The sequence below is a fragment of the Pteronotus mesoamericanus genome, unplaced genomic scaffold (assembly GCF_021234165.1).
Source record: "Pteronotus mesoamericanus isolate MK-2021 breed Mesoamerican mustached bat unplaced genomic scaffold, CSHL_Meso_final contig_169, whole genome shotgun sequence".
NCBI lineage: Eukaryota > Metazoa > Chordata > Mammalia > Chiroptera > Mormoopidae > Pteronotus > Pteronotus mesoamericanus.
In genome coordinates this window covers 16,824,937-16,969,115 of record NW_026555068.1, presented here as the reverse complement: position 1 = coordinate 16,969,115, position 144,179 = coordinate 16,824,937, and the positions used below count along the sequence as shown (strand labels likewise).

General features: G+C 36.6%; 1 protein-coding gene and 1 pseudogene across 1 annotated transcript; one reads left to right on the top strand and one right to left on the bottom strand.

The window, feature by feature from the left end:
• Positions 1-47,512: 47,512 nt before the first annotated feature.
• MSR1 (macrophage scavenger receptor 1) lies at positions 47,513-111,527 on the top strand. The gene is made up of 10 exons (XM_054566101.1): positions 47,513-47,640; positions 56,060-56,166; positions 58,006-58,119; positions 63,917-64,326; positions 68,952-69,138; positions 76,401-76,481; positions 81,933-82,022; positions 84,167-84,220; positions 102,001-102,189; positions 111,391-111,527. Exons 2-10 carry the CDS (start codon positions 56,064-56,066, stop codon positions 111,522-111,524), a joined length of 1,362 nt encoding a protein of 453 aa, XP_054422076.1. The 5' UTR covers positions 47,513-47,640; positions 56,060-56,063; the 3' UTR covers positions 111,525-111,527.
• An 11,629-nt stretch (positions 111,528-123,156) lies between these two features.
• On the bottom strand, positions 123,157-123,275 carry LOC129064918 (uncharacterized; annotated as a pseudogene).
• Positions 123,276-144,179: the final 20,904 nt, after the last annotated feature.

Below are 144,179 nucleotides of genomic sequence, written 5' to 3'. Positions count from 1 at the left end.
GGAAGATCAGGCTATTTCTTTGATTCATCAAAAGAATTTTCTCTCAGGTTAATATCATTTGAAAAACTTGCATAGCACATTATTTACAATAACAGATTTAAAGAGTATGGAAGAAAAGGGGCCACATTCTAAACCTGACACGGGCCCTGTGCTGTGGCCTTTCACACTCAGGTCCTAAAGTAACCACACAGGAGGGTCTGAAATGAAAACGTTCTAACTAAAAGCAGGTCAGGACAGGTAGTTATCCGAGACTGGTATTTTTCCCTAACAAAGGCCAACCCTTACCTTACCTGAATCTGTTATCTTTTTGCATCTAAGATAACAAACCTTTGGAATGCTCAATTTTCTTTTTCAGGACCCATCAAAGCACAGGCACGGCACCGGTGGAGACCACAAATCTCCTCATTGCTATTGTTACCATGTTAATTGTTGACTCTTAACTATAGCCTCTACCCACCTGTGTAAAAGTATTTATCATTTCACTTTTTATCCAATCCCAGGGGTTCGCCCACCTTTGCTCTCTCCCGCCTCCCTTGTTTATCACGAACAGATTTCTCTGTAACCACCTTACACCTCCTCTTTTGATTGTAATGTATAAAATAAGGTACAAGCCTGCCATTCCCCAGAGCATTTTCTCAGGTCCTTGAGGTTTTGCTTCCTGGCAATTGTCATTAGCTTGGTTCAAAGAAACTCATAAAAATTCTTCCAGGTTTGGACGTTTCTTATGTGTACAAAAAAAAAAAAATGATGAAACAAATAGGTTTTTTTCATAGACTTAAGAATTTATATATTTCCTCCTAAACAATGGTAGTTCATAAAATAAGTTACGGGACAGTCTATTTACTCTATAAATTTTGAGGCAATGTCAGTGGCAATTATTTTCTGAACATTATCTTTTAATACACTATTTAATCAAATCAATCAAATAGTTAAAACTAACAGAAAGAGTACATATTTCTCCACTAATAATTTTTCTTTTAGTTTTTTATTTTTTCTTACCCCCTATGTAAGTACTTTTGTTTTCCTTAGTACATTTTTAATATTATAATACTGCTATGTTAATGGATTGATTTTCATTTCTGACTTTTTAATCTTTGTGCTCTTCCTCCTTCCACCAAAATAAGCCTTTAAATTGAAACATTTTGATGATGAATAATATTCTTGTCTTTGAGTACCAAAATAGGTTCTTGAAATTCAAAGCAGAGGAAATAATCTTGAAATTACAAGAATTTCACTTTCAAGAGTACTACATTAAATCACAAAAGCCTAGGCCAAAGAGGAACCACGGGATAACACATGTGTCATAATCAATAGGTTGACAAGAGGGTATAAATATGGAAGGGACAGCAGTAATTAAATCCTAACCCCCAATAGGTGTATATTTACTTGAAAAGTGCCCCACACCTAATAATAGGATAAAAAAAGATCTTCGAAAACTATGAAAAGTAGAGAACAGAGACAATGTATTGGGTGTCTTTTCTTCTGGGTGAATTTAAAATGAAACCAATCTTACTTTATTTAGAAAAGCCATTTTCATGTGTTCACTATGAGACTATTAAATGGTTGTATTTACATGCCATACAATTGAAATGTGTTGAAACCCAATTTGAAAAATGATAGTTTTGGTTAAATCGATGAAAGCAATCATTCTATGTAAATAGACTCTCTTTCCATTACTTGTCAAAAGCACAAATGCTTGATTTTAATTTTAAAAAAAATCACTCATAACTATTTGAAAATGTTTTACCTATAAATTATTTAGGCATATTATAAATCAGAATTGGGAAAACTGAGCATATGAAATTGTGCAAAAAATTTTCAATGATTTCTGCTTTGTGATTTTCTAGAAGCTAGAGGTTTTCTATGAAATTAGGACCCTGAACATAAGCAATTACATATCCCTTCAGATTTCTTACTTTCTCTCTAACAGTTGTGAAGAGGGGCAACCGACTATTAACCAGATATGTAAATTATTTCACAGGATAAGATCTCTAGTCCTCATGAACTATTTGTGAAGAGTTCTCAATGTTATAAAATTATAAACACCCTTCACTGTTAACATTAAATTTAATCCAGTGCTATTCTCATTTTACTTTAAACCGTTATGCTGGAAAACACATTTAATTCTGCCAATAGTTTTCCAAGCATTTAAAAATAATCAGACTTATAAGTATAAAGTGTACTTAGGATGTTCTGATCTGTACTGTCAGAAATAGTGCATGAAAATGAAGTGTGAGGATTCATTTTTATATTATATAAGATTTCATAATTTAATTTACTATAGATAGGTTAGCATCTATCTTAAAGAAAAGATATGAAATATTAGAAAGTTGCAAAAATTGCTTTTGCTAAGTGATAAGTATATCCTTAGAAAATTAGGCCCAACTTGCTTCAAAATGTTTTCCAAATTAGTAATTGAGCTTGCTTTTTCAAGCATGTAATTGTCACTTCATAAACTCTGCACCAGTGCATGCATGATGCTCTGGCCTTCTGAAAGAGTTAAAACAGCTTCCAAAACTGGCTAATTGATGCCCAAGTTATAGCTTATGCCATGGGAAAAATCCGGATCATGATGTGCGCTAGCGACTAAGTTGTATGTTGCCAGAGCTCATCATGGGTCATTAAGTTCCCTCTTTCCCCAGCCTGGCTATATTGAAAGAAAACTAGGAGGAAAACTATTAATAAATGAAAAATTGCTTGTCTTAGTAAATGAGTAAAAATATTTATTAACCCATTTCCATTTCCACTGTAATAAAATCAAATTTTGTCATTCTTACATTTTACTGATCTTTGTAATAGAAATATATATGAGTATCTATTTTGTTCAGAACTTCTATAATGCCTGATGCAATAGTGAAAACAGGGTGTGAAAAATTTTCATTGCTGGTTTCACATTTCTTTGTAAAGGAACACCACAGTAAATTGTAGCTAAAGTTGTATTTCCAAAGATACTGTTGTCAACTGCCATTATATGTTGATGATAGTAATTAAATTGGTGGGAGAAACATTCTGCCAAATATTGCCTTAACTCAAAAGATTTAAGTTAAATTCTAACCTATTTTAAATGTATAGTAATTCGCTTATGCTATATAATAGAACATAATATTCAGAGGCAAACGAAGCCTTTACCCCTTGAATCAGCTTACTGCTTGCAACTAATTAAGAGAATTCAATTTCAAAATATATTTCATGTGAGGCTTTCTCAGAAGATGGCAAAAGGTATTAGAGAGCAACATTTCTAATTTCCCATGAAAGTATTATGGAATGACTAGAAACCAAGAGCTAAAATTATGCATAATTTTATAAAAGACCATGAAATATAATGAAACAATTATAAATACATTAAATGTTCTATGCAGCACTTGGAGCAACATTGTGTTTTATTCTAGGCCAAATAAATAAATAAATAAATAAATGAATAAATAAATTTCCATTTACTGACTAGTGCTCCAGACAAGCATGTATGGATTTTGATGCCAGAGAGATTTTGATCACATCCAGGCTTCAGAATGGGACAGCTACCTGACATCGAATGAATTAACTGCCTTCTCTGAGCACTGTACTTCATCGTTACAGTAGGAACATGCTATCTCCCTCCTATCTTCCTGGTAGGAAAGAGCTGGGCTTCCCAGTGTGCCGTGCCTAATACAGTAATTGGACCCAATAATATCAAGTCATAAAGTGCATCAATGTTCCTTTTTTTTTTGCCTCATAGACCAATGTGAGTTTTTTTTGTTATTTAAGGAATTGCAACTCTTGTTAGGAACAAAAGCTGGAAAGCAAACCAAGATAGATGGAAAATGTTAACAATAGTAAATGAATACTGATAAGGTAAGTAAATACCTAGCATGTGGACATAGACAAGATTCAGGACAGATATTATATATAAGAAATAATTTAGTAGCTAATAAGATATGATAAAGATAAAATAAATACAATATAAATGAGAGCAAACAAAACTTTTCCTTCCAGATAAAAAAGGGATAAAAAGACTAAGTCACAAGTATGCCGCCTCTGAATCTCTAAATTAACCACCTCTTGGTAACAAAGAGTATTTATTGTTCCTTCTGACCACACTTGTGCTCTGTCCAAAAAGCGCACATGGAATTCCCACCTGTTAGCAAATCTAGCTGCAATCAAGTAGAACTGGCCCTATAACTCTGGCTAAGGGCAGGCATGTTTCATTTCCCATGAAAGTATTATAGAATGACTAGAAACCAAGAGCTAAAATTATGCATAATTTTATAAAAGACCATGAAATATAATGAAACAATTATAAATACAGGCCCAGAGGCATGTTCCTGCGGTCGGGCCCTCTTATGTGCTTCCCGCAGAACACGTCTGTCAGTAGTCACGGCAGAGAAATGCCAGATCAGACTATGGCCCTCCTTCTGCTCCACGCCACAGGTCAAGCCTGTGCTAGGGAAATGGTTGGAGCTCTAAATATGATAGGAGATTTCTAAAAGTGGAGGTGAGAAATTTAAAATGATGGAATAATTATAGTTTTGAAACTATATGCTGCTAAGAGACCCAAGTACCCAGCAGTGAAGGGAGTATCAACATTGCACATTTGAGAGTAGCAACTGATAACTAATGGAACCTTTTCTTCTCTATATGTAAGGGGTTGAGGATACCGTAATTATTAGGTACATGGGTAATAAAACCATGATTAACCAAAGAACTAACAATAACTGCAAATGTTCTTAGAAGTTTGTGAATTAAATCTCTGAGATTTGTCCATGTGCTTGCTTATATGTGGGTCATTCTTTTTTGTTGTGATATAGTGTTCCATAGTTCTATCACAATTTATTCCCTTGACTCGCCAAGGCTAATGCAGAGTGGGTGGCGTCCAGTCTAGGGACTGTTTTGAATGGTGCTGTTCTGAACACTTGGGGGCACCTCTCTTGGTTTACGTATCCATCCATTGCTGCTGGATGTAACCCAAGAAATAAACTTACCGGCCAAACATCATACACTTGTTCACTTTTAACAGGAAAATATTAAACTGTTTTCCAACAGTTTAATGTTGTACCAAGGGAAACCTTCCCTCTAACAGTACAAAAAATTGTATTGTTTCACATCCCTTCGAACATTCATATTGATGTATCATTCAGAAAAGTTGAATAAAGCAGAGAAATTCTTAGAAAAAAGTTCTTCATACTGACAAAAAACAAAATTGAGTAAGTGAATAATCGCATAGCTATTAAAGAATGAATCTGAGCTTAAAGTCTTTCCATGTACATATAAAACACTTCAGTTCTAGGTAGTTCACTTGTGAATTCTAGCTCACATTAAGAGATATGTAACTCCATATAAACTCTTTCAGAGAAGAGGAAGTAGCAATTATTCCGCAACTCATGTATGAGACAAGCAGAATTTTGTACTAAAATTGACAAAGCTACCACAAGCGAATTGGAAGCTGATCTTACCCATGAATGTGGATGCAAAATTCCTATGCAAAGTATTGGCTAATTGAATCCAACACTTTATTAAAAATGGTAACATCCCAAGACCAACTATGGTTTATCCCAAGATTATAAGGTTGGATTAATATTTGAAAAATCAATCAATATAATTCACCATATTAAAAGTGAAGGAGAAAATTCATATGGTCATTCTGAAATGCAGGAGAAGCATTTGATAAAATTTAACATCTGCTCATAATGATGATTTTAATACCTCTTAGCAAAAGAGAAATAAAAATGGGACACCATTAACATAGTAAATAGTATGAACAAAAAAATCTTCAACAAATACCACATTTCGTGGTGAAATACTGAAAGCTCACCACTGAGTCTGTGAACAAAACAATAACACATGCTCTTACAGCTTCTATTCTTTATTGTATCAGAAATCTTAAGAAATTCCTGAAGATTGTATTGTATTCAGAAATGCAGTGAAGCAAGAAAAAAAATTTAATATAAAGATAGGAAAGGAAGAAATAAAACTGTCATTACTGCCTATTATATCATTGTGTTATGTAGAAACCTGAATATTCATTAGGCTTGATTCTCTTATTTTTATCATTATAAAGCTTTGAACTATTACTATTCAGCACTATTACCCACCAATACACATGGTGAATCATACCTAACTATTGCAGCTAAGAATCCTATGCCCAGAGGGATAAGCAATACTCATTTATTTTATTTAAATACTTATTTATCTTATTCCTGCTTTGGAATGCAAGATATTTTGAAATCTTACTGACAGCAAATGGTTTCATTTAATCTCTAAAACATTTGTACAAATACATTATTAGTGATGAATTTTTAAGGGAAGATACAATTAGACACAGAGCATTGACATAATTTGCAATATTTAGGCTGACAATTTTATTTGTTTAACAATATGAAGCCATTTCACTAATTCATAATGAAAAATGCAATTGTCACAGAGATTAAAACAATTGAGTCAGCATGATCAGCACATTTGATCTGTACCAGTAGGTTATATAACTTCCTTGATGAGCACAGATGTAGAACAAAACAAGTTAGATGGATCAAGTGATGAATGATACCTAAGATAATCAAATCCTCTGTTTAACAATGGGAATGATATTTCCAACAGAATAGGATAAATTTCTGACAGGACAGGAAGTGGATTATATACTCTATTCATTGCTACACTAGAGACAGTCTTGTGGTTGGGACCATAAATGCCCAGACTCTTACTGCTAATATTTCTTCTCACATAGGAAAGGCTTAGGTATTCTCAGTGTTTGTCTTTGGTGCTCATATAAGTATACTCCTGAAGACTGAAATATAGTATTTATTTTTTATTCTGAATTGTTTAACCAACCATAACTATTGCTCCTTAATGTCAGAATTTGAAGTAAAATGACTTAGCATTTTAAATTGTAGGCCACACATTCTCACTAAAGTAACACAGATTTATCTGCATTTGTACTTTTGTTGTCATTGTTGAGACTTACCAGTCATGATCTTTTTAAATGCAACAGGACAGGTCAGCCTAGGAGCAGCTGTAACCTAAATCCAGATGGTCCATTAGAGACCGAAAGGGCCTGAGTAAAACTGGATGTGTCATTAGTCTTGGGGACAAAAGTCATTATGGTACTTAGAACATGATGCCACAAGCACACATGAGTTGATGACCAATCCATCAGAGGTGGTCATCACTAGTGAAATCTCTTAAAATGATTCCGTTTGAAACCCTCATTTTCATTTTTGACAAGAATGCCAGAAGTGTGCCTGCTGGTCAAGGGTGCAGGCTACCAAGCCCGAGGGAAAGTGTGAGGGAGCAGGTTCACAATGAAGAGCAGGTACCCTAACAGGAAGTAGAGCACCGCCAGGGGCTCTGCAGGAAGGTGTCTGTGGCAGGCAGGAAGTCCAGGGCAAGACACGTTTTAGTTGATGGCAAGAAGAAAATGAGTAAATTCCATGGGATGCCCAGTTTGCAGAATCAGACCGAAATCCCCACATAAATGGTAGAAATTTTCAGACTAAAACAGGAAGATCTTTGAACATCTCTGTTATCAAAGCTGACTTGAAATGGAATTGGAACCCTGCAAGGTGACTGCACCCTGGAACCCTTACTTAAGTTTAAAGGTAACCTTGGCAGGACTTCGTTTGCATGTTTGGGATTAGACTAGATATGTTTTTAAGAAGGCTTTGTAGAAAATTAGTGGCATTTCTGTAGCATAAATGTAAAAAATCATTTCTGTGACAAAGTACAAATATCAGCCAGGGCCTCTTGAACCTCGTAAGCAAGTGTGAATTAATTCAAACCAAATATCATGCGGAGAGAATACAAATCTAAGATACATGATCAAACAAAACAAAATAGTAACTGAACAAAACGTCTGAAAAACATTTACCTCATCTCACTATAAACTCTTCTGAAAATATTAAAATATTGAGAAATTAATTCCACAATATATTTAAAAACGTGTTCTAAATGAAGACAACAGTAGAATATTAAAAATTTGTAGGAGAAAGCAAAATGTAGTATTAAATAAACAAGTTTCTAAGACAGTTGGCCTTTAGGTGGCTGGTATATTTTAAACAGAAGTACTCACCTTGTGCTATTTAGTCTCTTCATCGAGTGTGTGGAATACTTGCCCAGTAACTCAATACCTCTTTGAGTAAGTTTTGTGAGTTTTCTCATTTTTTTCTAGAACATTTCTTGCAATGTTATCAATTTTTAAGAACAATGTTTTACTGTCATTGCTATTGTGAATGGAATCATTTGCTTCAACATTTCTAACTTACCACTATGGAAAATATATTTGGCTTTAGCATAGAGAAATTAAGAGAACAATAGTGCAGGGTTATTCTTTATAGAAATGGGTATATTTCTCACCCCCCAGTTCTACCTGAGAAGAATTAAATCCTAGAGAGTTTTTTGCCCATAGTTACATATAGGTCACTGCCCACTCTTAGTAGATCATAAACATTTACTCCAATATATTTTGTTTAATAATTTTTTAAATAATCACTGATAATCAAGAAAATCTTAAGGTACTTATTTTTAGTTTTGTTAGTCTGAGGCCTTTTATAAAATGTGAAGACTTACTACTACATCAAGTTTAGGAAAAGAGAGATGTGTGACCAGAGGGTAGAGAACCAAAAAGCCAGAAAAGGCAACAAATTTGTTTGGCTTGCTGGGACGCCATCGCTTCTCCACACAACCGATGGGCTGCCAGCAAGTGTCATAGTGAAACATGCCCCTGCCTCCCAGGACCTTAAACTGCAGACATCTTTTTCATCTGGCTTTCCACGAAACTTCCAACAGACTCTCACAAGACAAATTGTTCGCGCTTTTGTGTTTCCGTTTTAGTGTTAATGTGATTGGTACCCTCACAGAGAAAAAGACCTTTTATATAACATAAAGCACTTTTTTGTTATTTATTTGTTTTGAAGGCAATTCATCCTAAATTGAATATATAGAGCCTCAAGTTCAATTGACAATATAATTTTACCCAATTGCCAATTAATCAGGAGTTAAAAGCACTTGGTGAGAGAATTGGCCAAGCCCTCTAGTCAGAGAAAAGAGGGGACTTACTCTATCATATAAATGAATACATTTCCCACTGAAGGAAAAAAAAGTCAGAAAATGAATAGGCATCATTGCCATATTACCCAGATCATTTAATTTTGTTTTCTTCTCTCTTATACAATTTGTCACAAAACAAGTAGATGACATTGGATGAATGTGCAGCCTGCTGGTAACTTAACTCTCAGCATGATTTCGGGATTCTTCTATAGCAGGGTGTATCTTTTCCTTTGATGCCTCAAATGTTCAAGCAGATTCTATCACCTCTCTTGAGTCATAGTCATTTGCATTTTAGTCTTCTCTCCTTACAAGGGTTTAGCAGGGAAATTATTTCAAAGTTCAAGGAGAAACAGTCTCTGTCAGGATGTAATTTTGTATTTGCATAGAAATGAGTTGATTTTTAACACTTGTTTACAAGTACAACAAAAACTTTGGGTATATTGAGATGTTACGTTGTACTATGGGATGAATGTTGCCACGATCTTATTATAATTCCAAATATAAGTCACATATGCCTTAAACAGCAAGTATATTGTCTACCATTAAACTCTGTCCTCATGTAAGCGAGAAGAGTATATATCTTTCCAGTGTCATTAAAGCTGTAGTGATTTCATTTGTCTCTTGGGTACTTGAAGAATATTTTTTAATTTAAGAATTTTTTTTTGGAAAAAGTCCAAAGCAATGGGGTAAAGGTAGAAGGATTGATACCTCTTTATCATTGTCCTTTATTAATAGGTAGCATACTACAGATAACACTGCTATCAGTATGTGTAGGTCTGGTTAAAAAGGCCAGTGAAGGATGACCTGCAGTTGTTTTCAGTTGCATACAAATGAATGCTAATTTTGTTCAGTTATCAAACAAGTACTTACAGTCTCCTTTTTATTTCTCTTCCTCTCCAAGATTTACCCATCATGAGCTGCCAAGTCCTATGACAGTTATGTGCTTTTCTGTCTGCTACTATTCTGCCCCAGCTTCCTTGCATCCATTAACGTGGCTTCTTATGAAAGCTGACACTGTACCTTGCCTTATAGCCTTCAGGGGCTACTCCTGCCCGCCCCGTCTAAAGTAATTTCATTTTACCTGCAGTATAGCAGCTGTTTGCGTATCCTTTTGTCATCCATCCTCCACACATTAGCCCAGTTCTCTATTTCAAAGAAATAAAAACTGACTTTACTGCTAATAGAAAGGCTGTATTCCAGGAATACATTTGTAAGGAATCTACTGAAACTCAAAAGTCATTAGAACTTTGCTTAGAACTTACAAAGGACTTCTATGTCATCCTAATTTTTGCCATCATCATCAACAGCAACAACATCATACACATAACAGAGTAGTTACTTTTGGTTTTGGCAGATGCCAAACTAAGACACTGAGGGCTTTACTAGAATCATCTCGTGCAATTTTCTCTTTCCTTAAAAAAAAAAAGGTGAGAGAGGAATGATGAAAAAAACTCATGATTAGAGCACATAAGTATCTTCCCAGGAGTCATAAAAATTGGTAAGCATGTGGTATCAACCTCTGTGCAGGGCACTAAGTCATTTAGTAACTTTTGAGTGACTGAAAATACAAATTATTAATGGAAGCAAATGTTTCATTTTTCTGTACCTAAGTTTTCTTTTCTTTAAAATGCATGTAACGGTAATATTTTCTTCCTAGATTTGTTTAAGATTCAAATGAGTTAATATATTTAATATGCTTATAATATTTCTGGCATATGGAATAAGTGTTAGCTCATTTAGTGGTCTGGCATTTTATAATGATGTAGTTATCTTTCAGATATCTAAAGGAGAACATAAATTGTCGTCATTTCCTCTAAGTAATATATTTTAAGTTTTATTAATTACTTTTCATCTGTATATTTATTCAGTAGAATTTTGGAGTGCTATGATGAATTAAAGTTTAAGTACAGGTTTTTCTTAAGAATGTATTAGCTTTCTGCATATCTTTATGGTCAGACTTATTTTTACTGTCACTTGCTCAACTGCAGCTATAGAGTGATATATAATCTTCCTAATGCCTCTTTAAATAAATGTTACACTGATCACATCAGCAACAATTATCATCTTTAGAAGAAGTTAAAGGATTGTTGAAGACATGTGTGATCATCAAAGTCATCAGCAGGCTTTAAATCAAATTACTAAACATCTAAAGCATCGTTGTTTTGACAAAGCACATGGATAAAACATTCTAAGCTTACATTATTCTGATTTATTTTGTTGGAAGCAAAGAATGCACCAGATGTGAATGAATTTGAATGGAGGGTAGCTTTTCAATATATCAGAGTATAATGGAGCTTCCAAGTTTGTCTACAAATCCCAGCTCTGCTGACAGTATCAAATATTTTGGTAATTCATAGTGAATTGAATGTGGATAGTTATGTGGGAGCAAAGGGTACAACCACAAAGAGAAAGTATAAAACATAGAGAACATTTTTAATGAGTAAAGATAAATGCTTTCTTGTGGCCAAAAAAATCAGTCCAACAATCTTACTGTAATATATACCTTTTATTATGATAAAAATGAAATGCTAGATATTAATTTCTACAGAATCATCTCTATTAAGATTAATATGAAAATATTACTTCAAACACTCACAGTAATCTTCCTTGCTAGCATCATTTATTTTTTGAACTATCTAATAATCTTCATACTTTGGATAAATAATTATTTAAGATAACAAGAATACTGCCATACTTAGATTGATAAATAATTTTTTAAATTTTCTTTTTTTCATGCCTTTGATCCGATAGACTTATGTTTCAGATTTTGAAATAAAATTAGTTCAAACAATACAGTTAAGAGTAATCTCAGTGGTTTGGGAAAACTCTCAACCATTTTCTTTTCAATGTTGTTTCTTTCTTTTGAAACTCTAATAAGGTGGATATTAGACATTTTATTCTCATTATCTATTGATAATTTTCACTGCCTTTCCAATCCATCCCTATACTGAATTCTTTTTAATATCTGCAGATGAATCTTTCTGTTCAACAATTCTATGTTCTACTGTGTATTATCTTCTGTTTAACCCATCCGTTGAGGCTATATTTTTAATTTCAAAAATTACAATTTTTTATTTCTCGAATTTTTATTTGATTCTTTTCATACATGCCACCTCACATCTCTTTAATCGTTTTCTATTTATCTGTTTTGTATTCTCTGATACATTCACCCTCAAAATTCCTCTGTGGACCTAATTAGTTGTTTAATGTTTGTGCTGATGCTCGCTTTTGTTGATTTCTCCCTGCATTCTTGGTGATACTTATGAATTCTTATTTACTTGTTCTCAGTCTATGTGAGTAAGGAGTATAGTAGCTATATCAGAAATACCCTCTTCCAGAGAAATTTTATGTCCAACTTTTGCTAGAAGTTGGGCACTTCAAGTCAGAGTATTTAAAGGAGGATAATGGTAACACCTTATCCTTCTTCAAGTGCTTTTGTATAACGCGAGCTTTTAGAGTGAGTTCCCACTTCTGGCTACTGCGCAAGGCTCAGTGTGTGGTTGGAGCATTGTCAGTAATCTTCGTCATCAGGCAATCTTATTTCTCTGACTTCTTGGTTGCTGACCACTACCAATCCAACTTGGGTACATAGTGTGTTTCCTATTTTATTTATCTTCAGAGGAGGTCTTTGGAGATTTTGCTTACCAATTCTGGTCTCCATTTGTTAGCAAAATCCTTCAATAATAACACACTCATTGGACTTAGATCTCTAAGTCCCCTGGGAACCACTGGACACTGTACTTTCAATGAATGACTACACTGAAAAGGCAGGGCCAATTTCTTCATGCCTTTTCTGTCCTGGTTCTCTCTTTCTCTTTGCCACATCCACCCGTGTTTCCTTGTAGTTGAGATCATGTAAGTCATGACAACAGAGCGTGGATTATTAGAGTTTGGCACTATTTCACTGGGAATTAAGTTTCCAAAAGGGCTGTGGTATAAGCTAGATGTGCTGACATTGGCATAATATCACAGTATCACCTGATAGTTCACACAAAGTACATTACCTTCCCAAGAAAGTGCAGGCTATCTGTTTTCTGAGTGGACAATAACTTTTGTTTGGATTAATTGCTCTGCTCCAAACCAGGATAGAAGGAACAACATAGTAAGGCAAGGATGAAGGGATGTCTCTAGATTTCTCATGTGCCTATTTTGGAAAATCGAAGTTAAATTTAGTAAGAATGTCATATTTACTTTATGTTCAAATACACACACACACACAGATTTTATGTTTTCTATTTTTATATTTATTTGTGACCCTTGGCAGAAAAAACCCCCACAACTATTAAAATGAAAAAGCAGCCTCACTGACAATTACCTAAGAGAAAAAGCAATTATTTATAATCCTCTGTAGAGATTTCCAGAATCCTCCTTCCTCTTTTTAATGTTTCAAAGTTCCAAAGACATTAGTTTTGCAACATGTATCACATCTTGGTAAAATAAATAGATATATGTCATATTTCTCTGAGGAATGATAATAAATGGGACATTAGTTAAATCTTATCTAAGGATAAAATAAATAATTAAATACCTCTCAGAATATGAAGGAAATAAAAAAATATGCATTTTTGTAGCAATTCATAACATAGTGTTGAATTAATGAAAAGTAGAGAATCAGCTTTGAATAAACATGTGTTCTTTTAAAACAACATCTATGATACAGAAAGAATGTATCCTTTCCTGTCTCAGATGGTTTCCCAGTATTTAAATGGTACAGACAGTTTAAAGAGAACCGGGCATAGGATACAGGTTAATTTTTTCCTTGGAAAATGTGGAATCTCCCACCAAGTTGACATTTCTTCCGATCGCTTGTATGTTACAGAATAGCGGCGACTGCCACAGGGAGACAGAAACAAGTATGGTGCTGTGAAAACCAGGAAGCCAGAGTGCACTTTACTCTTTCATCCCTGAGGAGTGCATTGCCTGCCCATGTAAGTGCATGTTTTATCACATGGATGGAACTTAGTGCTATCAAAATAGATGATAAACCACATGCATAGGGGAAGTTGATACTGAGAGAGTAGATAAAGGATGAACTGGCAAAAGAGGTGGGTGAAATTGTGGCAAAATTGTTGATGAAACCATGGAGAATATGGGGTCACAGAAGTCAACAGAAGAGTTAGAAGTGGTAAACTGTGTGATGTATTCTAAAATTACAAATGCAATCATGACTGGAATGTTTGAGTAGAGGGGTGCTGCATGTGGACCATGTGGATATTAGGAGGCATTTAAGTGAATGTTGGGGGTGAATATGAGACAGCAGTTAGCTGCAGAGCGAAATGAAGGTAGCAAGTAGAAAACACGCCTGTGTCTTCAACTCTTCCAAGGGATTTGAACCTCAGTTGAAGCAGAAAAATAGGAGCACGACAACAAAAAATACAGTTAAGAAGAGCTTTTCCTTTCATCAGTTAACAAATATTAATGAAGCATCTTTTATATTTCAGTCTGCCTTCCAGGTAATGGGAATGTAAGACTGAGAAAGTCTGCCTTCTTATAGAGCTTATATTCAGGTGGCAGGAGACAGAAAATAAACTAGATAATTTAGTAAAATATGTAATGTGTTACCCAGTGATAAGGATTAATAAGAAAAATGAAGCAGAGAGGCAGAGAAGGGTAACATGAAATGACAGCTGAGATGGAGAAATGTCTCACTGAGAATGTGGCTTTGGAGCAAAGTCCTAGGGAAAACAAGGGAGCTACCTGTGGATATGGGAGAAGAGCACACCAGTCAGAAGAAAATTCAAGTACAAAGTCTCTAGAGAGGGAGTGTGTCTGATGTGCTCCACCAACAGGAAGGAGGCTGAAGGGAGGAGAAAAGGGAAGACTAGATGGATAATAAGACACAGACCACGCACATTCTAGTGTTCTAGTGAGTCACCGGGCAGTATTTGTCTTTAACTCCAAAACAGGAAGACGCTGGAGGAGTAACATACCAAGCCTTACATTTTAATGGGTCACCGTGGTGTTTTGAATAGTCTCCAGAGGCAAGGGCAGAAGTGGGAAGATCAGTCGGGAGCCTGTTTCAGTAACCAAGGAGAAAACATGGAGCTCAGGTCCGAGCAGTGCCTGCTGGGTTCGTAGGAAAGGATAGAATTCTGTATTTATTTTTAAGGTAGAGCTTACAGGATCTACTGATGAAATAGAGGAGGCTTTTGATGGGAGGGCGGGGAGGAGTCAAAGTAGACAAAAGGTTTTTAGCATCAGAAATGGAAAGAATTGAGTGACCATTAAGTAAGATGTGAGTGGTTGAGAGAGGAGCGTTCTGGAAATGAATAGGGTATATCAGGAGATCAGACTTTGTTAAATTGAAGATGCTCCTTAGACACCCACAAGACAAGCATTAGACTATTATTGGATAGATGGGCCTGGAGTTCAGGGGAGACATATTAGCCGGAGATATAAATGGAGGCTTTATCAGGTTCTGTGTGATACCTGAAGCCATGAGATTGGATGAGGTCACCTGTAGAGCAAAAGAAATAAAAAAGAAAGAAGGCCAGTGACTGAGACCACCGGGGTTACACTGAGTTGAGAGGTTAACACATAGGAAGCAAGTAGCAAAGGGGTCTGACTAGGAATATCCAAAAAGGCAGGAGAAAATCTAGGGGATACAATATCCTGTGTAGGATGTATGTCAAAAGGGGCAAAGAGATCAATTATGTCAAATGCTGTGTTAAATGTGGCAGATACAGCAAAGTGGCTTCAGTGACTTGGATGTCACTGTGCCATTTAGGAGGAGTAGTGACTGTGGGAATATAAATTAAAATCTTACAGCATTTTAAATAAAAAAGAGGAGACCTCTTCTCACTTGGTTGTTCAAGATTCCTCACATTTGAGGGGGGACTCCCCCCATAGGGGGTGGACCTGGATGAAGAAAAGGAGCCGATCAAGCAAAGATGGGCAAGGACAACAACTCAGACAGCAGGGATATAAAGAGATGTGGCCAGAATGAGCTCAACCAATTCAAAGAATGGTAAAAAGCTGTAAGGCCAGAGCAGTCTTGGTGGCAACAGTTAAGGTAAGGGAGGCACAGACAGAATGGATTGTGTTGGTTTTATAGACTGGGTGAAAAATTAGGAATAGGTCCTAATGGAAGAGAGAGGCATTGAAGAACGTTAAAGAGGGAAATGGCATGTGCAGACGGGACTCTAAAGGCACTAAAGAGGAAAGAGTACTACAGTCACATTTTAGAGGAAAAAGTATCAGTGTCGACGAATCCTGGTTTGTTAGGGATCATCCTGGTCTTATCCATGTGTTGTTCCAGAAAAAATATTAATATTTCCCATGTTGGATAATAAATTTTCTGGCCTTTTATCAGTTTCCAGGTTGGCAAGACTTCTAAAATATTTATTAAAACATTGCAATACAATGTATTTTCATTTCATTGTGTTTTGCAGAAGATAGAATAATTTTGATGAGGAGAATGCAGGCATCACCCCACCCGGATGTGGGGCGCCACTTTGTGCTGGACCCCCTCTCTGCCACTCCAGTACTAGGGTTTTATGAATTATATGGTTTCATATTAGGTTGAGACTTACGAGACAGTTCTAAACCTGCTCCAAGAAATTATTCAAACGGATTATAAATCATCTTTTTATTACCCTCACAGTTGCTGCTGAATTGTTTGGATAGGAAAGAGATATCAGACTCTTTTATTAGCTCAGAAAAAAAGTGGAAAAGCAATAAAATGCCCAGAAAAGTACCACACAGGACAATAAAGTTGTGATAAAATTGACTAGAAATTTGTTATTCATATTTGCTGTTTGACAGCCAGTGTTCAGAAACAGACGAGGGGGGCCTATTTTATAGACAATAACTTACTCAAGACCGCTGGGTTGTAAAAGCTAAAGCACCGAAGTACTGAGTATTCTGCTTTTCTGCTCCCGCTCTTTCCCACCTTCTTTCACTACTGTGTCGCTAGGGCGTAACTATTTAAAAGGGAATCTTTGAAGAAAAAGCAAATAAAGCATTTAGCATCTAGCTGCCACCAGAGCAATGAAAGACAACAAAACACTAAGCATTAAAACCCAGAGTTTTGAAAAATCTCAGAAATCCCATCCCACTGAAATTTTCTAGGAACCATGCCACCTACTTGCTCTTGGCAATTTTAGATATTTTGCTATGAAAATATCTACAGCAGTTAGACTAACAGAAATTTTCTTCTGCATTTTTAATAGTTTATTTGTACTGTCGTAAAGAGTATCTAAAACGCAAATCACTGATGTAGGGACTAAGACAGTTATGTGGAAATATATTGTGGACATACCTGTCAACAAAAGGGGAAACGTAAACATTGCACTCAGCCCATTCAGCCTACAAATACCCCTTGGCTTTTACCTGGAAATCGCTGTTCTAGTCCCTCTTGGGACTGTCAGCGTCACCGCTTTTCTCCTGGGATCGCACCTTTTCAGGGCTCTCTCACCTAAGGTCTGTGACGGCTTAACCATGAGGAAATGACTGACTGTAAATGACTATTTTAGGAGAAGTCACCTGAAGTGGGAATTATCTTCTGAAACATTTTTTCCAATCAGGCTGTTGCTATCATTTAAAAAAAAAAATCAATACTATCCAGTTTCTGTGAGGCAGAACCTTGTAATATTCAATACATCGTGTATCACAAAAATATTATTGCACAGAATCATCATCTGTCTTCCACCACGATCTCCACAGTCAACTCTGAATTCAGCCACTTACACTTGGTGTACATGACGCTTGGGCTCAGACCCCATTAAATGCCCCCTATCTTTGACACCTTCTCAATCTGGGAACCCCAGAGAAAATGGAACCCCTTCCCCTTCCATATTCCATCGCACCCAAACTCAGGGAAGTGGCACAGTCTGCCTGGAGCGCCACGTCTGGGTGGGTGGCTCCAGCCTGGTGAGGATATTCATCCTCGGACCCCGCCTGTGGAGTACATACAGTTCCTGACATCTCACAGTTCCAGCCGTCCAGAGCCCCCGGGACAAGGGGCGCTCAGGTCACTAAGCAGAGCTATGTGGAGGAGGAGCCGGCTCACCACCAGCTGTGACGGGCGCAGCGCCCTGTGCCGCCTCCAAGGTTAGGTTCTCCTCTATCCTATTTCGTTGCGCTTCTCTTTCTGCTCACCTCCGTGGGCTCATTTAATGTTTGTGAGCGCAAATAGGCCCTCTTATTTATGTCCTACATATTTAGAGTTCTAAATTACCTCCAATGTCCAGCCTACATTTCAACTCAGGGCCCTGCACTCAGTTCAGCCAGTGTCACCCCCGTCACCCCCAGACTAAAGCTCAAGGAGCTGAGGTGCACCCTTCCTGGCCTCCCTGCAGCCCTGCCTCCCGTGAGCCCGGGCTAGCCCGTCACCTGCTGGGGCAGGGCTGGCCGGGAATGGGCCGGCCCGGGGCCAGGTCTGCCTGAACCAGGATGGTGGGCCGGAGGATGATGGGTATTTTCCCCTCCCTAAAATTTCCCTTTTTGAACAAGTTCTCCAGGTGATGCTAAATGCCTCCACTTGGGCAGAGAGGAGGGAGGAACATGATAATTTGTGGGACTGATCTGGTTTGCTTAGATATTGCTTTGGGTGATTGTGGGTGTCCATCTCTAAAAAGAATAGTCTCTTTCTGAGCCAAGCTTGACGCACACCCAGATATTGTATACCCTCGTTTTCCTGCACTCAGTGCTCCATCCTCTTGCAGGGGGTGGGGGTACACTTGTGCCCACTGCGTTTGCTCCTGGTGCAATAGGTCGCTGAACCCTCACGTAGCTTTCTCACAAGACCAAATCAAGCGGAGAGAATGTCCTGGTGTCCATGTAAGAGACGCGGCCCTCTTCGGCGGGACGCGCAGGGCGGGTGCGTTCGCGAGCTGCCTGATAGGGGCACTGCTCCCAGCGAGGCAGGGGTCACGGGGACGGGGCTTGATTCATCTTTTACAGACCCTGGAAAAATGAGGGGCTGAATGATTGTTTGTTAAGTGAATTTTAATGAGGTAAAGTATGTTTTCTATTTTAATCATCATTAACGGAGAAGCTACATTATCCTCGGGGACACATACATACCAGATGTATAATTTCAGCGAAGTGTAATAGTCAATTAAAAATTTACATGCTGCTACTGCTGATTCATACGACTTGTAAATTAATGGTGTATTTGGGTCATCTTCTTCCTCTTTTTTTTCTGTTTCTTTTCTTTTGTGTATTTGATCAATGTAAGTGAGGTTGTGCAAATCAGTTTCACATCTCTGGAAATGGTCATTACTCATGCAACCTACAGAGATATTCGAGACCATATATTATAAAGGTACATATATCTTTAAAAGCTGTTCACTTTGAAACACGATTTCAAAGACTGCTCTTACCTGTCCTTGGTAACCTAGGAATTTACTCATTTCTTCATTTAACAAATACTGAGCACCTATTACATGCTAGATAGACACGGAGAGTATGGCAGCGAATAAGGCAATTTTCTAATGATTTCTATCATTACATCTTTCCTCCTTACAGTCCATTCTTTCAGAGCAGCCAAGATGAGATTTTAAAATCATAAATCAGGGCCCCGACCTGTGCAGCTCAATGGGGTGGTCATTGTCTTGCAAACTGAAAGGTCGCTGGTCCAATCCCTGTTCAGGGCACATGTCTGGGTTGTGGGTTGGGTCCTGCGCGGGGCACGTGCAGGAAACAACCGGTCGATGTTTCTCTCTCCCTCTCTTTTTCCCCTCCCTCACCATCTCTCTAAAAGAAATAAATCTTAAAAAACAAAAACATGTATCAGGAAACACCGTTCCTGGATTTAAGCCTCCAATGGTTTTCTGTGGCGCTAATCCAGGCTCTTGGCCAACATTGTCTAGGCCCTGCCTGATCTCTTTCAGTCTCTGCTACATGGGTTGCCATTTTGTCACCGTTCCCCAGGCACCGCTGTGGTCTCCCACCCCTTTAATACACCACGCCTGTTCCGACCTCAGGACCTCTGCGTGTGAGGTGTCCTGGCCTGAGGGCTCTTCTCCCAGACTGGCCCAGAACCCCAGGTCTCAGCCATAAAGCCTCCTCTTCAGGGACCTAAGGCATGATCCACCTTTTAGAAGTTGCTCTCCACCGACACCGGAGCACCCTCATACCCTCAGTAACATGTCTTATGTTCTGCATAGCATTTATACATACCTGATAGTGTACTACTTATTTACAATAGTTTTACATAAATTCATTGTGATTTCTTCTATACCTACCTTGTTTCAAATTCCAGACAAAAGAATCTGTGGAATGGAATCTGCCGTTGCACTTGCTTAATCAATAAGTGTGGAGTTGAAGTCTTCACAATGAGACAAGGTTAAGGATGCCTTTTACAAATATATGCTATGATGGTGCGTCCACAATTTCTGGTAATGACATTTTATATAGGTAAACGATTTCAGCTCTGCTTTTCTCATGTCACTTACTCTGAATATGGGAATCTGTTTTTTTTTTAATTTCCTTGTAGTTCTTTTTGTTTTGCTGTCTTCGTCTTCAGGTGTTAAGTGCTTTTTTAGATATCACTTGTGGTTGTGTGTATGTATATATAAATAATCATAAATATTTAAAAAAATAGGCTACAACCCAGTATATACTTGAAATATCATTACCTAACTTTCAAAATGCAAAACAGCCTTCCGAAGATCTCGGTATACATTTACTGTTATCTGTGATGGTTTATTAAAGAGATATATCCTGTGGGAAAGCAGCTGAAATACTCAAAGGCACATGATGTGCTAAGATTATAAAATGAAAATATTTTACTGGTTTCCTCAGGAGAATGTTACATTTTGAATTTAGTCGCCCTTGGTTATGTGTTTCTTTTTCTTTCTCTTTGTAATCTTTACCTTATGGAATGCTGTGGGTGTTTTTCTTCTCAAAATGCTTTGCTTACTTATGTATTTATAAGAAATTAGTTATGGATGACCCCTATCTTTCTGTCTAATCATGTTTCCCAATTTCTTTTTGAATATTGACCTCACATTTTAAAGAAAGACCCAAAAAGTAAAGTGATATGTTTCAAAAATATTAAAATATTTGGTTGCTTCATTTTGAAAAGTGTTTACATCTGTCTGAAAACTGGTGCAAAGTTCTTTAATAAAAACAATGCATCACCTTCAGGGAAATGTGAAACCTTCAGGGAAAGGTTTATATGGGTCTTGTAGTTCGCCAGCCATGCGGTGGCAACGGACCACGAACTGGTTGGCTTAAACAGTAGAATTTACTGACTCGAGGGCTAGAGGTTAGAAGTTTGCAATCGAGGAATCCACAGGGCTCATTCCTTCTGAGGGCTGCAAGGGAAGATTTGTTTCAGATCCCTGGCTTGTGGGTGCCTGCCTTCTCCTTGTGCCTTGTCACGTTGTCTTTCTAGTTCTATCTCCAAATTTCCCGTTTTAGTATAATCACCAGTCATATTTGACCAGAGCCCACCCCAATGGCCTCGTTTTAACTTGATTACCTCTGTAAACATCCTACCTCTAATTTAGTTCACATACTGCGTTACTGGGAATTAAAAGTTAATCATGTGAATTGCGGGGGCGGGGGGGGGGTACACGATTCAACCGATAACTTCAGCTTTTTACAAAGTTTTAATTTTAACATCAGCTGGCTTTTCTTAAATTAGTAATACGATTATGCTATTTTATATAAATTTCACATTAAGTTATATTTCATTTCCTCAATATAGAAATAGAAACAAATTCCTGCTGGCACAGTGACTTCTCAGTGGTTCCATATGGAAAGAACCTTTGTTGAAATAAAATTGTAATGTGAACAGTTTAGCCAATGAGCAGTTACGCTTCCACTGCTCACGTTATTTCACTCCATTGCCCTCTGTCTGGTCTTGTGGTTATCCTGCCTGTTTTAATATAATGTCTTCCTTATTTACATGAGTTATGAAGATTCATTTGCTAACTAAAATTTGTAAAAATTCTCTTATCAGGGAGATAGTAGATGCATGAAGATTTGGTATCAGATTCCATTACCATCAATTTACAGGGTTTTGTTTTTGAATCACAAATTGGAAATGATGGCAGAGAAGGCAGCTTCAGATCTGGCAGCTGGGGTTCAGCTAATGTCCCCTCACATCGCCTGCAGATTCTCACTCGTTCACGGAAAGACCTAAAGCAAACAGTTTAATTTAATATTCGAGTTTTTATTATTTTTATATATTATTATATTTTATATAAAAAATTATTTCTTCTGGGAGTTTTATTTTCTTTAAACATTTTACAATCAATTTATAGTTTAAGGATATTATTTTGGTCTTTTTTTCTGTCCCTTGAAGAATTTTCCCTGCTTTTTTTCCTTAATTTATGTTTTACGTTTTAATATTTTTAATCAAGGTGACATATTTTATTTCCAAATGTAAAGGGTAATATTAATGATGGACGTTCATGCCACAAATAAAAGAAGACAGTTAAAATCAATCTAAATCTACCACCCAGAGGCAAATACTGTTAACATTTAGATGGACATAATTTTAGATATTATCTACTTATCTATCTACCCTCTCTCTCTCTAGCTATATAGCTACAAAATCATAATGGCTAATAATACACTTTTATAACTAGGCTTTTTTCCCTAACAATATGCCATAAAAAGGTCACATGTCAATAAATGTACATATACATACAAACATAAAGATACATATATAAATACATGTAGATATGCATTTTTATTTTAATAATTGCCAAATACATATATACACACATACTTATGGATAACTTATGAAATATAAAATAAATATGTAATAATGTGTCTAATGACTACAGCTTAAATAATTATAATAATTTACTGCACCCCGTTTAATAACATTATTATTTATAAGTGCCCAAACTTGGATGGAATCAAGAACAATACTTTCTGCCTCTCTTTCTATGCAGGAGATGAAATAGTCCTATAAATCTGTACTTAATCCAGACTAACCAGACTCATATTGCTGCCAACTCTGTGGATCAGCATTTGACAAAACTTGATGGCCTTCCCTAGAGGCTCTGGGCTGTTGAATGTCCTAAAACAGAGTCAGGAGGCTTTGGTGAAAACATAAATAATAAAGAATTATTCATGGGATTATGGATCAAAAATCAGAAACACAACTAAGCAATACCCAGAGTGTTCCAAAGAAGAAAGAAGAGCTAAGAGTTCTCATAGTGAAACATTCGGTCTTGAGAAGGGCCAGACCTGCATTCTCAGCCTCTGGGTTGGTCCATGATGGTCCTCTGGGTGACCCCATAGGCTAACTAATAGATGTCAGGGGATCTGGATCAGTAAACATTCGCTCCTTAGCCCTTCGTGGGGTAATCAGAGGGTTATCTGGAGGTGTGATATACATCCAGGCATTAACACAGGATGGGAAATTTTAAAGGTTTAAGTTAAAACAGGCCAGTTAAAACAAGAATACGATAATTTTCTCATTCCTCAGACTACTTGAGTTTAGTAAATTAGCAGCTTGATTCTAGTGACTCCACTTTATTTCCTCACTCTACTCCTCAGGGTAAAAATTAATGACTAGGGGGAAATGACTGCACTTGGAAAGTAAACCAGTAAATGATCATTCAAAAAGAAAATATATACATTAACTTGGTGTCTGGTGAGAGGCCGAGAAACAGATTATCCCTGAGCTATACTTGCTGATGCCCACTGGGAGGGAGCCGACTGCTTACAAAACCACCTGATTTGTTTGGGCTACGGATCCAGTATGGGCTCCAGATGATTTAAGAGTCATTCGACCTGCAGTCATCTATCTTTAAGTGCCAGTAACACTTAACAACACCTTGTGAGAGAACACTTGAAATAATTCAAATGTTGTTTCATCTGCCCAAGGTCAATGGCCTGAGGTTATGGCAGCAAAAGGACAAGGAATAATTTTATGAGAAACTTACCATCCTGGAACCTATAAGAATTCATAATTGGACAAATGTAATTTGCATAGGTGCTCTCTAACTGCCAAGGTCCAGTTATTATATATTCATATTCAATAGTGCAGTTAGTTGGAATTGGAAATCTATCAAACTTGGCTAGGACTTTACCAGCAAAGAAAAATAGGCATTACTTAAAATAAAGCTCATTTGGAACCCATATTAGCAACTTTATAGCAAGCAAAAAGATATATGGTTATGCCCGTAGAGGGGTTTGGAATTCAAAATTAGCTGAAATTTCACTTTTTGATTTATATCCTAATCCATGACACTTCTCATATGGACAAAGCCTGCTTTTGTTGGAAAGGCTGATAAAGTGATATTATGTTTAAAACTAATTTTCTAATAATATTATTCTAAATCATAATGCAACTGCTTTTTACCATAATACTGGTATAGTTGGTACAATTAAATTGGATTGGTAATACTGATGTCAGTGAACAGATGTAATGGGAAATTGAATTAAAACCTCACAAAATGTTCTTCTGTTGCAAGCTAGTTCAGGAGAGGAGCAACTAGGCTTAGTGAATACTTAATTATTACCTATTTAACCTATGGATACCATTGACAAAATACAAATTTTGATGGTGAAAGGAGGTAAAAAAAAGTTGTCAAATTTTGCAAGGTTATATACCAGTTTGTGTTGGAATATTGGAAATGTTTCCTTGAAGCAATACTACACTTCATTAAATAACACAAATAATTAATATTTTGCTTGTTCTTTGCCTTTTCTATTTTAGAAAAGGTGAAAAACATACAGAAAATATGCTAATGAAGAGTTAATAATTTTAAAAGTTAAAAGTTGAAATGATCAGAAGTGAGGAATGGATAAGTTGTCCCACAGCTGTATTGGGGCAGCTACCATGCTAATTTTGGAGACACCTATGATCCTGGTCAAGGTTAGGATGAGATGCTCTAACTAGTGATTGATGATGTCCTATTTAAACTTCAAAACTATCCTTGAGACACCAGAGACCAGCCTTTTTGCATTATTTTAGGTTCTATGAAATGATGAGTTACACCTGGTTTTATCAGTTTTATAGCCTGGCTTGGCCGTGTGACTGGGGGCATAAAAGATCCCACTGGGAATTTTTTTGTCTAGGCTCTCCTGAAGCTAAGATTCCTAAGACGTGTCTTGGAGTTTCATAATCTGACCATGAATTGCATCCTGTGTGCTCCAGACAGGGCCACACTGGAGAATCTCTCACATACCAATGCTGCCTTCACTCTTTTTCTCCTCCTTCACCTACCTGTTGCCTTTGTTCAAAGCCTTCCATGACTCAGTTCACACTGAGAAGTCTGTGAGTCCTTTTCAATTATCCCATCGTGTGTAATCAACACATTTTAGCACATTTGTCTGTACAAAATATGCTTTTGTACTATATACAATTACATCTATTAACATCTTATGGTTTCTGATTTTGTTAATATTAGTAATAGGCTCATATTTATTGAATGATTATTATGTGTCAGACCCTGTTCTATAACAGATACTTTAAAAGATATTAATTAAGTTGACCTTCAAAACATTGCATGAAGGTAAAACTATGTTTTATTCCCAATTTTATCAAGAGGAAACTGAAGTGCTACAGGCCTGGAAAATTAATTTTCTCAGGTCACTCTTATTAGTTACGATATGAACCAATGCAGTTGGGCCCAAAAATCTATGTACTTCCTGTCCATTTTTGTTGCCTAATATGCTATTCTACTACCAGAATTGGAAAGTTTTTCTCAACGTAAAATTATAAAAAATATTTGTGTATCCATTTTCTCCTGTCTTCCTTGTTTCTTCCATACTAAGTTATTTGCAATTTCTCAAACATTTTATAGTTTCTATCACTATCATATTTTGATTTCATCTTTCCATCCACACAGGAAACCTTTTTCTAGCCCACAATCTTTCACTTAGTCTGCTTGCTAATTAGGACTCTCCTCTTCCCATAGAGTGTGAGCTCAGTGTCCCTGTTACATCTCCCAGTGACAGACTGTGCACTCTGATGCTTTAGAATGCTTAGTGGTAGTTTTTCATTTTCTACTTTTTTCTTAATGGGGATATATTTTTCTAATGTGCATTTTAACCTCAAAATGTAAGCTCCGGAGATCCTGATTATGCCTTACTTTTTACATCTGTGGGGTCAGTTTCTGAGACATAGTAGTTTAATAAATATGTCAAGGTTTATATTTTTGTGAAAACAGTTCTGTCCTTTTGACTGCCATAGTTTTGCTGTTTACCTTTATTATTTGGTCACTTACTTTCCCTGATTTACACTCAATCAAATAATAGCACTGGCTTACATCTGTTTCTCTTTATGAAGGTACCAACCACTGAACCATCAACAATCACTTTCATTTTTGTTGAAACAAATATTGTATGCAATAATATATAAAAATAATTTTACTAAAAGATTAAGCAAAAAATAGCACATAAAATGGTATTTAGTATGTGTTAAAATTATAATTTTTTAAGAGAAAAAAACAGATTCCACAAGTCCTTTTATGGAGGGAATGCTAAGCTTCCTTCTCTGTTCTGAACTCTCAGATGCATGTCTTTTAGCTCATTCCAAGAACATACACTTTGAATTTTCTAAAGAATATTGTCAATAACCTCTTCTTCAAGAAAGGCAAAATGAGAACCTTAGTGAACATAATTAGTGCCATTTAATTCATTACTTGATTTAGAATGCTAGGTCTTAAATTAATAAGTTGGAGATAACTTTGGAACTACCCTATTCCCTGCTCCCAGTCCATATCTCTCAGTAAGGAGAATCATTTGCCAAAATGTAGGGAGATTTAGACCATGAGTATCATAGCCTGTTAGATATGGCTGTTGTTGCCCAGCAGAAAATGTCATTGAGTGAGGTAAGAAAGATTATGATTCTACTTTACTTATCCAAGTGTTCCAGAGTGACAAATCCATTGATTGGGTAGCCCAGACTTCCTTACAATCACCTCGATCTTTTGTTTGATTTTATTTGTCTATTTCATAGGCTGGCATGTATCACAACATGAACTCCCAAGTACTGGTAGAAACCTGGGCTTTCCCATCAGGACACTGAGGCCAAAGTTCTCAGTCAGAGTTCATAAGATAACCAATTAAGTTTTTAATTATCCTTGAACAGTAGCCTTTATTTCAAGCACTGCCATATCTTCTATAGAATTCAGTGAAACTTATTTTTCCATTTCTTCTTCACTCATATAATCTAAAATATTCCCTCATTCTTGATTTAATGTTAGGTAGAGTATAGCATTAAATGGAAAATATGGCATCATTTAATGTGAGAAATAGATCAATTTACTTTGATCTCCTCATTTATTCTTATCATAAACTATATTTTCTTAAAACTAAAAATATGGATAAATACTCAATTGATGAAATAATAGGAAGTAAAATTACACTGCAAATTTGCATTTTAATAAAGTATGAAGGAGCAAATCCAGATTCTTCTATTTCTTTGGATCAGTTCGTTTTTCCAAATCAGTTCTCTCAATCACCAATTGCGTTTTTTTATGATAATGGAAAGGGAACATATAAATATATAATCCCATAAAAGATTGTCATTTTCTGTGAACATGAAATAAAATTGCATTATGATTCACCATTATTTGCTTTTTTATACTGAGACTGTCATACTAATGGTTTTCACACAGAATCAATCAAATAGTTAATAGGCATTCTAGCCCAGAAACTATGTGAATATGTACTTTGATCTAAATAACAGGTTTTTATGAAAGTTTCAAAAGGCCTTTCTATATTTTTCTTTATATAAACTTTCACAAAAGTGTTAAAAGCAGACACAAGAAATAGAAAGGCACCGCCCATCAAAAGTTGGAGGTAGGATTGTGCAATTCCAGCTAAGGAAATGTTCAAGAAAGAATTATTAGTGGGTCAAGGATGTGACATTAAAGAGCAGGCCTTAACTGTATTTGAATACAGAGTAAAGAACAAGCGGCATTAAGAGCTTCCTACCCTCCCCACCAACTCAATACACTGCGGTCTCTGCTGACCTGACAGGTTCCACAACAGGCATTTTGGGTTACACCACCCATGCTTCTCCCTGTACTTCATCCAGACACTGAGTGGAGGCAATCAAGGGGCTCATCTTGTGGTTCCCCTCTCTCAGGACTCGGTGTCTTGTGCTAGCTTGTGTCTAAAGTCTGAAATTGTTTTCACGTATTTTATCTAGTTTTGTAATTATTCTGGGCAGGAGAAGAAATCTAGTCCCTGTGTTCCTATTACTCTATCATGAGTAGAAGTAGTTCTTTTTATCAATATTTTTTTTCATCTCAGAAAAAGAATAAACAAGAGAAAATTAAAATTTTCTTTAACATTTTATATTCATATTGAAACTAGCAGCTTCGTGTGGTCCTTGTGTCACATACCGTACTGGGAGTTATCCTGAGATAAAAGCCCAAGTTTCTTAATGAAGAGGGTTGGTTGTTGCATCATTTTCTTTTCAGAGTGTTGAAATTAACATAATACTTCTAATTAAACATTTATCAAGTTTCTGTTATCTAATTTTAATTACAATGAACGGCCAAGTGTTCTAAAAAAATTCACCAGGACAAACCTGATATTGAAAGTAATTAAGAACAAGATAATGATAAGAAAATTCTTGAGTTGTCATGTCTAAGTATGAATTGCTCATCAGCTAAATTATGAAGCAAAAACCTCAACAACATAATCAATATGAGAAGTTTAAAAAAATAAATTATTCAGTATGTTGAAATACAAAATTTCATTCATTATTGTGAAAAATAAATCACATTGTAAAAGGATTTTATGAGATATTAGCTAATAATACAGTGGAAAAAACTCATGATTTTTTTCATGACAATTGAAAAGATTGTCATTTTCTGTGAACATGATATAAAGTTGCATTTAGAAAAAATATATAGAAATCTAGTTGCAGGAGGAACTAGATTTCTTCTCCTGCCCAAAATAATTATAAAACTAGATAAAATACATTAAAAATATATACTTAAGGAATATGACAAAAACACCAATAAAAAAGAATAAAATCCTAGAAGCAAACCCATACCTAGCAGGTCATTTGATTTATGGCCGAGGTTACATTACAATGCTGTCGGAAAAGAAGGGTCTTTTTAATAAGCTGTACTACATTAATTAAATAGTAGAAAATGTTTAAAATCTTCAGAAAAATAAAAGGAAAAATAATATCCATAAAAATAAATAAGAAAATATTATCCCCAAAAGGTCCATATCTATTTGTTTACTTATTTATTCCATACTTATGTAAGAATTTAAATACATATGAAAAAATAAAGCATTAAAACTATATGAAAGATGGACTTAGAAGTGTCACTATTTGCAGAAACAGAACAGCAGAATTTGAAGGGCTAGGTTAGAGATTTTCAGGAAGAACAATGTGAGTTTTGTAAGACCATACCAAATAATAAGTCTTTGAAAAAAATCACACACAGATACATTTCATATTACTACAAAACATGAAGAAAAAAGAGAGAATGGTAAAAAAGCTATCAAGGTAAAAAAACAAAAAAGATTGTGTATTAGTCATCTTGTATCTTGGGCTCCTCTAATAGCAAAATACTGGGAGACTTAAACAACACTTACTGCTCACAATTCTGGAGACGGGAAGTCTGAGATCAAGGTGTCACATGGTGGGCTCTTGGTGAGGGCCCACTTTCCGCTTTGCAGATGGCTGCCTTCTGAGTGTATCCTCACATGACCTAGAAAGAGCTCTGGGGTTTCTTCTTGAAGGCCGCTAATCCTATTGTGGTGTTAGGCCAGACTCTTCCTTCCTACCACTTTGAAACTCCCGGGTTCGGGGTAACAGGAGGAACCGTGTACATTCTTCTAACTGCATTTTTGAATACTATTTCAGTTTTTAAATCCAGCAATGAAATAAAATTAATTTTATATAGTTGATGTGTGTAAACCTTCGGAGTATACTTTAAATATTTATATGACAAGGGAATTAATTTTATAAAAGAGTAGGCACATATGTAAGAAATCTTCAGAAGAAAGGAGACCCCTGGAAAAACATTAATACTTGAGCAAAAATCAGAGCTTAACAATCCTATGATATTAAAGCAAGCTAGGGGCAAAGCAATCTCAGAAACTAGGGAATTAAAATCTGACTTTTGTCTTTTAATCTGTGTGTACACAGCTGTTAAATGTTGAGCAAATGCTATAGTGGTACAGTGGGAAACTGTCAATATTGATATTGCTTATAGATAAAGGGAACTCACAACGTAAAAACAGACTAAGCAAACCAACTACACTATGTTAAAGAATTCTAATTAAGTCATTTTTGAGAACTATACCATGTGACTATCTCTCTTCGCCATGCTTTTAATTGTATCAATAAATTTGTATCATTTTAATTTAACTGTAAATTGTTTGATTTAGAAAAAGATGTGTTTATCTTTTAGGTTCTTGATCATGTTATTTCAGATCACAACTTATAAAATGATACCAACTTGTTCGCAGTTTAATCAAGCAGAGCAGTGGGTTTAACTAGAGTTTTCTTTCTGTCATCCTGTCTAATATTATAGAAGGAAATGGTCTACAAATATTTTTCTTCATGTAAATGTTCATTTTTATGTCTTAATTGCTATAATATTTTCACAATATGTACAGACTGTCAGATGAGTCAAACAGCATTTTATTCTCTTATAAAAACTTCAAATATATGCAGTTCTCACTTAAAAAGGTATTGTGAGACCATGCGAACAACTGTGCCAGTGAAAAGTACAATAAGCAAATTTAGGCAAAGAGAAAAATTACAATAGCTTCATAATTAACTTGTCAAAACAGTGTGAAAACTTTTTTCCTATAAGTTATAAATATATAGAAGCATGAAAAAGAGTAAAATATTTCTTTACTATACTGTAATCTAAAACATTAGAAACATTGAGATTTAAATGTTTTACTTCTTTGTCCAATGTATTATCAGGGGCAGTTTGAATGGTGCCTGCCTTCTAATTGCAGAGCACCATACAGAAGAAGCATCTTTATTTTGTCTTGGTAATTTTTCGTAGACTTTACTACGGTTGAATCAGCTTTTAAGAATTTATCCTTTCACTTTCAAGTCTTGCACTGTCTCTTAGAGTTCTTTTAATGTGAAATTTTTGCCAGTACCCATCCCTTTAAAACATCTTAATTTTTTTTTTTGCCACAACCACTCTCTAATTTTATTAGTAAGTTTGCCTTCACTATGTTCCTCTGGCCGCATATCTAGAATCTCTTGAGAGGTGGTCGTTTTGACATCCCCACAGCCAGCTATTTCTCCTGTATCTCCCTTTCTATCTGATTTGAAGTTCACTTCTAGCATCAACCCTTTTTTTTTCCTTCTTTCACTTTCATCTTTTAAAATGCACAAAGGTCATGTACAAAGATAGATAACACTTGGAAACATAAAATGAGTCCCAATACATTTGAAAACATTGAAACCATAAAGGTATGTCCTCTGAGAACAATAAAATTAAATTAAAAACCAAAACAGAATAGCACTAAAATTCCCAAATTTTTGGAAATTCAACAGCATATTTTTGCACAACCCATGAATCAAAGAGAATAACAACTAAAAATTAGAAAATATTTGGAACTCGATAAAATGAAACACAAATATCAAAAATTTGTAGAATGCATCTAAACCATCTTTAGAGATACATTTGTAGCATTAAACATTATGTTAGAAAAGAAGGCCAAACTTTGCCTTAAAAGTAAGTTAAAATAATAAACCAAGACTATGAATTAACAAAGTTGAAAAACAACAGAAGAAATTAATCAAACCAAAAGTTCATTCTTTGAGAAATTAATAAAAGGTATGAGTCTCTCCAGACTGATTCTTTAAAAAAAATGGGTGAAGAGGGTCAAAGGTACAAACTTCAAATTATAAAATATTCCAATAAATAAGCCATAGGAATATAATGTGCAGAATAATGACTATAGTTAGTATTATTGTATTGCATACTTGAAAGTAACTAAGAGAGTAAATCTTAAAAGTTCTCATCACAAAAAAACTTGTAAGTATGTGTGGGGATGAATGTTAACTAAATTTACTATGGTGATCATTTGCAATATATACAAATATTAAAAAATTATGTTGTACACTTGAAGCTAATATAATGCTATATGTCATGTATACATCAATTTTAAAAAGTCACTGGATACCTCAGAAAAATACAATGTGGGCCAGAAGTAGGCTTACAGTTGTTCATCTGGAAAATAATACAATAATTAATAAGTAATAATGGAAGAATAAACTGTATTTCACATACTTATAACTTTAAACCTATTTTGCCCCTTCCTATACTTAAGCCCAGTACCTTCATCAGTCTTTCTTTAAAAAAGTGAAGAGGAAATGTAAATTAGAAATATCTAGCATAATAGAGAGCATAGAACTTGAGATCATAAAGACCTTAATAATAAGTGGGAAGTATTATGAATATCTCTATGACAATATGTTTGAAAACTTAGAAAAATGAGTAAATATTATAAAAGCCACAAACTAACAAGGTTCACACTGGGAAAAAACATAGATAACCTGAAAAGCCCTATAACTCTTAAAGATGTTTAAGTGATAGTTCAATGCAGTCCCACAAAAAAAAAACCATTTATAAGTCTATACTATTGAAATCTACGAAACATTTTAGGAAGAAATATACCAATACTACTCAAACTGCCAGAAAGTACAAAAGGAGAACACCATCTTGTTCTATGAAGTCAACATTACTCTGATATCAGAATCAGAAAACCCTACTACCAAAAAAAAACTACAGACTAATCTTCATAAACCTAGCCAAAAAAATCCTCAACAAAAAATTAGCAAATTGAATTTAGATGTATTACAAAGTAGGATATACATTAGAACCTGCTGGAGTTTTTTTTAGGAATACAAGTTTGGTTTTTTAAATTTCAAATATTAAACAAGATAATTTGCAATAATAACAGACTAAAAATAAAAAAAAAATGTTCATTTCAATAAATACAGAGAGAGCTTTGATAATAAAACCCAAAACCCATTTATGCTACAAATTTTCAACAAAATTAAGATAGATAGAAAAGAATTACCTTAAGTTAATAAAGGGCAATTACAAACGAACAAATCTATGGCTAGAGACATACCTGTTGGTGAAAAACTAAATCCCTTAACCTTGATTTTGGTAGCAATGCCAGGTTGTCTGACCTCACCACTGCTATTCACTATCATACTAGAGGTTGTATCTAATAAAATATGTCAATAAAGAAATTATATACACACACACACACGCACATATATCACAATTATCTGTAGAAAATTCTTAAGAAAAATACTTATGCAAAAACTACTAGAACTGTTAATGAAAGCAAGACTATAACATACAAGCTCAACATGCAAAAATCAATTGTATTTGTGTACATTAGCAATGAATAATCTGGGGGAAAATAAAAGTTAAAAATACTATTTATAATGTGTCAATAATACAAAATACCAAGAGAAGAATTAAACAGAGGTTGTACAAAACCGGTACTGAAAACTATAGAACATTGCTGAGAGAAATTTCAAAAGACCTAAATAATTTGTGATGCATGCCATGCTCATGGATCAGAGACTTGATGTTATGATATTATTTCCTCAATAGATCTATAGATTCAACAAAATCTAAATTAAAATTCCAGTGATCATCTTATAAAATTGGCAAGCTAAAATATACATAAAAAAGAAAGGTTCTTAAATATATAAAATAATTTTGAAAACAAAGAACGAATTTTGGAGAAAAAAATGACTGTTATGATAAGATAAAGAAAATAGCTATCTTAGTCTGCCTGGGCTTCCATAAGAAAATACTGTAGACTGGGTGGCATAAATAACAGATAGTTATTCCTCACAGGTCTGTAGGCTAAAAGTATGAGACCAGGGTGCCAGCGTGGTCAGGGTATGGTGAAGGCTTCCTTTCCGGCTTGCAGACAGCCTCCTTCTTCCTACATCCTCATGTGGCTGATAGAGAACAAGTAAGCTTGCTGGTGTCTCTTCTTATAAGAACACTAAGCCCATAATGAGAGCCGACTTAGAATCTCATTTAAATCTAATAATCTCCCAAAGTCCCCATCTTGACCTAACACTGCAAGTTAGGGCTTCAACATAGCAATTTGGAGGAGATGCAACTTGGTTCATAACAACAGGCTAATGGTAATCCTCCTCATAAATGTGTATATTTTTAGAAACATGACTTATTAACAAAAGTGAATGATTCAACTTATATCAATGTGTTAAGCAATGCTTTCATAACATAGAAAAAGTATGTTTCACATTATAATTTTAAGCGCAATTTGCTCATATGTTCATTATTTGTTTATTTATTTCTCTATCTAAACATGCATCAAAATCACTAAGAGACGCTATGGTATTGTTCTTAAGAACCCGGTCTCTGGAGCTGAGCACCTCAGGCCTGAATCCCAGATCTGACACTTAACAGCTGAATGACCTTGGACAAGTTTTATCAACCTCTCTCTGGCTTACTCCACTAATTTATAAAGTGAAAGTAATAGTAGCATCATTCTCAGAATTATAATGAGTATTCAATCAGTTTATATAGAGTGTCAGATGTATATTATATACTCAAATGTGTACATTGGCATTATTAAAGTTATGAGCATACATAATATGCCAGGAACACTGTGTGGCTGGACATGGACTTGAACTACACCAATTTCCCCTGATGGTGTTATAATGCTAGCTAGACTCTATATGCAAAGCAATCATGATACTATACATCACAAGAATCTTCCCACTCTATAAAATTTAAGTTATTAATTTAAATTGTTGAATTATCAAGAATAAAAAAGTCTGTCAGCAAAGAAATAAACAAGAGAATAGAAAATATTAACAGCCCATCTAGCCTACACGAAAACAAATTCCACAATTGCGTTTACTGGGTAAAATAGCTTGCCAATATGAAAAAATCAGCTAATAAAAATAAAAGAATATTGCTAATCAGATAATATTTCCTAAGAGATTGCTCTTTTAGGAAAACATTGTAATATGAATGGAGAAGATTGAATGTTGGTTTCACACTTCTAAATTTTAACATTTCTATGTATTTGCTGTCAACAATACATTTATAGAGGGCTAGTAGATGCCAAGCACTGTTAAATGTATTTTACAAAGATGAATTTATTCAATTCTAATCATTTCTTTTCTAAATGCTCATTCTGTTGATAAAAAGCTGAGATAAAATAATTTGCCTGATGTCACAGTAAATTCCAGAGGCAGGCTGCAACCTCAACAGCATGGCTGGGCATCGTGCTTCGTATTCCAGGTTATTCAAATAAGAATCTTGTGTATAACAATGAGTACATTATCATAAGAAAGTAAAAATTTTTGGTTCCTGAGAAAATGCTGAGAAATCTATAATGTGTCCCTTGAATAAATAGCACTATGTTTCTTTTCTGAATAGGTTTTTACTAGCTAGTTCATAGTCTATCATTACAGGTCTCACCTTACTTGCTTTCTCCTATGTTGTATGAATATAGCAAGTGATTTGGATGCAAGGAGTTTGTTTTGAAATGTACACATAATAACATCAGTAACCAATTTTCTAACAATTCCTTAATCTGACTTAGCTAGTAAGTATTTTAAAATGTAGAAAATTAAGTGTTTTGGGTATTGGTTTTGGAAACAGGCTAGAATATTCGATATGCTGGTGTCTACTGCAGTAAAACAAAATAAATTGAACAAATAAACACACAGAATCTCTTCCATGTGAGGTAGAAACAGCAGGGGAAGGCTGTGTTCCCTTTGCCGCATTGAGTCTCTGTAAATTTGTTTTAAGCATTATGACAGATGGGGAAAAACTCATTTCAATTTCAAAGACTTTTTGCCAGCAAAGGAATCTTTAAGATAATTTTTACTCGTATTTAAATAATAGAAGGCTTAAGATTAAGCAGTTGTCATTTATATTATAAAGAAAAATGCAACCTTGAGTGCTTAACGTAAATTCCATTTCTTCATTTTTCTGAATCATCCTCTTCTTTGAACTATTATTCAAAAGATGGTGTCGCTTTTTGTCCTTTGTGGGATATCCTTCACATTGGCTATGGATGAAAAGTTGCCATTTCCTTTCATCCTTATTTTCATATTCACGGTTCTCCTTAGTTGATTACATTTTGGATGATACCCTTGTCCTGCAGGGAGCTGCAGGATTCTATCAGATCTGATCAGTCATCCGAGCCTAATTAATGAACTTTTAACTATTCTTTTTATTGTAGATTTGGTAAATTAAGGTGGTTACCTCTAAGTCATTCGGGATTAATATGGAACATTACTAATAGTCATAAAGCATATCTCATGTCCTTATTACGTATCTCATAAACAAGGTAGAATGTGACCAATTTTCATGTAAGAATCCATTTATTCATACTGCCCTTGATTCCATATAGATAGCATGCCATTTACAAAGTTACCAGTGGAATAGGATAAACTATTAAATTTTGAACTCGTAACAACTGAATTGGAAAATTAAAAAAAAAAGTCCCACACAATAGTGATTAGCCAGAGAAGAGTATTCAGTATCCTTGAGACCATCTGATTTCTCTACATCAGCTTTTTGTTGGTTAAGTCAAGTATTATCACCATTATAACAGTAAGAACTCTGGCAAATGTAAGCAGCAAGGAGATTTACTGAAAGACACTCTGATCTCTCCTAGAATCAGTAGGAAGGCTGAAAACCCAGATTAAGAAGAGGACAAGAAGTTAAAAAAGGCTAAGTACATAGACCCAAAGCCTCTTTTATTTAAGGATGATGCTCACAGCATCACCAAAACAGGATTCTTGATAATAAATCTTTCTCTGGACTCCATTTCCTACTGTTGCTATAGACCATTTCTTTTCTATCCCAACATCTTTGCCTTATTTTCTCAAGACTCAAACCCCAAGCAGGCTCAAGTCACTGGCATGGCTTAATTCATAGTCTGAGCTCCCATTACAAAGGGCCTGGAAGACAGAGATGCTGGAGCTTAGTGCCTCATGGCCCCTACCTCCCCAAAACACAGGGAAATTAGCAGGAACAGAAAGGGTCTCCTATGCTGTTAGTCAAAAGACAATGGCTTACTTCAGTCATCGTTGTCAAATTCACAGGTAATACTATGTGGCAAAGAATGATCAGTGAACAAACAAGTTGGTTCTAATTTAAACACGACATTTACCAACCTCATGATTCTGGCTAAAAAGTTAATTCTCTGAGCCTTTTTTTTCCTCAGAAGGAGGGTATATGTTGAGTCAAGTGTAACCGGTGTATCACCAGATGATCGGCCGAGGCGCATAAAGAAGATTACAGTGGTTGCCTCTGCTGTTGACAGATTGAACACTCATCTGCAACAATATCCAGGCCATTCTTATAGAAATGACGGGTCATTTTCCTCTCTATTGCATGATCACTTTGTACACGCGGTAGCTGGTGGGAGAGGCTGACTGGCTTTTTCCAGCGAATGAACATGGGCCAAGACATTCCATAAGCACCCAAAATGGCACAAGTTCTGAGCCTCTCACTCACAAGGCGCAGGTATACCAAATACACCTGGGTCTATTGCCTCAGGACCCTCGGGAGATGGTGTCGAGGGGGGCTTATGATGTAGTTCTTGTTATCCCCTAAATTGTGCTCCCCTGGAATCATGATCAAACCCTAAGCTTTAGTACCTGAGAATGTCACCAAATTTGGCGATAAGGCCTTGAGAGAGGCAATTTCAGGTGAAATGAGGCCTTAATCCAACCTGATTGGTGTCCTTATAAGAAGAGGAAATTTGACTAAATGGTGAGACACCAGGGGACCATGAGCACCAAGGGACAACCATGTGAAGAAGCAGCAAAGGGCAAGTTATCTGCACTTCAAGGAGAGGCCTTGGCAGAAACTGAACCAGCTGGCACCTTGGTCCTGGACTTCCATTTCTAGAATGGTGAGAAATAAATTTCTGTTGCTTAGCAACCCAGTGTAGTATTTTGAGTGACAGCCCTAGGAAACGAATACAGTCTTGTATTAGTTTTTTCTACTGCTGCAATAACAAATATACAGAAACTCGGAGGCTTAAAATAACACAGAATTATTTTCTTATAGTTCTGTATGTTAGATGTCCAAAGTGGATCTCACTGGGCTAAAAATCAATCGGCGTCAGGGCTGCGTTACTTTCTGAATGCTCTAGGGGGAAATCTGTCCTTGCCTTCCCCGCCTGTAGAGGGCACCACAGTCTTCTTCCTTCATTGCCAAGGCCAGCAGCCTTGTATTGCTCTGACCATTCTTCTACCACCACATCCCTTTTTCTGACTCTCCTCTGCTTTCCTCTTCTACTTTAAGGATCCTGATTTCTACATTGGACCGACTCAGAAGATAACCCAGAATAATCTCCCTATTTTAATTTCAGGTGATTAGCAAGCTTAATTCCATGAGTGACTTTAATTCTTCTTTGCCCTGGAGTATAACATTGTTCTGGGAGTTAGTGTGGAAATTTCTTGGGGAGAGAATTTTTCTGCTTTCCACATGTTCTATTGCTTGTGTGTTCCTCAAGGATCCCATCACTCAAAAAGCAGTCGACTTTTTTTTTAACTATTACATTTCTAGAATTGGGTAAGAGATTAAATCCTCATAATAAAGAGAATTAAGTTTCTGCCTACCAGACCCAGAAATTTTCTGCTTATATAAGTCAAGTAGCTTCTCTACCTTCCCAGGCAATAAATATTCACTTTATTTCTAGACAATGGACATGAAAGACTAACTCTCCTTCCTTTCCCAGTTCTCCTGCTGGGCTGCCCATTTGCTAAACCTAATCAGAGGCTGGAGTTCAAGGCGGGCATTGAGTTTAGCCTGAAAAGGTTTGCCTGTTGGGGAAAATAGAAGGGTGAGAAGAGGTAAAGAGTGGACCCGGAGCAGTACATTTTCTCATTTACAAGCCTACCGTCTGCTGCTGTTGAATCCATTACCAAGTCCCCTTAAATTTGCCTTTCAATATCTCTGTCCACTTCTCCCGCTTACCACTGACACCACCCGAGTCCAAGCTGCCGCCAGCTTTTCAGTGCACGAGCACATTAACTTCCCAACTAGCCTCCTTGCCCTCAAACTACCTTCCCACCTCCATTTTATCCTCCACATTGCACTGCAAACGAATAAACTTTTACAATTCAAATGAATCTCCTTAGTCCCACTTCAAAATCATGAATGTCTTGCTACTGCTTTTAAGATAAAACAACAACAACAACAACAACAGCAAAACTTCTCAGTCCATTAGCTTCCTACCTAATTCTCGGACTTATCTGGGACCTGACTTGCCACCTTCTGTTTTTTGCTTGTTTGTTTGGTTCCTCCAGCCACACTGATCTTCCTTTGGTCTTTGATGCTCTTCAGGCTCTTTTCTTCAGGCGTTTGGACGCCCTGTTTCCCTTTTTCCTCCATCCAGAATTTTCTCTTCCTTTTCAGCAATTCAACTGTCACTCGTTCTTCAGATGGTTAAGTGTTCCCTCCTGCGTTCCCACAATAAGGAGGTACACAGTATTGCTCTCGCCTCGCTGCACGGCACCCCTATCCTGTTTTTACTCTTCTCTGTATCCTCCAGGAGATGCTGGGAACTACGTTACTCAGATCAGTTAGACCATGTCTTTCCTGGTTAGAGTTCCTCAGTGAGTGGTGCTGTCTAAAAATGTAGAAGGTGCCCTGGCTGGTGTGACGCAGTGGGTTGGGCATCATCCTACAAAATGAAAGGTCACTGGTTTGATTCTTGATCAGGGCACATGCCTGGGTTGTGGGCCAGGTCTCTGGCTAGGGGCCTGGGAGAGGGAGCTGATCGATGTTTCTCTCTAACTTCTATGTTTCTCTCCCTCTTTTTCTCCCTCCCTTTTCCTCTCTCTAAAAAAAAATAGATACGTGAAATCTAAAGAAAAAGGAAAAGAAAAAAGAAATATAAAAGGCAAAAGAAAAAGAGTCTTTCATTCTCTGAAAGCCATTGCAGGACAATCAAACAACAAAGGACAATTTTGAGCTTCGGAAGCACTCCTTGTAATAATCAGCAGTGGCTTCTGAAAATTTTAGGAGGGAAAATGGAGAAATATAGATAAATGATTACATGGTTCACAAAATCTAAATATCCATGTTGCACAGTGGAAAGAATGTAGATTTAGTTCATGCTTGTCCCTGGCCAGGTGACCCTAAATAATATTTGAAGGGTCTTTAAGTTCTCCCATTTTAAAATGAAGAGGATTTGCTATGAGAAGAAAAGGGTAGGGAGCAATGTGAAATATCATTTGCTATTAAGTAAATGACATCCACTTTGCTACAAGTCCCTTGGTGTAAGTCCTGTTCTCTTCCTGACCTCCTAAGATGACATCCCATAATGGTTCCAGAAAAGTTCTGGGTAAGAATTTTGCTTAATGAGTTTTGCTCAGACTTAAATTAATTAATACTCTTAGCACTTTCAAGCTTATCTAAACTACATGGGTCTGTCACTTTAACTCCGAAGTCTCACTTCTCTAAACCCAGAGCAATGTGCATTCATGTTTTTAAAATATTGCTTAAAAATGAGCTCACATTCACTTTTTTAACTGGCACTTTTGGTCTTTTTATTAAGACATGAATTACAAAGAAAGGGTAAATTGTTAATGTGGCTTTGGGGAGTCAGCTGAGCTTGCAAGGAAATTAGTCACTAGTATTTCGTGCACGCTCTACCCTGCGCTTCCTCAACGGGCCAAGGAGCGTGACTTTCAGGGCTTGGGGTACACTTTCCTGTCTTTTAGCAAAACTTGCAATTTTGCGTTGAAAGACAGAAATGATATATCAGGTAGAGGAACTGAGATATATTGGCTTGAGGGTGAGGTTTTATGATAACCTGGTTTGAAGTTGGGCTGTCTTTAATGTTCTTTGTAGCTGTCAGAGGCTAATTTTTTTTTTCTAGAGTCCTTGATTTTGTCTTCTCTGTTATCATTTGGGTTTCCCTAAAAACTTCCTTTAAAAAAGAACCTTGCAACTCTGCCAGCTCTAATCTACTGTTGTCACACAGTAGCCCTGTTGAAGGGGTGGTAAGGTGTGGGGAAGAGGAAGTGTTCTATAATTTTAGGATTAAATCTCAGTCTTTTAGGGAGCCCAAGTCCCTGGGCTGTGACTTTCACAGATGTTTCCTAGCTCCTCCTTTCCCCTCTCCCCAGTAAAGACTATAGTGCTGAAGCTGGCGTTGGGCAATTGCCCTTCAACTACCTCTATGAGATAGGTCTATTCACTGGAGGGGAAGTCTTTGATATGGAGAATGCTCTGGTTGTACATTAAAATTGTTACTTTTCTTTCTTTCTTTCCTTTTTTTTTTTTTTTTTTTTTTGCATGTATCTGAACAGTTTTCCAAACAACGTGTATTGAAGAGACTATCATTTTCCCATTGTATATTCTGGCCTCCCTTGTCAAATATTAATTGACCGTAAAGATGCGGTGGATATTTCTGTGCTTGCTATTCTGTTCTCTTGGTCTACATGTCTGTTTTTATGCCAGTTCCATGCTGTCTTGATTACTGTGGCCTTGGAGGATATATAGTTTGATAGCAGATAGCATGATGCCTCTGACTCTGTTCTTTTTTCTCAAGATTGCTGAGGCTATTTGAGGTCTTTTGTGTTCCACATAAATTTTTAGAGTATTGGTTTTAGTTTGGTGAAATAAGCCATTGCTAGTTTGATAGAAATTATGTTGAATCTCTAGATTGTTTTGGGTAGTATGACAGTTTAATGATGTAAATTCTTCCTATCCATGAACATGATATGTGCTTCCTCCTATTTGCATCTTCCTCGATTTCTGTCTTCAGTATCTTCTACTTTCCTGAGTACAGGTCTTTTAACTACTTCGTTGAATTTATTCCTAGGTACCTTTTTTTTTGATGCAATTGTAAATGGGATTTTTTTTCTTATTTTCTCTTTCTGATAGTTCATTATTGGTATATGAAAATGCCACCTATTTATGAATATTAATTTGATATTATGCTACTTCACTGAATTTGTTTATCAGTTCTAGCAGTTTTTTGGTGGAGCCTTTAGGGTTTTCTATATACATTATCATTTGTCTGCAAATAGTACAGTTTCGTTTTTTCCATTTCAATTTGGATGCCTTTTCTTTCTTTTTCTTGTCTGATTGCTGTGGTTAGGACTTCCCATACAATACTGAACAAGAACGGTGAAAGTGGACATTGCTGTCTTATTCCTGATATTAAGGGAAACACTTAGTTTATGCCCACTGAGTATGATGTTGGCTGTGGGTTTGTCATATATGGCCATTATTATGTTGAGGTATGTTCCCTCTATTCCCTTTTTGCTGAGAATTTTTATCATAAAATAGTGTACACCATACAGAAGATTAAACTCAAAATGGCTTTAAGACTTAAATGTAAAACTTAAAACCAAGAAAGTCCTGGAAGAAAACAATCAGTCAAATCTTGGATATTTCTCACGGCAATACTTTTTAGATATATCTCGTTAGGCAGAGAAACAAAAGAAAAAAAATAAACAAATGGGACCACATCAAATTAAAAAGTTTTTGCGCAGCAAAAGAAATTATCAACAAATAAAATGACAACCCAATCAATAGGAGAACATATTTGCCAGTGATATATCTGGTAAAGTGTTAATATCCAAAATTTATAAAGAACTTGAACAACTCAATACAAAAAAAAATCCATTTGTCTCTGCCTTCCCCCTATTTAAGACAAATGTATTTAAAAAGTAAATAAATTAATTAAAAAAAAAATCCAAATAAAAAATGGGCAAAGGACCTGAATAGCCATTTCTCCAAAGAGAACATACAAATGGCCAATAGACACATGAATTGATGTTCAACATCACTAATCATCACAAGTTGTTAAAACAAATTAAAACCACAACGAGATAACACCTTACACCAGTCTGAATAGTGATTATTAATCAACAAACAAGTGCGAGCGAGGATGTGGAGAACCGGGAACATTCGTGTACTGTTGGTGGGAATGCAGGTTGGTGCAGCCACTGTGGAAAGCAGTATGGAGATACCTCAGAAAATTAAAAATGAAACTGACTTATGACCCAGTGATTCCACTTTTGGAAATATATTCAAAGAAACCTGAAACACTGATTCAAAAGATATATGCACCCCTATCTTGACTGCAGCGCTATTTACAATGCCCAAGATATGAAAATACCTCAGGTGCCCATCAGTAGACGAATGGATAAAAAAGGGTAAATTTATGTAATGGAATAGTACTCAGCCATTAAAAAGGAGGGAATTTTACTTTTTGCAGTATCTTGGATGGACCTGGAGAGTATTATGCTAAGTGAAATTAGCCAGTCAGAGAAAGACAAATACCATCTAATTTAACTTATATGTGGAATCTAATAAATAAACAAAATAGAAACAGAATCATAGATACAGAGAAAAGACTGACAGAGGAGAGGGGGGCTGGCTAAAACAGGAGAAGGGATTAAGAAGAAAAAACAGACAACCCAAAACACCTCACAGACACAGACAAAAGATTGTGATTACTGGAGGGAAGGGGTTTGGGGAAGGAAGGAGAAAGTGAAGGATGACTAAATGGTGATAGAAGGAGACTAGACTTTTGGTAGTGAACACACAATACAATATACAGCCAATGTATTATAGAATCGTATACCTAAAACCTATATAATGTTATTAACCAACGTAACCCTAATAAATGAGATTAAAAATGGTTAATTTTCCCCTCCTGTAAAAGAGGCACCTGATGATACATTTTTGGCTCTTTATTGCCAGGACCCGCTGATATTTCTGGATATAAGGCCCAGGAAAGTTTTTGGGTTTCCCAAGATCGTGGCCCCCAGGAGTCTCCCACTTCTCCTATCCTCTCTCAGCCTCCAGTGACTCAGCGAAATGACCATTTCGGTGTTCTCGCTCACTTATGCTCCTGTCCAAGCCTGCTCCAGGAAAGCTGACCTCAGCTGTGGGTCTCTGTAGCCAGCTCTCTGCAATTTGGGTGGCTCTTTGCCTTGTGACCTCAGTTCTCTCTAGTGTCTCCAAGAAAAGTCACTAATTTTCAGTTTTTTCATCTAATTTTTCCCATTGTAGGCCCATCAGTGATGACTTCCGAGCTCTTTAGATGCAGGGACTGGATCTAGAAGGCTGCCATGCACTTTCTTTAAAAACCAACAATCTGATAATGTGCATTGATTCTCAAACAAAAAGATGGATATTGGTCCTTCCACTCCATTGAGTGTTGTTATGTTATTTTATTATAATTTTTATATTGACATGGAAACATAAATTTAAATCTAAATTCCATAGGTCTATAGTTTCTAACCAACTTTTGAAGTATAATGCATGTGTAAAGTAAATTTTAAAATCCTGTAAAAGTACTAAAAGTTGAATCAACAACATCAGTTTAAGATTTTCTGGGTGAACCAAAACATTTTTGATAGGCTTAGTGGAAGGAAGACACTGCTAAGTTCTGATACTATATTTAGTGTGTTTCTGTATTTTAACTTGAATAACACTTGCATAGGAAACTTCTATTGCCATATGGTTATACAGAATGTTATTGATAACATCAAGATTTTTCTCTTTTTCTATTTATAATCATCAAACAAAACCTCGCTAGGCTACAATTTTTTAATGTCAATTTTGATCAGGTATGATTTGGTAGTTATATAAATGCATTATATTCACACAGAAAAGTGTCTATTGCAACACTATTAAAATATATTTAAATCACTTTCTAGTTACTGCTTTGAGTTCAGAATATTAAAAGTATCATCTTTGCAAATTTTTCACATAAAAATGTGGTATCATATACCTTGTAACTAATGGCCTGTTGCAATTTTAGGCACACAAACAGTATCTCCTCTTGAGCATAAGACACATCTCCCTTTGAGTTCACCCCGTCTGCTTTGACCACAGTGAGCCCTATGAGACTTGAGTGATTCCTCCTAACCCATTTCTCTATTTGATTGTAAAACTTTATTTGAACACCGGGAGTGATGTTACATAGCCTTCACCCTAAACACTCATGTCCACAGGCAACAAAAAAAAAAGTCATGGAGTCCCATGGCAGTAACTGATAGTAAAAGTCACTATCCAGATGACTTGGAATGCACTGATGTTTGCAGACCGTTTTTAATATAATTTCTGATAGAGGCCCCTGATAATATCACATATACTGATCTCAGATTGACAAAAATGTATATTTTGCCAAGATTTGAAATCAGGCATTACTGGGTTTGAATACCAGCTCCTATGACTCATACTTCTATTTTTCACCAGTTTGCCTAATATTTCTAAGCCTGAATTTCTTAATCAGGAAAATGACCTGGCAGAGTTATTGTGAAATTAAATGAAGCAGTGAATATAAACTCCCAACTTCTTGGACATTCCTTCTGTTCTTTCAATTAATCATTAGCTTGACTTGATATATTTTCTACCTGGTTTCCCTAGTAATGTATTTTACATATAGTAAGACTTAATAGATAATATTATATAATATAATGCATTATATGTTATTTATACACACACAAAGAAAGCTTTTTTAATGCATATTAGATTTTTGAAGAACGTGGAAGTAATCAGAGAAATAATTAACATTGTGAGAGTGAAGATATATGCATAGCAATATTACAGAGACATACTAGAAATATAGCCTACGCTGACAAAAATAAACCTCATTAGGCTAGAATTTTGGAATGTTGGTGTCTTAGCTTATTATTCCCAGTCTCACTTTTCTAATCACATAATGTCGACAGGGGTATTCAACTTTAAGGATTTTTTTTTAATTCTAGATTTTTAAAATACCCCAAGGAACCATATTGTATAAGATATATGTAAAATAAAGTGTGCATATATACAAACAATTATAAACAAAATAGAACAAGTTCTGATGTTAGTCTAAGTTCCTCTTCACCAAGAATTTGGTGATGCACTTAGTGTGGTTACGGAGCAGCTCAGCAGCCTTCCTGCATCTGCCTGGCTCCACCTCCGTGATCCTCTATGTAGTCTAAAGCCGCCCGACTGGAACTCTCACTGCTGGCTTCGGCGTCTCTGGTACTATTACTATTAGCCTTGCACTTGAAACCTATATAATTTCATTAAGCATTGTCACCCTCATACATTTAATTTTTGAAGAAAGTGTATGGGACTTGAAGTCAAGTGTTGGGATTTGAACTCTGGCCCAACAATTTGCAAGGGCAAACCACCTAACCTCTGAGTCTCAGATTCCTTATTACTGAAGTGAGGACACTAATAGCTCCTATCTCAAAAAATTGTTGTCAAAATAAATGAGAAACTACAGGTAAACTTACCTTGCGTTTCATGGGGAATCTAGCAAGTATTTTTTAAAAGAATCTACTATTAAAATGCCATGTGGATTTGAAAAAAAATGGAAGCAGAGGCATGGATACATGGAACAGACTGACAGCTGTCAGAGGGGAGGGGAGGTGGGAGGCTGGATGAAAGAAAGTGAAGGGTTTAAGCAAAAAAGCAAACCCCAAAACATATATGCATAACCCATGGGCACTGCCAACAGCGCGGGGAGAGCCAGAGAGAAAGGGAGCATGGGAATCGGTGGAGGTGGGCCAAGGTGGAGGGAATGGGGACAGAAGGAGACTGTGCCTGGGGCCCTGGGTGCACAGCACTGTGCAGGTGATGCTTTATTGAGTTGTGCACTTAAAACCTGTACGGTTTTGTGAACCAATGTCAATTAAAAAAAAAACAATTGAAATATTATCTCCCCCCCCCCCAAAAAAAGAGTGGCTACATGATACCGTTACTTTCTCTCTCAAGTGCAGTGCCCTGCTCCTTCCTGCCTCCTTTCTTCTGGGCACGTTGTCTTCTGAGAGAGAGAGTGTTTTGTGGTGCTCAAGGGTGTGGCAAGGTCAGTTTGGCCATTTATGGTAGAAAATATGATCGCTCCCTGTATAGAGCACCAAGAAGTACCCAATGGAATATAAACTAACACCTTTCCCCAGAATAATGAGATCTAAAAATGAGCTCATTAATGCAATGTATACTTTTTATGTTTGTCATAGTGGAACTTACTGAAGGTGATCAAACAAATAAGATGAAAAGTGTAAGCTCTCACAGGGTGGCAGGAAGTGAAAGACATTTCTTTCCTCTGACTCCCTGCCTGAGACCCTTTTCTCTGCTCTGCTTCTGAGGAAATAAGCAATTGGATTGGTGCTCAAAAGAGGTCTATCTGTGAGTAACGCTAAGGTCGGTACACATGCAGCGGAAGTGAGCATTATTAGATTGCTACTTTTACCTAGTGAACATCTATATCCTTTTCTTGTATGTTTTGCATTTGAAGCAAGAGATAAGGGATATAAGAGAAAAATTAAGAAAATCAATTCACACTTGGAATTATCCCTCAAACTTACCTAGTATGAAAGAGGGTATAATGAGAATCAGAAGATAGGTTGATAGAAGATAAGCGTATGAATGGATAGAAGGCATACACATCATAAGAAGGGAGAATTCATCTGCCTTTTATAATAACTCTTGTTTCTTTTTCATCTACTTCTCTTTTTCTTTTGTAATGTCCTATATAGGAAGAGGAATGAGTTATCTGACAAATTTAGATTTTGCAAACTTGTGCTTTGGTGAGAGTACTATTAAAATGCAATGTTAAGGAAGATTTACAACACTCAATGTGTCATTTCCTTTTTTCATGTATTAAATGCTGAAATACTATGTGATAAAGATTTTACACTCCAGTTGTGAAGAGTAGGAGGTGGATAAACCAGTTCAGCTGTCTTTAGGACAAACGGTAAAGTATTTTAATGTTTTTCTGAAATTGCTTCTATTAATTATATGTATCTAATCTGAATAATGTATGTGATGTGTGAGATATATATGTGTATATATGTGTATACATATTTATATATAAATGTATATCTATACAACATCAATAATCGATGATAGAATTTTTTATCCTATCACTAATAATTTGGTTTGATTGTTTCAATAATAAAAAATAGAAATTTTGCTTGGTTTTCCATGAATAAAAAATATATGTGTGTACATAGATATATATGAAATATACTAAATGCTTTATAGGTTAAACTGCTAAGAATTTTAGCATATAACTGTATATTTTATTGAAAAATATCAGCTTTATTCAAAATATAATTAAACATTTAATTAGTCACATTTCCTTAATTTTCACATTATACTTTTGGCTTTAACTTAATATCTTTTATTACCATTACATGTTTATATAGGAACTATTAATTGTGCATCTCTATATATATGCACTTCACTGAACTAGTTGTAGGGAAATATACAGTCAAAATATTGCCTTCAGGAAGTTCATGATTTAAGGTGAATATATAACTTGAACATCTTAATATAATAAATATATAATAATATAATATAATACATAAACATATAATTTGAATACCTTAACTAGTACAAAACTGTACAGACAACTACTATGAGGATATAAGAGAGGCCAAAAGAGAGAAAGGACTATTAAAAAAAAGCCTTCATGGATTTGTTAGACTTTAGTTTGTCTTGAAGAATGGGCAAAATTTATACAGCAAAAAATGGAGGTTGGAATTCTTGTTGGCCACATGAGACTAATGATAGAAGAGTTAGAGAACTGAGAATATAAATGTTTATGCAGGAGTCAGAAGCTGATATTCGGGAAATACACTGTCTACACACAAATCCAAGCTTTTCCACTCCCTAGCTCTATAACTTTAACTAGTTATTTAAACCTTTTAGGTCTAGGTTTCCTTGCCTTGTAAAATGGCAACAATACTGCTATATACTTCATGGAGCTCCCGTAAGGATACAACAGGAAAAGTTCAGATAAAAATAAATTGGTATCTTAGTCCTGGCTGGTGTGGCTCAATAAACTGAGTGCTGACCTGTGAACCAAAGGGTCACTGGTTCAAATCACAGTGGGGGCACAAGCCTGGGTTGCGGGCCAGGTTCCCAGCAGAGTGCACATGAGATGCAACCACACATTGATGTTTCTCTCTCTCTTTCTCCCTCCTTTCCCCTCTCTCTAAAAGTAAGTAAATGAATAAAATCTTAAAAAAAAAAGAAATTGGTAAAAGATGATTCACTTATTGATGGTTGTCTGTGTACCAGACAACTTAAAAATTATTTTAAATCCTCATAATAATTATTTAAATTGAAATTGTAATATATTTTACATACACATAGAAAGTGTAATAAAAGAAATTAAAATATTTGTCAAAGTTCACATAGTTTGGAAATGGCACAACCAGTACTGGAGCCTGGAGTTCAGGTCGGGATTGGTGCTCTGTCTCCCTCACACCCGAGGATGAGCGTCATGAGCACCAGGAGCGACGCCGTTGTTGCCATTTCTCACCTTACTCCCTTCTATGGACACATTTCTCAAGTGGAGAGCAATTGGTTTCACAAATATATACTTATTTTTATTTTATAATATTTTTTAACTGTTCATGCAAAACCAAAGTTCTTTAATCACAAATTACTCCAAATCTTAAAGATAAAGTTAACCTTGAGAGTTTGATGACAAATCTGAATAGAGAATAGTGTTAGAAGAAAGACTGTGCATAAAATATATATTGCATATAAAGGTTTATTTATATCTATATAAAGATCCCTTGGGTACATATGAGCAATTGATATGAATAAACAAAACCCAAGAAGAAAAATACATAATTCCATGGAAATACGTCTTCCAGACTAATAACAGAAAATACAAATAAAATCCACCTTGGGGTATTAATTTTTATCAAAATCAAAATGATTCTAAAGTAAGTATCATTACTGACTAGTGGTGAATTTGGTTTAAAACTGCCATACTCATGTTTTACTAGAATCTTTGTAAATTTTTTATGATCTTTGTAAACAACAATTAGGCAGTAGACACCAAGAAGTTTAAAATAGTTTTTCTGTTAACTGCTATTTCGATAGTTTGATGATAGTTAACATATGGTGAATTATCCTAAAGTAACATTTCAAAAGAAGACAGATAAATTATGAAAATAGTTACATTATCTGTATTAGTAAATACTGCCCTCCAAAAGAGAGGGGAAAGTTTTTTAAAGCAGAATTACATTATAGAAAAATGGCTACATGAATAGCATTCATATATTTGATGAGATGTTAAGTAGCCCACAATTTTAAATTAAAAAATAATTTGAAGTATAAAAATATGAATAAGATCTTCAGGAAAATATATAAGATCAAAGGATAATGTCACTATGAATCAACAAACTAACATAGATATATAGGCACAAAGGCTCAAATTTTATATAAAAAATGAAAGTACTTTTCTTACATTAGAGCCAAGGATGATAGAAACTTTGCCCCAGTTTATCTCTAGTATTGTTACAATGTTCTTATAATAAAAACAGGAAAAACATAGAAGTTATGCGTCCAAACAAGATAACATTGAAATTCTTTCAAATGGTTTTCCTATTGTAGCTTCTGAAAACTTTTCACCCACTTTATTAAAAGCTGATATTGCAGAGATTTGTTTCACTTCTCATGAGAACATTCTTTTGATAGATGATACAAACTCAGAAGACTCCACAGTTCTTTGTCAGTACACTGACATTTGGTTGAAATTGTAGCTTTATGTGAAGTTGCTTTTTCTCTTAACTTTGGAAATGACATTTAAAGACACATTTGGATTGTGTAAATTGTTCACTGGCTGCTAACAACATTTTATATGAATATGTTCTTTAAAATTATTTAAAAATTACAATAATAATGCAAGTAGAGAACCAGAGTAATCTAGTAAGTCTAACGAATGCCTCTGAGGCAAAATGGGAAGTTTGGGGTTTCGGTTTCCTATTTCCACACTATTCAGAGAAAACCTTTTTATTTTCCAGTGTATAAAAGGACTTTTAAAATTCCCACATTTGTTAAATACCAACTTTTCTTGAGGCATAACCCCATGTATAAAACCTAGTCATCTTGCAGAAAATACTGTCTTTCGTTTATTTGTGAAATTTCTTATAATTTATTTATGTATTTAATGGGCACTTACCAAGTGCCAGGAACTTTCTGGTCACTGAACCAAAGAGATAAAATCTCTTGAATCATGGATCTAACTTGGGTAAAAGCAGACAGACACTAGACATAATGAAAAAGAAAAAAAGTATTTCAAGTTAGATAGTGATATTATTTTGAGAAAAAACTTAAGCCAGGAAGGACTGCAGGAAGTAAAAGAGCTATGTTGTAATTTTACATCTGAGGTTCAGGAAATGCCCATGTAAGAAAGTGAGGTTTTAATCAGGGCCAGTGTGAGACAGGAAGGTGCCCACACATTTTGAGCAGTGAAGTGATAGGATCTGACTTGCTTGGTGAGAGGAGTGTCCTAGAGGTAGCGTGGAGAATAAATAAGTAGATAAAATACAAAGAGTAAGGGTGAAGTTGAAAGACCAGCTGAGAAAGATGATGAGGCACCAACCAGCATGGAGGTAGGGAAGGTGACGTAGATTGGATGTGGAATATGGGACGAGGAAGACCCCTAGCTTTGGGCCATTAAAAAATCCAAGTAGTAACATTGTTCAGCAATTGCATATGCAGGTCTGAAGTGAAGAGGAGCAGTCTGCACAACAGATACTGACGTAGGAGTCTTCAACCAGCCTTACAGTATGTATTTAACGCAACAAAGCTGATGAGAACACCAAAATGAATGAATAAAAATAGGAAGAGCACAAACACTGAGACTTGGCACAATCCAATGTTAATGAGTTAGAAGATGAGGAGGAATAAGCAGGGAAAAATGAAACTTCCCTCAATGTCCTGTCTTGGGACAATTGTCTCTTCTCCATAGAAAAGCATGAGCATGACCATATACTCAAGGCCCATCATTTATATATGTTTACTGTTTCTTGATCTCTCAAGAATCTGCTTCTGTCTCCACCATAAAGCAAAACCACTCAAATTCCATGTAGCAGGTTACAGTTGTCCTTGCATGCCTTGAAAGTCTTTTTTCTCTTCCATGACTCTATCTTCTTGCTCTACAGTAGTGTCAGAGGTTCTTCCTTACTTTTAATATTGATTCTTCTTCCTTTACTTGACCATTAAATATGTCAGTTCCCAAGTTTATGTCCTCCATATTTTTTTTCCCTGGAAAATATTTACTGTTTGATGTTTTTCTCCTATTCTTTGCTAAAGTGCTACATTTTGATGCTTGTTCATCAATTATTTTCATTTCCTTCTCTTTCTTAATACCCCTGGGATTCCCCCCTTTCATTGCCAGCTGCATTGCTACTACCCATGTTGCCTAGCTGGGGTAGAGAAATATGAGCTAAAATCAATAAAATGGAATAGAATGAAAGGAATGGCTCTGAGGAAGTCAAGAGTTGCTGTGCAATCAGAAATGGGTCTCATGGGTGAGCATGAATAGGAAGAAAGACGTGGCCTCCGGCAGAGGTGGCTCTGCTTTGTGGGTCTCTCTGTATTACCTTTACACCTGACTGTAGCCTCCGTGCCTCACTGCACAAAAAGTAGAAATAAATGATTATAATGAACAGATGACATAAACAGATGATATGCCAACACCAAAAAAATCTAAAAAAAAAAAAGGAAAATTAGGGCCATGTGGAAAATGTATCATTGTAGCTAGTTGTAGTATTAGAAGAACAATTCTGAGCTGGATCAAAAATGGCATTTGAGCTGGAAATATTTATATATAAATATATAAAAATATATGTATTTATATCATTGTCTGGTGATAATTTATAGATTTTAGTATCCCACAATAGTGCATAAGATCTTTCATGGTTGTATTCTATGTACATTGATGTTGGCATTCTAGTGACTTGCACAGTGCTTGATGCAATAGTATATAATAGGAATTTGTCGAACTGGCCTACATGAAGGGATAGGCATTTCCATCTTAAAGTTTATTGATTGAAAAACATGCTAATACTTACCACTTATTTTTTTCATGATGTGGCATCTGGCATTCTAGAGCCACCCAAAAGAAAGAAAAGAAAGGAAGGAAGGAAGGAAGGAAGGAAGGAAGGAAGGAAGGAAGGGAGGGAGGGAGGGAGGGAGGGAGGGAGGGAGGGAGAGAAAAGAGTGGAATTCTTTGTTTCTCCCAAGAAAAGGCCTTTAAGTTAAGAAGGCCCTGTGGGTTCTAAATTGCAAATTTATTGAAGAGTACATGTGGAGCCCTGGCTGGCGTGTCTCAGTGGATTGAGTGCCAGCCTGCCAACCAAAGGGTGGCTGGTTCAGTTCTCAGTCAGGGCACATGCCTGGGTTGTGGGCCAGGTCCCCAGGAGGGGGCACATGAGAAGCAACCACACATTGATGTTTTCCTCTTTCTCCCTCCTTTCCGCTTTCTAAAAATAAATAAAGAAAATCCTTAAAAAAAAAAAGTACATGTGGAGCTTCTGAGCAAGTATATGAATAAAAATAACATCCATTTTGATTTATTGAGGCCAAGGTTAGACCACTGTATTACCATTTTGGATTTGCTACTTTCTTTTCTCTTTAAAATAATAAAATATTTAAGTTTTCTGTAAGAAGTTTTCATATATGCTTTAACAAAGATTTACAGTGTGTATATATTTAAAGGGTTAATAACACAGGCAGTGATTTGAGAAATATCCCAAAAAACAACTTGTGAAATCTGTATTGCTGAAGCACATGGTAAATCCCCATTTTTCCATGTTAACAGTCTAATTGCTTGAGGCAAATATTGCAGAGAGAGAGTTTCTAACTTTCCATCCGCAGTGGGGGTACATACTGAAGAGTGGTTCTCAAAAAGGAATGGGTGTTTGGAAGTGTGTAGGGATGAAGCTTTGAGATTTTGTGCAGGCAGGAAACAGGGGTATAATGATTAAGAGACATTATTAACATTTAGTGGGTGGCAGCTGGGAGTGATAAACATTCTGTACAACTAAGACAGTCCTTTGCAAAAAAGAATTGTCCCAACCTAAACACTCGTAATGTTCTCCTGAGAACTCCCATGAGCCATAGCTAGTTGCCAGTTGACCTGACAAAGGGAAAGTGAATGCTGATTGAAAACAGGCTAGAGTGAGTGGCAGTGTCTCAACAGTATAACATAGTCACCAGCCCCCAAATTTGGTTTGTGTTCAAGGAAGCTATGAAAAGAATGAGTGCAGAATAGGAAAAAAGAAAAGCCTGAGTTAAGGACAAAACTTAGTAAGAAACTCCCTTACTAAGGAAAGAAGCACACCTTTTTGGTCTCCCTACCTCCAAACATCTGTTTTGTTTAAAAACTAAAACCAAAACCAAAATAATGTATTAGACTAATATCTTCGAAAACATAAACCAGTTCATTCAATAAATGTTTATTAAGTATATTTTACATTCCAGTTTGCTTTATGCTCTGCTAATAAATATTTAATGAAATAAGATATAGTCCCTCCTCTTATATAACTCATAGTCTAGAGAGATTTATCAGACTCAAAAGGGTTTGTTTTTTTTTATAAAAATAATCCCGTCTAGAAGATTGAGTAATATAACAGATGTTTACTTAGTATTTAAGTGAAAATGGAGTCATACTAACTCAAATATTAAGACCAAAGCCATAGTCAAACCCATTGAGAAGGGCCAGTCAGCAGCCAGAAAAAAGAGATTTCTAGTTACGTATCACATATATCTAAATGCATACTTAGCAAGCCCATCTTTTATAAACTTAGTTCAAAGTTAAAAAGCTTTGCCACATAGTCCTCATTGCTTTGAACCATAGTTTTAAAAATTAATTTTTCTAAGTTTTATTGTTATCTCAGTTTTTAAAATGATTTGTTCATTTGTTTTGCTTGGCAAATGAAACCATCATTCAATTCAAATAACAGAGTGAATGTAAAAGGGGTAGATGTTAAGGAGTCTGGATCTGAATGTTCCAATTTGGTTTCCTATCATGATCAATTTTCCCAGGTAATTTCTTTTATTTTGCCTCTACTTAAGAGGAAAGGATGTAGATTTTATCCCTTCCCTCTCCCATTCCTTCCTCCACAGTGTCCAAATCATTTAAGAATATACTCCTTGGTCAGATCAACAGGATTTTAAGGAAATTAAGGCCTATTCACAGAATGATGCATGAACAAAGATTGTTGCTACAAACTGCAATATAAAAAAATCTCCTTGGTAATATATTAAAAAAAAATCCACAGGCACTGAGATACTTGTCAACACCCCTCCCCAAAATAGGATGAACGTTTGTAAGTGAATGACTGTCTTCATTTCCTGGATGAGCTATGAATTCGGTGTGCTGGAAGCTGCCACTACACTCTCTCAATTCACCTTAGTCAGCTGTGCTAAATCCACAGCTCAGCATTAAAGAACATAAGAAGTGCCGAGAAGATGTTGGTATTCTAAGTTTTTCAGTCAAATGAACTGAATTGTTTCTAAGAAAATGTCATAAAATTTCTTTTCATGGAAAATGTTCTTAAGACGTGGGTTCTCATGTTAGAAGCTGCCATATTTCTTGAGAACTTGGTGGAATTGCAAATTCTTGACTCTCCCATCCCAGCTATTGAAAATTTTGGGGATAAGGGCCATCAATCTGTTTTGTAATCAAGTCTGTCAAATGATTCTGAAGCAACTTAAAGAGATACAGGCATAGATTGTATCAAAGTATAGATTGTGCTTCAAAAGATGTAAGGACATATTTGTGATGTTGCCAATGTATAATGAGGAGTCCTGAAAAACAAATAAATAAATACAAGTAAGAAAAGAAAAAACTGAGCTTTTCCTGTAATTCCTAATCTAGTGACTCGATTCTGTCTTTCACAAGTGATAAACAGATGCCTTAGCACAGTAGAAACTGGCTCATGAAGATTGGATAAAAGATCACAGGAAATATTTCCTTCAAATTTTACACAACTCTTTGTTCTAAAGGAAATTATTGTTTTCTTTTCAGCAAAACATTTGTTTTCTATCACTTGGAAAAATATTGTTAATAGCTAAAAATTAAAAAGTACCTCTCTAAAAAAACACACACATGCAAACACAGATACACATTTGTACCTGGAGAGAGAGATGGATAGTTTCTATATACATCTGTCTTTTACTGTTAGAATGAAAATTTACAGGTAGGTATTACTATAATATGTCGATACATATGGTAGATATGTAAATTCAGATGTTTTCTTGCTCAAATTAAATTTTAATTATAAAATTCATTTGGAAACATTGGACCAAAGGGTCTAAGCCATTTTATGTATACTTAATATATTTTTCCATGTGTTTGACAGAAGTATGGCAGAGTGGGATAGCTTTCCTAATGAGCTGGAGGACAGGGACAGCTGCTCAGAGTCTGTGAAGTTTGATGCTCGATCAATGACAGCTTTGCTACCTCTGAGTAAGTAGGAGAAGGGTGGGAAACCCAGGGATGTTGTCCTTGGAGTTCTTGACATTATGTAAAACTACAGTCTTGAGACTCATTTTAAATGTGTATGAATGTCAAAATAATACTTAGCAGACAAATAGGCCTTTCTCTTTCTTGAGGGAGAATACAACATAAGCTTAATTGAAGTAAGGAAACATTACAATTGATTAAATTAACCCACGATGTTAACTGGGTTCTCTGATTTCCCAGACGCTGGACCAGGTCCTGGAGATGACTATCATCCTAGCACCATGAATTAGTATTTGAAAATCATGGGTGGTAGGTGTTTGTATTAGTTTCCTAGGGCTGACATAACCCATGATCACAAAACGAGTGGCTTAAAACAACAGACATTTATTCTCTCACACTTCCGAAGGCCAGAAGTCTGAAGTCAAAGTGTCAACAAGGCCACGCTCCCTTTGAAGGCCTAGGTTAAGAATTCTTTCTTGCCTTTTTCTAGCTTCTAGTGGCTCCTGGTAATCCTTAGCACCACACCTGGTTTGTAACGCCACCTTCATATGGTCTTCTCCCCTGGTGTCTTTATGTCCTCTTCGCATAGGACATCAGTCACTGGGTTAGGGCCCATCCTAATCCAGTATGACCTCATTTTAACTTGATTATCTCTATCTACAAAAACCCTATTTCCAAATAAGTTCACATTCACAGATACCCAGTGTTTTCAACGATATCTTTTTGAGAAACACAATTCGGTATATAACAGTGCTGAAACAGATGATTGTACAGGTTACCAGAAGACCTCAGAATAAGTAGTGTTTGGCTTTTTCTGGATAGGCCCTTTTAAGGTGTCAAGACAGAGGTGCTTTAATTCCACTAAGGCCTTAAGTACATTTTACCAGAGGATGGGGTGGGTGGGGAAGAAGTCATAGAGATACTTCAGTGAGAGGAAGCAGCAAATGCAAAGTTACAGGATCTTGCATGAATTCTTACATAGTAAAACCTGATATACCACAACTCCAAGGCATGATGGATCTTGTGTGCTGTGTTAACAACAGATGGGAGGATGTGGCACCAATGAGACAAGGAAAAAAAGGTAATAGAAAAAGCTTTTACAGGTGAAGATGTTGAGAGATTGAGGAAGGAGAACAGAGTCATTGAGAACAGAAAAAAAAGGCAAAAACACAAACACACAATTTTTTAGAGCTTTTAAAAGTCAGCATACAGAAGATTTGTGATTGTGAATTGAGGATAAAAGAGAAGAGGACTCAGGGTTTCAGGCTTAGTCAATCTGGCAGGTGGAATATCCCATCTTGCTAGTATTGTGGGTGGTTCTTTTTCTTTTTCCTTTGATCTTTTCTTGTTTTTTTTCCTTCTCTTTGTTGTCGTTTCTTTACTTCTTAAAAAATTTCTCTCCTTTTCCCTTTATTTCCTCATAGAATATTATTAAATAATGTCTGAACTCTTGTCTTTAATTTTGGGGTTTACTTGAGGAATTTTATTTTCACCCAGAATATATTCCCATATGAAACAGAAGGATAAATTTGTTCACATATGCTGGTATTAATATAAAAATTTATCAGCTAATGTCCCCAAATAAGATGAGCACAAGATGTGGAGGAAGTCACTTTTCCATGGATGCCTAGGGAATGGATGAGTAAGTCAAATGTCCACAGTGAAACGTGTATTGGCTTAATCTGTGATTGTTCCTTTCGCTTCCTACTGAATAAACAAGGACCTATTTCTTTTTCCTTTTTTATTTCAGTAGGCTTGGTAGTAACAATATAACTGCAGATTACAAAAATTTAATGAAATAAGATTAAGTTTTCTAACTTAGGTTGGACTTTTGTTTTTTAGATTCTAAAAATGGCCCTACCCTTCATGAGAAACTGAAGTCCTTCAAAACTGCACTGATTGCCCTTTATCTCTTCGTGTTCGCAATTCTCATCCCTATCATTGGAATAGTGGCAGGTACAGTATTCTAGAGCTCTGAAACCCAGCTGCTCCTCATGTGGAGTAGTTACTATAGAAGCAAAAAGAAATGTTTGCTCTTTAGTATATGGAAGATTCATCAGGTAAATTTCATATGACAAAGTGTTCCTCAAATTTATTAAATGAAAAAAAGAACAGCGTTTTTAACTTTATTAAGTGAAGAGGTAGAAAAAATGAAGTAGAATAGAAAAATTATAGAGTAAGATAAAAATATAGCTGTGGAAAGAATTAGACATTTTCAAAAGTATATTATCATCTGAAGTCCTGTGGACGTCTAGCAGTGGGTCACTAAATTCATGATAAGTATCCTGGTTGCCAGTGTTAAAATATGAACATGATTATTTACATTAACAGTGTCAACAATATAAAAACAAGCCAATTGGTGAGGTAAAATTCTTCTACACCTAGTATTGAGGGCAGAAAGAAATACTCTTGTAAATATTCAAAAAGAAAATAATGGTCTACACTTTAGTAATATCTTTACAGTTTATAAGACTACATGTTTCGTACAGCCATTTTTTAAAGACATCTTTAGAAATAACCTGATAGTGTCCCCTCAAAGAAAAAAATCACGACACTTTACTTGGGTTCAGCATAATGCTTTCCAGGTATATGTATTTGAAGAGTCGAGCTGAAATTTGGGATAGCTCTGAGGGTTTCCACAGGGGTACCTTGCATATAACTCAGTCAAATCTATACGTATTAATCCTCTCAGTAGTGCTTTTGATGTATTTGTTTGGCATTTGAGTTTATATACCTTGTAGTTCTCCCTTTTCTATGACTGGCAAAATAGACATATGCTCTAATAAGAGATAGGCTGCAAGTAAGGTACATTTTTATGTGAATATGAATTAGCTTAACAAGAAATTGCTCCTAAACACAAGGGCAAACCTCCTCTGCTAAGAGACGATCTAAAGGAATATTCCCAGAAAAAGCCAAAATTCTGCTAAAGAAGACATGTTAATAAAACAACAACAGTAACAGCAGCTATTATTGTGAGCACTTACTATGTTCAGACATTGGGCTATACATTTCTCACTGAGCAGCGAGAAATGTATATTCATTACCTAAATACACCTCTGAGTCACCCCTGAGCAGACATGCCCTTGCCCTCATTATCCGCAGGAGGAAACTGAGACTGTCCAGCAGTGGAGCTGGAGCTTCCCACCCATTGCATTCAACTTCAAACATCGATGATCTACTCTCTCCTAGTGTAATTGGGTTTTTCGCATAAAATAAGCGTGAACAATTAAAACAAAATAGAGTTGCCATAATTTTAGCCAGGAAAATATGTTCCACAGGTAAACATCAGCTCCTATTTTGGCTATTAAAAACAAAAAAAAAAAGAAAGAAAACCGAACCATGACAAACTAAACCAGTCAGTCAGTCAAACCAACCGCAGTTACTTAAGTAAAAAAACCTGATGTATCTGTCATGAAATTAACTTCCTGATGTACTGAGATTGTCTTTATGTTGTTTATATACATACTTAGCTGTAGTTTGAAAGGCATAACTGAAAGATATGTTATTGTTTATGGTTATTAGCTATAAGCCTGTTATAATTTGGGTAAATTCCATCCCCTTTATATAAACCATAGTCTGCAGAGCCAGCCCAAGAGTGCAGCTTCTTTCTAATAGGCTGTGCAAAATGTCTGTAAAGAATTTGGGGCTCTAACCAAGTTCAAAATCTCTCAGCTATTAGAAAATACTACCAAGTCAACACATTTGTTTCAGATTGACAGTGATTGATCTGAAGAGGTTTTGCTTACTAAAACTAAAACAGGTATCCATGAAGGCTGACAAGAAGTTAAAAATGTTCAAATCAAGTAAGTTCATGTTAGTACCCAAATCCATCACAGTTTGAAATAGATCTTACTGTGTCTATTACACTTGAATAATAAACAACTGACAGTCCATTTACAACTTTAAGTTATAGATCAGAATATTTTCCTGAAAAGGAACTAAAATTCAATGCATAATCACTACTTGATATCAAAAAATTGCAATTATAGACAAAATATATCCCTAAAATGATAGTAATCACATGGTTTTGGCAAATATGAACTGGTGGGTGAAGTAAAATGCTGTACACAAAAACTCTACTTAAATGTCATATTCAGAGAAAGATATTTCTGAGTTATAAAACCTACTCCATATACTCTTTTCCTAAAGAAGCTACTGGGTCACTGGTGTAGTATAACAACAGAATTATGTCTCTGGACAATAAAGTATAGTTCAGTATTAATCTATATAAATTGTTACTGAAATACTAAAGATTCTTTGGCTCAATATAAGACAGATTTTTGAGATTTAATAGATTCTATAGATTTATAGGAGAAGATACTACCAGCATGAAAGAGTAATTGTGATCCATAGAATCAAATATTACTCTTTCCTTAGGTCTCTGCACAGGCCATAAAATCTTGTCTCTTTCAAATGTGAAAAAAAAAAGTAAAAAAAATGCCATCTCTCCAATGATAGTGAAAGGAATAAATACTTGAAAATAGGAACTTTGGCATTTTTTACCTAGATTTCTGGTACAGACTTAAACATTTTTAAAGAAAGTAAGGATCAACTTAGTTTTCATTCAGATTTTGGGAATATAACCACTGTTGTGTTTTTAAATCTATAAACAAAATGTTGCCTTTATTGTTAATTCATGTCAAAATTGATGTCAAATAAAGACCCTTGGTCATATGGATCTTTTGTTGTATCACGTCTCTTTTATACTGTGAAAAAGAGTTGCTTTACCCATATAAAGTAGAAATTGTTTCTGGTGTAAGTAAAATTATATGGGTGAACACTTTGCCTAGTAAAATAAAGCTCAGAGATTACTGTGCTCATTGCAATATCAAACCTCCCCTCAATTTTTGATATTACACAGTATTAATTTCCCCTAGTTATTAATGTGCATATAGATATCTAAGTCACAGATAGAGAATCCAAAACATTAAAAATAACAAAAAAGCTGAAACTTATCAAATGCTTATTATATGCCAGAAAGCATTTTAAGCACATTACACATATTAGCTCTTTTCATTATTTAAACACTGACTATTATTATTCCATTTATATGGAAGTGAAATAGAAACATTGACAGATTAACTTTCCCAAGGTACAATTTATAAAGGGAAGAGCAAGAATTGCTAACAAAGGCTGTTCTAATCCAGAACCTGGAATCCTTTTTTTTTTTTTTAATTTTATATATTTATTTTTAGAGAGAGAGGAAGGGAGGGGGGAAGAGAGGGAGAGAAACATTGATGTGAGAGAGAAACATTGATCTATTGTCTCTTGCGTGCACCCCAACTCCCAAACTTGGGACTGAACCTGCAATACAGGCACATGCCCTGACCAAGAATCCAACCAGTGACCTTTCTCTTTGCAGGATGACACCCAACCAACTGAACCACACCAGTCAGGGCAGAACCTGGATTCTTAACTAAAAAAAGGAATAATCATCATAAAAGGAAATTTTTTAAGGAACAACTCTGAGTTTCAGTTGGTCTTCTTTTTGGAGTTACTCAAACATGCTTTATATTTAGTAGATGCTTAATAAATAAATCATATAACTGATGAATGCATGAATGAGGCTCTCAGTCCAAAAGTGGCTCCCCATGCTTAATTTAATAAATATGATAAGACCCTACTAAGAAATATAATTTTTGTCCAGTTTGTTGATAAATTAAGTATAGAATAATGCACACTTAAAATGTTCTCTGTTGTGGATCATTTCAAAATGTGGTCACACATGTTTTATAAAGTCAAATAAGCTAATTTTAAAGATAATGTAGGGAAATATGACAAAATATGTTTCTTTTCAAATTGAGATTTAATTGCATATAGTTTAATACTTATTCTTAATATAATAGTGTCTACAACAGCAACCATCATCAATGGCTCCTTTCAGTAAAGGTGGTAAATGTTTTCTCTGTAACTAAGATAACCTCTTTCCTGATTAAGGCACTTAAATTTGAATAGAATGTTTATGTGTGTCATCTGGGTGCCACGGGGTTTGCATACTTTATCTTATTCCTCCTCAGCACCACTGTTGAGACAGTTATTATTTGCAGATCTCTGAGGGGACCTAAGCAAGGAGAAGATAAGTAACTTGCCCAGAGTGCCCCGGCTAAGAGTGGGCAGTAGAGCTAGAGTCCAGAGCCAGGCAGCTGGCTCCTGTGTGAGCGCCAAGGGCTCATTTTTATAACAGGTACCCTGAGCTAATGGTGGAAACTAAATGCTTTTTTTTTCCATATGTTATCTCATTTAATTCTTAAAAATATTAAGCTGGTATTATTGCTATATCATTTTTTACTCAGAAAACTGACAGTTCAGGTATAGCTGATTTGTAGATATATTTTTAACTACAAATATATGAAGTTATTCTTATCATTGCATAATGGTAAACTATAAAAAGTATATACATTTAAACAAATATGAATAAGTGACTGATATAGATAGATAGATAGATAGATAGATAGATAGATAGAAAGAAGGTATAAATAATAAAGGTGGATATATGGGAAGACAACAAAATCTTAACCATTCATTGGTTAGTGGTAAAATAGTGTTTAATGTTTTCTTTATTGTGTATAATTATGTATTATTTTTATCAGCAAAGTTAATGTTTATTCTTTTCATTTTTTGAAACTGTAAACATATTGTTCTAGATCCTCTCAGAAGGATAATTAGCTTGTTTCGAGAATGTGTGTCTAGCTGGAAATATATATCAGCAGCTCTGTATTCCCATACCACTTAATAGAATTTTTTTCTTCAGGAAATAATTACTCACAAGGTTGTTTATCAAAACATTGAATATATTAGTGAGAACACAAACAAACTAATGTAAGGTGTTTGTTACATAAATTTGGTAGATCTATATGTAGAATACAATGTAGTTATTAAAATTCTTTTTATAAAACAATTCTAAGTTATATGCAAAAGTCTTTATAATATGGTATTAATTTAAAATATCTTCCAGATTATATATACAATATAAGCTTGCCTTTATAATAATAATATGATAGTGAAAACAGATTTGATATATGTATACCAAACTGTTAGCATTTAACTTGGGATGGAGATTTTAATGGTAAATTATATTTCCTTATTATTGTTTTCTAAATTTTCTACTATGAATATAAATTTTATAGTATACAAAGAGGAATCATAAAAATAATACTTTCTAAAATAAGAATATTATTTGCCCAATTTTTTTGCTCCACCAACTATAAATTAGGCCTATGTAAACTGAACAAGTCAGTTCTCTGCCAGCTTAACGATAGGATGAGAAAGAGGAACCAAATAATTTATTCATACAGTAGATAACGCTAGTACTTCTACTTTTACTACATATTTTGTCATCATCATCATTTATCTTGATAATAACTAATATATTCAACATGCTAACTTCAGACAGTCTGTAAAACTCATTTTATCCTAACAACAGACCTGAAGAGTAGGATGCATGCACCTTATAATCTCTCCTATTGGGAAAGTCAAATGCCATGGTCCAAAAGATTCTTATAAGCAGCACTTCAGGAAGAATGGCTTAATCCTGGAATAAATTCTAATGTAGAGTGGGAAGAGGAGACTGTCACCCTCTCAGCAATATGCCTTCTGTGTGGTTCATACATTGTCTATTTAAAATAAATACCTGATTTAGGAAAGCAGTCAAAATGTTAGAATGGAATGGAAAGGCGTGATATGGAATGGAATGGTACAGAATGCATTTCAGGAGACAGACCATGACTCTGCTTATTTTTGCTTAAATATGCAGCTCAGGTCCTAAAGTGGGAATGGAAGAATTGCACAGCTGGTTCGATTAATGTCAATGATACACCTCAGCATCTCAGTGGAAAAGGAAATGATAGTGAAGACATAAAGTTTCGAGAAGTTGTCACAGAAAACATGAGCAAAATGGAGAAGAGAATCCAGTATATTTCAGACACACAAGCCAATCTCATAGATTCAGAGCATTTCCAAAATTTCAGTGTGATGACTGATCAAAGATTTAATGATGTTCTTGCCCAGCTGAGTACCGTGGTTTCCTCAGTCCAGGAACATGGAAATGAAATAGATGAAATCTCCAAGTCATTAATAAGTCTGAATACTACATTGCTTGCTTTGCAGCTCAGTATTGAAACAGTGAATGGCAAAGTCCAGGAGAGTAAAATTAAACAACAAGAGGTAAGAGCTTTTGTATTGGAAGGTCACATGCTGACACTGAATTCATTTAGATCCTATCCCTTCTGACAAACAGGAAGACACATTGCAAATCCTGTTTGAACATCATCCTACCTACCTTGATTCCTTTGGTAATCTTACCAGGTCTCAAATAGATTTACCTAGTTCCTTTTCCTTTTTCCCCATTGGATATGGTCTCTCTTAAGGTATATTCTATAAAAAACAAACATGACTAAAACTTCAACACTTTTGAAAAATAATCTTCATATTGTAAAACATATAAGACCCAAGATTATAATTACTATGAAGCCTATAAAATTTCCATCATTAGCTTAAAAATATGGTGTCTCTTAGTAGGTTTTACTTGATAGACCCATTCTTAATTAATGAGCAAAGCAAAGATTGCTTAATTATAATGCAAAGAGAAGCCTCTAAAGTTACATCAGATTAAAACCAACTAAATTATTAACCAGAGAATAGACTGAACAAGTTAATAAAGAATATCCTACACATTTATTATTTGTAAGGTGCAATTGCTCAGAACTTTTGAGTTTTTACTTGGTCCCCGTCTTAAGGTGTCAGAAGACAATGGCATTGCTTTTTAAATGTGGGGATTCTGTGAACCTCATTCCAAAACCAACCTTAATATTCTGTTTCTTTTCCATGTCATATTTTCCAAAATCTGACTGTTGATGTTTTCTACATTGTTAATAAGTATCTAAGCCTATCAAATAGTATCGGAATACTGGGCCATGAGAGGTTAGAGACAATGCACAAAGAAGAAACTGTCCACAGGATTGAAGAATATTGGAGACAGAGGAAAAGAAAATGTCCTTTTTTTGGAGTAATAGTGATTAAGTTGGAGGAAAAGAGGGAGGATCAGAGAAGCAGTGAAACAGGGTGAAGAGAGAGAAAAGCTAAAACACATGGAACAACAAGGACATATTTGATATCGGCCCAAAGCCAGCAGAGACTATTGAATATTTATGAACCCACATAAATGAGGAGTTGAAACCAAATTGGAAATGTGATAATGAATGAAAATAATCAAAATCTGGTAATAGTGACCTATTTGAGTTCGGATCGATTACACTTGTGTTTTGGAACACAGAAATATGTTTTACAAACATCTATGTTCACTATTCATTTTTACCATATTGTATGGAGAAATGCCAAATAGTCAGCGCAGGAGGAGAGAGAAGGCAGAGATACCCTGATTTAGAACAAGTTTTTGGGTGAGGGAGGGCATGGGCCCAGCAGCGAAAACCAAAACGCCTCTGTGCTTGAGTAAGTGCCTTTGAAAAGGCAAATCTGGGTGAAGGTTCGTTTCTTGTCAAAGGTTTTACGCCCTCACTGCCTTGACTCTCTCACCTCCTCTTTCCCAGTCCAGTCAAGGACAGTGTGGTTTTCACTTCATACCTGGATTAAGCAACTAATGTACTACGGGTTCATCTCTATGTTGTGCAAATGGGAAATGAGACTCTCTCAACTGTTAAGCATAGAAGTACTTAGAAAAGTCTAAAGCTTACCATGAAAAGAGAACATGTGATAAAAGGGAGCACAAAGAAACAGAAAACATTGCCAGAATAGATGAACAGGTTTGCTCCATCAAAAAGAGAAGGGCCAACATCCAAAGGAGAAAGAGTTGAAAGAAAATGTAGGAAAGAAAAATATCATCAAAAACTTTGACCTGATAATTAGCCTTATCATAGCTCGAAAACCAAATGAAATAATAAGTATTATGTGTCTGCTCTTACTCTGCAAACTTTACTGGTGGTACATAGTGTTTGGGTTCAAAATGAAGTCACTAATGTGCAATTAGTAAGATTTTAAAATGGCATCATGTATTTGGAAGGCAGTGTTAGAGTACTGAACAAAAAATTTAATATTTAGTCTTTTGATCAGATTCACTTTCAGGAAGCTGTCTCACAGAAGCACCATGTAAACATATGTATAACATGTTCATTATAGCATTATTTGAAGTTGTAAAATATGTGTGGCTCAAAACTATCAATAGGAATCAAACAAATTATAAAATACACACAATATACATCCACTAAATTATTAAAAATAAGGCAGGATCTAGTATTTTAATAGATAAATATATTATTTTTTATGCTTAAAGTGAATTTATTTAATATTTAAATAAATACCTTTGGCCTTGGAAGGGGTCAAAGAACTATAAAAATGACCCACATCATACCATAGACTGCTCCATGCTGGGCACTTATACCTGGGGGTAGACCCAGGTTTTGAGGGACAATCCTTAAGAAAAAATAATATGAAATTATAAACAGAAAATGAGGCACAAAAATAAATATTTGGCATAAGGGGAAAAGCATAAAATTTTAACTTTTTTTAAAAGCTGAAAAATATGAACGTTATACAATGGAGAAATATTATATAATAGTTTACTTACTTACCTGACGCACCACTACGATATATTTTTTTTTCTATTTCATGTTTTGTAATTGAATTTATTGGCCTAACATCGGTTTGCAAAACCATACAGCTTTCAAGTGTATAACTCATTCGAACACCATCTGCCTCTTCCCCGTCCTTGGCCCACCTCCGCCTAGTCCTCGCCCCCTTTTCTCTCTGGCTTATCACCGCGCTGTTGTCTGTGTCTGTGTGCTGTGTATGTTTTATAGCTAATCCCTTCACCTGCTTTCATCCAGTCTCCGCTCCCTCCTCCCTCTATGCCAGTGTTTCTATTTCATTCTTCAGTTTATTTTGTTCATTAGATTCCCCATATAAGTGAGATAATATGCTATTTGTCTTCCTCTGACTGGCTTATTTCACTTAGCATAATAATCTCCAGGTCAATCCATGCTGTTGCAAAAGGTAAGATTTTCTTATTTTTCAGGGCCTCGTGGCATTCCATTGTGTAAATATACCACAGCTTTTTCATCCGCTCACTTACTGGTGGGCACTTGGGCTGTTTCCAGATTATTTACAGTATTATTGTAAATAATACTGCTATGAACATAAGGGTGCTTATGTGCTTTTAAATTAGTGTCTCAGGATTATTTAGACATATTCCTAGAAGTGGATTCACTGGGTCAAAAGGCAGTTCCATGTTTAATTCTGTGAGAAAACTCCATGCTGTTTCTCAGAGTGGCTGCACCTGTCTGCATTCTCCCCGACAGCTCCCTTTTCTCCCCATTCTCACCAGCACTAGTTTTTTGTAGATTTATTAATGACAGCGCATTGTGGTTTTAATTTGCATCTCTTTGATGGCTAGCGGATGTCAAGCAGTTTTTCAGATATCTATAGACTATCTGTATGTCCTCTTTGGAGAAGTGTCTATTCAGGTCCTTTGCCCATTTTTTAATTGGATTTCTGGTGTTGAGTTGTGTATATTCTTTATATACTTTGGGAATTAACCCCTTATCAGATGTATCATAGGGGAGTATGTTCTCCCATACAGTGGGTTCCCTTTTTCATTTTGTTGATGCTTTCTTTTGCCGTGCAGCTTTTCAGTTTGATGTAGTCCTATTTGTTTATTTTTTCCTTTGTTTCCCTTGCCCTAGGAGATATATCAGCACAAATATTGCTCTAAGAGGTGTCTGATATTTTACTGCCTATGTTTTTTTCTAGGATTTTTATGGTTTTGCAACTTACAGTTTAAGTCTTTTATCCATCCTGAGTTTATTCTTGTGTATGGTGTTAAGTTGGTGGTCTAGTTTTCATTTTTTTGCATGTACCTGTCCAATTTTCCTGACATCATCTATTAAAGAGACTATTTTTACTCCATTATATTCTCTTACCTCCTCTGTCAAATATTAATTGACCATAAAGCTGTGGGTTTCCTTCTAGGCTCTCTGTTCTGTTCCATTGATCTATACACCTGTTCTTATGCCAGTACTGAGCTATTTTGATTACAATGACCTTGCATTATAGTTTGATATCAAGTATTGCATATTCTTAATATATTATTGAGTAAAAAATAAAAGCACGTCACAGATCAAACAAGTGGGATATCTTTTGTTCACAGTCTCTCTATATATGCATGCAGGTATAAAAATGCACACAAAATATATATAATTATAATTGAAAACAAATAATGAGACCTCAAATACAGAGGCAATAAAAAAATAAAAGATATTGTTAATATGCTAGTTGAGATTGTATTGAATATGAAAAGCTATCCTGAATGTTAATTACCACTGAGAAATATGGCATTCAACTTTTTTATTGCTGTAAAACAATTTAATATTTAAATGTACCAAATTCACAGAATTGGAATACTATGTTTCTACTATAAGTATAGTATAAAAAGTTTATTTCAGATGAATTAAAAACTATATAATAAATTTTTAAAAATTATTTTATTAGCATTTTGACATCTTTATATTTAGGAATAGGAGAATAACTTAGATATATTCAACTAATTGGTTGGGGGCACTACAGAAGGTAAGAAATTTCAGCCATTCAGTCAAAGAGGAAATGCTTCAAAACCAGAGTTACTGTCTTAAAACATTTTTCTAATTTTTGTATTCTTATTCCATAATGTTCCTGTTATATTATGTGGAATTTTTTAACCTGGATTCCAGGGTTTCTTAAACTCACATATTTCATAAATAATTGTGTAACAAAAATTGCGGATGCTTGCTTATGTTTCACAGGAGATGAGTAAATTAGAAGAGCGTGTGTACAATGCATCAGCAGAAATTATGTCTATGAAAGAAAAATATGCACATTTGGAACAGGAAATAAAAGGGGAAGTGAAACTATTGAATAACATCACTAACGACCTCAGACTGAAAGATTGGGAACATTCACAGACACTGAAAAATATCAGTATAATTCAAGGTAAAATATCTTCTCATTCTTCCAGAAAATGACATATTAAAATGTACTTATGTACGCTGAGACTTGTTCTTCTAAATCCTATGACTTAAAATAGTTTTGAGCATATATTTACTACAGTTATCTAGAGGAAGAAACCTCCAGATCCTATTAAGACATGGTAAGATAACAATATCCTGGTGTCCTTGAAACAGAAAGAGATAACGTAAGATGAAATCTCCCTTAATGTCTAATGAGCCATTATTCCAAATATCCTGTATTACGAAACACCAAAAGAGGTTTTCTGTAAGGCACAAAGTTTTCTACCTGTTCGTAAATCAAGCTTGTTAATTGTCTTTTCCAAAACTTCCAGATCCTTTCTTATGTCTTACCCTATTTTATTATTAATTCAAAAGGACTTTGAATTCTCAAAAGAAAAACCCCAATGAATTTGTCAATTACTTTCTTGGTTGTTTGTAAAACAAGTTGATTTGCATATTACTGGTTTTTAAATTAATACACATATATATTTCACACTTGCTTCTATTTATTTACCTTTTTAGTTTTTTCCATACTTTCAACCTTTTGGTATCCTTTTGTTTAGGTTTGCCTCTTGTAAACAAGTTTCAGAAGACTATATATAGTACATTTCGTTTTCAGTACTCACAATTTCTTAAAATTAAATAATGTATATTTATAGATATATACATAGATAATGAGAATGATTGCTTTTAAAATGCAAGGAAATGAGGTACACAGAATTCATATTAATGTTTATCTCTGAAAAAAAAGTAGATGAATGAGACCTGTGAGTGCCTAGATAGATACCTATTTTTTGTGTTGTGATGTTGCAGGGATGTTTTCTTTATTATTGTGCTTTATAGCCTACTTATGTAGAACACATTGTATGTATCCTTTAATTATTACATTAAAACAAATGATAAAGACAAATTTGAATTAATCAGCTTCCTCACTTACAATCAGACAACCCCACTTTAGATTTCAAGTAAAGATCCCAAAATTTACAAATTCAAAACCAAACCCTTAACTCTTGACCATCCCGCACACATCTACCCCCAAATCTGTTGCTTCCCCAGTCTCATGGGGGAGCTGTACCATTGTCCAATTTGTTTCTCACTCCAACATCTTGAAAGCTATCTTTGACATTTCTCTTTCCCTCACTGCCTACATCCAATCCATCTGTGAGTCCTGTTAACTCTTCTTGCATTTAATATTTCTAATAAAACTCCTTTTCATTATCTCCTCTGCTTCTATTCTGATTTAAGCAACCGTATTCCAGTTTGATGTAATACATCAGCTTCCCAATTGTTCTCCCTGATTCTATTCTTGATCCATTCTACATAATGCAGAGAAAAAGAATGCTATCAAAAAATGTCATCAGATTTCTTCTCTCGCAAGCTGAAGACCCTCGATGTCTTCCTATTAGACAGGGAAGAAGATCTAGACTCTTACTTGGTCTGGCATCCATCCACTTATTTGCCCTCATTTTCTAATTGCCCCCCTGGCATTCCTCTGTTTGGCTTGGACATCTGAAAGAATGACGATGTTGCTATCCTCAATGTGCACTAGGTTCCTTCTCCCTGTCTTGAAATGTTCTTCTCTTACATCACCACTCCTTCTTGGTTCCATTAAAAACCATGTTTTTTAGAGATCATTTTTCCCTTGCACATTCTCATTCTTCTCCCCATCTGCATATCATCATTCGCTGTAACTTCCTGGAAGTACTTACTGCTACAGAGAATCATTTCCCATGTTCAGTTGCTTATTTGTTTACATGTATCTTCTCCAATGGAATGTGAGCTCTGGGAAGTGTGATCTCACCCCTCTTGAGTATCTGTCCATATGTAGGCCCTGTTAGGGCACCTGATATAGAGTGGGTGAGCAATTAAATGTGTGTTGAATGAATTAGTGAAACCAGTACTTTTGTTTCTTCTCATTCTTAGTACTTTCTTGTTAAGTTACACTTTGTAATTGGCAGTATCCTTCTTCCAGTTTTCCTGGATAGAAAATGTAATTGTTTTTATTCTTTCTCCCAAGGCTACCATTAGTTCTTATGTTCTATGATCTCTGTTCCCTTGTTACTTCTTTATATTCATGGGTGAGCCCTTTTTATCACTTCTCTGCCCAACTATTGAAATAGTCTTCCAATCATTTCCTGTCTCAACCTCTCCCACTATAATTCTTTCTGCATTCTTGTTAGAATGCAGCATTCCTGAAGGGAAACCTTCAGGATTGCAAAAAGCATTTTGTTGCCTCCCTATTAGACATATACTTCTCTCTTTGCCACTCAAGGTTTCTTTACTGTTTTTGAATACCTAATGCCCTTACTTTTCCCTTTTTGATACATAATAATTCAATTGACTTTACTGTGATTCTAACATACCAAATACTTTTTATGTCCTGCCTCACGTCTTTTCCTTCACTTGAAGTACCATCTTCCCTCTTCTCTTAATATCTAAAAGTATCTAGCAATCATTGCCCACCTAATATGTGACCTCTTACATGAAGCCTTCTCTGGTTCCACCACCGTAATAGTCTTGCTTACATTTATATCTGGTTTTATACTGAACATGAAGTATTTTTTTTCCACAGGAGAATTCTTAATATGGTTGTCATATCTGAAAGTATCTCATACTAATTTCTATTGAAATGTTACATCTTCTTGGAAACATTCAGTTCCTTAAAATGAGGGACTATTTTTATATTCTTTATAGCATCTAACCATAAAATGAACTTACAGTAAGTATTTATTAAACTATAACCCAGAGAGACATATTGTATAAATGGAGTCCTTTTCACTTGTGGGTTATAGGATCAATATTATTACTTTCTGTTCCTCCTTTTTATATTAGCAATTGCTAAATAACAGTTAAGATAAAATAGATAGATATTTTAATACATTTCTCAGATAATTTTCATAATTACAATCTAAAGGACTAAATTGTTGAAGCAGTAAAGCAGAGTTTGGTGGTGAGTTGGGGCAACATGATTTAAAGAAACAAAGTTGGTAAACATTGAGGAAGAACATTAAGAGACATAAAATATATGTCTCAGTGACAAAAAAGATAGCATTATGTTCATTTGGAAAATGTTTAATGTACTTTTCTAGTATCCAATATATATATTTCATGGTAAAGAAGAAGAATAAGCAATTGATGGTATTTAAATTTAGAGATTTGTGTGCAATTAATTTTTGGAATTAAAAAGTAGATTGTGTCTTTAGCCACTATGAATAAAACATATAATCATATAATCTCAGGAATAATGGAAGAATAGGTGTCAAAAATGAAGTCAATTAAGTTTGGAATAGTATAGCCTAGGATGTCAGGAAATAAGGTTCTAGTTCTTGTTTTACCCAATTAGCTTTAAGACCTTGAACAATTCACGCTCTCTGACCCTCTATAAGTATATTTGACTAAAGTCTTTAAGGCCTCTTCCAGGTTGAATCTAAGTCGGTAAGCATGAAAACTGGAAGAATACAAGAAAGGGGCAGGTTTAAGCAGGAAGAGCCTAGAATACCTGACAGATTTTTATGATGATCTAAACATGAGGCAAGATTGAGAACAAAGTAAAAAATGTATGATCATAATGAGTAGGACAAGAAGCATAGCTCTGTAAATGTAGGCAGATATTGTTAGTGCTATGTTATCATCTGAGCATTTTAAACAAAAATATGCTTGGATATGCTTTGCAGCAAACTGTATAATGCTAATCTATGATATTCATGATTACTGAGTATTCTAAATCAGTACATATCTGAGGCTATGTAGAAATCTGATTTTCTTTTTAAAAAATTATCATAGGGAAGGAGCTAGAGTGGATTTTGTATGCATGTTTTATAGAGATCTGTTCATGGAAAATTATTGCTATAGCATGTATGAGTTATTTCTCTAACTCCACAGTTAGGAGGTATTCAAGATGAAGAAAAAGTAGTGTGAATTCTTATGGCTTTTTGAACTAGAACAAATCGTCCATTTTGACCATTATTACTCTAGTTTCCTTTGATGTATGTTAGCAAGGGAGCTGACAGGTAACACTATTTCCATTTGATGCTCAGAGGTGGCTAGTGATGTGGCCAGGAAACAGAATTTTGAGAGGCTAAATAGTAATTCAAAACAAAGAAGGTGACTTCAATAGGCTCTTATTCTCCTAAGTTAAGGTTCTTGATTCTTTTTTCTATAACATTACAGAATAGATTGCTATATTTCTTTATGGTTCAGATGGAGATACATAATACATAAACCAGTAAGTCAATCAGATAGACAGATATAGGTATAGATTTTCTAAAAGCAGCCTGAAGGAAATCTGGGGTTGAAATGGAAATAATCCTCTCAGACCAGATTTAGAAGAAGTTCAGCCACAGTCCAGCTGCAGGGTGATGTGCTCGGTAACACCAGCGGGCACAGCGAGGAGAGCCCTTTCGGTAGGCAGCATGATAGCGTTATATTGACAATGTTCTCAAAAGTTCTGTGCCAGAAGCTAAGAGAAAAGGGATTTGCGTCTCTACTTCCATCTGCTCAAACTATCTAAGACACTAACAACATTTATGGAGATGCTTCTCACATTTTGGTCTTAGCAGTAGAAGGGAGGTAACAATGGCTAAAAATAAAACATAATATACTGACTGAGATTGATGTTATATGAAGAACAAAATAACAATAAAAAATTAACATCTAATATACCTAGTTAGAACTCTTTAAAGGAAACATTTTCCTGGTTCCCTTACTTTGATAGTCTGACACCTGGTATGAGGCTTTTTGTTCTTATTCTTGTTGTTTTAGAAATAACTTGATTATTCTTCAAATTATTTTTTTTCAGTTGCAGTTGACATTACATATTATATTAGCTTCAGGTGTACAGTATAGTGGTTAGACACTTACGTAACTTATAAAGTGATTCCCCCAATAAGTTTAGTACCCACCTGACAACTATACACAGGTACACATTCCTATATTCCCTAATGCTGTACTTTACATTTTTGTGACTATTTTGTAACTGCCAATTGGTATCAGTTTTTTTATACAAAAATAGGGGAATTTTTAACTCAGAATTTTATAAAATAACATGTATTTGTTATGGTTGCACTAATGCTCTAACACTAGAGCTGTATACAGTTACATATGTAGTTATATGCAAAATAACTGAAAGGCAATTAGTGATTATGAGTTTCATTTCTTACTTGCTAAAGACATGGCAAAAGCTGTTAATCTAGAGGCTAAGATCCTAGATCTAGTCTGTATGTCCCTAGTTCTGTCTCACACATTCTATTTTTTCCTGGAATGCCTGTGTCTTGCTTTAGAGCCTGAATTACTAAAGCAAAGTTTTTGCTTGTCTGCTTAAAAAAAAAACAAAAACAAAAAACAGAAAAACCACCATCCTTGGGTACTGTGAACTTGCTTCCCTTCAATTTGCTCAGTGAAACTCAGGCTGAAAACTGAGTCTTTCCTGTCTTGCTTGCTGCCTCCTTCATCTCTGTGCAGAGTCAGCTGCTATGTTCATGGTGTGGAAGTTAAACTCTCCTTGTTGGGAAGAGCATTTCACCTGGAATAGGAGATGCACACAGATTCCCACTGATATAGAACCACATTTCTTGTGCAACACCTAAATATATGTTTCCAACATTAAGCTATAGCTTAGGAGAATTAGCTAGTTAATACCCAGTAGTATATAGTTTACATGATAATTATGTGAAAACCTGTGCAACAAATAAAACAAACACACAAATACAGGAAAAATGTACTAGTTGTTCTCTTAAGATGACAGAATTATAAATTACATTTTTTCTCATGTCTTTTCTAGGCTTTTATATTTCCTATAATAGGTAGAGTTGTTTTTGTAATGAAAACACAATAAAACATTACTGTCCAATGTTGCATACACAGAGAAAGGGACAATGTACCATTGAGAAGAACAATGATATCTTAAAAATTGAGCAACCATGAAAGGAAGGTTCTAAAAACCCAAGTTAGAACTTAAAAAATGGAACAGATCAGAAGAATAGAGAGAAGCAGGGACAAGGACTCCCAAAGAAACAGAGAAAATGGATTGAATATACTTACTCATGAGACAATCTTTATTTATGTGGCCACCTCTTAGAATTCTTCAGTTGTTACATCTCCCAATCTAATTAGAATTTGTAAACAAACAGCTCTAACCAGTGAAGCTAAATATGGTTGTATGTTGTCCTTGGGCTACGTATGTGGCTGAACCACAGACGTTGAGGATGCCTCTTTTAAAACATTACTGTTCGATTATTCTATGATACAAACAAGTTTGTCTCTTCCTTTTGGAGCTGAAAAGAAAATTGTTTGCTGTAAATGTAGGGAATAATACTTGCCCTGTGCACTCTGTGTAGAAGAGGGAATACTCGTAGGACATCTTTAGGTTCTAAAGGCATGCTCAGTCCCATCATTCTAAAGAAGTGGCTGCATATCATGTAACTGTTTTGCTGGGAACATAAAATTCAAATGACTCAGTCAGGGTTGATCTAACTCAGTACTCAGAGACACCTGGGAAATTGTGAAGCCAAGTAGTCCAAATTTTCCCCGTAACCCCTTCAACTTGTTTTAGAATATCTATATCTATCTAGGGATTCTACTTAATATTTTACTTGAAAAAGGATTCCCTTACTCTTTTTCACCTGTTTGCCATTCCCTGCATCTCTCCCACTCACCCAGAATTCTTTTTCATCTCATTCTATGAAATGTTCAAAATACCCTTCAAATCCCACTCTCTCTAACAAAGTGTTTTCACATTGCTACTCACGCTGATCTGAATCTAACAAATAGATGAGTTTGTCACTTTCAAATATAGAGTTTTGGTTGTCTACTACATGTGGCTTAGTTTCCCTTGACGGTATCACTCATAAGTTATGTTTTACTTACACATTTTCCACATGGCATCAAACTCAATATAGTAAAACCTGCCCAGTAAGTGCGCAACACTAATGTGGGTTTGTGCCATCTTTGATTCAGTGTCTCTTCTCTGCCCCCAGGTTCTGGGAACCTAGAAAAGTTCTAGGGACACATAAATATTTATACACAATTAGGTTGTCTAATTTAGGACTATGCAATCCTTGTAAGTATAGGACATTGCACTACTCAATAACAGAGCATGCCTCTATTTGGGAAGATCAGTCATTCATTCTGTGTTATTATGTAACAAAAGACTTTCGTTTTACTTATACAATTGTCTTAACAAATGACAAATGCATTTTACTTCTGCTTTAAAACTATGATCAATAATTGTAATTTATTTTTTTAAAGGTCCCCCTGGACCCCCAGGTGAAAAAGGAGACAGAGGTCTCAATGGAGTACCTGGACCTCCAGGCAGTCAAGGCCCAGTGGGTACGGTAGTAGGAACTATTTATTCAAACTTACTCATACACTACAGGGCTATGTAATGCCCATCTATGTATGTGTGTAGGGGAAGGAGCTAGTTGATTATTTCCCTTTGGGAAGTGTGTGTGTGTGTGTGTGTGTGTGTGTGTGTGTGTATGTGTGTGTGTGTGTGAGTGTATGTGTGTGTGTGTGTGTTTGTGTGTGAGTGCACACGCGCGCGCATGGAGGGGCATATCGCGCGCATTGAGGGGCATATTACCTGTCCCAGCAGCCTCATCACTCTAATGTGCTGGGCAGCAAGAGCTGACTCTGGAGAAGGTTAAAGGCTTTAGCCAGAGCAACCACATGAGGTTGTTCACAAAGCTCATAAATCTGGGGAGTGCTGTCTGTGTCACAGACTGCAGTCAGTGTATGGCAGCGATCTAGCTTTAGATCACACGAGGAGGAGAATATGAAAACCGTCTTCGTGCAGAATACATTTGCAAGTTATCTGGTTTTTAAGATGCAAAAGTTATACAGTGATATAAGTCAAAGGGAAATTGGATTAGATTCCTTCTGTAGGCCTTAAGGGAAATGTATCTGCATAAGCCCACAAAATCCAAATGTAAAGACCAACTAGAATGTGATTTATTTTCACCTTTGTTGTCAGACTTTGTATTTTACTTACAGCAGAATTGTTTCCAGCTATTTTCCCTGTCTATGTTGTAATCTTGAAAGCAATATTTTGAAAGAAGATAATAGAAGACAGAAAAGGAGAAAGAGCAAAAACCTTCTTTGCTCTCAAGAAAATTAAGAAGACAACAATAACATGATTGTCATGTTATTCTTGGCTAGAAATCAAATACCTCACATGCTTTTTGAAAATAGGGAGTATATTGCATGGTCTAATTATAACTCGAATGGTTTGTGCTGACAAAAAGTATCTAAATACCATGTACTTCATCTTATTTTTTCTGTTTTTTATTATATAAAATGTTCTTTCTGATCAATGTATTGACTAGCCCAGGTTACATGAGAAAAATAATTTTTAGAAGTGAAAAGCATGAATTTAACAGCTGTCTAACCTTTGTATAGTTGTGTTTTAAAAGCCAACATATAAAGTTTACATTAAAAAACTTTTAAAAATTAAAGAAAAAAGTGTGTGTGTGTGTGTGTGTGTGTAATGGGTTGTTTGTATGTCTTTGAATGTACTGTGAAGTAAGATTCTTTATTCGGAAAAGTCTTTCTATTTGACAAGCATTCAGCAGATAATAATGGTGCATTAATGTCATGAGCAGGTGAAGTAACCAGGATTGTCAGCTGCTAGACCTGCTGCTGTCAAAGGTCTGCCAGCTCCTCCATTATGAAATGCAATTGTCAAGGCTTTATAATTCAGCTATAAAACTCTATACATATATAAAAGTCTGGACTGGGCCACAACCTGCCATGCAAAACTTCATCTGGGAGCATCTTTTGCAGCTGAACTAGGGACGTATGAAATATAAAGAGGGATTTAAGAGCTTTAGCTTTAGTTAATACCATACAGATGCCATTGTAAAGCTGCTTTGTTTCTTGTAGTGAGGGTTTAGTCTGTTGCTCTTGGTACTTGCTCATTTATACAGGTATGCGTTATCCAGGCCCTCATAAAAGAAAGATTTTATTTGTTAGGGTGATAAATGGGCTCTTTCGGGTGACTAGGTCACCGCTGGGTTCGGTGCACTGCAGCCTTGTTTTCAGGCATCCCAATGGATTCTTCCTGCTTAGTTGCTGCATTCTATTTCATTCTCTGCCAAATCGCGCAACTGCCCCATACTTAGAACTGGAATAAGGAAGCTCTGAGTATATGATGGGGCATCAGGATAATGCTACTTCCTGATTTGGGCAAGTTCATTAAAACCCCACCTATGTATCTAATTAAACCCTCTAAACTCAGCTTGATAAAGTCAAAGCCATCTAGACTCACAAAGATGTTACGAAAATCTGAGATGCTTAAGTGGTTATGCTAATGGTCTTAAATAATCAATATCATCACAATTCTTACTCATGTACAAGGTACATATTATGCTAAAGTATGTTTTACCTCAAAATGATATATTAGACATTTATTTCAGAGTCATCTCCTTGGAATTATGCCAGGGAGAACGATGTATCACTTGAAGGAATGTTAATTGAGCCCTTTCCCTGTGCCTGATGCTGTGCAGGGCTCTGTGGATTCCATGCATGAAATACAGAAGTTTCTGTATCCCAGAATATACAGAACAATAAATAATTACATAAGGGTGATGAATGTCATGACTGAGGACTCTGGATCTCATCTGAGGTCCTTCGGGGACCACTTGTAGGGTTATTCCCCCATGACAGCAATGCTTCAAGGAACAACTCCTTAATTCCTACATGTACTTGTGCTGCCTGTAGGCTATTTAGTGGAGTGTTTTTGTCCCCTGTGGGGTCACAGGGTAGCCTGACCTGTACACACAGAAGGTACCATCTTCATAAGATTCCTTGAGAGGGAACCCAAGACTCCTTTGGCTGCAAAATTTTAATCATCAGCAGGTGCTGTTAACTTTTCTTGCATAACTTGTATTTTCCACCATAGGAATCATGTCTCTGGAGAAGAAACAAACTCTATCATACCTGTTGATATTGGAGTACAGGAACTATATTTTAGTAGTCTTTATATTCACGTATGTCTTTCCCACCCCAGAGAGACCAAGAAAGGCCTCTCCTCTGGCTCCCTGGGCAGTGCTTGCTCAGATACACATTTGAGTAAGGAATGCTGTGCCAATGAATCCAAAAAGTCACTGCTAACTATATATATATATATTTACTATATATATAGTTAATAAATATATATATTTACTATACATAAATAGTAAATATATATTAATATGTATATATTTAATATATATAGTTAAATAAAACTAAATGTAGCAACTTTGACCAAGAGCTGGTGAAAATAATGATTGTATTACTAAGAAGGAAGAGGGGGTGAGAAGGAGAGGAGCCAACTTAAGGCATTTGTCATATGGGAGACACTTTTTCTAAATGTTTTATATTAATTAGCTCTTTTACTCATCATATCAAACTTATGACATAGGGACAAATAGTACACCATTTAAATGGCTTGCCCAAGATCAAGCTGCAGCTGGTAAGTGGCAGAGCCAGGATTTGAACCCAGATGGACACGATTGCCCAGTCCGTGTTCTTAACCAGTCTGCCAGAACCCAGAAAGAAGCCCAAATGCAGAGCTGGGCTCCCAGGACATGTGAATAATTATCAGACCAGCCTTAGAGAAGCGGCTGGATCTCTCGCCTTCTGTTCCTGCTTCTATAAAATGACAGATTTCAGCTGGATGATGCGTAAGGCCCCTAGAAACCCTCACATTTCATAGCTGAGATTCTGTGCAAAATGCACTTGTGTTGCCTGTGGATTCGAGGCAGGGGCCAGACCCTTCCCCCTTGATGCAGATTATTGCAGAAAATCAGCTAATTGCCACCTGAAAGGCTCAGAGAATCTGGTCTCTTGGAATAAAATTCAATAGCGGTGCTTATATTCAGGGGTCACATTTTCAAACATCATTAAACAAACTACTCACATAACTCTGTGGACTAGATAGAATCTGCTTAAACATCTCCCATAATAAAAGCCTAATAATGGAGTAATTTCTAGTATCACAGTGCTTCATTTATGGATTCTTTATTCACCTATTGCAAATGCAGCATAAACCGTGGTTGGACAGCTGCTTTCTGAATATCAGTATGACGTACCCTTGGACCCATCTTTGGAGAGACTCTTTCTGATCTCCCGAGGCATTCTCTATTACATTTCTTTTTTTTTTTCCTAAAATTTTAATCTCTATAATTACTTTCAGTATTTATTTGTTAACTTTCTTACCACCTGTCTCCGCATTGGAAGATCTATTTGGATAAGAACCTTTGTAACTCCAGGAATGTACATGGACTAAAACAGTATGCTTGCTCAATACATTTTTCTTGCAGTAATGGAGAAAATGACAAAAATGGGTGTCAACAGTGAGTGGCATCCTGTAAGTGGAGAATGTTCTAAGATAAAGAAATGAGAAAGTTCAGAGTCAGTGTTTTTATTTGTTAATTTGAGTGACAGATCCTAAGAATTGCAAGTGCAAAGGTCTAGCTGCCTTGCCTAGATATTGAAAAAAGGTATAAATCTTAACCTATCAGCCTGTTTTGAGCAATGATGTTAGGTCTTTATTTGGCTGTATGCTGTGAAGTTTAGCTAATATATACTACAAAGTGTATACAACTATATATACATATTATATATACAATATATCCATACACATACAAAATAACAAATACTGAGTAATTAAATTAAATGGAGATGTCCTGACTTTACTAATATTTATAAACATAATTGATCAGTTTATTGCCTTTGATATCTGTTTACTATCTGTTAGGATCCAAATTTTACAGTAGACTGAATAACATTTCTTAACTACTTAGAATAATACACTTCTTAAATTGAATATTTCTTAGCAAGCAGTTAGCTCAAATTTAGGTGTCTGTATGAATGAACCTTAAGAAAATATTTTAATGAATTAAATATATATAAGCTGTAAGCCCTCCCTTCTGGAACTTTAACCTAATGGCAATATATTAAAAGACCGACATTGGCAAAAGATGTATAATCAATTTTTCATAATGTGTTTCCCAAGCAGTTAACTGAAAATTGGATTTCTGGGAACTAATAATGACACCTAAAATGATGTTTTTACAATAATTTATCTCAAGCTACTGGACATCAGCATAGAATCTTTTTATTCCACAGGAAAATAATATTTGCTTTTATATGCAGTTTCCATAGTTACTACAGTGATTTAGGGTGAAAAAAAAGCTGTTTTTATTTAAGTATATAAAACCATAGTTTTGTATAAGTCTATAATATATACCCCAAAATATGTGTGTGTGTGTGTGTGTGTGTGTTGTTTGGGATTACAATGGAATATGTACGAACAAGTCCATGACAGCTAGAGTAACATATTCCAGAGCTAGGAGTCCTATTTTTAAAATAAATACTCTGATACTTCTCATTGCTTGAGCTGTGCTTGTTCTGGGACAAATCTTAAGAATTAAATTTTCAGCTTAAACATTTGAAAGTTATCATTTTAGCCACAGCGAACTCCTTCCATTTTAAGATTTCTGAATAGATGACATAAGCCTTCTGGTTAAAATGCCTAGATTCCCCCTCCATACATTTTAATTTGTGATAACAATGTCATTTATTGAAAACCTGCAATGTACTAAATGCACTAATATTTCTACTTACCATTTATATCATCTGCCAATGGCACACATGAAATACTACGAAAGGTACTATTACTCCATTTGGAGACTCCCCTATATCATATTAATTAATAAAACTAGATTGCTTCATTATACCCCAAAGTCTATACAAAAAATGAATCATTACCACTGTGTTTTTTATTCATTAATCATGCAGGTCCCCCAGGGCTTAAAGGAGACCGGGGAGCGATCGGCTTTCCTGGAAGCCGAGGAATGTCAGGACCAGCAGGGAAGACTGGGAGGCCAGGTATTATGATAATGTATATTTTCTTTATAGAATATGTGAAATAATCACCAGTTCATAGATACTATTCCAACTTCTTAGATAACAAGAACAAGGATCATCCTAGTATGAATAGTAGCCCTTACCTGCGGTATATTTAGTAGTCTGAAACATTTTGAAACTGATTATTGCCCCCCTGAGGTAAGTTTCTGTGTCCCAAAAGGAAAGAATTAAAACAAAAAAGCAGAGGATTATACTATGGACTATAAGTGAATCAGAGTTACTAATTTGTCTTTCTAGAAAGTCTAACAAAAGGGGGACATGAGGCGGAATTTTAGGAATGTTAAGAAGACTCCCAACAGTCTATTTTACACAACTTTTCTCTTTAAGTGATGAGGGAAGAAGTTAGAAATAAGCCTCAGAAGAGACATGTCAGTAGAGCACAGCTTATCTGATGAATGGGAAATAGTGTGCCCCGTTGACTGAGTGCCTGCGTGTCTCCCACGCGGGGCTTGGAGATGAGGATGCAGGACGAGCTCCTCCCCCGCCCTTCAGGAGCTGCCTTCCAGACTTTTCCACACAGTGATCTCTCTCCTAAAGTTTAATCAAAAAGAGGATTCCGTAAAGTTTATGTGAAGTATCTAAATCTCAGGTTGTTCATTTTGGGGGATTAAACAAAGTGGTTTGCCCTTGGATTTAATGGGGGCACACAGTTATTTCATGTATATTTTCTTTGCGCTCTGAGGAAGTACAGGGATAGCATAGTACACATGTATGTGCATTTGACAGAGACAGCGTGGTACCTAGTTCAGTCCTCTGTCTGAATCCGCCCTGTCCACGCAGTTAGTCTCTCTGTGCGTCAGTTTTCTTATCTACAAAACAATGCTAATAAGAAGACCCACATTTTAGAATTTCTTTAAAAATCAAGTCATGGTAAGATTTTCTTTGGGACTCTTTCTGGAACAATTTATTTATAACTCCCTACTTACATTAAATCATAACAATTAATTTTATAAATGAATATCACAGAGGACTATCAGTAGATATCTTAAAGGACTTCAAACAGTTTTTTTTTTTGAGGTGTTTTATTGTTTGTATTTTGGGTTAACAGCATGGTTTTTTTAAAATTTATTTTGCTTATTTGTTCTTTTTTATCACAAAGCAAGATATGTATACATGTTGGTTATTAGCTATAGCTTATACAAGTTTTAGATATTTTTCTACTCTGAAAATCCTAGAGTTCAACAAATGCGTATTAGTCAGAGTGCTTGGGAGAGCATTCCTTCATTCATTCATTGCCTGCCCCCCACCCTCCGACAACACAATTTTATGAGAGTTCACTGTGTGCTGGAGATAAATAGAGCCCATCTGCTGCCCTCAAGATCAGGTGACAGACAAATGCAGAAGCACTTAGCACTAATGCAATGTGGTAAATAATGAGCAGTTAGGAAGGAGGACCAAATGCTATGGGAGCAGAGAGTAGAGAATGAGTAATTCTGCACGGCCAGATGAGATAGTGTTAGGGCTAGCCTAAGAGATGCAGAGAATTCCTGTAGGCCTGTGGTTGGTTCTCTAGCTTCAGCAGGTGCCAGAATCCCCTGCACGGCTATTCAAACAGCTTACTGGGCTTGACCCCCACTGCATTGGATTCAACAGGTCAGGGGTGGCACTCCCAGAAATTCATTTGCAACCCAGGCTTGGGGTACACCCCTCCGAGGAAATGGAAAACAAGATAGGTAACTTGTGATGGGAATAGGATAACACCGTTTAGATTGAGGTGGAAGACACAAGGATTTCTGGGGTAGGGAGGAAGAGGGAAAGAAAAGGGTGAATAAGCACAAACCAAGTTGATTGCACCTCAGTTTTGTCTGCTCTTAGGATAACAGGGCATTTAATGCCCTTGTACATAATTTAAAGTAACATTTTTAAAGGATCTACACAGAATAGTGCCAGGTTTGTAATGGGGTTTCTAACATGATATAAATAACATTTAATATAATAATAATTATTATTATCAACATTATTATTATATTTGAGTTTCCGTAGGCTGTTATAAAGTGATATTCTAGATTACATTGTGATGTGCTGTCTCGATTTAAAGCAAGCATTATGAATTGCCCTAATTTGTAAAAAGTTTTTTGTTTTTTTTGCTTTTTTTCCCCCACAAGGAAATCCTGGACAAAAAGGCCAGAAGGGGGAAAAGGGGAGTGGAAGCAGGCCATGTAAGTTTAGTTTCTTGTTTTTTGTGTGTGTGCACCTTTGTGTTAAACAAGCTCTGCTAGCAGTGGTCTGGCCTGAGGCAAATGTTTAGAAAGAACTTCAGCATTGATCCACAGATTCTGTAGAAGTCAGCCACAGCTTTCTGCAAGTAAAGTATGTTAATTGGAGTAAAACAAATAGATTAAAGTTATACAACTCTTTGAATCTCATTACCCATTTGTATTTTGTTTTTGTGATGAGCACAATTTTCTAAAAATTCCACTTAGAAAATGGTTCAATTTGCAAGCCAGTTTCTGTCTGGTGAAGGAAAATCGAGCTTATAAATAGAAACAATTACCACCTCCTTCAGTAAACAATTGAGCTTCCCGAAATGCTACATATAGGAATCTGGACAATCTAAGAACTCTGCCAGACTAATTCTCTGATGGCTGGGTTTTGTGCTTTGTTTTATTTTACTAAAAACTGGAAGAGTGGTATTCTATATCCAAGACCTTTAAAACTGCAACAGAATAGATTTCACAAAAGGAATCTCTGCTCGGTGGAGGGTTAACCTCACATTGCAAGGCACTGAATCCGTAAATTAGGTCTTAAAAACTAAATGTTAAAAGAGATGTCTTCAAAATGCCATGCCACAAGGCAGTCATTGTGTCTTGGTTGAATCTACACAGATACAATGAAAGGATTATGAAAAGGAATGGAGATTCTGTACTTGACTTCTCAGAATTCACGTGTTCCTCCCCCATATTCTTAACAGGAGCTACATGTGATTACCTGTAAGAGGTCTGTTCTAGACAGATCGTGGCAAATCCTTTAATACCCCCAAAATCTAGCAGTTTCCCCATAATAACTATTGTTTTAAAAGTACAGTACCAATTTCTCTGCATTAACAAAAGTAATTATTTTAACCTAATACTGTGTGGGGGTGCCATCTTTAGACAATTTAGAGTCGCCAGTGTGAGTGCCAGGCATGAAAGTGTGGTGTAACCACATGACGCTTCCCATATTTGTTGCATTGTTGATCTGCTTGCCCTTGAATTAAGTAACACTGAGCCTTCCTTGCGTGTCTCGTGATTGCTTTAGTGTTATTTGGTGATCATTAGTGTTGTTATTATATTAAGGTAATAGAAACATTAATATATCTTTTCTCCTTTTATTACTTTTGTCTGCTGTATACTTTTTGCCACTTCTCCCTACTTCTCCTTGTCAGTCCATGTATTTTCAGTTGTGCCCATTGTATAACTCTCTCTTCCCTGCCTTCATGGTTTTCTCTGTCTTTATCTTTGGCTCTTCTTTATCACCTCTTCTCCTTTTCCTGAGGCTGTCTCTGAGCTATTTTGAGTCTGGTTCATCTTGGCAAATGCAGGACTTCTTTATTTTGTAGTCTGTAAACTGAACACACACACAGTCTTCTGTAGCCTGAGGTTATCAAAACATTTTTTTTTCCAGATGTGTTCAGAAATGTTTTCAATTACTAGGTATTTTCATGGCTGTTTGAAGTTTATGTGCATTCTTTCTTTCAGAAAGCACGATGAGAGATATTTCTGTGTATAAGTATATATAGCCTCCAGACTCCATGGAGTAGATATGACTCCATGGAGTACACATAACTCCATAATGTTTCAAAAAGAGAGAAATAATTACATACACAAACATCTATACTGTATGCTTTGCTTTTTACTTATTGAAGGTAATATGCCATCATTGGCCCATCTCAGTGCCTTTGGCTCTACCTTTTTTTCCTGTGGCTATGCGTTATTCCATTACCTAGCTGTACTGTAATTACCATAATATATCATTCATTTCACTAGTCATGAACACTAGACAATTTGTGCTTGCTTTGATTTGGCTTTAATATACAATGCTACATTCAGCACTCTTATACATGATCTTGTGGGAATATTTTTTAATAGAGAATTTTCTAGAAGTAGAATCAATAATTCAAAACTGACATGCATTTTGCAATTTGATAGATTCTTGAAAATGGCTCCTAAAAGGCTGTACCAATTTATTCTCTGTGAAAGTGCCTGACTCCCCACATCTTTAATTAATTCTGATATATAAAAATTTATGTTGAGTTATTTTAATAGAGATTCTTTTATATTTTTTAGATTAATTTAAATATAATACAAATAATAATTGGTTTCCTCTTTTATATACATGTCAGGACCGGTACCACTCCCTGATCCTATTAGGGCAGGGCCCTTTGAAGATCAGGTGGGTTGGGTGGGACACCCTCTGCTACCATCTCATTAAAAGGCCTGTCACCTCTGGACACGTCATCAGCACAGCTGACTCCAAGATCCCTTTGTGGCTCCTCCAAACAACCTTGGTTCCTGTGGTGCCCAGCTTCCGCATGGCTTCCTCTCCTAGGCCTGGGTGTGTTTTGACCTCTGTTCTTATGCTCATACGTCCCCCGACTCCAGTACCCCACCATCGCCCCCCCTCCCCTGACTGGGGTGCCTCACATTCCACCAACTTGCACGTTTTCCCAACCAGCCCTCAGGGCCAGGCCAGAGTCCTCAGCCACCTGCTCATCTAGTGCTCGTTGAGCCGAATTAACCCATTGGGTTCTAGGGAAAATCTTGTGGTACTGACTAGATGTGGGTTCTTTACACTCAAAAATGCTCTTCTCTCAACCAGTGATAGGGATAACGTAAGAAAATCCATTCACTTACTAATTCATTCATTCAACACATATTCATCCTGTACCCTTGGAGCTGGACCTTACAACGAATAAGCTAGCCATTGAGTCTGGCCTAAGAAAGCTAATTGTATTATATAAAACGACAAACTACATTGGAGAAAGAATATGGCACTATATAGGTGTTTAGAAGAGATCAAGATCTTTAAATGTCTTAGAATATTAAAAAAGTAAATTGATTTGATTTGATTAGTTTACCTTCTTGTCTTCTTAGTCCCCACATTACAGCATTTTTTTTCAAGTTTCATAGTGAGGTAAAGTGGAGCTTAAACAGATCATTCAACACTTTGAATCAGAGACAAAACTTTTCTTAAATTGCCTGGCTGTTTCAAACAAGAATTTTTGATCATGAAAAAAAAAAAAACCTGATAATTTTTTATTCCCCAAAACTCTTCGTCTTTTGTGCTACAAATAATCCAGTATAGATCCTGGAGAAAAATAAATATTTCAGTAGAACTGGCAATACTTTGTGAGGGTGCAGAAAGAGGCAGATCAGGAAAAAAAAAAAAAGAATAGGAAATATGTGGGATTCTATCTTATTTTTGAGTGTCCTCTATTAATAGATCACATTTTCAAAACTCCTCCTTCCTTTACGGTTTAACACGGAGTCCCAGGATTCTAGTAGAAGTCTAAGTAGTGTGCCTGTTTGCGTCTCACCACTTCCATTCCCTTCCTCATGAAATGGCCATTTGACACCTACCTCACAGGGTTGTTGTGAGGATCACATAAGATGCTGTGTGTAAAGATGCTCTATAAAATCATAAAGTGCTTTAAATATGTAAGTTATGGCTCACAGTATTCTCTCTGAACTGGAACTGCTGTTCTTTGGTGCTATAACACAGACATTTCAGATCTGTAATTAGAAGGAGTGAAAGCAATGAAAATATACGAAGCCAAATAAATGTCATGGACAAAAAGAGATATTCTAGACTCCAGACAATAAGATTTTACATTGATAGAACAATACAAGTGTGACCAGATCACAAATCAAGGCGTGTGAGCCAAGCCGAAGAGCATAAATTATAAATAAAAACACCAACTAAAGAGAGTGCATGCCAGAGGCCAGAAGCTGTCAACAGAGGTCAGGAAAAAATGTCAGGCTAATAAAACAAGAGTCCAGGTGCTGAAAGACAAAGCATGACCCCAAGACACTGCTGATGAGAAAGCTGCAGAAGTGCCAAGATAAATTAGAGCTGTCAGTGGTGCTCTGGGTCTGTGCTTGCCTGCGTGACACCACAATCTCCAGGAAGGGAAGGAGGGTGTTGGGAGAAATCAGCCAGTGTCAATAGTCCCAAATATTAGCAAACTGGCAACGCTGACTATCCAATTAATGGAAATGTCTGAAGACTAGTTGGATCTCTTTGTTCATGGTTTAATTGGGCATGACTTTGAACGTAATTTCCTAGCCAGCTCTCAGGTAGAGCCTGACGCCCCTTTCACTGGCCAGCAGGCCTTGGTCCCTGTTGGCCAAAGAATAGCTCATATCCCAGAGGTCCTGGGAGACAATCCTAGGGGGATTTATTCACAAGTTATCTGACACTCCAGGCTACAAATAGATTCTAAAGTATGTGAAATACTAACCCTAACTTTCCAAAATAGTGAAAAGAAGCTTCTCTTTTTAGACAAATTAGATGCTGAATGCCCATTTTACACACAAATTATACCGACTTTAATCATGTATAATGAAAAGAGTGCGAGTCTGAGTCGATCTCTAATGCTAGTCACATGGTTTGTCTTCTGTGTTCTCCGCCTCACTTGGAAGGGTAAGTGTTTCACTTGAGCAAAAGAATTCCTGCCATACAATTGAACACTGTATGAGGCTGTGTTGTAAATATACCTATTACTAATGTGTGGATTGTTTTACTGCGCTTTGCTCATGCCCACGAGACTATAACTAGGATGTTACTTTAGAGTATCTTAAAACTCATTGAGTGGTATAAACAATCAATTTGTCGTTCATTTGATGTCTACTGAAGACTCAACTAAATCATAAATGAACTATGGTCCTTCTCAAATCATTCGATGGACCAACGCAAAGCCTTTTTCTCCAATCACTACGTAATTATAATAACAAACATTTAGAGAACATTTGCTGTGCACCTGGGGCTTTTGATGCATCATCTCATTTAACCCTCAGAAGAGTCTTTGAGGTAAGTTCTATTATAATTCTCCTTTTATAGATTAGGAAATGAAGGTTACTGCTAATAAGTGGAAGAGCAGAAACTCAAAGCCAAGTATATCAATTTCCAAAGTTTCTGTATGTAGCTCTGACTCCATTCAATAGTCTCACACTGGTTTTATGTATTTTTTATATAAAATCACAGATATGCAGTATGGATGGTATGGAGAGAGGAAGAAGGAAAAGAGAAAGATTTGTCATTAGCAATTTGCTTTTCTTTTTTTTAATTAAAAAAATTTTTTATTTATATATACATTTTTTAAAGATTTTATAATTTATTTTTAGACAGAGGGGAAGGGAGTGAGAAAGAGAAGGAGACAAACATTAATGTGTGGTTACATCTTGCACGCCCCTTACTGGGGACCTGACTTACAAACCAGGCATGTGCCCTGACTGAGAATCGAACCTGTGGCCCTTTGGTTTGCAGGCTGCTGCTCAATCCACTGAGCCACATCAGCCAGGAATTTGGTTTTCTAGAATGGGCCTAATAATTTGAAGACCCGAAGGAGATAAAAATTCATACAGCATAACTTCCATTAGGTCCGTTTCCAAAACACATTGTCAATCAATCTGATTTGTTTTATGTTTCTGCTTTCATATATCCTCCATCTATTGCCTCCAGTCTCTCCCCCATGAATATTACTGAGAAACATAGTCTCCCTGTGATGCACACAAAGCTTCCGTGATCAGTAATGAGAACTTATGTGCAGGGGAAGGAGCTACCTGTTACTGTTCTATCTTTATTTCAGTAACTGGCTCATGTTTAACATTTTTCAGTCTAATGTGGCTGTTTGGATGTCCATGCTGTGTTGTGTCTCTGTCATCCCTCCCCACTTTTCTCAGTGGCCCCAGGTGGCATTTAGCACAGCAGAGTGCACTCGAGCAGTGAGGTCTCCTGATGACTCAGCTGAGTGCTGCTCATTCTGGACAGTTATATAACGTTTAAGGCTTTATGTAATTCCACTAATCGTTGCTAAAAACACAGTGTGTCCATGAACACAATGGATGTGTTCCCTAATGGTGTGTATGACAAATTTATCATTGAAACAGAGAGTTCAATCAGTAATGGATCCTGCAGTTAGCACTTGTCCTGGGTAGTCCTTATCCCAGCTGACTCTCACGGCCTGGTTCCCACCAGAGCCACTTAGAAGGATCTAGTAGGCCCTTAAATGCTTTTGCAATTTTTAAACAAGAATCTTCTAACCCTTTAAAATAGATATTTCCATGGCAAAGTGATTATTTTTGTTAAAGAGAGGCTTTTAATGTGTTCAGATCACAGCATAGCAGGTATAGTTGCTTAATTCTCATTTATAAGTTAAAGGAAAACTTGCATTTTCAAGTTGATACCCACCGAGGTACCCTATTTCTCATTTCATTAGAAAATAATCAAAATGAAGTAAAAACAAAGAAAAAGGGAAGTACGTTAGTCTGGTAGGGTTGCCAAAACAGAATAACACAGACTGGGTGGAGTAAACTACAGAAATTTATTTTCTAACAGTTCCAGGAACTGGAAGTTCTATATCAAGATGTTGTCAGGACACCAGTACTATCTAATTAGGACTCCACCTTATGACCTCATTTAGTTTTCATTATCCCTTTAAAGGCTCTGTAGTCTCATTGAGGGTTAGAATTTCAAAATCGGAATTTGGGGAGTACAATTAATCTCAGTGTCTGCGCGCAGCCTCCTGTCCCAGCCTTAGCAGTACAAAGCTAAATTGTTTCAGGATGCGCAAGATCCTGCCTCAATGGTCTTTGCCCGTCTTCTGGAGGTTTTGTTCTCAAAGAGGGCCTGGAATGAACCAGAAATAAATTCAAGACATTCTGGTATTTTTATAGTTATGAGAGCAAATTCAATTTTATTTGTTTCTTGCCAATATTGTATTTTCACATTTCAGTAATGTTCTTTTACATTACCATTACGGTGTTTTATAATATAAAAATTGCCAGAATAATACAGTTTAAGTGGATGGCAACTAATGACAATGAGATTAATGGCAAACAGAATCACTTGGGAAATCGCTTCTAATTGCCCTCTGTCAAATAGGCCAATTTACGTATTTGTAAGAACTTTTAAAATTAGAAAGTAACAGTAATTAGCTTCTTCAAGTAACGCAATCTATTGGTTCATGTAATTGAGAATTCCTAGAGCTAGACTTTGTTTTCAGGCATGACAGGTTCTAGGAGTTTATTTGGACTTAGTTTCTGTCTCCATCTCTCTTTCTCTGCATACATGTTATATTCATTGTCAAGTAAGCTCTTGCTCTGCTTCATTATTTACACATCTAGCCTTGTCTGAGAAATAATGCCTCCTTCTTTACTTCAAAGGAACTCATATTGTCTCTGCTTGGATCCTGAGTTTTCCCTTGACTGACAACTTTTATGTCTAAAGAATGGGTCACACTCATTGTCCTACCAGAGGAGGTGAATACCAAGCGACGGGTTAGACAGGGTCACCCCTTCTGAATATCAGGGTGCAGGCCAAAAGGCCCTGTAAAAGTGGATTAACCTCACTGCGTTGTCCAGAAATATCTAGTAATACTCTTGCTAATTGCTACTGGACAGCAACATATTAGGTCAATTTTTCCATAGTGTGAAAGATTTAGAGACCTAAGTAACCACACTATATCCTAGCGTTGTTCCAGCAGCTGTTCACAGGCATGGAGATCATCTAAACGACCTCCACAGCTTTTATCCTATGTAGATGGCTGGAATCAATGTAGAGAAATTCTGGTTGCAACAATTTGGGTTGTGGTCATGTATATGTTCGTTCCAAAAGCTCTCCTTGGGATTCTGAAGCCCAAAGTAATTGAGAAAATTTTTTTAAATGTATGATTATTTTGTGCCTCCACCGCCCATCCCAAGCATTAGGCCAGAAGTCTAAATTTTTAAGAAATAATAATATTAATGATAATAATAAAGCCTATAATACACCAAGTGGCCCTCTGTGCCCCGCACTTTGTGTGCCTCCTTCACTTAAACTTCACAGGAAACTATGACTTTGCTGTTTTTGCCATGAGAATTTAGACAGCTGAGTAGCCTGTGCAAACTCACACAGCTAATATATATGTGGCAAGTCTGCAGTTTGAACCTTCGTTTATATAATTTAAATTCTATTACTGGTACAACATTATGTTTTATCTTAACCTGACTTTCGCTCTCAACCCTCATCAAAGTACATTTGTGAACTATAGTCATTCACACAAAAGTCCTGGGAGAAAATTAGAAAACATGCCATAAAAATGAAAAAAAAATTAAAGTGAAAACAGGCAAAATAGTATGTCCAGAGTCAATAAAGAAGCCTGTAGCACAGCCAGACTTGGGCCCTGGTCTCGACTTTTAATCTGGAGAAGCACCGTGTTTCATGACAAGGGTCCTGCCTCTGGTCTGATGAATAAGCCCTGCGACCCTCCCTTTTGAAATAAAAAATTTAATTAGCTCAACCTCACTAAGAACCCACAGGTTGAGAAAAACCATATTTTACAGGGGTTTTTTCCCCTTCTTTTTTTTTCTGTTACTACCCAAACTAGATACACCATCCATGTCTTCTTTCATGTATCTAAGAGTCTCTACTTTGATTACACAAAAGTAGTCAAGATGTAAGCCAAGCAGATTGAAGCAATATTTCCTGGAGAATTGTTGTTGAATTTTTGTTGGATCTTTGAGACATCAAGTGATTTGTCCTTAAATTTCCCTGGGCACAGCTGTTAGATACAAATTATGGCCTCTCCTCCTGAGTACCAAGGTGATGAGGATCATACACGCTCTTGTCTTCTAACAATGCCAGGAAGTTAATCTGATAACAATTTTCAGAGCTCTGAACAGTTGTAAACATAAACAAAATATAGTGCACAGAGCCCAGGAGAATGTATACTATCTTTTAGTTTACCTACCAATCCAATTCAAGGTACAAACACTCAGTTAATTTGGAAAATTATTTTTCCTTCATAAAAAAAAAAAATCAGAAAATCTGTACGGACTTGTCAGCCCTGCCAAGAATGGGGCAGCTTAAACTTCAGTGGGTCAAACTTGAGACATTTTTCTCCACAAGACCCACAGCTCAAATCCCCTATATCTATGCTTTCGCAGGTTCCTAGAATAACTTTCAGAATAAAGTATAATGAATAATTCTGTCACTACTGTTTATATAGTACTTTAGAGTTTAAAATACATTTTTCACATATTGTCATATTTGAAACCTCTATTCTAGGAAGTAGGTGTCATGTTGATTTTTTTTCTTTATTTTTATTGTTGACACTATTACAGATGTCCCTGTTCCCAGCCGTCCCCCATCCTTACCCCTCAACGCCCCCTTCCCTCTGGCCATCACCACACCGTTGTCTGTGTCTATGGCTATGCATTTATTTATGTTCTTTGGCTAAGCCCTTCCCCTTCTTTCATCCAGTCCCTCCCCACCCTGTTATCTTTATTTTCTAAATGCATAAATGAAGCCACACAGAGGCTAGAGCACTTGCCAGTATCTCAACAGCTTATAAAGAGGGACAGGAGGACTTCTACAAGGCCTGGCTGAGGACTAGATTTTCAGAAATTAGAATAATAAGACGATGTATGCTTTTTGATGATGGGAGTTTTCTAAATTAACTTTGTTTCATATATTAATGGATGACTTGATTACTTTTATGCCCTAGGGTTTTAAGTGAAAGGCAAAATTTTAAATACCCTGCAAGTAGGTAAATACAACTTCCCTTTTTATGTATTTTAAATAGTCTCTTAAGAAACTCTAGAAACTAAGACTCACTTAGAAATAGAATATTAAATAATAATAAGATTATTATTTATCTCTAAATATTAACAAGCACCCCCCAAAATGAACACTGTCCCTTGAAGAAAGCAATGTGCTTTTTGAAATGTGGAACTTTTTATTTAATAGGCAGTTTTGAAAATGCAGTGGTAGAAGCAGCGTTATAGCTCATGACACTCTGGAGAGAACTTACACAACAACCGCACGCTGCTTTCCTTGTCTCACTCAATTTTTCAGTGTGTTTTTCACACATAAACTTGTTCTTAAGCATCCCATCCCTGTGAGGATCTGTACAACCAGAGAGGTATTCTTCTTAAACACCAAGTTTTCCCTTCATCTTAAATATTTACCACTTTTTAGCAATATTTTAAAGTCTTGTCTGATAATTCAGTTCAAAATCTGACAATATTAACATTGAACATGATAGCCTTCTGCTATTTTTAAACTTTCATACATTGAAGTAATATACTTTTACTCATAATTAAGTTACAGTATCATCTGAGTTTAGTACACTTTAATTTGAAGCAACAGATGCTAAATTTTTATTTTAGTTATTCAGCAGTTGAACTGTGGGTGTTTAGTATAATCATGGTTGATTTTTCTAACTAATTCCCAGTGTTACCACAATATCTACTATCCAGCTATTCTGCAGTCCTCAAATCTGGGGGATCAGTTTGTTCTTTAATATTGAAATAAAATTGAGGACCAACCTAATGCTCTAAGGCAATTCCAGTGATTCCTGTCTAAAATAGTCTGATGAAAATAAGAAAAATTTATTCTTCTATTGCCCCTTGTTCAAATCCCTGCCACTTCTATAATGATGAGTTTAATAGCATTTTTAAAAATTCATGTCCATAAGTTCTTTCGAATCGGTGATTCAGGATTCTTGGGGTATATTCCCAGCTATGGAATCACTGGTTCAAAAGGCAGTTCCATTTTTAGTTTTTTGAGGAAATTAGGTCTGTTTTCATAGCAGTCCTATATACAATAGCCAAGTGCTGGAAACAGCCTAAGTGCTCATCAGTAAGTGAGTCGATCAAAAAACTCTGGTATACCTACACAATGGAACACTACACAGGAGAAAGAAAGAAGTCCTTTTGGCAACAGCATGGATGGAACTGGAGAATATTATGCTGAGTGAACTAAGCCAGCTGGTGAAAGACAAGTACCATGTGATCTCACCTATAGGAGGAATCTAATAAACAAAATAAACTAATGAACAAAATAGAACCACAGGCATGGAAACATGAAACAGACCAATGGTGACGAGAGGGGAGGGAGGAAGGGGATAATGGTGGAAAGAAGGGGAAAGGACCAGTCAAAGGACATGTACAAATGACCCACAGACATGGACAACAGTGTGGGAATTGAGTGCAGGAGTTGGGGGTGGGATGGGTAGAGGAGGGCAAAGGGGGAAAATAGGGACAACTTTAAAAGAGTATCAATAAAAAAAGATTAAAAAATTCATGTCCACCTAAAAGCTCAGAATGTGACCTTATTTGGAAGTAGGGTCTTTGCAGGTATAATTAAGTTAATACAGACTCATACTGGATTCAATTGAGCCCTAAATCTAATGACTGACACCTTTGTAAGAAGAGGGCCTATAGAGACACAGGGAAGATCATGTGAAAACAGAGACAGAGATTGGAGTGAGGCAATTGCAAGCCAAGAAGACATTAGGAGCTAGGAACAGGCAAGGCAGGATTTCACCTGAGCCTTCAAAGGGACCATCCCTCTGATGACATGTTAACTTCAGCCTTCTTTCCTCCAGAGTTGGGAGAGAATATACGGGGTCTGTCCAGAAGGTATCCAGCCATGTACTATAAAAAAATAGAGACATTTACTGAAGAAAATACAAGATGCAAGAAACATTGTATGTAGGACAATGTACACAGAATGCCTCAGTCCCCTTCAAACTAGGTACCTTGGGACCTCACACAGTTTTCCCAGTCTCCCTTAGCTGCCCTGTCATATTTTCCTGAATCTCATCCTCAGTTTGAAATCTCTTCCCTTTCAACGGTGATTTTGTTTTGGGAAAAGCCAGAAGTCGCAGGGAACCACATCTGGGCTGTGGTGGGGCTAAGTTACCTTGGTGATTTGATGTTTCACAAATAAACTCTGCATGAGATGTGATCCACGAGCGGGTGTGTCGTCGTGATGATGCTGCCAATTACCAGATGCCAATAGCTGCAGCCTTCTGAATCATCCAAATAGTTTCCATGGAGGAATGTTCAAGCTTAACGCAAGATTTGATGCAGATTTGTTGCTTTACTCACTCAGCCATCTTGAATGAAACCATAGCCACAGAGTGTACGTGCTCACTCAATAGCATCTACAGCCCCCACTGACTAGTACAGTGAAGTCGTCATTGTTCCTGCATGTGTATTCCAGTCCACTCTTCTTGGCTGCCAGTTTACAACAGTGTTGCACAAACCATTCTCATTATATTAACAATGGCTGGACTTTTTCCAGACAGGCCTTGTATTTCTGCTATTTTAAGCCATACAATCGTGAGCATTTGTTACAATAGCCCTAGTTTCTCCTCTTCTGTCTTGGGATTTCCAGACTGTGTCTATCTTGACATCCAGATAACAGATTCAAAATTGGTTACTTTTTTTTCAGAGAAATGTCACTTATTTCCCCAAACATCTGATACCTGGGTTGTAGCTTTCATAACTAAATACCTCATTAAGATAATTATTTTAAATAAAAAAATCAGTTCCCTTCCTAGAAGAATTTTGCCATATTGCAAGGACTTCCAGGTCAGCCTGAAACCATTTTCGAAAATCTCTTAGTTATATTTGGAACTCAAATATAATAATTACCTTTGTAACATATTTAAACCCCTATTTAAATGAATGGTATAAAAAAATGACCATGAGGTTAACAATATCGTAATTGAAAATGAATTACACTCCTCACGTCGTTTTTAACCTCAGTTCTTCACCCAAGCAACAGTGACATTCACATGGAGAAAAGCCCCAGGGTCTACATGCTGGAAGTTTGCAGATTCATAATATCTTTTTTCTTACTGGTAAGGAAAGACCTATATGAAGCACTTTTAAAATTTATTTAGGGCTTATGTATGGCTCCATCAACATCTCTGTGAATGTGTTGTCTTCTTTAAATAAAATATGTTTCACATATAAAGGAGAGATGGAAGACCATTTATTAACAAATAGCTAGTGAGTAGTTATGTACAAACCACTTGGTTTTGAAAAATATTGAAATTTTACCATACTAACTGTAGGTATTTGTTTTTAAAGATATATCATTTTAACACATACAGTTGAAACTCTATGCCAGTCTCCTCTGCTTTTCCAAGATAAAACATTATCTTGGAGTTTGTATATTTCTTACCATTCAGGTTTTATACATTTATCACATATGTATATATGCGTAAACAATAGGTGGTATGGTATTGTGTCTTTTTATAAAAATAGAATTATCTTTCATTTTGACCTTGTTCTTTCTCCTCAATTTTATGAATTTCAGCTTGGAGTCACAGACCTGTTACAACAGTAAGGACATTAGTGAATATCCAGCCACTACTTATTTTATTAAATTAATCTTAGTTTTAAAAATATTATATAAAATTTAAAAGATTATATATTCAATTTCTGTTCCATATACAAAATTACTGTCAAATATGCTTAGCTACTTTCCAGCCTTTTTATATATCATTTTTTGCATAATTGAAATAAAAATTTTAATATCAAGATAGTTATTTGATATTATATTATCATCTCTTCCCCCATTTCTACATTTCTTCCCCCTTTTGACAGTTGTGCTTAATGCCTCTAAAGCTATCCATCTAATGTATAACTCTCCCTCTAGTCTGAGATATTTAATATATTTTTGTTTTACAACCGTCCTTAGAAATAAGACTACAATAAATGAAATAAAAATAACATCTGAATTTGTTAGTTTTTATTATATTTGGTGTTCTTTCCTCAGATTAAATTGCAAAATCTTTTGTAAAATATCTGCTCTATTACATATTTTTATTTGGTACCTTAAGGTCATAGAAATGTGAATGTACTATTAGTATAATAAATATTCATATATGGACTTTTAAAATGACACAGAAATTATCATATTGCATTCTTTTCTCCAGAACTAGGAAGTAAGAATAGTAAGATCTCCTTTAAAAAGTTAAATTACAATGAATCAGAGCAGAGATAATGTCAAATCACCTAACCTGATTGAATGTATTAACATATATAAAGAAAAATGTGCGAATCAGAGAGCTTGCTGTCCAGCCCCAGAGGCAAGATCTCACTGCTATGTCTCATTGTAAATTAATAAATTAATTAAACGAATAATTCACTTATTGGGATTTGACTCCCTATAAAGATTGCCCACGGGGAGAAAATGGCCTTGTCAAGCAGATACAAATATTCCAGTTTTTGAGGCAATTACATTCTCCTTGCAAATGGAATTGACATTTAGTCCCAAGATTCTGTTTAACATTAGTCTGCCACTGAGAGATAAATCCTCTAAACCTAAAAATCAGGTTTAGGAGTGTGTCAGGCCTTTGATCCGACTCCCCGCCGGAACGTCCCTGCCTTCGGGGGGCGTCCAGTGAGCGGCCACGGCATTTTTTTCCCATAATCAAACTCATGTTTAATTCTGTAAAGTCCATCTTTTCCTTCACAATTTCCCTTACTGTTTATATATTTAGAAATGGCGTTCCCCCTAGAGACTCGTAAAGCATTACATTTTATTAATTCTATTGTGTGATATTTTAACCATTTACCAATTTATTCATTCAGTAGGTTGTATATCAAGAATAGCCCACCGTTCATTCATTCATTCATTCATTCGTATCATAACTTTTTATCAAGTGACTATTAATGGAAATCTACCTTTTCTCAGGTGCTAAAAAGAGAACTGTAAAAATCTCAGTCTAGCGGAGAAAAGACACTTGTTTGCAGCGCCCTGGTAGGTCCACAGCGCAGTGGGGTTGCGGGTGAGAGGCCCATCCAAACCCTGCGGGGCGGGGCGAGGGTTGCAGAAACGCCAGGTGTGAGAGTAGGAGGGGAAGGTGCCGCGGAGGCTGGGAGTGGCGATTTGGGGAGCGCTCCAGAACGGAACCAGAGCCCCAGACGCTAAGGCGAGGAAGGCTTATTTTGGGGCAAGGTGAATCATTATAAAAATTAAAAAAAGAGTCGGAGCACAGGGGCCGAGAGGTTCTCCAAGGGTTGGACGGGAGAAGAAAGCAATGGTGAACCGTGACTTTATTTATTCCCGGGATCACCTGATGGGAGTATCCCTACTGAAATCCTAGACTATTGTGTTTCAAACTGTCACAGGGGTTGGTAAGCTTTTTCTATAAAGGGTCTGATAGCAAATACGCTAGAAGGTCTCTGTCTGCAACTATTCAACTGCTGCTTTTGCATGAAAAGAGTCCTAGACAGTATACAAACAAGTGGGCGTGGCTGCAGCTGCATTTCAAGAAAGCTTTATTTATATAACCGGTATCAGGCTGATACTGGCCCAAGGCCATAATTTGACTCCTCACCCTTGCGGAAGAGTTTCTGCAGAATAGTAGATAATCGTGCTTGGCAATAACAAAGGTCAAATAAACTCACATCTGAAACCACACGGTAGGTTTTGTCTATTTGCAGAAGGTTTTATCCTAGTTTGTTTAGAACTCTTCTTTCAGGAGCACACGCATTAAACAGGGAACTAGTGAAAACATTTATTTAATGAATAAGGTGATTAATAGCACAGATAATATATTCATCCCAATGCTTTCATCAGAAAATGAAAACCTCAAAATTTTTAAAACTTGTAAACATAAACACTTTATGATTGTGTACCATCTTAAAGAATGCAATATTTCTACTAACTTTCATAATAATCTCAATATACATGAAACTTGAAGGCAGGTTACATATTTTATGCAAATTATTCCAGGAACCCAGGAAAATGCCTGGTACAGAGAAGTTGTGTTAAGATACATTTAACTGAGAGCAAATATCATTTTTCTATTAAATAGCTGAAAAATTTGGTCTTAGGTTAAATGTTTTAATAACATCACATAAACAGTGTCAAGGCAGAACTAAAATCCAGATTATCTGAGTCCTGGATTTTTAATTTCAGTTGTACTCAACAGTCACGGATATGAAAGGGATCACAGGGCTAAACGTTTAGAATTGCCAAGGACAAAAAGACTGTAAAATAGAAACTTGGGAGTGATTAACATAATGTTTTATCATGTGGACTAGGGGACAGAGATATTTAGCTTGCAACAAAAGAAAAGAATGAAGCAATTTACAGAGAAGCTTTTGAATGAAACTTGGAGAGTACTGAGCCGATTCGAGTTGGTTAAGCTGTTCCGGAGACCTAAATACCATCTTATCCCTGGGTTCCATGGGGAATCCTGTGGTCCCTAACATACCTGGTCATTTCCATTTCCATTTGTTTCTGTTTTCAGCCAATTTTATAAAGTAATGACTGATACAGAGAGTCATTAAATGAACACATGGTCAATGTTTATTTGAATTCAGTCTCGAAAAAGTCTACATTAATTAAGTTGAGATTTAAGACAGCTACCCAGAACAAGAAACTCATAAAAATTACTCTCTTCTGAAATCTTTAGGTACAAGGCAAATATTCTGCAGTGGAAAAAATCTGTCTGACTAAATGGGTTAGCTTAATACCAAAGTAACCATTGCCATTATTTACATTTATGCAATGAGCTGGCTAAATTCAGAGACAATTATGGTCTGCAGTCTTACAGACAAAATGCTGTTTGATACTGTTCAAAATGACAAAATGGACTTTTCTTTATCACCAAATCAGAGTAGGTGAAAAAGTCTCTTGGCCTGCCACCTCTCCATGTTAGTTCTGAGATGGGCAAGGGTCAGTGAAGCGTGGTCACGTGTCTATAACTGACTTATAATTGAAAAATATTTAGTTAACAGATAGGCATAAGCATGTCCAAATAAATTAAGTCCTAAAAAATTCAATAGAGAAAACTATTCCCCTTCAAAATTGCATAAGCAGAGGGGATTTGGAAGTAATTGTACCTATTCTCTTTGGAATAAATGAGGCTAAAGGATAGTATAAAAGAATCAGCAAGTGTGTCTGATAAACATGCCTCCTCTTTTAAATATATAATATGATCTTCTAGGTTAGTGGTTTTCAAAGTATGGACCCAGGACCAACGACATCGACATCACCTGGGAACTTGTTAAAGGTGCCGAGTCTTGAGTCCCACTGACAATCTACTGAATCAGAAACCATGGGTGAGGGGCCAGCCATCTCTGATTCTAATGCACACTGCAATGGGTTGACTTGTGTTCATTCATGTCTACTTCACCCTATCTCATTTGTATTTTGAAGCCATAAACACCAATGTGATGGTATTTGGGGATAATTAGGGTTAGATGGGTCATGAAGATAGCATCCTTATGATAGAACTAGTACCCTTAGGAGATCAGGGTGCTTATTCTCTCCTCAAAAATTGCTTTGTGTCCCATTCAGAAGAAAGAAAAGAAAGAAAGAAAGAAAGAAAGAAAGAAAGAAAGAAAGAAAGAAAGAAAGAAAGAAAAGAAGGAAGGAAGGAAGGAAAGAAGGAAGGAAACTATGTTGGGACAAAATCAAGGGGTTTTATCATAAGAAATATCCTTCATATTTCTAAATAAATGTCACTATAATTATCTTGTATCTCTTGCTAGAAGAAAGGATATATGGTCATCTTTGTGTTTTTATGATATTATAAAATATCTTCTCCTCTACCTCCTATATGATTGAAAGTCACTGGATTGTATTTTCCAGTATGTGCGTTAGTGTGTCAGGGAGATAATGAATTATTTTGTTTTAAAATTTTCTAAATAGTAAGAAAAATCTACATACCTTTTAAAAAATGATAGCTCTTGACTTTTAAAGTCATTGGAATATAATCTTTGAAGTGTTTTCATTTGCATACCTGACATAAATTATAAAATGGAGAGAATAGATTTTACTTTTCAGCTTTGACTAATGCCATGCTTCCACTTAAATTCTTTACCATTTATGTGATGTTAGAAAGTTGGAAATTTATCCCAAGAATTGACCTTGTTGAGGAAAAGTGCTAAAATTCTTTTTTAAGCACTATAAAACTCTAATGAAGCTCTGCTTGCTTGTGTTGCAGCTCCACCGACGACAGTCCGACTGGTCGATGGTAGTGGCCCCCATGAAGGCCGAGTGGAGATTTTCCACAACGGCCAGTGGGGTACAGTCTGTGATGACCACTGGGAATTGCGTGGGGGACTCGTCGTCTGCAGGAGTTTGGGATACCGCGGTGTTCAGACTGTGCATAAGGAAGCCAATTTTGGACAAGGTAATTTTCTTTATTTTTTTTTAAAAAAAGAAACATAAGCATTCTTTAATACATAAAAGCAAGTAGAGATAGAAACTTATGGGATAGGAAGAAAAATTCTATGTCGAATGTTTTAAAATGACCTTTCCTAGAAAGCAGAAATGAAAAGAAAGGGATGTTAAAATCAAAAGCCATGTGTTCTCAGACAACCTTTAACGTTTAAATTTTATTTAGATTCAGTTGGTTAGTTGGGGAGTACTAACACAGAGGAAAAGAGAATGATTGACAAAGCAGGGCAGGTGAATCAACTACTCGATTGTTAGAATCCAGGGAGTGGACAGCTACAGTTCTAACAGAAGGCTTGCGATTGTCATCCACGTGGACTTATTCACCTGGAGAGGAAGGCTAAAAATTCTTCAGTTTTAGAAATAGCAGCATGTGATGATCGGAATTCTTGGGATGTGTCTTTGCTGACAAAATGAAATCTAGTTTGCCAGTTGTCTAGATAATTTAATCAATGTGGTCTAGCTGAACAGCTCAATCCAAAAAGACTGATACACTAAAATTACTTTTATCAAGATGACTTATACCTTACATTGTCCAAAGAGTTGACAACTCTGCATTTCGCTTTATAGCTTTTACGAACAGGCCTGGTAGTTCACTTTATTAATTTTTCATATCTCAAAGGAAACCTTTAATCTGTTACAAAGAGAAAACAAATTTAGAGAAACAGCAGCCACATATGTACATTAATTCAGGGGAAACTATTAATAAGGTTTGGAAAAATACAATTTGTTGTAGGGAAGCAAATAAGATGTACCCTGGCTTTATTTCCTCCCTGAATACAAAGCCTTATTATCGATTTCAAAGCTGCTTATCCATTTTAGTTTCAAACATAGACAGTAAAGTCACAGCTGGACACCGCTGTCTTAAGATCGCATTAACTTTAAGGCCTGGTTCCCCAAGTGAAATATTCTTCAGCCCCACAGCTTTCATTCATTCCTGCTTCTATCTCTAGGGATTTCCGGTCCAAAGCACTGATAAAGAGGAAGAATGTAAGTGCTGTAAACTACTGGCAAGGAAACATTTTCTATATAAATAAGTAATAAAACAATAAGGTTAATCTTGTGTGAATTTTTTTGGCTATGTGGAGGCAATTTTCTTAAGTTTTCTTCAGATAACTGACTCCTCTAAGATGCATCCATTTCTTATTGAGACTGTGTATTTATGGTAGTTGGTGATTCTATAAATTACACTAGAGTTTTACTATAATAAATCAACAAGGCTTGTCAGAATTTTGTTTTTCCTTTCACATTTTCGAGTGCCTGCTGAAGTGAACTTGGTAACAAAAGAGATGAGTTGAAACTTAAGCGCTGGTTCCTATGTCTCAGAGTTTCAATTTCTATTTTCAATAAAATGAGAATAATAATAATAGCAAGCAAGATTTATCTGGAATCTTAAAAGAAATGGCATATAAAAAGTGCCCAGTACACAGATGGATATGTTCATTATCTCGATGTGTTGATGTTTTCATGGATGTATACATATATCAAACTTGGATTGCATACTTTAAACATATACAGTACATTGCACATTGATTGTACCTCAGTAAAGCTGTTAAACACACACACACACACACACACACACACACACACACACACACACACACACGGTGCCCAGTACAAAGCCCGCCTTGTAGCTTTGCTCAATGGTGGCAAAGACCACCACCAATGGCATAAATTTAGGTTTATTTTCCATCCTCTTTGAAAGGTGGGAGAGTCAGATCTGTGTTATATAGTACAGTGCCAACAGCGACGTTCCGAGGGCCATAACGTTGAATGTGATGTCTTCACGTAGGGAGAGAGCTGTGATTGACATGCACTGCGTAGGAGTTCAGGTCATCTCCCCACTCCACCCAAGAGCTCTTGTTTCTGCTCGGTGCATGGAATTCAGTACCAAACAAGTGAAGAATGACTATGAAAATTTTAAAGAAATAAAGCAAGATCAGCTAGGAGAGTTATCAATAAAACTGAGGTTATTTGTTCTGAAGCAAAGGAATCTGAGAAATAAATCTCACAACCTGCTTCATTGTACATTTTATTTTAAGAAAGGTTTACATTGTAAGCTGATTTTGGATGAGGCACAGCAAACAACCTTTTTATGTAAAGCTGCATAAACTCCTCCTTATTCTTCCACTCTTCCACCTTAAATTTACAGTGTCACTCCGGGGGAAAAGAAAAAGCAATTCTGAATGCAACATAGAGACAGGAAACAGAAATAGGAGTGGAAAGTTGGGAGAGAAAAGATGCATTAGAATTTTAATCATTTGTCATTTCTTAGGAAAGTAAGAGGAATCAGGTTAATACTATATATATTATTACCAAAACTGAAACAAGAAAAAAATATTAAATTTATCTTCTTTCTATAGCCTCCCTCCATTAAAGGAAGAATACAATTTTCTGAATGCAGTTTCTGCTTTCTCCCTCTCCTCTCCTCCCCTCCCCTCCCCTCCTCTCCCTCCCCCCTCTTTTCTGCTCTCCTCTCGTCTTCTCTTCTCTCTCTCTTTCTCTCTCTATCATTTTAAAATAGCAAACCTGGCTTACCAGAGATAATCCTTGTTAGCTTTAAGAAGAATTAGTTTTGCAGTAGCAAGAAAAATGATTTATAGAAATGAAGCTTAAAGCATACTCCTTTAAATAGGTTTCTTCATTTGGGTGCACCTTTTGCTAAAGTGGAATTTTTCTTTTCTTTTTTCCTGAGTAGACGAAAAGGTTAAATTAAAGAAGCACTGAGAGGCATTTTGCTCGTCGTTGCATGGGGCAGGGAAGGCGGAGTGAGTCACTTGTCTCTCTCTTTGTTCTCCAATCTCTCATCCCAGCGGTCTCTCGGCAGCAAACTTGGATGAGATCTATCAGACCATGGTGGTACTCTGGGAATTTGTTCAAGGCCTATTGAAGCCCGTATGCAAATGCAGGAGGTGTGAGCTGGGCCTGGAGAAGCTATCTCCTCTTCTCCTCACTGTACACAAGTTTGTGCTGAAGCCCCAAACTTGAGAGCAGAAACAAAAACATAAATGTCATCTTCTATTCATTACCTCTTTTGCATTCCATAACCCATTTGCTAAGCGGAATTTAAAATAAATATGAGAATAAACTGAAGGAGATCAAAAATATAACTATACATCTGAACTGTGCTTTAGTAGAAGGGAGTAAAAATAATCTCAAAGATAAAGTATCTCAATAGGTTGGAACTCAAATTCTTACATAGTGCACCATGCACAATGAAATTTTTAAAAGATGTTTATGTGTTGGATGTTATAGAACCTGATATAGAGCCTATAGAGGGTTTTTTTTAAGCTTTTATTTACTTATTTTTAGAGAGGGGAAGGGTGGGAGAAAGAGAGGAGGAGACATATTAATGTGTAGTTGCCTCTCGAATGCCCCTTACTGGGGCCTGCAAGCCAGGCATGTGCCCTCGACTGGGAATCAAACCAGTGACCTTTTGGTTCACAGGCTGGCGCTCAGTCCACTGACCCACATCAGCCAGGGTGAGCCTCTAGGGTTCTTATGGTAACAAAGACAGTATGAAATAGGAATAATATTGTATAGCAAGTGATCTCATTTAGTGCACACAGCGCCTGTGAGAAATAGATGTTTGCACAGCAGTTATGGTATTTTGGTGGTTGAGGGTATCTAGATTCATTGTCTGAACTTATATCTTTACTAGACAGAATGTTCTCTATCCTTAAGAACTTCTTAAGATCCTTAAGATCATGCTTCTGCAAAATCTTAAAATCACAGAATATTAAAGGTATGAAATTTTGGAGGTACTTTAGCCATACCTCTTTATTTTGCATATATAATAAAATAGGGGAACTATATGGTTTCTTTAAAACCACAAAACTAGGATCCAGAATGCTAGTCTATTTAACCATTCTCTATTCTGATTCCCATTCCATTTTCAGCTTTCATTCCCCTACCCCCCACAAAACAAAACAAATGAAAAAAAAAAAAACCCACAATAGTTTTTCTCAGAGACATTCTTGACAAAGTACTTCCCTATTAGAAGTCTTAAAAGTGATACAAATTCATGTCACCCAGCCATAGCTGGATTTAATGCAAATTCATGCAGAGATTTTTTTTAACCATTTGTGGTTTTTACTTCCCCACAAACATATTCAGCAGCTAATAACAAATCTCATTTGATGTATATCTGGCTAATGCATAAAATTTGATTTCCTTTTTTTTGCTTTCATAAAGTGGTGGGTTACTGAAGATTAGATTAAAGAAACTGAAATCCCTCAAAGAACAGTGGTATCTGCATTTTTTTAAAAAAAGAAACTAAGGGAAAAGAGTATCACCTGTCAAGCATAATGCAAAGCATCACAAGCCAAGCTCATAAAACCCCAGAATCGATGGACAATACATTCATCATCGAACCCCCATAGTCCTAAAATGTTAAAGGAATTGAAAGTGCACAGCTAACTAGATAGATTAGATAGATAGATAGATAGACAATAGGTAGGATTAGAGAATAAAAACATCTAAAACATACACATCAATTTTGCATAGGTTTACACTAAGTAGAAAGGTAGCTTGGAGGCAAACAACAATGATAGCAGCAACAACAAATCTTTAATTTAGGTAATAATGGTTATTACCTAAAGAAATAAAAACAAATTTGTTTCTCTTTACTTTTGAGGTTTGCATGAAGATAAAATTTTACTAATTTTATGCTACCTAAGCATTAATTTTAATGCAGGAAACAATTTGGAAGGCTATGGGAAATGCATATTAAATAAATTTTCCCCTTGGGCTCAATAGTCCTGGATATATTAATATAAAAGTAAAATGACATATCTTTGAAAATTATTTTTATAGCTCTATTTGGGCTTGTGTGTAGTCACTAAATACCACCCAGGTTTAAAGATTATTATGTTCTGTTGCTGGGCTCTGTTCTGTTTGAGAAAACCATTCATCCTTTCTGTGCCTCTGTTTACTTAAGCATGAAATGGTGATAATTGCCATGATTTTACAAGATTATTAGAAGAGCACCTTTTAAAGATCATATGTGAAAGTAGATACAGTATGTTCACTGTATCTGAGGGCATGTGCCTTGCATCTGAATCTTTTCCGCATAGAAGAGACCAGAGTCGCTGGGTGGCGCACTCTATTTTTCACAGCTGTGGAACAAGGGCTAGGAGTTCTAGATGCAGCATCAGCTCTGCACTAAATACCTATGTGAACTTGGTTGCTCTGTCTACCTAAAACAGAAGTCCTCCCTAGGAGGTCAGTCCAAGAGAGAATGGATTTTGATTTCGTTCCTTTGTGTAGGCACTCAAAACATCTGTTGAAGGGCTGAATCTAATAATGCGAAACATCACAGTAAATCATTGATTAAAGGCCCTGGCTCTAGAGACCTGGGGAAATGCTTCATCATGCATTAGCTACTTGACCTTGAGCAAAGTTACTTATTGTCTCTGATTTTTACTTTCCTCAACAGTAAAATGGCACTATAAAAGCACTTACCTTTTTAAGGTTGTTTGAGGATTCAATGAGATAACAAATCAAAAGTGCTCTGAATGTTTCTGGCCACATTGTGAATACTTCAAAGAGTGGGTTTAAATATTCATTATTATTCCTACAGAATGGTATTCTAACATTCATGAATTCCTCTACTGTAGTTTCTAAAAACTTGTGCCCACATGTCAGCACATTAATTGACTAAATATTATCTGTCTTGTGCTGACCCTGTAGGGATGGCCCTGCTAGTTTTACTGTTATTGGCAGGTGTCACTCTTCATTCTCTTTCCTTGAATTTTAAAAATTCTGCACTGCTGAGACCCAGGTCCAATGACAAGACCTACCAAGTGCGGGGCAAGGGAAAGTGCCCCAGTACCGGGTTCCAGGAGCCATGGATTCGTACTGTTCTCGTGTTCCCAGAGAAGACGGAGCCCTAGCCGTCACATAAACGTTTCCTCCTATTTATTTACACAAGTTATAAATGTCCATAGATGTAGTGAATGCAATTTAGTTTAAATGTTCCACTATTTTGACTCCCTTCCATGTTAACGAGGGAGTAGTTTAACTGTTTGTGCAATTATTATTTGGCTAAGTTTTTGAGTCACCCTTGGAAACTTCCAGAAACTTGGTGTAGATTTTATATATAGTATTGTTTTTAAAAACATGCATGAACATACACTCACAAACACTCACAAATATGAAAAGGACCAATATGTGTTCCTATGAGAGCAATTTAGGAACCAAAATGTATTCCTGGAAAGAGTTGTGATTTTGAGATCACATACCCTTAATCTATTTTTTTTAAATGTAAATGTTTAATGGCATAGATGTAAAATTCACAATTAAAACAAACAAAAAATATTTTAAATAACACTTACCCTAGAGGCTGCTAGGGGAAAAAAAAACCAAACTAGGTATGTAATTTGAGTATAAAATGAAAGCCATTTTCTGCCGTAAAATTTCAAGTTGAAAAAGCTCAATATTGGTATGAACATTTCAAGTGCATATGAAGGTCTGTCCAGAAAGTATACAGCCATGTAATATGAAAAATAGAGACATTTACTGACGAAGATGCAAAATACAAGAAACATTGTACAGAGAACAATGTACACAGAATGCCTCAGTCCCCTTCAAAATAGGCACCTTGGGCCTCACACAGTTCTCCCAATCACCGTCAGCTGCCCCGTTGTATTTTCCTTAATTCCATCAATGGCTTGAGGTCATCTTCCCTTTCAGAGGTGATTTTAGTTTTGGGAAAAGTCAGAAGTCACAGGGTGCCAAATCTGGCCTGTAGGGCGGCTGAGTCACCTGGTGATTTGATGTTTTGTCAAAAAAACTCTGCATGAGACGTGATGCATGAATGGGCTCATTGTTGTGATGAAGCTGCCAATCACCAGGTGCCCACAGCCTTGGCCTTCTGAATCATCCCAATAGTTTCCATGAGGAATATTCAACCTTAATGCAAAATTTGATGCAGATTTGTTGCTCTACTTGCTCATTTTAAATGGGATGGCTACACAGGACACATGCTCACTCAACAAGCCTCTACCACCTCCACTGAGTAGTACAGTGAAGTCATTATTCACTCATGTGTGTGTCAGTCTGCTCTCCTTGGCTGCCAGTTTACAATGATTTAATGGAAACCATTCTCATTATATTAACAATGGCGGGACTTTCTCTGGACAGACCTTGTACTCTTACAATTGATCAATCCAGGATAACCTTTACTTTTCTAATAGAAATATTGTTCAAATCCTAATGATTTAATTAGTGTTTTTTTAAAAGAAAATACAATGTTCTTAGTTATCTTGATAATGTAAACTGAAATGTAATTTTGTCTTGTACTTGGATCTTTCTAGTGAAGGCACAAATTATTTAAAAATTAAGTGATTTACCTATTTATTTTATATGTGGAAATCAAAATTTCCTGTCTAATTCAGGAAGTAAATAAACATGTAAGTCATCACAGAAAATGTCTATAGTGATATCCTATTAAATTATAGATTACTCTTCAATTTAATGTTCACATTCCTGCCAGACACACAATTCTAAAATTGTAGTTCTGATGATGTCATTTCCTTTTGTGACTCAGCATATAAAATTCAAAAATATTTTATAGCATGGTTCCCGCTTTCTATCCAATCTTCTTTCTCCCTCATTAATATACCTTGGGTTTAGTTGCTGGGACACTATTAACTATTCTAATACCTAATACCGCAAGCATTTTCATGATTCCCTCACTATATGGAATGATTTCCTTTTTACACACAGACACCTCTATTCATTTTCTAGGGCTGGGTCCAATTTTATCCACATTGTGATTACAAAATTCTCAGTATCTGCTAATTTTTTCTTATATGTACATACTATATACATTGTACACATTATTAATCATACACATATTGTTAATATATATTGAGCTCACAGAATATTTGAATAATCAGTAAGAGCAATATCCTTACAGGTGTTACTACATTTGAGTCTTTGAAAAACAAGGCTATTATTTAATACTGTTTTATTGCTACACAAAGATCTGTTTCTAAATTGAATTTAGTATTTCTAAATATGTTTTATATAGCCCTTGTGACTGAAAAAAAACCTTTAAACATTATATGATCCAAATGAAAAACTGATTTGTTGATTATGCTTATAGTATTAACATATTTATTTAGCCTCCCTCAGTTTTGAGAAGGTGTTTGTTGAAACTGAGCTGCTAAACCATCAGTTTCTTGATGGCAGAAAGTGTTCTTGAAAATTTCATAGGAGGTTTACAATACTGTGTGTTTAACAAAACCCAATGAAATCCTTCATTTCGAAGTTTTCAAAGGTTCTGTTTCTAAATGTCTTAAGCCTAAAAGAAAGGTGCACTTAAATCTATGAAACAGAACATCTTTAGGGAATATCAGAAAACATTTCCAAACATTCACTTTTTAAATTTCTTTCTTGCTAGGAATTCCTTTTTTTTTTTTTAAGAAAAAAAGGCAGTTTTTTTTTCTCTTTCATTGATAAAATAAAGTCCTTATCCTAAAAGTGACAGCTATGTTTATTTAGATGAGCACCTGTGAGGCAGCCTGCCGCCGACCGCCCTTGTCTGTGCTTCTGATGCACCTGAGGAAGAGTTGGGAGAAGAGTGTGAGCTCTGCCATTTTCTTGTTTGCGTGTGTTTGCAGTTCATAATCCACGGTCTCCTTACAGGACACTGTCTAAGCCCTTTGCTGGTTGTAGTAGTCTTCGCGTAATGAAAACCAACATTGTACTTGGTAAACCAGGCACAGGCAAACTGAAATACATGGGAAGCTAAGAAAAGAACTCCAGGTACCACACGTTCCAGCTGCATCTCACACCCATGCACTTGGGCCATCGGGCATGGCATATAGACATTGTACTGAAGCTTATTTCTTTCCTTATTTTTAAAAATAAAAATAATTTGTTAAATCCTTAGAGAAAACCAATCATTCCTTAATCTATAATTATGTAGAATTGTGTACCCTTTGGATTTTAGTATTTTACACATTGACAAAATAGAAAGTTCTTCTTGGGCAGGGGATTAATTTTTGAGTCCTAATAAAGAGCACAGAACTTGTATATAGATAATGATCAACACATTTTGTTAAATGAGTGAGTAAATAAATGACTTTGTTTCACTCAAACACGAACACTAAACTGTACTTACTAATGCAAACGTATCTGATTTTTGCAGGTACGGGTCCAATATGGCTGAGTGAAGTGTATTGTTTTGGGAGAGAGTCATCTATTGAAGAGTGTAAAATCCGACAGTGGGGTGTCAGAACCTGTTCCCACAAGGAGGATGCTGGAGTCACTTGCACTTTATAATGTATCACATTTCATTCACATTTATGAAATTGTTACAAAATGATTTTTATTACTTTGCTCCATTAAAATCAGTTTAATTAATATTTAGGAGATTAAGAATATTGTCCAAAGAAAAGGAATATTTAAAAATCACTGAATAAACATATTGAAGACCTTCATACTTACTCTATGTCTGTTCTTTAATCATTTTAATATCTAGGTTGTCAAATGGAATTTTATAATGACATATATTGAATTGAATATGCTGAAGTTCTATGCTGTAATCTAGAGGATTACATGTCAGTAATAATGGACACAAATTTCAATCAATGGCTCCACTTTATATCTTTCACCATAAGATTATGATTTTCGTCTTCTTCGTGATCTATTTAGTTGATTTTAATTTAATTACTCTCTGAATAATGAGAAGGTTGAGAAAAATTCTCAAGTTTGCAAAGTCTCCAATCCATACATATTTTTAAAGAAAGAATCTTATCCAGCTATCAAGATCTCTGATGAGCAGTAACTCAGCTGTTATATAACAATGCAAATATTAAGTTTTGGCCGTGTAAAATGTTGATCAGAAGCTTATACATGCTCATGGATTAACATGGTCAGTAATAACACAGTTAATAACATGGTTCTTAACAATAATAACATGGTTAGTTTACACGGTCGTGTATTGACAGTTTTTTTTTCTCCTGAATCATAAAGCTAGTGGAAACAAGACTTATGAGAAAAGGCACAGATCCACCATTGCTATGTGTGTCTGAATAATTGGTGGATCAAAAAGGTCATTTTCAACATGGAACTTAAGATTGTTATGCATTTAACTTCAGTTGAATAATTACATTGTTACAATTCTAACAGGCTGGTTAAAATGTAAATACATCTACTTACTCCATTTAAACTAACAGCATGTAAATGTCTTGAATGCAGAAGGAAGTGTCAACTGTCCTTTGGGGTCTTTGGTGAAGTCAGCCCCTGCCTCCCACTACTGCACTGTATTTATATTGCATCAGCGTAGCTATGCTGCAAGTACATTTTCCAAAACTCTCTTTCCTACATTGTTCTGGTTTATCATGGGCCATAAAAGGCATTTCGCATGGGGTTGGGAAACCGAGTGCTTGGCAGCAGCCATCTCTATTTTTATGCTCAGGAAGTTGCTGCAGGAGCAAGAGAGCACTGAGCGGCACTCACAGGTTGTCCCTGCTCTGCCGGCTCACCTGGTCTGCAGGAAGGTAGTGCCTGCACCTCCCCAAAGTCCCTCTGGAGCCCCTGTCAGTTTCTCCCGCTCTGAGGACAGGTGCGTGTTTAGCTCCACGATGATTCACAACCTCCTCGTGAGGCATCTGAACCATCAGAGCGTCAAGCAGTGAGAAATTGGTGCGGGGTCCCGCTCCTCCTCATGGGTTCCATTCTGTCCTTGCTCTCTCCCAGGTCATGTCCATCTTCCTTTCTCAAGTGCCACCTGCTGATTACAGATGACCCAGCACCGGGCACAAAAACAACAAACTCTTCCTAGGCTGCTTAATCAGCAACCGAAGTACACCACTGCACAAGGTCAAATGTCTTGAAAGGAACAAAGGAAGAGTTGTTCTGGACTTGGAGACAGTGGCCTTAGGCAGGACAAGAGAATATAGGGCATTTAATAATTGCAGTGAGCTTGATATTTAGAATCTGCCAGTTTGTAAAGAAAATAAATCATTATTTATTATACGAGCTGTTGAACTGCGCTATCTGAAGGCAGTGCTATACTGAGATTGAAACACGTGGGGCCAGGGTTTAAAATTAAGTATCGGACTCTTATGCTGTAGGTTTTTCTACAAAAATGTCAAGTACACAAGTGATTTTGTAAAAAGGGAAATTACTATATTATTGTTAGTAACTCTAGAATTGGATGTGACCCTTAAAACTCTTTGGGGTTCCCGAATGAAAAACTTCAGAATTACACTCCTAGCTAGAGTAATTTTAGGTTATGGAGGGGGAAAAAAAAGACTGAAATACCTTTGTTAATCCTCCACTAAGAACTTCCTCAGGGCCAAGGACCGGTAAGTTCAATCAAACCTGTGAAACATTTCAATTACTTTCAAAAAAAGCCTCCGATGCTTCATATTTACAAGATTTGCCTAAAAAGACTGATAATATTAATGACATAAATTATTCTCTTTTTTTTTGTTGTTAAATTCATAGAATAGTCCTCTTCTAAAGGCTCAATGTAAAATAAAATGAAAGCAAAGCTACTATTATGAATAAGGGCTGACTAGGGAAGTCAGGCCTGCTTGCTGTCAGGGGGCCAGTTTGTCACGTGTCCAAGTCAGCTGCCAGAGCGATTAGAGGGGTGAGAGGAATAACCTGTGAGACTCCAGAAAAAATGAATAAAAGGAAAGAAAGGTGGGTGGTAGGAGGAAGGAAGTGGAGAAGTTAGGAAGGAAGGAGGAGAGAAAGAAAGAAAGGAAAGACAGAAGGAGATTCAAGGAATAGCAAATTTGCTAATCATCACTTCGTCATACGTCAAAAGTTTTGAATTAAAAGGTAGGTCGGTTTGTGATATTTTTAAACATGCTAAACAAATGAGGTAATAAACTGATTGGGGAAAATGGCTCTTGGGACTGTAGTAGTGTAAGACAAATATTTCTATCTTCATAATTCAAATTCTAAAGTGGAGTTTCTACTTAAAAGCAGAGTTTTACTTTGTTTTGCAGGTAGTAAGGGAATCAAGAACTTTAAGAGAACAAATTTATCCTATAAATACCTCCTGCCAGTGGCTCTGTACTCAAATTATAATTGGAAGAGATTCCCACCTGGAAACTGGACTTAACGTTTACAGAAAGATAACAGGCCAAACATCTCCTATGCTAGAACTCCGATGTTCTATTTTTCATTTCAAAATAGAATTACAATATTATCTTCTAGTCATTAACATTGAGAAAGGTTATAGCTTATTAAGATAAAGCACAAATGCATAATGTTCTCTGTCTGTAGATTGTGCTTTTCTTATAGAGCTAAAACACTTGGTTCATTATTATTTTATATGTCTTCTCCATGAACAGGAGAGCAGTGTCCTATCACAAAAAGGCTAATATTTGTTAGAAAGCCCTAGGATGCGGTCAGTGTACCAGGCAGGAGGGGAAGACCCATGTTTCTGTCCTGGTTGTGCCTGGGGCTTACTGCGTGTTCTTTCTTTAGAGAAGTCATTTTATGTCCAATCCTTGAGTCCCAGCAAACTAAATAGGATTGATTATTTGCCGCTTACCTAACTCAGGTGTGATTGTGGGAACCAGGGGTGAATATGAAGTACAAACAGAAGTCATTCATTTTCCAGTACCCATAATATTTACTAGCACTCCTCACCACATTTGATGGTGTTAATACAAGTAAAGAAATCAAATCCTGTTTGTTACTTTTGCTTTCTCAACTGTGTTTTTGTTTTGATGTGACTTGGAGACCCCCACCCATGATAGCTTTATTAGGATTAAAAATGGGATACGGTTCTGTATACTGAAATAGAAAAGTAACTGTGTATCTAGAACTTTTAATTTACTCAGGTCTTTAGGCAGGAAGAAATGCTGCGGGAATCACCTTAGCCTAATTTAGTGAAGAAATTATCTTGTGCACTAAAAGGCATTAAAAAAAAAACCCCAAAACACCCAGTAAGGGGAACGTGTCCAAGGCTGTCGGGGGTACTTGGCTTGTCCAGTGTAGACAGCCAGCTCTCAGCCTCCACGGGCATCCAGGGAAAGAAACGAAAAGGGAGAAAACGAGCAATATTTACAGGCTGATCCGAAATGGAGCCACGATGATGCATGTCAGGAAGCTTCGGCGAAAACGGCCCCCGATAAATCTACTCCCCGCGCCCCCCCCCCCCCCGGGCTTCCAAAGCGTCATTCCCTTTCCTGAGTAGTTTTCCCTCTTTACATCAGTTTTCTCCTGTCTCCACGGTGTGTTCGTTTGTTTATTTGTCTGTCTGTTAGTTTCCCCTCCCACTTCCCAAGAGGCCTGGGGTTTTGTTTGAAAGCTGTTGGGTGAAACTGGCTGCCCCGAACCGCCTGCCCGTGGAGGTGTCAGGGGCCCCTGACGCAGGCCACGCGTGTCCCGGGCGGGCTGGGGACGGCTGCAGAGCCGCGGGGAACGAGGGAGAAGGAAGAAACCGGGGCCCGTCTTGGGAAGCGACTATGATCGGAAGGGGAAGAGTGAGGTTTGGCGGAGAGATTTTATAAGCAGTGGCACCAAAAGAGACAACCTTAGCCCCCCGCCCCCGGAGAGCGCTAAGCTGAAAACCAGCCAACAATTTGCTGGAAGACCAAAAACTCCAACTTGAGAAGCTTTTTCTTAGATTCAGGAGACATCTGGGAGCCGCTGGAAAGCCACAGAAAGAGCAGGAATACCTCACGTCGTCGTCGATGGCGGCTGGACGAAAACCTGCTCGTCTGCGCGCAGGGGGGACTAGCCGAGCGCCAGGCCAGGCATCCGTTTGGCAGGATAAGGGGTCTGTTTAGCCGAAGGGGACACTTCCCTCTCGCTTCACAGCAATTTCGAGCAGGTCACAAAATCTGGATTGAAGTGTCACAATGCTGCTAACGAAATTAAGCAAGCCGTGGGCACTTTCTGTGCTTAACATTTTTCATCTTTAAAATAAGATATTTATACCTGGACTCGGCACTTCACAATGTCACCGTTGCAGTAAATTAGACTCTGATAGGAACGTCTATGTAAGAGGCATAGTCTAATAATGTTTAAATTAGCCCTATTGTTGTTACTGCTATCTAGGAAGAAAAGGTGAGAGAGGCAGAAGAAATGCTCCTATTTTATACTCAAGGAATGAGTCCAATTTAGTATAATTTTGAGTGTGGAATTATACATATGTGTAGGATGAATTTTTAATGTATGATAATCTAAGTTTCTTAGTAGTGCTGATTAATCATTTTGGCATAATTACCCTGCTTTATTGTATAATTCATGTTATGACATTGCCAGGTGCCAGCAGAGTTACTAGCGACTCCGCTTTAATTGCCAGATAGTTCTTTAAAGGCTGAAGCAAGGTGCACCTTGGTAGATGTATATAAGAGGCACAGTGTTATGCGGGAACTTTTAGGGGAAGGATTTGGGGCACAGACTCCTCCCTCACTTATCAGTAACTTCTGTTCTCTGGGCTCATGGTCAGCTGTGAGTTTGGGGCTGGTTCCACCACATGTGAGTTTAAACTCCATAAACATCAACCGATCAGCACCAATTTTCCCATCTGTGTATGTGGGAATAATAAAAGTACTTACCGGTCTGTTGCTAAAATTACTGAAATAATGTGAGAGCCACTGAAGACATGCTGGTGTTATATAAGAAGTCATTTAGAAAGAAGGTTCCGTCCACATTGAAAGATAATGCTGAGGGGGTCTTTATTACAAGCTTTAGTGACAAGGACGATGGGTAGAGTGCTGTATGTCCACTTTAGCTCTTGGGGGTTGAAATTCTCTCTCTTAAAAGTCTTAAAGATATACCTTTATAACATGAAAGTCCACAGTATAATGCTGACTTAAGGAGCTCATTATTTTGAAGGATTTTTAAGTATGTTTTCGTAGTAATCAGAAGTTTTTTCAGATCCAGATATACTTGCATATGTTTAACTCCAGATCCATCCTGAATTACAAAGCAGGAGAAGAAGCTGTGTAGAGATTTTTTTTTTTTCCCTCGTATGGCCTGAACAGGGAAGTCTTGTAAAATGATAATCCTTTACATTTACATTAAATGGACTGATTTCTGTCTCCTCACCAGCAAAGGCAGGTCTAGGTCCCTTCCAGGCTCTCTCAGAACTCTACTGGGGTGAACCAGGAGAACTCAACGGTCTAACCTGAGATTTGTTTTCCTCCTCCTCCTTAGTTACTTTTAAAGTTCATACTGGTGTTCTAAGAGTAGGTTCCTATTCCTACATCACCTCATTATGGGCACCACTCAAATTCCTTTGTGCCCAAAATATCACAAACAGGAACCCTGAGGATTCAGAGAATCACGTAAGATTCCCAATAACATGAGCAACTCAGGACCAAAACCGAAATGTCCAGTTGTTGATGTGCTGCACCACTGGGACAATCTCATTGGCTGATTTTACCTCCCCTTTGCTTCCTAGTTCCCCAGCTTTTCTCAACCCTCTTTCCAGCCTCTCCAGCTCTGTTTAGCACTCATGGCTTAGGAATTGCTTGAGCATCACAGGTCTTCATTTTACTTTACTTTTTCACTATGTACGTGACTAAAGAGTCTTCCTTTCCTTCTCTTAATTTACCAACAGACAATTACCTAATAGTTATTCTCTCTAAGAAGGTCTGTTATGAGCAGCTAAAACAATATTCTTTCCCATTTTATAAGTTGGTTTTAAAAGGAGAACATTACAATACATTTGCTAAGAAGTCAAAATAGGCAGAAATGTAGTTACATATTGTGGGAAAAACCAAAGTGAATAAGATACAACTGGTAAATAAGCAATGGACTGGAAGAATCATCATGGATAAGGAAGTAATGAATTTATTATTCATAATCTGCAGAAGGCTATAGCAAGTAAATATGCTCTGTTACTTTATGACTCAGTCTGGCCAGCTATTGAAATAAGAGTGAACATATGTACAAACCCATTCCCCATCAAGCAGGTTGACCTCACATCATAAGCAGAGCTGTAATCCCGGTATCCAATCTGTTTCCTGATAATGCTGAGTGTCGCTGTGCCTCAGAAGGTTGTCTTCTTATTACTCCTACTTGTATGTTAGCCAAATTGCTGCATGTTTGCCTCAGTGATGACTGTTGCCTTGGGTCAGGGGGGATTCCTGGGACCCTGCCCAGGTTGATAGGGTCTTATGGTTCCAATTGATCCAAGCCAACACCCTTTCTCTTCTCTCCAGCTAGGCCCTCTGATCCAGAAACCCTGATGTGTCTCTGCTCATATCCAGAGAGACCAGGAAAACTGTACCCCCTCCATCCTGATTTCTGGTGTTGTGACTTATTATTTGGACCCAACAAAAACATCAATCCAGCTTCTATGCCCTACACAGCAATCAGAAGGGGCGGAGCTCTCTCTACTTATTCCCTGTCTCTCATGCCGCAAACTCATGGATTCCCTACTATCTCTCCCGCTATCGTTCAAAAACAGTTCAATTCCTTCATCACTTTATTCTGCTGCTAATGTAACACATAATACCACAGTCCAGTGCTTCTGAACAATGCTCCATTTAGAAGATTATGTGAATAACTACCAGTGCAAGCACAGAATTGTTAATAGACCATATAAAGGTATTTGTTCATATAAAGCATCAGTCATTGCTTTTCTCTTGTACTCTTTGTCTAAGTACCGTGTTGATGTCTCTGTGCAGTAATAATTTCATTTTTGAACTTTAAAATAAGTCTTTGAATGACTTACAAATCTTAGCTGAAGAGGCCTGACCTCCCCTTAGCATTGAAGCCAGGGTGCACATGCTGGGCTCACTGAACATTTCCTGGCTTTTCAAGGCACATTTTATAAATGAAAGCTAATGGAAAACAATTTATGACTTAAATAGTTGACAGAAAATATAATAACTTAGTTATAAAACTTTTTTCTGTAGCTGAGTATTCTCTCAAACAAGAATGATGGCATCCCTGAATCAGTCACTTTTATAGACTGGAAAGAGAAGAAACTAGAAATAAAAAGAAATGTTGTGACATAGAGAAAACTGTTGATTTCCCACCAGTTGTAATTCTTGAGGATTTATCAAGAAGGCAGAGTAGGAGGGGAAGGTGAAGGATACCAACCTCAGTCTAGACAGCGCAAGATGGAACATAGGACGGGCCTGGCTGAGAAAGATTTGTCAAAATTTAGTCATGCACTCTGCATTGAGGCATCAGAGATAATGCAATAAGGAGACCCAGCTTGCAGACTGAATATAGACATGGGGAATTTAAGTGCATACCATGGTAGGTGAAAAGGCAAGATGGTAGGGATGCAGCATCTGAAGTCCAGGAGACCTGGGTTCAAATCCTGCTTCTGCATTTAACAAATTTACTACTGGTAATCTTCATCAAATTATTCAAACTTCCTTAGACTCACTGGTCTCTCTCATATTAATGTAATAATCATTATCATAAAGAAACATGGTAATTTTCTAGCTCATTGGAAACCTCACTAAATGTGCACTGAAGTCTGATTGAGTCCCTGGAAAAGGAAACTAGTGATCGGCATATGTGCTCATGAATAATAGGATTGAACGTTCCAGACCAAGGGGAAGCAGAGAGGGGCTAGCAAGAGGATAGAGATTACTGGAACTCAAACTGGTGTTCACGCTGGATTAAAACAGATGGCTGTGGGCCATGTAGGAGCCTGCCAAGTTCAGGCAGAATCCAAGTGTGATGAGCTAAATCACCCCAAATGGAGAGGGGGGGCAACTTGGGGTCCTAGCCTTCAGCCTTGGGACATGCTGAGCCACTGAGCTCTTGAGTAAGAGCACCAGGAAGCACAGTCCCCACAGGAGCCATAGAGTTGGAGCTGCTGCCATGTTCCAACTTACCTGACAGAGGCAGCAAGAAATTTAAAGAGATTTCTCTCTTCTCCTGCCTCGAGGTTGTTCTGGAACATCCTGCGTCAATATATCTGAAAACTGTTTTGTTAACAGGAGGGGATGATTGCTCAATCTTGACCTCCTTGTAGGTATATGAACACACTCATCCAGTATTTCTCCACCAAGCCCTTCAAAATGGCCTCCGTTACCAAGGAGCTGTCTCCTAGGCTGTTACCCCTCAGTGGTTTCTTGTCCAGGCAGCGAGATTTTACTGAAGCTCTACTTTCAAAATCTCAGAGAGTAATCCATAGGATCTGTCTAACTATGACAGTGTCCTAAACAGGGACTGATATGTCAAAAAGCTGCAAGACTGGTACTCGAACTGTGGTTTTCTAGTCCTGGGTTTACAGAACCATATTTGTATGCCATCTCAGCTCAGCTGCTCTGTGATTCTACTCAACTTGTTCCGTAGTCTCTTTCTGCAGACGGGAGTCCAGCATCCTGCTATTTCCCATTTGCTATCGCTCCAAACTAACTCTTAGCAATGGAGGGCCATGGGAGATGGCCAGTGAGGTTCATATATATTCACAGGGGTTCCAGCCCAGCATGGCCGTGCTAGTCACTCTTTCTGCTTCTTTTCTTGGTATATCGGGTAGGAAATAGCATGACAAATTAGAGCCTGGAGTCGACCAATACATGTATGAAAGGGCGATCTATGACAGAAAGTTAGAAAAGATATTCTGTTATACTGAGAAAACTCGTTATCTGTGTACGGTAAAAAATGAAATTGGTTCCTGGCTTATAACAAGCACAAAAATCAATTCCTGGTCAATTAAAGGTCAAATTGTTTAAAGCCAACCTGTAAAACTAGGAGAAAACATAACACAGGCAGGTGTCTTTATAACTTCCTTGTAGGGAAATATTTCTTGAATGGGACCAAAAATATAAATGATAGTGAAAATGTTGATAAAGTTTGCTACATTGAAAAATCTGTATAGTACTCTAAATAAATAAAACAGAGAAAGAAAGGACAAGGCAAAAATTGAGATGAGATATTTACAATGCACAGAATCAGAAAATAATTGCTTTCTATACGGTGATAATACATCTAAAATCAATAAGGAAAAAAATAGAGTCAATAGAAAAATGGGCAAAAAACATCACTAGCAACTAACAGAGAGCAAACCAAGTAGTAACAAACAAACAAAAAACACACAATAAGGTATCATTTCACTTTGGGAAAATTTTAAAAGTCTAAAAGTTGCAAGTACTGGCAAGTGTGTGGAGGAAAGAGAATTATCATAATGGTCCAGTGGGAATTAAGTTACAGTGAATCTTCACTGTCTACTAAACTAAAAATATATATTTCTTATAACTATTATAATTTTAGGTTTTTAATCTTTAAAAACTAGTATGACAGCATTGTTCTTAGTAGCATTGGAAATAGTCAACTGAAAAATGGCTTTTAAAAAATTGGGAGAATTTTAACACAATATCATCATGCTATGCTAAACAGTACTTTCCTGCCCCAAGGTCAAATAAAATGGAGCTGCTAATCATAGCCCTATGTTAAACAGTATTGAAGACAAGCAAAAGTTAATTTGCTACCAAAAAAAAAGAAAAAAAACTTCTTCCTGGAAGAAAGCCTGTGAACGACCTAAAACAACCTGCTTTAACAAGGAATAATTCTCCTACCATTTCAAGACTATCAGACTCAAGACTCTCTTCAAGATTCTCACTGCAAAGACAAACTGTCATAAATCCTGTCCAATCCCAAACTGTTTCCTGCCTTGTAGTCCCACCTTAAAGTCACCCAGCCCAGTGCCTAAAATTCCATAAATATCTGTCCTTTCTTTCCTCCTCTTGAAACACTTTGAAAACTATGTAAGTGTTGTGTTCTTTTTTCTGAAATAATTTAATAAATTTTATTTGATTTTATTTGATTTTATTTTATTCAGGCGATCTTTTGGGCCATTGGCTGAAGTATATTGTATTTATTTTTTATTTACTTTTCTTTCATAATTGAGATTTTATTGGTTGTTCTGAGGATAAGTACAGGCATTTCAATTTGTACATAATTCTTAGCAACAAATATACTACATTTAGACTAAAAGGAAATAATCTATAGCTATATATACCAATATAAATATGTCTCACAAAAATACTATTGACTTAAAAACTAATAATACAACTAATCTGCTATAGAGAAATATGAGGTCTGTCCTGTAAAAGTCCAGGCATTGTTAATATAATGAGGACGGTTGTGCATGACATCAATGTAAACTGGCAGCCAAGGAGAGAGGACTGGAATACGCATGTGTGAACAATCACTACTTCACTGTACTAGTCCAGGGGTGGTAGACACTGTAGAGTGAGCATGCGCACTGTGCGGCTGAGGGCTAATTCAAAATGACCGAGTGAAGAGATGAAAGAATGTGCATCAAATTTTGCATTAAGCTTGAACATTCCTCCCTGAAAACTATTCAGATGATTCAGAAGGCTCTTGCGGATGATACAATGAGTACAGTGCAAATAAAAGCTTCAAAGATGGTCGAGAATCTGTTGAAAGTGATCCACATTTTGGAAGGCCTGTAACGAGCAGAACACCTGAGAATGCTGAATGCGTACGGGCTGCAGTCAACAGAGATCAGCAAGTGACAGCGCGAGAACCAGCAGCTGATCTGGGGATTCCAAAAACTGCTGTGTCCGAGATTTTGACAGAGGATCTTGGCATGAAATGTGTCATGGCAAAATTCATTCTGTGGCTTCTGCTACCAGAGCAGAAGGATCGTGCTGCAGTTGCTAATGACTTGATTCAAACTGCTACCAGTGAACTGGATTTCCTCCAGAAGGTCTTAACTTTGAAGGGGACTGAGGCATCATTGTCCTATGTACAATGTTTCTCTTATCTTGTATCTTCAGTAAACATCTTTATTTTTCACATTACATGCCTGGATACTTTCATACAGCTTACCTCAGTTTATTTAAATTTTAGATAAATGCAGATCAATAGTATAAGTTATTTAAGGATATGTACAAATGTGATCAAATTTGGAAAAATAAAGATAGATAATATGCACCAAGTTGAGGATTTGAAAAATGGGTATTGAGAGAGAGAGGATTACAATCAGGAAACAGAAAGGAAGTCAGAACTCTATTTGTAATGTTTTAACTCTCAAGATAGGTGATGCTCATTACATTATTAAACTGATAAAAACAGATACTACCGTTGATCTTAGCCAAAACGCCGAGAAGCAATGTACATTACATCATTATTTAAACCTTTTTGCAATTGTAATTATTTTCTAAATTTTCTATTATTTTATTTTATTATTTTTAATCATCACCCAAGGATATATTTACTGCTTTTAGAGGAGAGAGAAACACTCACGTAAGAGAGAAACATCAACTGGGGGGTCAAACCCTCAACCTTTAGGTGTACTGGATGATGCTCCAACAAACTGAACCACCCAGTCAGGGCTACTTCCTAAATTAAAAAAAAAAAAGGTAATATAGGGGTATAGTATTTGAAGGCGATTGTTTCCAGAAAGAGGGGATGATAGTTTCAAATGGTGCAGAGTATTCAAAATTTAAAAATTAAAAAGTATCCTTTCCATTTCAAGATGTAGTAAATTTTTGTACACTTGGTGACAGGAGAGTAAAGCGGTAGGAGTGGAGGTTGAGAATAGATTGGAAATTGTGGAAGTAGAGACAGGGAATATAAGACAATGTTGACGAGAGATATGTTTACTTCAACTGCACTCTGTGCTAAGATGGCCTGGCCACAGTTCAAAGGCAACGCACCGTGAAGAGGTTTATCTTGTATGCTTTTCTCTGTGTGTCCTCCTGTCTCCTCTTAAACCAACAGGCATGGTGACCAGTTTCTCAACTGAGAAACAGCAAAGGCACAAGTATTTGTAGTCATGTGGTTTGCATTTTTAGATATCTTAATTGCATTGACTACAGACCACTTTATATAACTATGAAACAGCCAGAAAAGGTCAACAGTGGGAGCAGTGGAGTAGATTTATCTAAGAGTTTTCATATGTTGGCTCTGCTTTAGGGACAAGAGGCAAAGACACGGACAGGGAAAGACCTAGGAATCAGAAAGAGACAAGAGAAAAGCAAGAGAAATAAAACAGTATGAAAATGAAGATTAGGGAAAGCCTTCCTCAATTTGCAGTAACTGGCCCATGAGAACACATTTAATACTTCTGTTGCCTTCAATAAATACACTCACAATTAAAAACACATTATCTGTGTTTAACACATTTTAAAACCATGAGCTCCTTTCTTGAAGCAGCCAAGTTCAAGTATTTAACTAAATGCTAATGGTACTGGCGATGTTGTCTCTTGGTTCCTGAGTTTGGCAAGGGAAGAATTCAGAGCCAGGAACTCTAGCACAAGAGGAAGTTTATTTATTTTTTTAAAATGATTTTATTTATTTATTTTTAAACAGAGGGGCAAGGGGGGAAAAAGAGTAAGAGAAACATCAATGTGTGGTTGCCTCTTGTCTCCACTACTGGGGACCTGGCCTGTAACCCAGGCATGTGCCCTGACTGGGAATCGAACCAGTGACCCTTTGGTTCACAAGCTGACATTCAAGCCACTGAACCACACCAGCCATGGCAAGAGGTAGTTTATTTAGCAAGCCAAGGAAAGTACACTCAAAGAGAAGAATCAGGTGGGCTGCTAAGAAAGCTGCTTTGGCCTTTTAGAAATACAGTCACAGGGGCAGAAAGAGTGAGTCAGCTGAGCTGTGTGGATTCAGAAAACAACTTACAGAGGCAAAGCAGGGCCCGGAGAGACAGGCTCAGGGGGTTAGCCTGGGGTGAGCTGCTGCCCACTTCTCCCCTGGTTGTAAGTCTTGTGGGTTTAAGTCCTTAGAGTTTAGGAGTAAGAAAGCAAAGAGACATGCCTAAAGAAAGATGGTGTGAGAGTGCCCTGGGGAAGAGAGCACGCATGTGCACACTGGATCCTTCCTCTTAAGGCTTTTTATCTGTGAGGTCTGAGGGAGGATCTCAATACAGTATTTATCAGCTTTCCAGGTGTGTCCTTTAATATGCTAGTTCATGAACGTGAGCATGTAGGGTCAGGCTCATGGTCTCTGTTGACTGACTGGAGCTAGGGTAGGGGGTCATTGGTCACTGCATCTGGTCTGATGCCAACCCATGGTTGTCGCTTTGTCTGGTTTTGCTGCTTTTCTGGGCCTGGAGCTCAAACACAACTGAGGACTAGATGTTGCCTCCAGTTTGACCAAAACTTTGTCACTTTGGTCACCAGATCCCAGGCTTTGTTCCTAAGATGATTTGATGATGATCAGAACCTCATTATCCTAAGGGCTTAATGCTTAAGGGAGTGGTCACGCAAGGGAGAAGGAGGCAGCTGAGTGAGGTGCTGGATGAGGCAGAGTAAATCAGCTCTCTGTCTCAGTTTCCCCATTCCACTAGCCAAGGAATTTTCCTAACTTCTTTCCTGCCTTACTTACAAAAATGTTAATCCTGTGGTAACAACTGCTAGAAAATTCTGTATACCAAGTGAAGTCAGAAATTATCACAAATGAAAGTTAGAGTAGAACAACATACTAAAATATAAAGGTGGGAAATAAGAATTTAATAGTTGTAACCTAAATGAGATCTAGGCATTGATTTGCTCTTAATTGAGTGGTCAGATTAAACAAATAATACAGATGGATAGTTATTTGAGTTTCAAATTAAAAAATAAAAAAAAATTTTAGTGTATGGTCCATATAATATTTAGGACATGGTTACATTAAAATTGTAATTTTTGATTTATGTAAACTTCAAATGTAACAGAGCATTCTGTATTCTATATGGCAAGCATAGTTCTTACATGTTCCCGCTGGCTTTTCAATCTGATGTGAGTTAAACACTTATGTTCTTTTGGTTCCTTACTCAATTTTTTTTTTCACTTTTCCTGTATATTTTTCTGTCTTTCCTATATTCTACATTTTTCAGAGAAGTAAAAAGCTGAGGTTTTATTTCTCTGAGAAGATCCTGTGTTTTAGACTAACTGCTTTACTCATAACCTTCTCTAAATTATCTAGTCCTTCTTTGTTTGACTGGTTTTTTAACAAAGGCCATTAGCAAGCTAGTCCTCCTCAAAATGGATTTTATTCAGAAGACCCAGTCCGAATGTTTTGTTTTTGAATTGAAAAGAAGGAAAAGGTATTTACCTCTACTCACTTTAGGTGTACTGGCTAGGGCCCTGCAAATTATAAAGATAAAACAGATTAACAAGAGAAAAACTAACAAAGTTATTCATATGCACATCAAACACACACATGAGAGTACCCAGTGATGAGTATCTCAACAGTACAGTTAAAACTTGACGAATATAGCATCATAACAGAAGGGCAATACATTTGTAGAGAAGTGTCAAGCCAAACAAAACAAAACAAAAAAAAAGGAGGTTGAGTTTCTAAGGGTGACAAGTTGAGAAAAGGCTATTATATATGTAAACTAATAGAAAATAAGTGTTAGTCAAGTTGGGTATGTAGATTTTTCTGGTGTCATTTATGAGCTTTTTAGATCTAGAGTTCTGGCTGGTGAATGACTTCTGTCTTTCCTGGTAGGACAGAATTTAAAATTTTCTAAATAGTTAAGGGGAGAACAGAAGTTTCTCTTGAGCCCGCAGGGTCCTTTAGCTCAAAATAATCCACATACTACTGGGGTGCATCATGGGGTGGCTCACTCTGAACCTCTACAGTACACAGCAAATCTTTCTTTGTTATGTGAAGATGTTTGAATATGTCATTTGAATTTTTCTAAAACTTTTCTGTTTTGTTATTGTATTCAAGTTTTTCTATTTTCTTAGAAAATTTCTTGAAAAAGTAAAATAAACTATTTGTAATTTGAGTCTTACTAAATACAACCCACTAACATTTTAACATTTCTTTCTGAAGGTAAATACCTTTCTTAAGTTAACGAACACTCTCTTCTTTTCAAAATGAGGTGTATATCCATATCATTGATCATACTGAAGTATGATAGCTTCAATGGTCCCAATATCACTAGAAGAAGAAAATCAAGGTTTGGCAATAAAAGTAGCATGGAACTTAGTTCTAGCTCTACTACTTTCTGCTGTGTGATATTGTTACTTAAATTCTGAATTTCAATTTTCATTTTTATAAAAGTGATCTAAATAAGATTACCTGCTAAGATTGCTGTGAAATTAAAAAAACTAATGCAACCAAAGCAGTTAGCATACCGTGTGGCTCATTCTAAGTGCTCGTGGTAACTCTCAGTAGAGGGGAGTCTTAAATCTGATTCTTTTTTCTCCATCTAAGGAACGACTGGTTTTTGTCATGTGGACTTTCACAACCCTTTTGCATTCCTTACATCCTTCCCTATAGCAGGGAGAGTATGTAGCAAAGTAGGAACAGAATGTTTGCAGGAAAACGTTCAATGTCCATTTCCATTTTTTCATTTTGTCATTCACTTTCTCTGTCCCATTTGTTCAACACTTTTATGTTGTCCCCTGGTATATGTGCCAGAGGAGAATGGGGAAGGAAATTTTCCTAGTACCAAACTCGCCCAAATCTCTTATAAAACTTGTATCTTCAAAACTCTTTCCTTGTAAACCTTACCACTGTTAGCATATATATGATAAATTGTTTAGAACTGAAGTGTGAATATCAGATCAGATCTCTCCCACCTTGCCCATTTTGGCAGAGGAGAAAGCATTTATCAAATCTATTTGGCTTCCCCTGGGGAATGCAGTTGTGGAAGGTATGGTCACGCTACCAAGTTCTGACTGAAGGAACGTGGGAAGAAATAACATACACCGTTCACAGGCCTGTTCTGGAAAAATCTCCCTCTCTGTCTCCTCCCACCCTTTAATTGTAGTATGGATAAAACTACTAAAGATACTCCAGAAGTCATATTGTAGAAAGCAAAGCCTCTGCCATCTTGGGTCCTACTGGCTGATAGGGAGCTACCAACCAATAGCATATCAGGGACTCTTACACGAGTGAGAAATAAACATTAATTGTGTTAAGCCACTATATTTTGGGGTGTCTCTGCTATAGCAGCTAGTAAACATTTCCTTAACTAATTCAGTAATATACCGACACTATATATTATTATGCAACATGCGCTTTGAGTTAACCACCCAGAAGAGACAGATAAAATGTCGAAGAAAACAGTGGGATTTTGAGGTCTGGGATAATTTTAGATGATCTCATTTGGTCACATTGTCTAGTTAGCTCTTCCATTCTATTTTAGGATGATCTAGTCCCAAAGGATGAAACTTACTCTGTCTCACTTGTCATTGCTACCCCACACCTAATGTCTTAACCTTTTGTCTGGGTCATTCAACCAACTTTATATTCCTGTTAATTCTCTTACTTCTGAGCAAATTTTGACCCATGGTCTTGCTCTCATTGATGCTGTAAAGAAGAGTCTAATGACAGTTGATGCTCTATTGCAAGTAGATTAGGGAAAAGATATTTCAAAGTTTTAGAAATTAGCATATTAATGTTTTAATTCATTTCTGTTATGGGATACTCACATTAGTGATCTGACTACCCAGTTAAAGCCGCTTTAAGTTCACTCCTCTCGCTTCTCCCTTTCCTACTGCTGTTGACATTATTCTGACCACACACATGTCCTCACTGCCAACCCATCTTCCTCTCTGAGAAGAATGACAATCCTGTCAGTACTGCATTCGTGTTTTCTCTCACTTTCTATGTTTCTGCATATTTTCCTACACTACAGTATAGTGATTATTTACCATATATATTATAGGCACTTCTTTGGGGGCAGACCATCAGTTATGTATTGGAACCTATGATTTGCCTGTCAGAATACTTTCCCATTATTTGGGGGAGCAATTAGGCTTCTCCTATCGTACAACACTGAAAAGTTTCATAGCAAATGTGAATAGGAACTACGAGAGACGTTAAGGACATAAGACAAATGGGTAAGTTTATAAGCAAATCTACTTTCCTGAGTTGGATGCTAAATGTAGAGGAGTAGAAGCAAATTTCTCATCAAAATACTGACTGTTAAATGGACATTTTTCATAAAGAATATGCCAAGTAGTATCTGAGGGTTTGTGGAGCTGGGAAACTGGCACACATTTCGTGCTCCCTGAGAGCTTGCAGTTTGTGAGAAAACCTACAACACAAATAATTAATTGTCCATGAAAATAAGAGATAATGAATATTATTATTGCATATTAAGATCATATTTGATTAAGAGGCAAATAAGAGGACTAAACTATCTTGAAGTTTAAGTCCAGAGAGGATAAAAGAATTTTATTATGAAAATCAGAGCCTTGATCCTACTGCATTGTTATATTTAAAAACTCTCTAAAGATAATAGTGTAAACTGTCCTTCCTATAATTAAAAAAAAATTGTGTATAAATTTTGAAACAAGTAGTTCTTATTGATTATTAAAAAAAAAATAAAGGTCATCTGTTGTTATTCAAAAAGGGAGCCTGGAATGTTTGCAATAAAATGTTTGAATTGTTTGTAATTTAATCAAAGACAAAACAATTACAAAATATGTGCATGAAATGGCAGTTTTTAATCAGCATTTCTTGCCATTTAGAGCAGTAGATGTGCACACGTGACTTCCCAGGTGCCTGGTCATCAGGAATGGGTACTTGCTCAGCAGGGATGCTGGTGCAAGGGGCCAGTCATAACGTGAGGAAGAGAATCAAAAGCGAAATTTGAACCGTTAGCTAAAACTATAGAATATATTGAATAAATGATAAAATAGCAGGGTTTGAGATAATGGCTGTCAGTAAGTGTAAACCTTTTTTAGTGTTTTTTTACAATTTTCTGCAATTTTCCACTTTTGCTGCTAAAGCTGTCAAAAGAGATGACCTCAGTTTTGTATGAGATGGGCCAAAGTTTTCTCTTGACATTGATTAAAATTCAATGGCAGCTCTGGCTTGGTGGCTAAGTTGGTTGGAGCATTGTCCCATACACCAAAGTGTTGTGGGTTCAATTCTTGGTCAGGCACATATGGGAGACAACTGATCAATGTTTCTCTCACCTTGATGTTTCTCTCTCTCTGTCTCTCTTGCTCTCTCACCTTCTCTCCCTCCCCCCACTTTCCTTTCCCCTTTCCCTCTCCCTATCTTCCTACCTCCTTCTCCCTCTTCATTTCTCTCTAAAATCAATAAATATATCCTTGGGTTAGGAAAGAAAAACCTCCATGACAAATTATTTTGAGCTGCCCCCACATCCATAATCACAACAAAGGAATTGAAATCTTTCTCAAGAAGCAATGTGATGTCTTCAGGCATTTTGGGTGAAAGACAGAATGCCCTAATTAAATACCTTTATTCTGATACTATTTCAGATGCCTCCACCTGCTATAATATATTTTGATAACACGAATTGGGTGCACTCAAAATATATGCTGAAGACAGTAGGCTTGAGATTTGAGCTACTCCTTGGAAGAGGCTGAGGGAGAGCTGTGAGTGAACCTTCACACCGCACACCTCCTCCTTGATCAGTGTTGGGTACGACAGCCTGACTCAAAGGGGGAAACAGTCAGCACTCCCTGGGCAGAAGGTGCTTCTGGGTTCACAGTTGCATGTTATTTGTTTATTAAATTATTTGAGAAGAGATCATAGACAACAGGTTTGCTGATAAATTTCCTTGAAGAGTCTGTAATCCACTTCTATGACAAATGACTTTTTAAAATAGAATAAGTCACTCTATTTAGTCTTCTGAAAACCTTGTAAGGAGTTCATTGTCTTAAGATAAAATTCATAGTGCCTACCATGGAATACCTTTTATGAACACCTTGAGTATTTTTGTACCTCTATACTTGTTTATTTTTCCCCCTGCTTAAAATATCCTCCTCATTTCTCTGACAGGCTCCTAAAAAATTAATAATTGAAAACTTCCCCAATTCTTCCACTCAATCCTTTGCTGCTCCAAGGAACTGTGCCCCTTTTTTCCTCCGGGTTTCCTGTAGTACCTGGTGCATATTCCCAGGAACCAAACAAAGCATCATCTTAAGTATTTTTTATAAAGCTTCTGTAGATATCTCTGAATTCAATTTCCTATTCTTTGTGACAAAAGTTTCAAACAGTTCTATCAAATTATATTGTGAAAAACTTGTTCCATGCTAACAAGGTCTCCCTGGGAATTAATTATTTTAACAAAAATCTCATTTTAAAAGTTATGCTTTAGAGTTCACTCGCAGGGTCTTTTATTAGAAACTAGCTATAAGCGGTATGCATGTGAACTTATTTTAGTTTGATTCCTTCCTTCATTTATGGTTTAAAAAATAATCTACTCATTCAATTATGATAAAAGTTTCTCTGTGTTTTTTTTTTAATTTTCCATCTTAAAAATACATGGGTTAGCAGACTCGGATTGATGGCAGGTCTGTCATTTTCAAAATTTCGACTGTCTGCACAACTCACGATTCCATTAACTAAAAGCCAAACAAATGAACAAGCTAACAATGATTTTAACATGGAAACAATTTACTATAGTATTTGAGAAGCACTTTACAATTTTTAACATAAAAGAATAGAAAAACATAAAATCCAAGGCACATTGCCATGTGCCTTTAAGAAACCTCTAACTTTATTTTCCAGGGCAATGGGTGGGGGAAAAGAAACGTGAGGCTGAATGATTTATATCATCAAATGATCCCATCACCTCATTTTCTCAGTAGGCCAGCTGCCTCCTCTCCATTGTCATTCATGGGCTACAAACAAGTAGAAAAATTGGTGAACTTGAATTTCATCGTTTTAATTTGCTGCTCCTCTCCTTGATGCTGCTGCTAATGACCAGTGAAAAGGTGATAAGACACAAACACGTGGGTTGTACAGGTGATGGCATTGCATTAAACTGCAAAGCCCATTATACCTTGAATAAATGGGCTTTCTGGTCTCCCAATGAGTTCTCAAAACCCCTTGGAGTTGAAGTGAATGGTTTTATTGCACATTTCTTCTTGCCAAGGGCTCAGTGAAAGGCGGAGAGAAGAAAATTCCTTTTGGATAGAGCATTAGCAGAGAGAGGACCTTGTGGTCTGGTGAGCTGCTCAAGGGGAGAAACTACTTCTTGTTAATAAGTGACTTACTAGGTACTCAAAATGAGTGATAGATGAACAAATTAATAACTTGGGTAATGAGCAGAAATAAGAATTGCATTTGCTCTTCATGACCTTGGATTAGTTATGCGAACATGAACATACCATTTCACTTACTTGAATATCAGTTTTCTCATCTAAGAAATGGTAACAGGCATAGAAGTTCTGGCTATTTTACAGTTATTCTGAGCTTCACATAGCATAATGAATATAAAAGCACTTTTGAACTCACCCATTACTATTAGAATGTAAGAAAATTATGAACCTATTTCCTTCAGGACCTGCTTCCTTGATTTATAGAGATACTCTTCTCTTTGCTACTTTTTTCATTTATCTTGAGCCCACCAGCCACGTTCGATTGGCTTGCCCCTTAATGGAACCATAGGTAACCTCTGGCAAAACCAATTTGGGGACACTCTCATCTGTTTCTAATCTGTCTAGGTCTGTCAGAAATGTCCTGATGTACCATCTTATCAGAATTTTGTTACACAGGTCTCATTTTCTTCTGCTCTGATTGTTGAATCCTCAGCATTAAATGGTCTTCAAACTCTGTGCAAATCTCTGACAAGTAGCTTTTGGGTCCTGCCATGGAGCTGGTCTAAATGGGGGTCTTGCCTCTATCTTGGCCCTCAAACCCGATTCACATCTCTGACTTTTTTTCACATCTACAGTCTTGGACTGGCCACCAGCTAGGGCATCAGTGGTCACAAATGGGGAGTCCAGACCCCGGGTCTCAGAGCCTCCCTAAGGCGATCGCATTGCAAAGTCGACCGAACTTCAGATATCGAAGCCACGCCCATCTGATCTGAAGGGGTAGACTTGGAAAGCCCTGGGCTTTCTTTCCTTTTAAAAAACAAGACAAAAGTTATTTTTATATCGGTATCTACAAAGGCAAACCCGCACACAAATATACACACACCTGATTTTATGCCTACACCTACCATCTTCCTCTGTCCCCTATAAATATTTTTGTTTGCTTATTATTAATTTTTTCTTGGTGGGATATCACTTTTTTCTGTAACTTCCCCTTGTGTTCCTTTTGATTTTTTCCCCCTCTTAGTTCTATTTTAATGGCTATTAAAATAGCTGCCATACTTTCATTTTGCTTATGTTTGCTTTTCATATGAATCAGGACACACATCAGCTGTGGCATTAGAACAGGTTCTGGTGCGATGCCTGCGTCAGGAAGTCCAGGAGCTCCCCAATGGCACAGCAGGGTAGCCAGGCAGCAGGAATATGTTATTTCCTTTTCCATTTGCTTTTAAAATATGTATGCATTGTTTGTTTTGGGGGTCTATCTTTTATGGTATGTATGTTTCTCAGGTATTTTTAGCTATTTCATCCCTAGAATTCATATTCTGTTGGAAGATTCTGGTGGCATGTTGTGGGCGAGGGAGGTGGAGAGATGGAGGGGGTGAAAACCCAGGTCCTACCTTCTCTTTCTGCCTGTTTAGAGACTGTGGTGGGGTTTGTTTTTAGTGTATTAACTTCCTAATATTTAATAAATTTCTAACACTTCTCCACTTTCTCTTCCACTAATCAGTTCTGCCTTTTAGGGCATCTGCTAATATCACAATTCGAGGCAATGTTCTTTTCAAAGAACTACCCGGGTTTATTCACAGAGGTGCAGTAGATGAAGACAAATTCATAGTAAGGAACCTGTTCACACAGTGGGGAACTCTCTTGCAACCCATCGTTAGTCAGCATGTTTTGGATGCCACCCCAGTGTCTCCAGTCAGCACTGAACTGCTCCTGATGCTTTTCTGCCCCCATGTAAGAGCTGGGATAATAAACAGTCCAACCAGGTACAATCAGTTCCATTCGGTACCCATTCCTTTCAATCCAGACTATAATTTCCTTACCTTACGTTAGGATCCAGTCACCATCTAGCAGATCTGCAGTTTCTTTTTGCAGTTTAAATATTAGGTTCTGAGATACACCAAATGGTCTCCTGCTTCTAGATATGTGCAGGGTCATGTTTGGGGGTGGTAATTGGCAACTATTAGTTCATCTTTTTATCATGAAGTGGACTTCTCATCTCTTCTCTTCCTAATAAATGTGTATTGCACAGTTTACAATTAACTTCACAGTATCTATTCTGAAACCATGATAAAACATATTTTTAAGTCTCTAAGTCTTTATTGCACTTCTGTTTTATAAATAATTCAAATACATATGCCTCTTGAAAATTAAGGCCTTATATGATGGATTATTGTATTTTTCTAAATATCTTCCAAAGTGCTTTGAGACTAATAAGTGCACCATAAAAGTTATTTGATTTAATAAGCACTTTCAATGCAACCTGAAATTCAGAAGGATAGTTTTCTCACAAGGACAAGGGATATGGAAATTTATGGCATCTTAGATATGCCATCTAGCTAATTTTGCATATGAGGATATTGTCGATCATGTGGTTTCTGAATGAAATGTTTCCATGGAGATTATAGCTTGAATTAACACCATCTCATTAGTTGTAAAAGCCCAAAGCGAAAATCTGGTGTAAACGTCCTTCACTGCAATACTCAAGAGCTGTACTCTCTGTTTCCTTTAGATCATAAAACATAACCTCACCACATATTGAGCCCAGAAAATGCAAGTCACAAGCTCAGTTTTTGGAGAAGAGCTTACATTATAAAATGTTAAAATCCTGAGTTTGAAGACACAGTTGTTTTGTGATACTTTTCCTTTAAGAAAAACCAGTAGAGGGACTCTCAACTGGTAGGGAGTAATTCAAGATAATGGATTAAAACTGGGATGTGGGAAAAAGCAGAACCCATGTATTCCGTGGAAAACCTACAGATCATAGAAGCTGAACAAAAACCAGATTTGCTGGTAAAACCATAATACTTATCGTTACCAGGAAATCAAAGCTTTGTTGATAAACAGGGGTACTTTCTTGCTAATACACTGAAGTCCCCTGATACTTCGTCCTTTGTTCACACTGTTCTGGCCATAACACTATATAAAATAACTGTGTATCTTGGTTGCTACTGTCAGGTAGCTAAGTACAACTAGAAAAAATTATACAAGGTGAATCAATACCATTATAAATGCATAATTATTGGCTCTCAAAACGGCTTACTATACATTTCTTTAGTTAATTCAACCCTTCGCTACCTGCTACGACAATGAGAAAACTTTCTGTGATTTCCTCTAACTGAGTTACGTACCATCCTGGGCTACCACCATCTCTTGCCAGGACTATAGCCTCCTAAGTGGTCTTTCCAATTGTACTCTTGTCCCTCTCAAATAAACTCTTCACAAATAGCTAGAGTGAACTTTCGTGTTCAGTTTTTATTATGATACACGTGCACAGAAGCCCATGTGTCATAAATGTGTCACTTAATAAATTGTCATAAGCTGTAAACATCCCCATAATCATTACCCTGTCAAGAAAGAGAATATTGTTGGTACACAAGCTTGCTTTCTTCTCTCTTCTAGTCACTGGCCCTCCCGAAAGAGAAATTTTGTATGAATTGTGTATGTCCACCAGCATATTTAGTTGTGTTTGATTTTGTGCTTTATATAAGTAAATTAATAGAAAATGTAATATTGTTTGACTGGCTCTTTTCATTGGGACTTATGATTGTGAAATTAATGCACATTGTTGTTGTGTAGTAATTTACTGCATTATCTTGCCCAAAAGACTATGCTTAATACAATCATTAATACTTTCATTTGTCTTCTTTGGTGCTACTCTCTCCCTTGTGCTCATGGCTTTGAAGTCATCATAGGGTACTGGAATATGTTTTTTCTCTACTAGGATATTTTTCCCTCAGGCCACTCCATTCGCCTAGTCAACAGCCATGGTTATCTCTCAGGAGTCATCTCAAATGTCACTTCCTCAAAGAATTATTTTTTAACACAATATAGGTCCCTCTTCCTGCCAGTGAATCAGAAACACTGAAATGGTTTCTAGAATATCCATTTTTAATAGTTCCTTAGTTACTTCTTCTATATTATGATGTTTGAGGAACTGTGTCTAAGTGCTTGGGTAGATACTCAGATTAAAGGGATATGGTTACTAATATTGGACATGGAGAAAATACGGTAGCTTATTTGGAGAGTAAAGAAATAGATGTGCTTTCTGGACTCTATCCTTAGACTGATTCTTTCTTACCTTTTACTAATGAACACCAGGTCATAAGGAGTCTGACATGAGGTTTAGCCACATACATAATCCATCTAAGATGACCAAGAAATATAGAATATGCTGGAAAGAATGCTACCTTTAAATTAATGAGAACAACTCTGTATTGATAAGCTCTATTCTGCCAATCTTACAGAATCACTATTAGAATTTTAAATAATGGTTTGAGTAAACTTTGTAAACTAAAAATTAAAGATAAGCCATCGATGAATAAACTATAAAAATCTAACTTGTCTTGAGATCATAAGAGAGCTGAGATTGCAGAACATCCAAACTGCCTGAAATCTAAGAAAAGAAAGACACCTTCGAGGAGACCGAGTGAGAACTGGCCTGAGAAACAGATAAACCACGCCAATTTGTAGGCTGTGCTCCATGGACCCAATAAAGTACTCACCATAAAGATTGGGGCTGGGAGAGAGACAAGAAAGTCTTCCTCCTGGTGTGTGTCAGGAGGGGCACCGCAGGCTCTACAGGAAAGACAGGAGGTCTGATTGGACCCTGGTCACCTACCTGTCTCCCAAGTACCAGAGGTGTCCAACTGCGCTCATCTTAGATCGGCTCACCTCTGGCTGGCTGGGCTCTTTGGCCAAGGAGGGGATTAATTTTCACATTATCTGTGATATAATAAAAAGTATATTTTATCTTTGTCCCTGGTTCCTGGCACAGAGCTTCAAAAACCCTTGGAATTTCCTGAGGGATAGAATTATGTCTTTGTCTCCCCTCCAAGTACTAACCAGGCCCAACCCTGCTTAGCTTCCAAGATCAGGTGAGATTGGGCACGTTCAGGGTGGTATGGCCAGAGCAATTAAAAAAAAAATCCTAAATAACCTGATTAAAAATTGGACAAAAGACAAACTTTTCTTAAAAAAATAATCGTGTCTTTACTATTCATAAATAGCTCATGTTAACCATACTAGAGTTTATGCCAGTGTGCCTCATGGATAGCTTCAGAAAGGGGGTCGTCTTCAGAAAAACAGAACACATAATTAAAGAGAAGTTTCAGCTCCATCTTCCTACCTCCAAGCAGAAGAGAGGAACTGGATATTGAGTTTAATCTCCAATTAAATCCGTCACGACTGAGTAATAAAACCCCATGTAAAACTGTAGACCTCAAGGCTCAGTGGAGCTTCCAGGTTGGTGGACACACCGATGTATTGGGAGGGTGACATTCCTGGGTGCCACAGGGACAGGACATGGAAGCTCTGTGTCTACCCCTGTCACCAATTCTATGTGTTTCTTTCACTTTGCTGTTCCTGAGTTGTGATCTTTATAATAAAACTATAATCATAAACATAGCTCCTTCACTGAGTCCTGGGAATTTTTCTAGCCAAGGGTTGAAACTGAAGGAGGCTCATGGGAATCCTTGATTCTGTAGCCAGTTCAGACAGGAGTACAGGTAACCAGGTGTTTCACTGCGAATTAATGTGCCTCCACCACCACCCCCCCCCCGCCTCCGGCCACTGGGCAGGTTCACATGTTGAAGCCCTCCCTCCCAACATGATGGTTTTTGGAAAAGAGCATTTTGGGAGATAACTAGGTTTTGATCAGGTCAGGAGAGTGGGGCCCTCATAATGGGATTAGTGCCATTACAAGGAGCGACACCAGAGAGTTTGCATGCTCTCTCCTTCTGTCTCTGTCTCTCCCTGCCCAACGTGGGCGTGCGGTGAGAAGGCAGCCATATATACACCAGGAAGAGAGCTCTCACCAGCAGCAAAATCAGCCGGCACGTTTATCTTGAAATTTTCTGCCTCCAGAATTGTGAGAAAATGAATTTCTATTGTATAAACTACTTTGTGTTGTTTTGTTATGGCAACCTGAGCAGGTTGGGACACCTGGGGACCCCACTTGCAGCTAGTGTCTGAAGCAGCGGCAGTCTTTTGCAATACTGTACCTTTAAATTTGGGAGTTTTGGCTATCTCTGGGAAGTTAGTGTCAGAATTTAATTTGAATTGTGGGATATCTGGCTGATGTCAGATAATTGGTGTTGGACTACAGCATAAACGTGTAACAGTCTTAAATTTCTTTTTTTAATATTTCTGAGGTACCAAACAATACATCAATAACATTTGGTCTCTGAACTTCCTATCTGCTAAAGTGTAAATATCAATAACATTCAGACTGCTCTATATTCCATTGTCTGCATCCTCAGCTATATCCCTACCACCTAGGATAATGCTGGCACATAGTAGATGCAAAATAAATACTTGTGAAATAAATTTGTGAATAAACCAATAGCCTTTTTCCGGAGAATAAGCATCAGTGCCATCAGAGATTTTAAAAATGCTTTTGTTTTCTAGTAATTTTTCTAAAATAGATTATATACTTGCTAGTTAGGTTTAACCAAGAAATAATATGGGGTCTTCTCAGTTTATTAAATCTAGATAGGACTGCCTCAAACCCCAATTTCATGGCATGGTAAAGCTCTAAATTCTTCCCCCACCCTCCAAATTGTGCTACTTTATAAAAGTATTGCCATGGGTCCCTTCAATTTCTGTCTCATGTTTGATATGCACCCTTTCTGTTTTATCTAATGCTGACCCTTTCACAAACTTAGTCTTGTTTATCTGTGCACACTGCACCCCCCTATACCTGGCACGCAGAGGTTAGAGGGGTCACATGACACCGCAGGTTTTCCTTTTCCTGGGGCTGCTCCTCCCCTTGATCCTCAGATCGCCGAGGTCCTAACGTCAGGCCTGTCTGTGCCTCACAGACACTCATTTACCCCAATGGTCTAATCAAGGTGTGTTCCAAACAAAGGCCGCTTGATCCCCAAGTCGCTTTTTCCTCCTAGCTATGACAACTCAATTTTCTCCCTCATTACATTCTCCTGAGAGCAAAACAGTTATAGCTCCTTACAAATTTACTTCATAAATTCTCTCCTCAAACCCTAAGTGAGTAAAAGAAAACAGTCCCACTGACTCGGCCCAGCCTCTCACCTTTCCTTCTAATCCGGGCTCCTGCAGGGCTCTTCCTCAAGGTCCCAGGAGAGTGTTGCTGCCCCAGTGTTTCCTCTTGTTCACCACCTTTCCTCTTCCGGCCTTCACTACCCACAATGATCCCCTTCTTCATTCAAACCCAGCACCTGACTCCCCTTCCCTAACCCCCCCGCCCCCAGCAGCACAGGTGGCCTGTAGGCCACAAGCGGGGCTGAGAATTGTATAGATGCCTTTAGTTTTAATCAAGAGAGAAAGAAAAAAGGCAAAGTCACATTCAGAGTCTTCTAACACACTATCTCTTCCTACCAAACAAGGCCCAGCCCACAGATGTGAAGAAAGTGTATCAGGAATGGGATCCTCCAGCGTATGGGAGCCACAAAGCCTGCCTCTCAGAGGCCCCATCTTCTGTCTCCAGCGTTGCCATCCAGAGGCCACTGCGGAGATTTCCCACAGGCGCCCCCTCCTCTCTGTGACCAGGGCCGCTGGTCATACTGTGCTCTCCCTGACCCCTGCCCCACCCCGACTGTAGCCTGCTGGATGCCAGGATGTGTATGCCCATTGCTCCTAAAGAATCTGTGCCTCACGGTCTTCTCCACAGGGAAGGCTGGCCAATGGGCAAAATCTCAGAGCTGGTCATGGGCTCAGTCTAGAGAGTTGCCTGACATATTTTCAAAAGAAATAATTATGTATCTCTTGATGCCCAATGCTTCCTTGCTACCTTCTTCATGGGAAAACTTTATGAGTTTTGTTACTCTTGTAAGCTTGTGTAATACTGACCTTTATAACAATCCATCTCAAAGCCAGTAAGTCCAATACGTACAGGTAGTATTCTCAGAAGCATAATGGCCTATTAAACCTAGGTATTCAACTATTTCGAAGTCCTGTTGACAACGTACTTCTGCTGGGCTGGTGTGGGGATGTCATCTGATACAAGTCAGGGAAATGTACTTTAAGTTCATATTTCCTGGAAAGAGCTCCCAAAAGCAGGCAAGAATGGCTGAGGCACTTCCAGCCTTGAGGTCAGAAGGGATGGCCTTGAACCACTGATTCAATAAAAGGGCAAGATTCTAGCTTCCCCGCCATTCTGCTCCCTCCTTGTCCTTGGGGGTCTCCTTCAGCCTTGGGTCCTGAGCCTTCACGTGCTGCTTCAGTTTCACCCCATGGCAGTCCAGATGCAAAACGTCACCCTCCTCACCCGTTTCTACACGAGCGTAAAGTCACCAAGGATTCTACCAGCTTGGTAGCTTGTTTAAACTTCTGAGAATTCAGGAGGAGCTTCACATGGTAGCATGTGCAATCTTCTGAGATGATATGAACCAATTCCTTCTCTCCCCTCACCCCCATTTTTTAAATTTTTTATACCCTTCCTCCTCACTCTTACAAAATGAACAAATGACTGTCATTCTCTCAGAGTCATTTTGTTCTCTTACGTGACCACCACACTCCCTACGTATTTTCAAAACAGCATTTTCCAAAGTCCATTCACCCCCTACATTTAAAAAATAATCATCATTTATTATAGGCAGAGAATATATTTATTATCTGAAGAAAAGTACAATGAAGAAAGTAATTATTTGTCAAAATCCTACCAATCGTAAATAGCTAATGTTAACATTTTGACAAATCTAATTTTGGTATTTTGAAAAGAATACATCTTTCTACTATGAATTCCATATATCTATGTTCCTTAATTTAGTTAACAGATACTGTACGTCTGTGCATTTAGTTTTTTCTAAATTGCTGTAAGTAATGCTATAAAAATAAATATTCCATAATTATGAATTTTTTACATGCAAAGATATTTTGATAGTGCCTTTAAGGTTTAAGCAGAAAAATCAGCACGTTTGGTTTTACTATAAGAAAGAACAGAAAATTCAAAAGTAAAGTTAGAAAAGAATATTTACAAATTGAATATCTTCAGAATGGAACTGAGGGGCTGCCTATATATTTTTAAGAAACTGTTTCTCTGAAGGAATTGTGCTGGAGCCTTTTTGTTGCTGTTAAGTAGAGTAAAATATCAGAAAACATGATGGATTCACTGACAAATTTTATTTGAAGCCTGACAACTAAACCATCTACAAATATTTACTGCAAACCAGTGGCAGAATTTTATACTTGTTTTAATAAAACAGGAGATCAGATTCCCAGAAGCAATTCTTTTCTAGACTAAAAAAAGATTCAAGGAAAAATGATTTTTCCAAAGCTACCAGAGAATTCACCTTTTTAGAGAATCTAAGCCTTGAAAGAATAGGCCAAAAAATGTCACCACCTCAAACACCTTTACAAAGCCATTGAAAAATAGTTTACTGGTTCCTTTGGGGATCTTCCTCTATCCTCCTATCATTGACAGATGTAAAATGACTTTCTTCAATGTGGGAAGACTAAATACAATACAATGTATTCTCTGTGTGTGTGTATGTGTATGTGTGTGTGTGTACTACTCACATTAGACATTAGAGGCAGATATTAAATATTCACAGACATAAGTATGATTGCAATAAGAGCTATATAGAAAACCTGAAGTATAAATTCTTATTTATATAGGTTTCCAGACCATAAGTTTATGGGCAAATGAGAAGTATATTTATAATATAAAATATGTGGAAGAATATTTTTATAAACATTATGTCCATAAATATACACAAAATCTTTTTTATTTTCTATATTAAAAGAAGATAGTGAAGATCAATTATACATATTAAAGTTTTTAAATTACTTAATTTTTACCAAGGAAGAAATAACTTTTAAAAATAACTTTATCCTAGGAAAGCTTTATATTTCCCTAAAGATTTGGTTTGCTTTTATTCTCTCAAATTGAAAACTTTATAACAAATCGGGTTTCCCTTTGGGTAATAATTTTGAGGAAGCTCAGAGCAAAATTTAAAATTATGTTGAATCTCATGGCTGGCATTTGTATCCCCACATGCCTTGGTTCTGATTTTCTATTTCTATTGCATTGTTACTTGTATGTATCTTTTATTATGAGCCATTGAAGAAAACCTTTGTAATGAAGAATGGGAATATGTGAATAACTCCTTTGAACAACTAAAAGAGATGTAATTATATGAATATGTTTGATATATGTATATATATATAAATAACAATGAAATTTCAGTCAAATAAGATTTATTAAGCATGTGTTTTGGAAATGACCCTATGAATAAAATAATTACTAATGAAAGAAAATCTACAGTAGCTAACCACCCCCCTCCTTGCCTTTATCAAGCAGTCTAGAACAAAAACATTTAAACTAGCAAATGGTATTATTTTCTTCAATCTATTAATATGTCTGAAAGTCCTACATGATTTTCACAAAACACTCTTTTATATATTTTATATTATGTATGTTGTTTGCCTTCATCATAAATTTATAATCTGAAAACCTACATAAATAAGAATTTACACTTGAAATTTTCTCCACTGCTCTTGCTGCAGTCATCCTCACGCCTGTGAGTGTGCAGTATCTACTTCAACTGTAAGAGGGCAGATTCTACATTTACCTGTTCACCATCAATTTTCATGGTCCTTTAGAGCAGGGGACCAGTAAACATTTTTTTTAATAGGGTTAGATAATAAGTATTTCAGACTTTCCAAACCATAAGGTCTCCATCACACAATGCAACTCTAGTGTTCCAGTGTGAAAAAGCCATGACAGCTCAACTCTAGAGTTCTGGTGTGAATGAATGGAGGTGACTGTGTGCCAATAAAATTTAATTTGCAAGCTCTAGTGGATGGCAGACTATAGTGTGGAGACCTCTGCTAGAGAGAAGAGTAGGCATTCAATATTTTTGAAACGTGATAAATGGGAACCAAATTGAACATGATAAGGTCTGGAGAAAAGATAGTTTAACAGTACTAAAGGTGGAACATTTAGTTTTTTTAGTTTAGCTGTTTGTTAGTTTGTTTAGTTTAGTTTTTTTAGTTTTTTTCGTTTAGTTGTTTGTTTTTTTAATCCTCATCTGAGGACATTTTGTTTTTTTTAAATTGATTTGAGAGAGAGAGAGAGAGAGACATCGACTGGCTCTCCTCCCATCCACACCCTGATTGGGGATCAAACCCACAACTTTTCACTTGTACAGGATGATGTTCTAACCAACTGAGCTTCCCGGCCAGAGCAACAGTTGTTTCTTTTATTGCATATTTTTCCTGAGTAGAAAACAATATTAAGTGTTCCAAAAGAAATAAGGACTGAAGTTTATATGCTCATCATTGACCAACTCTGATAGTGATGTAATCCAAGTAAATATTATTTCAGTTATTTGCAATGTAATTTCAGTGGTTTGTCATGCTTTTTCCCTAAAAGAAAAGAAAATCAAATTGTGTATAAATATTTTCAAATTTCAAAATTGTGATTTACTTTTTGCTTTCAATTATCTCCTGAAGCTATAAACATCACATTTCTAAACAGGTTTAGCAAGCTGTATAAATAAATGGTACTTCTCTTAACAAATTACCTTTTCTTCTCTCTTTAGGTCTAGAACAAAACCTTTAGTTGCAAAGATAAAACAAAACAAATAGTATAGCTAACATTGTGGTCCTAATAATTCAACCTCATATGGTACCTGGACATTTTTTCAGAAATTATTGTTTGGCCTGATTTATCAATGTAATCTAGTCAGTGATTATCTTTTTAATACTATATTCAGAGATAATTTTAATAGTCAAATAACAAACAGAAAACACATGTATCGATATACACGGTGGACCAAAAGTAGGCTTAAGGTTGTCTGTGTGGAAAATAATACAATAATTAATAAGTAATAATACAAGAATAAACTGTGTTACATACAATTGTAAACCAACTTTTGCCTCACCCTATATTTCAAGAATGTCATTAAATCAAGAAATCATTATAGCTGAATGAATCGAAACAGTGTACTTTCTTGAAGCACTAGCTGCACTTTTGAGCTGTGTTGTCAAAAGGAAAGACATAGATTGCCTGAAAGCATAGGAAAGCACATTTCAGACAGGGTATAGTGGCTAATGGATG

What these genes read in the sequence shown, in the direction of transcription:
- MSR1 (XM_054566101.1), top strand. Translation starts at nt 56,064, where the DNA reads ATGGCAGAGTGGGATAGCTTTCCTAATGAGCTGGAGGACAGGGACAGC. An exon ending in GGGGAGTGGAAGCAGGCCAT is followed by an intron (nt 84,221 to 102,000) that starts GTAAGTTTAGTT and finishes CTTGTGTTGCAG; the next exon opens with CTCCACCGACGACAGTCCGA. An exon ending in GGAAGCCAATTTTGGACAAG is followed by an intron (nt 102,190 to 111,390) that starts GTAATTTTCTTT and finishes TGATTTTTGCAG; the next exon opens with GTACGGGTCCAATATGGCTG.